The following is a 144,179-nucleotide window of genomic DNA, read 5'->3' on the forward strand; positions in this document are numbered from 1 at the left end:
CTATATATATAACCATATATATGTCATCATATAGTTTTTACAAGTTTTAACGTTCGTGAATCACCGGTCAACTTGGGTGGTCAATTGTCTATATGAAACCTATTTCAATTAATCAAGTCTTAACAAGTTTGATTGCTTAACATGTTGGAAACATTTAATCATGTAAATATCAATCTCAATTAATATATATAAACATGAAAAAGTTCGGGTCACTACAGATTGTAACACCCATTTTACATCCGTCCCACATCGGTTGGAGAGGGGAACGAAGCATGCCTTATAAGGGTGTGGAGACCTTTCCTAGCATGACGCGTTTTGGGACCACAAGCGCAGCAGATCCCATGAGAACTCAGCAGTTAAGCGTGCTCAGGCGAGAGCACTACCAGGATGGGTGACCTCCTGGGAAAGTGTTCGTCGTGTGAGGTCGCCAAGAAAAATCCGTGAGCAACCTACGGGGGAGACAAGGGTACGTCCCTATCTCTGCAAAGCGGACAATATCATGCTACGGGGAACGTTTTACCTGGGGTATCACAAATGGCGAGTTCGAAACCCTTTTGGAACCTCCAAGAATTCGGCCAACATATCAAACCCACCCAAACCCGAAAATTTTTGTACTCCTTTTCATGCATGTACTTGGAATGCAAATATAGTGGGTTTAAAGACAATATAAGAAGCATAATCCATAGACCTCGGCTCTAGATACCATTGATGGAATTTAACAATCTTATCTTGCAACATATTTATGTAGTTTACACAATCATAAAATCCATTTTAAGATAGTAAAAGCAAGCGGAAGCATTTAGAGAACAATTACATTTGTTAGGCCATTTTGTTAAATCCTATATTCATATCAAGTCATGGATTAATGCTCACATATATATATATATATATATATATATATATATATATATATATATATATATATATATATATATATATATATATATATATATATATATATATATATTAGGAAAGAAGAAAATTATACCTCCTCAAGTTAATTGAGGGTGAGTTTGAAGAACAAGAAGATGATGAAACAATGCACCAACACACTCTTGAATTGGTTAGGCCTTAGAACTTCAATGAGCTAGTAAAATAAGCTTGAAAGTCACTTATTTCCCTTGTTAAAATTTCAGCCAGCACTACCCAAAAGGATGGAGATGAATGAAGCTTCAAAACAATGAAACCTCAAGTGATTATACCCCAAACTTATAACCAACACCCTTAGTTTTGGTTGGGATTTATTTAACACTTGCAAAGAACTTCAAAATCATTCAAGAACACTCTCTTTCTCCTTCTATTAATTCGGCCAGCAGCAGCACCACTAGGAAGAGAGTGTTTTTCTTGTTAGTATGATGTTTGAATGCATGTAGTCTTGTATATTACTTGAGTCAAAGCATGGGTAGATTAAAAAACATGTGTATGTGATATTGTGTCATATTAAAAGTAGCAAAATTGAGCATGGGTGAGACCCTTGGTCCCTTCAAAAACCGTCCCCCATGGGGAATGTCTCAAAAAAATATGTAACTTGCAATTAATTATAAAACTTGTTACATATAATGTCATGCCTTTTGTTACTTACATTTTATAAATCCTTTTATAAAATGTATCACAACATAACCATTTAATCTTGCAAATAGTTAAATGCTTATCACATAAATTATCCAAATAATTTATCTCAAGTAATGATATTTTAGAAAACGGATTTTCTAAAATCCAAGTGTCGCGTATTCATTTAATGATCCATTCATTAAAATAAATATGATTAAGGTGTCGGTAAGCTTGTTATTGGGTATGACCCGACTTGGATCATAACATATTAGCCACATTAATTTAATGTCTCTCGGGCATACGAAAAACCTTCAGTAAGCAGGGTCCAAAACATTGGGAAGTTGGGGCCAAACTCGGAGGGACCTTATAAGGTCATTGGGATCAGTAACACTGGAACTTACAAACTGGCAGAGCTTAAGGGCAATCCAATCAAGCGTACCTGGCATACTACCGCGCTTAAAAAATGTTACATGTAATATAGAAATTAGGAGAATTGATCACTCACCTACTTTGTCGAGATGTACATGTAATTACTAAACTACGCGCCTTTGTAGGTCGACCGTGTACCACGTTATTGTAAAATATTCTTTTCGATTATATCAAAGAAACGAGTCATTTTCAGTCGATTATTTCTCGTACCTTTGAAAGAAGAATAGCTAGTTAACTCAAACTGCACGTGCACAGTAATATACTGGCGTGTTCCTGCCTCTTTAAGGGATGACTTTCCCTAGCTCCCGTGCGGCAGATGTCTGTTTGGCGACAGACTAGACTATTTACAGGAGAGCGACGGTCATTATTTTGACCTAGTTCCATCCGAGCAGACCTAGGGATCTGCAAGTCATGACTATAAACGAAAAAGCGTTGGTTGCGCTTGACCATAGTCCCAAACTAACATTTGGAAGACTCTTAGACGCGACTACAAGGGCGCGACCTAGGTGTGTATTGAGAGCACATCAATATACGCAATGACTCGCGACGATACGCCAAGAGTACAAATCAAAAAGGTTATCGATAACAAAAACAATAATATGAGCAATCTATATGCCAGAAATATTAAATCACAGTAGTGTATTTTTATTCCATAAAAATGTACATGTTACAAAATACTACATGGGCCATAACGCATTATGACATTACAAAGTAAACCTACAACTTAGAATCCACTAAATCTTGTGCCGTCACTCGCGAATTACGTAGTAACTCGTCAAGCCGAGGAACAAGAATATGGCGCAAGGCTTCTCTAGCATTCTCTCGTGCCTCGAGAATGAGGCAATCTAGGATGGCTTTAGGGAGAACGATGGATATCTGAATATGCTGCTTTATAATATCCCAAAAGTTAGGGCACTCAACATCCTGTATGGCCTTCAAAGCATCCTCATAGTGATCATTTACAGCTTCGCTGTTCATAGCATGGTCCACTATTCGAGGGAGACCTGCCTTTACTACCCATAACTCATGAACAGCCGACTTAGCCCGTCGCTCTGAATCGGCGCACTGATCCCTAAGCGAGCGAATAGTTTCCTCATGGTCACTATTTTGACGATTGGCGCAATCTAGTTGCGCCTGCATCTTTTTATTAGCTTGTTGTGCCCTATCAAGTTTACCGCAAAGGCTCATCACTGTGTCTCTCATTATAGACATTTCGTCGCCAGAAGACCCATTTCTTGGCCCGTGGCTCTGGGCACTCTTACCCTTAGCAGAACTCGCTGATTTAGGGCGTTGTTTTTCAATGAAGGAATCACTATCCACTTGGATGGGGGACGGACGAGATTTTTTCATGTCCCCTTTTGCATTTGACTCGTGCCCGACATCTGTTTGAAAAGAATAAGGATGAATAACGTTAACACAAGCAAAGTACGCAACAAAGGAGGAACCGAACGTACCAGTACGAGCGCATTTTGAGGAAGAGGAAGTGTTTAGTCTCTTGAGCTTCTTTTGAACAGAAATGTCACTATGTAATGGAACAAGTTTCCCATGGGGACACCGCTTTGGTAAATTGGCATATTGCGCTACAACTTTCTTTCTCTTTTTTTGTGTGTGAAGAACCAGAAGTAGATGCTGCGGTAACAAGGCGCTTAGCCAAAAAGCCTTTCCCCAAAGGAATACGTCAACCACCACAGATGCAGAAGAAGATAATTTAAGATACTCCGAGAAGGGAATTGCTGCCAAGGTAAACAAAAGTCGTTAAGAAGGAAGTAGAAGAAGAGAAAGTCAAAGTTTCTGCATACCTTCAAGATGGCGGCTAAAGTGAGGATAATAGCTGGGGTCCGGCCAATGCTTGGATATCCCCCTAGCATAAAACACATTTTTACTATACACACGTAAGGGAAGAGCGCGACCCACACACTTATTCAACATTGATTGCTCGCTTGAACTCAGAGGTGGCGCCGAATTTAAGCTCCTGTCAAAACCATACTGCCAGGAGCCCACATTTGAAATCTCTAAAGGGATGAAGGTGTTATCCACAAAGAAATAGCATCCCTTCCAATATGGTGGGCTTTCCTCCGTTGGTTCACCAGTAAAAAGAATATTGTCGCGAAAAGCGAACCAGCCCCGTATCGAGTCGCTCGAAAGAAAATATATTCTTGAACAGATTTACTGTAGGAATAAAATCATGCGCCTTACACCACATCTAGAATACAACGAGGCGACAAGCGCTATCTGGGTCCAGCTGACCCATACCTATGTTGAAATGAGAAAATATGCGCATGATGAAATTTGTGGCCGAAATGTGCAGATTCCCTGGTAAAAGAACTGACAGCTAGCAAAGAGTAACAGTACCTTGTTCCCTGGTCCCCTCTCCTGAACGTCCAGACAGTACCGACAAGAAAGCAACATGAAATGTCCCGTTCTTATTGATTAAAAACGGTCCATATTAATTGATTTCGTTGCGAGGTTTTGACCTCTATATGAGACGTTTTTCAAAGACTGCATTCATTTTTAAAACAAACCATAACCTTTATTTCATAAATAAAGGTTTAAAAAGCTTTACGTAGATTATCAAATAATGATAATCTAAAATATCCTGTTTACACACGACCATTACATAATGGTTTACAATACAAATATTTTACATCGAAATCAGTTTCTTGAATGCAGTTTTTACACAATATCATACAAACATGGACTCCAAATCTTGTCCTTATTTTAGTATGCAACAACGGAAGCTCTTAGTATTCACCTGAGAATAAACATGCTTTAAACGTCAAAAAAAATGTTGGTGAGTTATAGGTTTAACCTATATATATCAAATCGTAACAATAGACCACAAGATTTCATATTTCAATACACATCCCATACATAGAGATAAAAATCATTCATATGGCGAACACATGGTAACCGACATTAACAAGTTGCATATATAAGAATATCCCCATCATTCCGGGATACCCTTCGGATATGATATAAATTTCGAAGTACTAAAGCATCCGGTACTTTGGATGGGGTTTGTTAGGCCCAATAGATCTATCTTTAGGATTCGCGTCAATTAGGGTGTCTGTTCCCTAATTCTTAGATTACCAGACTTAATAAAAAGGGGCATATTCGATTTCGATAATTCAACCATAGAATGTAGTTTCACGTACTTATGTCTATTTTGTAAATTATTTATAAAACCTGCATGTATTCTCGTCCCAAAAATATTAGATTTTAAAAGTGGGACTATAACTCACTTTCACAGATTTTTACTTCGTCGGGAAGTAAGACTTGGCCACTGGTTGATTCACGAACCTATAACAATATATACATATAAATCAAAGTATGTTCAAAATATATTTACAACACTTTTAGTATATTTTGATGTTTTAAGTTTATTAAGTCAGCTGTCCTCGTTAGTAACCTACAACTAGTTGTCCACAGTTAGATGTACAGAAATAAATCGATAAATATTATCTTGAATCAATCCACGACCCAGTGTATACGTATCTCAGTATTGATCACAACTCAAACTATATATATTTTGGAATCAACCTCAACCCTGTATAGCTAACTCCAACATTCACATATAGAGTGTCTATGGTTGTTCCGAAATATATATAGATGTGTCGACATGATAGGTCGAAACATTGTATACGTGTCTATGGTATCTCAAGATTACATAATATACAATACAAGTTGATTAAGTTATGGTTGGAATAGATTTGTTACCAATTTTCACGTAGCTAAAATGAGAAAAATTATCCAATCTTGTTTTACCCATAACTTCTTCATTTTAAATCCGTTTTGAGTGAATCAAATTGCTATGGTTTCATATTGAACTCTATTTTATGAATCTAAACAGAAAAAGTATAGGTTTATAGTCAGAAAAATAAGTTACAAGTCGTTTTTGTAAAGGTAGTCATTTCAGTCGAAAGAACGACGTCTAGATGACGATTTTAGAAAACATACTTCCACTTTGAGTTTAACCATAATTTTTGAATATAGTTTCATGTTCATAATAAAAATAATTTTCTCAGAATAACAACTTTTAAATCAAAGTTTATCATAGTTTTTAATTAACTAACCCAAAACAGCCTGCGGTGTTACTACGACGGCGTAAATCCGGTTTTACGGTGTTTTTCGAGTTTCCAGGTTTTAAATCATTAAGTTAGAATATCATATAGATATAGAACATGTGTTTAGTTGATTTTAAAAGTAAAGTTAGAAGGATTAACTTTTATTTGCGAACAAATTTAGAATTAACTAAACTATGTTCTAGTGATTACAAGTTTAAACCTTCGAATAAGATAGCTTTATATGTATGAATCGAATGATGTTATGAACATCATTACTACCTTAAGTTCCTTGGATAAACCTACTGGAAAAGAGAAAAATGGATCTAGCTTCAACGGATCCTTGGATGGCTCGAAGTTCTTGAAGCAGAATCATGACACGAAAACAAGTTCAAGTAAGATCATCACTTGAAATAAGATTGTTATAGTTATAGAAATTGAACCAAAGTTTGAATATGATTATTACCTTGTATTAGAATGACAAACTACTGTAATAAACAAAGATTTCTTGAGGTTGGATGATCACCTTACAAGATTGGAAGTGAGCTAGCAAACTTGAAAGTATTCTTGATTTTATGTAACTAGAACTTGTAGAATTTATGAAGAACACTTAGAACTTGAAGATAGAACTTGAGAGAGATCAATTAGATGAAGAAAATTGAATAATGAAAGTGTTTGTAGGTGTTTTTGGTCGTTGGTGTATGGATTAGATATAAAGGATATGTAATTTTGTTTTCATGTAAATAAGTCATGAATGATTACTCATATTTTTGTAATTTTATGAGATATTTCATGCTAGTTGCCAAATGATGGTTCCCACATGTGTTAGGTGACTCACATGGGCTGCTAAGATCTGATCATTGGAGTGTATATACCAATAGTACATACATCTAAAAGCTGTGTATTGTACGAGTACGAATACGGGTGCATACGAGTAGAATTGTTGATGAAACTGAACGAGGATGTAATTGTAAGCATTTTTGTTAAGTAGAAGTATTTTGATAAGTGTATTGAAGTCTTTCAAAAGTGTATAAATACATATTAAAACACTACATGTATATACATTTTAACTGAGTCGTTAAGTCATCGTTAGTCGTTACATGTAAGTGTTGTTTTGAAACCTTTAGGTTAACGATCTTGTTAAATGTTGTTAACCCAATGTTTATAATATCAAATGAGATTTTAAATTATTATATTGTCATGATATTATCATGTATGAATATCTCTTAATATGATATATATACATTAAATGTCTTTACAACGATAATCGTTACATATATGTCTCGTTTAAAAATCATTAAGTTAGTAGTCTTGTTTTTACATATGTAGTTCATTGTTAATATACTTAATGATATGTTTACTTATCATAGTATCATGTTAACTATATATATATATATATATATATATATATATATATATATATATATATATATATATATATATATATATATATATATATATATATATATATATATATATATATATATATATATCCATATATATGTCATCATATAGTTTTTACAAGTTTTAACGTTCGTGAATCACCGGTCAACTTGGGTGGTCAATTGTCTATATGAAACATATTTCAATTAATCAAGTCTTAACAAGTTTGATTGCTTAACATGTTGGAAACATTTAATCATGTAAATATCAATCTCAATTAATATATATAAACATGGAAAAGTTCGGGTCACTACAGTACCTACCCGTTAAATAAATTTCGTCCCGAAATTTTAAGCTGTTGAAGGTGTTGAAGAATCTTCTGGAAATAGATGCGGGTATTTCTTCTTCATCTGATCTTCACGCTCCCAGGTGAACTCAGGTCCTCTACGAGCATTCCATCGAACCTTAACAATTGGTATCTTGTTTTGCTTAAGTCTTTTAACCTCACGATCCATTATTTCGACGGGTTCTTCGATGAATTAGAGTTTTTTGTTGATTTGGATTTCATCTAACGGAATAGTGAGATCTTATTTAGCAAAACATTTCTTCAAATTCGAGACGTGGAAAGTGTTATGTACAGCCGCGAGTTGTTGAGGTAACTCAAGTCGGTAAGCTACTGGTCTGACACGATCAATAATCTTGAATGGTCCAATATACCTTGGATTTAATTTCCCTCATTTACAAATTGAACAACGCCTTTCCAAGGTGCAACTTTAAGCATGACCATATCTCCAATTTCAAATTCTATATCTTTTCTTTTAATGTCAGCGTAGCTCTTTTGTCGACTTTGGGCGGTTTTCAACCGTTGTTGAATTTGGATGATCTTCTCGGTAGTTTCTTGTATAATCTCCGGACCCGTAATCTGTCTATCCCCCACTTCACTCCAACAAATCGGAGACCTGCACTTTCTACCATAAAGTGCTTCAAACGGTACCATCTCAATGCTTGAATGGTAGCTGTTGTTGTAGGAAAATTCTGCTAACGGTAGGTGTCGATCCCAACTGTTTCCGAAATCAATAACACATGCTCGTAGCATGTCTTCAAGCGTTTGTATCGTCCTTTCACTCTACCCATCGGTTTGTGGATGATAGGCAGTACTCATGTCTAGACGAGTTCCTAATGCTTGCTGTAATGTCTGCCAGAATCTTGAAATAAATCTGCCATCCCTATCAGAGATAATAGAGATTGGTATTCCATGTCTGGAGACGACTTCCTTCAAATACAGTCGTGCTAACTTCTCCATCTTGTCATCTTCTCTTATTGGCAGGAAGTGTGCTGATTTGGTGAGACGATCAACTATTACCCAAATAGTATCAAAACCACTTGCAGTCCATGGCAATTTAGTGATGAAATCCATGGTAATGTTTTCCCATTTCCATTCCGGGATTTCGGGTTGTTGTAGTAGACCTGATGGTTTCTGATGCTCGGCTTTGTCCTTAGAACACGTCAAATATTCTCCTACTTATTTAGCAACATCGGCTTTCATACCCGGCCACCAAAAATGTTTCTTGAGATCCTTGTACATCTTCCCCATTCCAGGATGTATTGAGTATCTGGTTTTATGAGCTTCTCTAAGTACCATTTCTCTCATATTACCAAATTTTGGTACCCAAATCCTTTCATCCCTATACCGGGTTCCGTCTTCCCGAATATTAAGATGCTTCTCCGATCCTTTGGGTATTTCATCCTTTAAATTTCCCTCTTTTAAAACTCCTTGTTGCGCCTCCTTTATTTGAGTAGTAAGGTTATTATGAATCATTATATTCATAGATTTTACTCGAATGGGTTCTCTGTCCTTCCTGCTCAAGGCATCGGCTACCACATTTGCCTTCCCCGGGTGGTAACGAATCTCAAAGTCGTAATCATTCAATAATTCAATCCACCTACGCTGCCTCATATTCAGTTGTTTCTAATTAAATAGGTGTTGAAGACTTTTGTGGTCGGTATATATAATACTTTTGACCCCATATAAGTAGTGCCTCCAAGTCTTTAATGCAAAACAACCGCGCCTAATTCCAAATCATGCGTCGTATAATTTTGTTCGTGAATCTTCAATTGTCTATACGCATAAGCAATCACTTTCGTTCGTTGCATTAATACACAACCGAGACCTTGCTTTGATGCGTCACAATAAATCACAAAATCATCATTCCCTTCAGGCAATGACAATATAGGTACCGTAGTTAGCTTTTTCTTCAATAACTGAAACGCTTTCTCTTGTTCATCATTCCATTCAAATTTCTTCCCTTTATGCGTTAATGCAGTCAAGGGTTTTGCTATTCTGGAAAAGTCTTGGATGAACCTTCTGTAGTAACCAGCTACTCATAAAAACTGGCGTATGTGTTTCGGAGTTTTCGGGGTTTCCCGCTTTTCAACAGTTTCTATCTTTGCCGGATCCACCTTAATACCTTCTTTGTTCACTATGTGACCGAGGAATTGAACTTCTTCCAACCAAAATGCACACTTTGAAAACTTAGCGTACAATTCTTCCTTCCTCAATACTTCTAACACCTTTCTCAAATGTTCACCGTGTTCTTGGTCATTCTTTGAGTAAATAAGTATGTCATCAATGAAAACAATGACAAACTTGTCAAGGTATGGTCCACACACTCGGTTCATAAGGTCCATGAACACAGCTGGTGCATTAGTTAAACCAAACGGCATGACCATAAACTCGTAATGACCATAACGTGTTCTGAAAGCAGTCTTTGGAATATCATATTCTTTCACCCGCATTTTATGATACCCGGAACTTAAGTCAATCTTTGAATAAACAGATGAGCCTTATAGTTGATCAAATAAGTCGTCGATTCTCGGTAGTGGGTAGCGGTTCTTGATGGTAAGTTTGTTCAACTCTCGGTAGTCGATACACAACCTGAATGTACCATCTTTCTTCTTGACAAACAAAACAGGAGCTCCCCACGGTGATATGCTTGGTCGAATGAAACCACGCTCTAAAATTTCTTGTAATTGGCTTTACAGTTCTTTCATCTCGCTGGGTGCGAGTCTGTAAGGAGCACGAGCTATTGGTGCAGCTCCTGGTACAAGATCTATTTGAAATTCAACGGATCGATGTGGGGGTAATCCCGGTAATTCTTTCGAAAATACATCGGAAAATTCTTTTGCAATGGGAACATCATTGATGCTCTTTTCTTCAATTTGTACTTTCTCGACGTGTGCTAGAACAGCATAGCAACCTTTTCTTATTAGTTTTTGTGCCTTCAAATTACTAATAAGATGTAGCTTCGTGTTGCCCTTTTCTCGGTATACCATTAAGGGTTTTCCTTTTTCTCGTATAATGCGAATTGCATTTTTGTAACAAACGATCTCTGCTTTCACTTCTTTCAACCAGTCCATACCGATTATCACATCAAAACTCCCTAACTCTACTGGTATCAAATCAATCTTAAATGTTTCGCTAACCAGTTTAATTTCTCGATTCCGACATATATTATCTGCTGAAATTAATTTACCATTTGCTAATTCGAGTAAAAATTTACTATCCAAAAGCGTCAATGGACAACTTAATTTAGCAAAATAATCTCTACTCATATAGCTTCTATCCGCACCCGAATCAAATAAAACGTAAGCAGATTTATTGTCAATAAGAAATATACCCGTAACAAGCTCCGGGTCTTCCTGTGCCTCTGCCGCATTAATATTGAAAACTCTTTCGCGGCCTTGTCCATTTGTGTTCTCCTGGTTCGGGCAATTTCTAATAATGTGGCCCGGTTTTCCACATTTATAATCAACTACATTGGCATAACTTGTTCCGACACTACTTGCTCCGCCATTACTCGTTCCGACACCATTTGTTCCTTTCGTTCTATTAACCCCTGGTCCGTAGACCTCACACTTTGCCGCGCAATGACCATTTCTTTTACACTTGTTGCAAAATTTGGTGCAGAACCTCGAGTGATACTTTTCACACCTTTGGCATAGCTGCTTCTGATTGTTGTTGTTGTTGTTGCGGTTATTATTGTTGTTGGGATGATTGTTGTAGTTGCTGTTGTTGTTGTTGTTGTTGTTGGGCCGTTTGTTGTAGTTGCGATTGATGTTGCGATTGTTTGGATAATTGTTGCGATTATTGTTGTAATTGTTGTTGTTGTTGTATTGGTGATTCTTATCACCGTTTTCCTCCCACTTTCTTTTGACTTGCTTCACATTGGCGTCTTCAGCAGTCTGTTCTTTAATTCTTTCTTCAATCTGGTTTACTAGTTTGTGAGCCATTCTACATGCCTGTTGTATGGAGGTGGGCTCGTGTGAACTTATATCTTCTTGGATTCTTTCCGGTAATCCTTTCACAAACGCGTCGATCTTCTCTTCCTCATCTTCGAATGCTCCCGGACACAATAGGAAAAATTCTGTGAATCGTCTTTCGTACGTGGTAATATCAAATCCTTGGGTTCGTAACCCTCTAAGTTCTGTCTTGAGCTTATTGACCTCGGTTCTGGGACGGTACTTCTCGTTCATCAAGTGCTTGAATGCTGACCACGGTAGTGCGTCCGCATCGTCTTGTCCCACTTGCTCTATATAGGTATTCCACCATGTTAACGCAGAACTTGTGAAGGTATGCGTAGCGTACTTCACTTTGTCCTCTTTAGTACACTTACTTATGGCAAACACCGATTCGACCTTCTCAGTCCACCGTTTCAATCCGATCGGTCCTTCGGTTCCATCAAATTCCAAAGGTTTGCAGGCAGTGAATTCTTTGTAGGTGCATCCTACACGATTTTCTGTACTGCTAGATCCAAGGTTATTGTTGGTATGTAGCGCAGCCTGTACTGCGGCTATGGTTGAAGCTAGAAAAGTACGGAATTCCTCTTCATTCATATTCACGGTGTGTCGAGTAGTCGGTGCCATTTCCTTCAAAATAGTCAAATGGAACAAGTTAATCATACAGAATATTAAGAGTAGTTAATAGTATTTCGTAGCATAATATGAACTCATTTATAAAAGCTTTTTCTTCATATTAGCATTTTATAAGTTTAAATTCGGGTAGTACCTACTCGTTAAGTTCATACTTAGTAGCTAATATACAATTCAACTACTACAATTCTATATGAAAAACTGATTATAATAATATTTCGCGTTCAAACTTTTACACAATATTTTACAAACTTACAATACCGCTTATTTTACATATAGCATGAAATATAGCACACAATAAATTTGATACAAGATGGTTGTGAAGATAATTCTAGCTAGTACACAAGTCGTTCAGCAAAGGCAATAAAGACACGTAATTCATACGTCCAGAAACAAGTCATGCATTCTAGTTTACTAGGATTACTTCCCATCCTTGGTCTTGTGGAACATAACCGTTATGGCCGTTGATAAGACAGCGTGTTGTAACGTCGTCAAAGGTACGAGGGTTACGTAATGTCCAACAGTCCCGTAACAATCTAAAAACCTCATTTCTTACCCCAATTACCGACTCCGTCACTTGTGGGAACGTTTTGTTTAATAGTTGTAGCCCGATGTTCTTGTTCTCACTTTGGTGAGAAGCGAACATTACTAATCCGTAAGCATAACATGCTTCTTTATGTTGCATGTTAGCCGCTTTTTCTAAATCACGAAGTTCAATATTCGGATATATTGAGTCAAAATAATTTCTTAACCCATTGCGTAAAATAGCATTTGGGTTCCCCGCAATATATGCGTCAAAGTAAACACATCGTAACTTATGGATTTCCCAATGTGATATCCCCTATCTTTCGAACGAAAGCCTTTTATAAACCAAGGCATTCTTAGAACGTTCTTCGAATGTCTTACAAACTGATCTCGCCTTAAATAGTTTTGCCGAAGAATTCTGACCGACTCTAGACAAGATTTCATCAATCATATCTCCGGGTAGGTCTCTTAAAATATTGGGTTGTCTATCCATTTTGTGTTTTTATACTGTAAAATAGACAAGAGTTAGATTCATAAAAAAAATACTTATTAATACAAGCAATTTTTACATATATCATAAAGCATAAGCACACTATATTACATATATTACACCACGCGAATACAACTATCTTATTCTGACTCGCTTGTTTCTTCTTCTTCGGTTTTGGTTCGTTTTGCCAAGTTTCTAGGGATATATGATGTTCCCCTAATACGAGCCGTCATTTTCCACATTGGTTTAGAAAAACCTGGTGGTTTAGAGGTTCCCGGGTCATTGTTACAACTTAAGGACTTCGGGGGTTGACGATACATATAAAGTTCATCGGGGTTGGAATTAGATTTCTCTATTTTTATGCCCTTTCCCATATTATTTTCTATTGCCTTTTTAAATTCAGTTGGGGTAATTTCTATAACATCATCGGAATTCTCGTCGGAATCCGATTCATCGGAGAATTGGTAATCCTCCCAATATTTTGCTTCCTTGGCGGAAACACCATTGACCATAATTAACCTTGGTCGGTTGGTTGAGGATTTTATTTTACTTAACCGTTTTATTATTTCCCCCACCGGTTCTATTTCTTCATCCGGTTCCGATTCTTCTTCCGGTTCCGATTCTTCTTCCGGTTCCGACTCTTCTTCCGATTCCTCTTCGGGAACTTGTGAATCAGTCCACGAATCATTCCAATTTACATTTGACTCTTCATTATTATTAGGTGAGTCAATGGGACTTGTTCTAGAGGTAGACATCTATCACATAATATCAAACGCGTTAAGAGATTAATATATCACATAATATTCACATGTTAAAAATATATAGTTTCCAACAAAATTTGTTAAGCAATCATTTTTCAAGTAAACACGGTCGAAGTCCAGACTCACTAATGCATCCTAACAAACTCGATAAGACACACTAATGCAAAATTCTGGTTCTCTAAGACCAACGCTCGGATACCAACTGAAATGTCCCGTTCTTATTGATTAAAAACGTTCCATATTAATTGATTTCGTTGCGGGGTTTTGACCCCTATATGAGACGTTTTTCAAAGACTGCATTCATTTTTAAAACAAACCATAACCTTTATTTCATAAATAAAGGTTTAAAAAGCTTTACGTAGATTATCAAATAATGATAATCTAAAATATCCTGTTTACACACGACCATTACATAATGGTTTACAATACAAATATTTTACATCGAAATCAGTTTCTTGAATGCAGTTTGTACACAATATCATACAAACATGGACTCCAAATCTTGTCCTTATTTTAGTATGCAACAGCGGAAGCTCTTAGTATTCACCTGAGAATAAACATGCTTTAAACGTCAACAAGAATGTTGGTGATTTATAGGTTTAACCTATATATATCAAATCGTAACAATAGACCACAAGATTTCATATTTCAATACACATCCCATACATATAGATAAAAATCATTCATATGGTGAACACTGGTAACCGACATTAACAAGATGCATATATTAGAATATCCCCATCATTCCGGGACACCCTTCGGATATGATATAAATTTCGAAGTACTAAAGCATCCGGTACTTTGGATGGGGTTTGTTAGGCCCAATAGATCTATCTTTAGGATTCGCGTCAATTAGGGTGTCTGTTCCCTAATTCTTAGATTACCAGACTTAATAAAAAGGGGCATATTCGATTTCTATAATTCAACCATAGAATGTAGTTTCACGTACTTGTGTCTATTTTGTAAATCATTTATAAAACCTGCATGTATTCTCATCCCAAAAATATTAGAATTTAAAAGTGGGACTATAACTCACTTTCACAGATTTTTACTTCGTTGGGAAGTAAGACTTGGCCACTGGTTGATTCACGAACCTATAACAATATATACATATATATCAAAGTATGTTCAAAATATATTTACAACACTTTTAGTATATTTTGATGTTTTAAGTTTATTAAGTCAGCTGTCCTCGTTAGTAACCTACAACTAGTTGTCCACAGTTAGATGTACAGAAATAAATCGATAAATATTATCTTGAATCAATCCACGACCCAGTGTATACGTATCTCAGTATTGATCACAACTCAAACTATATATATTTTGGAATCAACCTCAACCCTGTATAGCTAACTCCAACATTCACATATAGAGTGTCTATTGTTGTTTCGAAATATATATAGATGTGTCGACATGATAGGTCAAAACATTGTATACGTGTCTATGGTATCTCAAGATTACATAATATACAATACAAGTTGATTAAGTTATGGTTGGAATAGATTTGTTACCAATTTTCACGTAGCTAAAATGAGAAAAATTATCCAATCTTGTTTTACCCATAACTTCTTCATTTTAAATCCGTTTTGAGTCAATCAAATTGCTATGGTTTCATATTGAACTCTATTTTATGAATCTAAACAGAAAAAGTATAGGTTTATAGTCGAAAAAATAAGTTACGAGTCGTTTTTGTAAAGGTAGTCATTTCAGTCGAAAGAACGACGTCTAGATGACCATTTTAGAAAACAAACTTTCACTTTGAGTTTAACAATAATTTTTGGATATAGTTTCATGTTCATAATAAAAATCATTTTCTCAGAATTACAACTTTTAAATCAAAGTTTATCATAGTTTTTAATTAACTAACCCAAAACAGCCCGCGGTGTTACTACGACGGCGTAAATCCGGTTTTACGGTGTTTTTCGTGTTTCCAGGTTTTAAATCATTAAGTTAGCATATCATATAGATATAGAACATGTGTTTAGTTGATTTTAAAAGTCAAGTTAGAAGGATTAACTTTTATTTGCGAACAAGTTTAGAATTAACTAAACTATGTTCTAGTGATTACAAGTTTAAACCTTCGAATAAGATAGCTTTATATGTATGAATCGAATGATGTTATGAACATCATTACTACCTTAAGTTCCTTGGATAAACCTATTGGAAAAGAGAAAAATGGATCTAGCTTCAATGGATCCTTGGATGGCTCGAAGTTCTTGAAGCAGAATCATGACACGAAAACAAGTTCAAGTAAGATCATCACTTGAAATAAGATTGTTATAGTTATAGAAATTGAACCAAAGTTTGAATATGATTATTACCTTGTATTAGAATGATAACCTACTGTAAGAAACAAAGATTTCTTGAGGTTGGATGATCACCTTACAAGATTGGAAGTGAGCTAGCAAACTTGAAAGTATTCTTGATTTTATGTAACTAGAACTTGTAGAATTTATGAAGAACACTTAGAACTTGAAGATAGAACTTGAAAGAGATCAATTAGATGAAGAAAATTGAAGAATGAAAGTGTTTGTAGGTGTTTTTGGTCATTGGTGTATGGATTAGATATAAAGGATATGTAATTTTGTTTTCATGTAAATAAGTCATGAATGATTACTCATATTTTTGTAATTTTATCAGATATTTCATGCTAGTTGCTAAATGATGGTTCCCACATGTGTTAGCTGACTCACATGGGCTGCTAAGAGCTGATAATTGGAGTGTATATACCAATAGTACATACATCTAAAAGCTGTGTATTGTACGAGTACGAATACGGGTGCATACGAGTAGAATTGTTGATGAAACTGAACGAGGATGTAATTGTAAGCATTTTTGTTAAGTAGAAGTATTTTGATAAGTGTATTGAAGTCTTTCAAAAGTGTATAAATACATATTAAAACACTACATGTATATACATTTTAACTGAGTCGTTAAGTCATCGTTTGTCGTTACATGTAAGTGTTGTTTTGAAACCTTTAGGTTAACGATCTTGTTAAATGTTGTTAACCCAATGTTTATAATATCAAATGAGATTTTAAATTATTATATTATCATGATATTATCATGTATGAATATCTCTTAATATGATATATATACATTAAATGTCTTTACAACGATAATCGTTACATATATGTCTCGTTTAAAAATCATTAAGTTAGTAGTCTTGTTTTTACATATGTAGTTCATTGTTAATATACTTAATGATATGTTTACTTATCATAGTATCATGTTAACTATATATATATATCCATATATATGTCATCATATAGTTTTTACAAGTTTTAACGTTCGTGAATCACCGGTCAACTTGGGTGGTCAATTGTCTATATGAAACATATTTCAATTAATCAAGTCTTAACAAGTTTGATTGTTAACATGTTGGAAACATTTAATCAAGTAAATATCAATCTCAATTAATATATATAAACATGGAAAAGTTCGGGTCACTACACAACATGGAACACGTGGCTCCAATAAGCAAACGGCACTCTAGCTATAAATAACGGACTCGAATCACATGGAAGAGATCCCATTTTTTGGGAACTTACACACATACTATTTTAAGTATTCCATGCTCGATTATGTACCATGGGTACTAACTTATTCTCAACGAATTATTCCCCCACATCACCAAGGTGTCCCTTACACTACTGTAGTGAACTCAAGGAAACATGTCGTTCCAGCTGTCACCATTCTAAAAAACCCTAATGCTGGCTCTCGTATAGAGATGATTGTCACTAAAAGGGGTGCTGATCCTAAACCACCACATTCCGGAACCTTGCTGAGAAATCCAAAAAACCCTGTTTGAAGAATAATCCAATAACACGGTGGGTCTGACCACTCAGTAAGAAAAGTTCAAAACCACCCTGTACCGTCTATCCCAGGCAGGAAGGGTGGTTCAAGGAACACTTTTGTTCACAGAAACTCCAACCACTCCAACTCTATTCATAGGAATAGTGGTAGGCCATTGAAACACAACCTTAACATCATCAGAAACCCGCAAAGGGTATCAGGTTGTTTAACTAAGACTCAAAAGTGAAATTGTCGCAAACGAGCACAAAAGGCTAGACAATCATTACTTCACAACATGAATCGTTTTCAAACTGAGTCTAAATTTGGTGTTTTAAATTCCACAGGACCTAAACCAAAACAAAGCATTTTGAAAGCATGGAAACCTAAGATTGAAACAGTCCAAGCTTCGTCAATCCTTTCTTCTTAGTCAGGGTTATTAAAATGTATTAGATGTAATAGACGTCTGTATTTTGGTCACCAAAACCATGATTCGTGTGTTGTAATGAATGTTCAGACTATGTTGAATGAACCATCTGATGAACTTAATGGTTTAAACTCTCTGACTCTGATTGTAAATAAGGAACCCGAGATAACTGTGGTACCTAAAACCTGTGTTTAACTCTGTTTTGCATGTTATCCCAGCATATGTTTGATATTTGGATTCTGTTTACTCCACACACATGACTGGCGATAAGTCTATGTTGACAAACTATGTCGACAAGTTCTTAGGTACCGTTCGGTTTGGAAATGATGAAATTGCTACAATCGAAGGATATGGAGATTATGTAATGAACGGTGTAACCATCAAGCGGGTGTCGTATGTGCGAGGTATTGGATGATGTCTTTTTAGCGGCAATCAATTCTGCGACAGTGATCTCTGCGTGATATTTGAAAGATCGATGTGTTGTGTTCAAACCATGGAGGGCGATGATCTTCTTGTAGGAAATCATGCATCCACCCTTTACACTCTGGCCATGAAAAACATGTCATCAAATTCACAGCCTCTTTGTCTGGTTTTAAAAGCTTCTTCCGAAACCTCAAAGCCGTGGCATCACCGAATGTCACACCTGCATTCACAGAACCTCAACAAATTAGTTTCCAATAATCTTGTTGATGGTGTTCCACTTATCTCATTTGACACCACCCACGTCTGTCCTGCTTGTGCCATAGGAAAGATTCATAAATCCTCTCACAAATCGAAATCCGAACATAACACTGCCAGTCCTTTATAATTGCTGCATATGGAACTCTGTGGACCCATGCGTGCTCCCAATCTTGGTGGCCGAAAGTACATTCTGGTAATTTTTGATGATTACTCGTGCTACACATGGGTCAAATTCTTAAAAAGTAAATCTGAAACTCCAAAAGTAATCATTAACTTCTTGAAAAGAACCCAACTATCCACCAATAAGATTGTCCGTATTCTCAAAACTGATAACGGCACAGAATTTCAGAATTCAACGCTCAATTCGTTCCTTGATCATGCCGGTATTACCCATCAAACCTCCGTCGCTCGTATTCCACAACCAAATGGTTTTGTTGAAAGACGAAATCGTACCCTGGTTGAAGTAGCAAGGACAATGTTCGTTTACTCCAAGCTACCTCTATCCCTCTAGGCTGAAGCTGTCAACACTGCGTGCTTCACTCAAAACTACTCCATCATCATTCATCGATTTGACAAAACTCCATATGAACTTCTCTTTGACCGCTGACCCAATGTGAAGTACTTTCGCATTTTTGGATGTGTTTACTATTTTCTAAACCATGAGGAAAACCTTGGAAAATTTGATGTTCGTGGTGATGAAGCCATCTTCATTGGATATTCGCAGGATCGTGTGGCTTATCGTGTCTATAACCGTCGAACTCGCATCATTAAAGAGAGCATAAACGTTAAGTTTGACGAGATGTCGGGAATGATACTTGGACATAATGGCTCTCGACCTGGTCTCAATCCTTCTACACGTGATTCTCCCTTCCGACATGTTCCACTTGTAACCTCGGATGACCTTGATGTGTTGTTTAAACCCATCATTCCACCAATCATACAAATTTCCGCGGTAGTTCCTGAATCTGCCCCCCCCCCCTCCCGAATCAATCTCTATTGGTTCCTCTACTCCTACTGTCGTGGGAGAATTCCCATCCGATGAAAATTATTCATCTAAATTCCTTTTTCTGGATGATCTCAACACCGGAGTGTCTTCTACAAATAATGCTCCTGCTATCAACTCTCATACCCCAATAACTGAGATGTCTCCCCTTGAAACTAGTGAAGCTTCTCCCTCAAGTGAAACAAATGTTCCTGTGTTGGATTAAACTACTCCTCCTGGTCTTCCAATTCATCATAATGTTGAAGTACTCTCACCTCTGTGGGAAGAAAATGCTACCTATCCTATTGTCAATACGGAACCAACATGATCGTCATCCTCCTCATTTATTGATACATCTCTTGATAATGAGACCAGTTCTCCTCTTCCGCACACCACCAAATAGACCATCGATCACCCAATTCATCAAATCATTGGTGATCCAGCTGCTCCTGTTCGTACTCGGACCACATCTATCAATGAATGTCTCTTTTCTGCTTTTCTGAGCAAAACAAAACCCAAGTCTGCTCATGAGGCCCTTCAAGATCCTGACTGGTCAATTTCCATGCAAGAATAAATTCATTAATTTGATCGTCTTGAAGTATGGGAACTTATTCGACGTCCACCTGGAAAAACCATCATTGACACCAAGTGGATCTTCAAAAACAAGAAGGATCCTCATGACATTATCATTCGCAACAAAGCATGTATGGTCGCCAAAGGCTATATACAACAAAAAGGAATTAACTATGATGAAACTTTTGCTCCTGTAGCTCGCCTAGAAGCCATCCATCAGTTCCTGTCATATGCTGCTCACAAGTGGTTCACCTTCTATCAAATGGATGTAAATACTACTTTCCTGAATGGAGTTCTCTAAGAGGAAGTGTATGTTAGTCAATCCGAAGGTTTTGTTGATTCCAAACATCCTAATCACATATAACTCCTTTCCAAAGCCCTTTACAGACTCAAACAGGCACAAAGGGGCTTGGTATGAAACCTTAACTGCATTTCTTCTCAAAAATGGCTTCTCCCGCGGAACCATTGACACGGCCTTGTTCATCAGAAAACAAAATGAACACATTCTGTTAATTCAAGTCTATGTTTATGATATCATATTCGGTTCCACTTCCCCTGCTCTATTCTATGAATATTCTGAACTCATGAAAAATAAATTCGAAATGAGCATGCTTGAAGAACTTCATTTCTTTCTAGGTTTGGAAGTTAAACAACTCTCAACTGGGATCTTCATCAGACAATCTAAGTATATCTCTGATATGTTCAAAAAGTTCAATTTTCCCGAAATGAAAATAAGCCCTACTCCAATGTCAAACAACATCTCCTTTCATGCTGACCTAGACGGAAAACCGTTTGACCAAACACTTTACCGAAGCTTGATAGGTTCCCTGATGTATCTCACTGCGAGCAGACCCAATATCATGTTTGATGTATGCCTTTGTGCCCAATTTCAAGCTAACCTAATATATTCCCACTACAAGGCTGTTATGAGAATCTTTAGCTATCTCATGGGCACCGCTCATCTCGGACTCTGGTATCCCTTCAGAACTGGATTCAATCTCACGAAATTCACGGATGCTGATCATGGAGTTGACCAAGTTAATCAAAAAAGCATCTCCGGAGGACTTCAATTCCTAAGTTGTAAATTAGTCAGTTGGTCATCTCGCAAGCAAAACTGCATTTCACTTTCTACTGCTAAATCTAAGTACAATGCAGCCGCGAGTTGTTGCTCCCAAGTCTTGTGGATGCAAACCCAACTTCTTGACTACGGATTCAAATTCTATAAAATCCCGAACTACTGTGACTCTCAGAGTGCCATTGCTATTACCAGCAATCATGTTCACCACTCTTGAACCAAACATAATGATATTCACTACCACTTCATAAAGGATCATGTTGAGAAAGGAAATGTTGAACTATACTTTGTCCCCACTAAAAACTAACTAGCTGACTTACTTACCAAGGCCTTAGATGAACCCATGTTCAAAAATACCTGGTTGGTGAAATTGGCATGGTGGATATCTCTACCATCTAGAAATATGGAAAGTGCCTAGGGGGAGTGATGCACTTGCCTAGGGGGAGTATTGTGTTGCTCAAAATCTGATGCATCACATTTTGAAGGGGAGATAAGAAAAATGGCTCTCACATAAATTACAATGTGAGACTATAACACCCCGCCAAATTTCCATCTGACGATGTGTTAATCATAGGTCCCATAGTTAATAGTTACGCCTTCTATATGAGACCTTTCAATGCAATATCATTTAATTTTATTAAAAACGTTGACTTTCAAAACATAAGTCAATAAACCAAGATAAGTAATACTATTGTGATCGTAACCACAAGCCAACAGTATTAAACAGATGTAAATGTTTTAAATGTGAAAGTAAATAATGTCTTTATTAAAGCATGCTGACTCCACGGCTAGACCCAAGCATCAAATACACAGCGAAAGTTATACCTCTTAAGGACCTGAGAATAAAACACACAAAACAGGTCAACAATAATGTTGGTGAATCTACAGGTTTAAAAATGTAAACAGTATCTGAAAAACAATATTCAAAAAAATAGTTTAAGTTCATTTACCATGAGATTTCAATAAGTACAACCCAATGTTGCAAAATGTTACATAATCCATGAGCACCTGAATACTAGCATAAAGACCTCCTTTACCCCATAAAAATGTATACACTTGTTCGAGTGTATCTAAAGTTCAAAGTAAATCCACCACAGTTAATGTAGGGTGAGGTTCGTCTAACCTAACGGATATGTCCATCTAAATTGTGCTTACCCGAAGGTAATAAAAGTATTCAAGCTAGGGGCTTTTGTGAACCAACTCAATATGTAATAATAAGTACCCGTGTCAAACATAAAAGCATTTGTAAAAATGTATAAGTAATCAGCATGTATTCTCATCCCCGAAAGTATGTAAAAAGCGGGACTGTAGACTCACCTTTGAAAAGCTCGAACGAAAAGTACGCAAGTACTTGTACGGTTTATTGCCGAGCAATGCAACCTAAGTATACATATTTAGGTTTGTCAATATTTATGTCTTATACACTAGTGGTTTCATAGAGTAAGTTGTCTTATTGCTCGACTCGACGCGTTTCAAAGTAAAAGTCAACACATAGTCAACTAGTTCATGCAAGTCAACAAAAGTCAACAAAAGTCAAACTTGGTTAAGGTGTTCAACTAAAGTCAAGATCAGTAGGTTCATGTCAAATGTTGGTCAAAGTGTGAATACTAAGTCAACTAACACGTTTCAGTTCATAATTGGTCAAGTACGCGATCACAGTTTATCGTCTAGCATAAAGTTCATGCACAAGTTGCAAACAACGCACAATATCTCATAGCACATAAATCATGGTAATATAAAAAACTCCAGATCTAAACTATACCTATAAACATTTCCAAAAAGTATGGCCAGGGTCTTATACGATGTCTAAAACTCTGGTTTCAGAATGGGTGCAGTTATGGTTCATCAAATCAGTTTCTGACCGCGCACCAATCTCGTAATGGCTCTAACCGGAGCTAGGGACATGAAAATCAAGCTAGGTCAATGGCCATGGTTCAAGGACAGGTTAAATTACCACATATCTAAAAATGAGAAACTTTTGTTTAGCCAATTGGTACAGTTTATTCGTGCAAGTTGGACATTCTGTTTCAGCTCAATTCATCAGTTACCAAAACTATGACCTTATTGTGCACAATATATTAGGTTTCAATGTTTTCAATAAACTAGACTTTTATCATATAACATACAAAGATTCAATATCCAGAATATCAAGCTCTCAACCTGTAGTGACACGAACTTTTCCATGATTATATATTATATGAAAACTATATTTACATGATTAAATGTTTCCAACATGTTAAGTAATCAAACTTGTTAAGACTTGATTATTTGAAATAGGTTTCATGTAGACAATTGACCACCCAAGTTGACCGACGATTCATGAACGTTAAAACTTGTAAAAACGACATGATATATATATATATATATATATATATATATATATATATATATATATATATATATATATATATATATATATATATATATATATATATATATATATATATATATATTGTTAATATACTTTGTGAGATATATATATATATATATATATATATATATATATATATATATATATATATATATATATATATATTGTTAATATACTTTGTGAGATATATATATATATATATATATATATATATATATATATATATATATATATATATATATATATATATATATATATATTATGATAAGTAAATATCTCACAAAGTATATTAACAAAGAGTTATATGCATAAAATGAGACTACTAAGTTAAGAAACTCAAAACAATATATATAACGATTATCGTTATAACAACGTCTTACTAAATACATATGTATCATATTAAGATATTGTTACACAATATATTACATGATAAGATGATAATTATATATTATAACGACCCTCATTTTTCCATTCTACATTTCTCATTTTTCCATTCCATATTTTCTTTATTAAATGCCCAACTAAATAATTAAACTTAACAATTAAACTTTAATTAATGATTGTTAAGAATTATATCAATTAACTTTCGGTAATAATTAACAAGTTAATAAAAGATAAAAATAATGAGCTTATTAACTTTTGAGAATAAATAAATAACTTTAAAACTTGTGTACTTAAAATAAATAAACTTGGATAATTAATGAACCATTTAAGCTAAATTAAAGTGCAAGTTTTAAAGTGAAAAAGTTAAACCCTAACCCTAAAAATGCCCTAGCCGAATTTTAAAAAAAAAATATATGAGTTGCCTAAAATACCCCTCTAAATTTCGGCTCCCATCACCACCCTTACTTCCTCTCCAAGTCCAACTTGTTCCCTAAGTAATTCCTAATTAAACCCTAATTCTAGAATTTTACTAACACTCCTATAAATAGAGGCCTAACCTAAACAATTTCATTGTACCAAATCACAATAACAATTCTCTCCTAAAAATCTCTCTACCTCCCTCTTGTTTTCGGCCAAAACCGAAACCATCATCATCATCACCATCGAAAATCATCAACAATATTCAAGGGTTTTGCAAGTGTTCTTCAAGCGTTCTTCGTGTTCTTCAAGAATCTTCAAGGTGTTCTTCAAGTTTTTAAAGGCTTTGATCTTCAATCTTCATCGTGTTCATCTTTTCTTTGTTAGTCATCTTCGAATCTTCAAAGGAATAAACATAAACCCTAAACTATCTACATAATCTTTGATTTTGTTTAATTCATGTTCATGATTATAACTCATTCATACATAAACACACCTAGATCTATATATACATGAAAAAAAATATATATGTATGTATGTATGTGTGACCAAAAAGAGAAAAAAAAGGGAAAAAGAAAGTTTAATCTTTAAAACCAAGATTAGATAAAGATTTGTTTGTGTTTAATTAAAATAACTACATATATATACATATACATATCGACATATATATATATATATATATATATATATATATATATATATATATATATATATATATATATATATATATATATACGAGTTATACATACATATACATATTAAAACCCTAAACCCTAATTACACCTTAACTATATTACTTTAATTAAAACCCTAACAATACTTTTTAACCCTAATCATTACTACATTAATTAAAACCCTAAACCTAACCCTAATTATTAAAATCCTAATTTATTAAACCCTAATTTACTAAACCCTAAGACATTAATTAAACCCTAGCCATTTATTACAAACCCTAATCATTAAAATACTACTTTAATTAACTAACCCTAATTAATGAAACCCTAATACTACTTATACTATTCATTAACATGTATACACTATTACTGTTACTAACACCTACAACCTACTATTTATATTATAACACATAAGAACATTTTTGGATATGTATTAGAGATGTATAGATCTTCGAACTTTCTTGACGAATGGTTTCTACGAAACTCTAGGCGGAAGGGTTTGGATTTTCCCATTTAAAGGATCCTATAGCTCAAGCCCCTAGGCGGAAGGGTTTGGATTTTTCCCATTTAAAGGATCCTATAGCTCAAGCCCCTAGATCTGAAATGGCCATTCGAAGGGAAAGGGGTGATTGGAACCTTATCTAATATGGCAAGTATCCTAAAATGGAAAACACTCTTAAAAGTAGAAACTTTCTAATTATAGAAACTTACTAAAATAAGAACCCTACTAAAAGTGGAAACTTTCTAAAAATGGAAATTTACTAGGGAAGAAAACTTAGTAAAATGAACTATACTTAAAACACTATCATACCTAAACACTTACTTAAACATGAGCAAAAACACTTACTACTCTTAAACCTCAATAGGTTGACTTTCTGCTCGTTCATCCAACTTTCTATTTTCGAGGAATAACCACATCTCTCTACTTACTAAGGTGAACTCATAGCCCCTCTCTTTATTGATAGCAAACTTACTTACTAACTTGGGGTGAGACACATGATGTTTTTACATTTTACAATTTAGACACAAGTACCAAACTGTTAAACTATTCTATACCTGGCTATGTCTGACTAAGTCCCTACAGTGATATTTTTAATTGCTCGTTGAATGCATGCTTAATTATTGGGGGTAGGCCTATCGGGAGTAGCGTCCACGATACATTTGACTAAGTCTTTGTATTACTTAATAATGAAATTAAACCGACAAGTATATACTACAACTTGTCTTTGGGGAAAACTTGATCGTTTATTCAAAGTATCACGAACTGGCATAACTTTTTGATCTGCGAGATCAACTTTACAAACTAAATCTTGTGGTCTAAAACAACGGTCAAACTTATTTGTTAAACCTATGATTTCACTCAACCTTTTTGGTTGACACTTTAGCATGTTTTGTCTCAGGTACTGTTTGATTCAAGCTTTCTTTCTTACTGCTTATGTGATGCTACTTGGACATAGGATCAAGAGATATCGCATTATTTACTTTTGCATTTCAACATTTACATTATTGTTATTTTTGACATTGTAACGACATTTCATTTTCCGCTGCGTACTCTCAATAAAGTTTGATTTTATCATGTAGTATTGTTCTCGTATATTATAACATGTTGGTTAGTTTGATATTAAGTCACATTTTGCCCAGGCCCTAACAAGGGGTGTGATAGATTGGTATCAGAGCAAAACAGGCTGTTATAGAGAACCAGAATTGCATCTTTATGTGTGCCTTACTTTCTAGCTAGGGTGCCTTAGCAATCTAGGAAACTATAACTTTTCCTGCCTTAGACTTTAAAGCAATTAGGATTGCCCTATAATCTTAACACTTATTCTTTACTACACTTGACTTAAAGATTCTACTCAAAGTCTCTTTCCTAATGTTAGGATGTCAAGCTCAAGCGTTAACAACCCTAACAAAGCAACTCAAAACCCTACCACCGAAGTAGGTGTTGGACACTCTGCAACTTCGAGACCTGTTCGAAGTCCTTCCTACAGTCCTGCCTCACCATCACCAAACTATAGCCCAAATACTAATCGAGATTCACAAAGGTCCCCTCAATACTACCCAACTCTGAGAATCAAAGATAAGGGAAAATGTCATGAAGAAGCCGGTCCATCAAGGAAGAGAGACCGAACTCCTTCTTATGATGATGTCGCTAAGTATGAGATCATGAGCCTACGAAAGGATACCGAGAGAAACTTGGAGGGTTTGCTTCGCCACGTTGCGAGAGTGGAGGTCCGTATGGATGAGAAAGATCGCGAAATTAAGAAGTTGGTGGAGGAAAATGTTGAACTAAGAAAAGAATTGAGGCTGCTAAAGTATGAGGAAGAACGTGATACCCGTTAGGAGAAGCAATCTCTTGCTTGTCTCAAGGAGGAAGTTGACTTCTAAATGAGAATGGAGAAAAGTCGAGTCGATAAACAGCTTGCTTTAAGAGAATATGACACCAATACTGTCAACAGTCATGTTACCAACCTGTACTACAATCTCGAGTACCTCTACGAACAGCAAAAAGAAAAGAACGAGCGATATGAGAAGTTTATGAAAGAATCCCTCGACTCTCAGACCGAAAGGCTAGAGAAACTTGTGAAGGATAACATGGAAAAAGTGATGAAGCAGTTTAAGGACGAGAAGAAGAAATATGAAGACTACTTCAACCTTAATATTTCTTAGTTATTTTTCCATTTTTCATCAATGTAAAGGCTAGGCCTTAAACTATCTTCTATTTCCGAATCGTGTATTAAAAGTCTTATTTAACACCTTGTTCTTTAATAATATAAAGTGTTTTATTTATATCATGTGATATCAATACTTGTAATTGCTCAAACCTATAATTTGTTAACTTATCCGGCTTATGTCAACTTCTATGTAGCAACATCATGGTTCGTCCAGCTGCACCTACTGTTAACAATATCGTATTGACTACCGAGCAATTCCAACAGTTACTCACTGCCGCACAAGGAAACGCTCAAGCTAATAATGTTAATCCTCAACCGAAACCTTGTTCATACAAGGACTTTACAAACTGTCATCCTCCCGCATTCAAGGGAAATGAAGAAGCTGACGAACTAGTTCGTTGGTTCGAGAAGATGGAATCCATTTTCCATATTTGCAACTGTGGTGATACCGATCGAGTAAAGTATTCCACTAGCTCATTGGGTGGCAATGGTTTAACTTGGTGGTCTGCTCATGCCAAGTCCGTGTGAATTGACAATTCTAATGCAATTCCGTGGGACGAACTCAAAAGCATGATGGTCAATAAATTCTGTCCAAGGAGTCAAGTTTAGAAACTTGAAGCTGAGTTCTGTGAACTCAAGGTGAAGGGTACTGATATTGAGAACTACACCAACCGATTTCTTGAACTCTCTACTCTGGGTCCTGAGATGTTTCCTACTGAAGCAAGGACGATCGAACGTTATATTGAAGGTCTCCCCGAAGATGTTCAGGGGAATGTTATTGCTGTCGAGAAGGTTACTCTGGATGCTGTGATTCTCATGGCACATAATCTAATGTTGGCCAAGAGAAGAAGAGTGTCGGCCATTAAGCCTGTTGACACTAAGGGTAATGAAGGAAAAAGGAAGTTTGAGCTGTCTCAAGGTTCAACTCAGAGTGACAGTAAGAAGCTTGCAGATAGTACGAGGACGAATTATAAGGGTACCTATCCTTTTTGTATTTATTGTGAAAGGCATCACCCGGGGCGATGCACTGCTACTTGTTCGTTATGTAAGAAAGCGGGACACATTGCTAAGACGTGTAAGACTCCTCCAAAGGATAAGGCTATTGTTCCAGCCAAAGCTCCTCCTACATGTTATACTTGCGGAGAAAAGGGACACATTAGTCCAAATTGCCCTAAGAAGAAGGATAATCCCGCTCCTGGAACTAATACTATTGTTGCAAAGGGTCGTGCGTTTATTATCACTGCTGCTGAAGCTCGAGATGAGGATGAGGTCATCACGGGTACGTATCTTGTCAATAATTGTTATGCCACTATTTTATTCGATACTGGAGCCGACAGAAGTTACGTGTCAAGTTATTTTTGTACCCTGTTTACTGAAAAGCCTCAACCCTTAGAAACTAAACGATTAGTAGAAGTAGCTAATGGAAAGATCATGCAAGTCGATAAAATCTATAAAAACTGCAACCTAATCTTAGCCAATAAAGAATTTAAGATAGACCTTTTGTCGGTCGAGCTCGGAAGTTTTGACATCTTAGTTGGAATGGATTGGTTATGTCCATTACATGCTGCTATCATGTGTTACGATAAAACTGTTCATGTTCCGTTGGGAAATGGAGAGACTCTCATCATCCAAGGTGAAAAGAGTGGTTCCAATCTCAATATTATCTCATGTATCAAAACCCGCAAATACCTTATGAAAGGTTATCCAGCTATTCTAGCCCACGTTAAGATGATTGAATCGAAAGAGAAGAGTACTGAAGATGTACCAGTGGTTTAAGACTTTCCCGATGTATTTCCCAAAGATCTTCTTGGTCTTCCACCTCTTCGACAAGTTGAATTTCAAATTGATTTAACTCCCGATGCAGCACCTATTGCTAAAGCTCCATACCGATTAGCACCCTCTGAGATGAAGGAATTATCTAACCAACTCTAAGAACTATTGGATAAAGGTTTAATTCATCCAAGCTCGTCCCCATGGGGAGCTCCTATTCTGTTTGTTAAAAAGAAAGATGGTACGTTAAGGATGTGCATTGATTATCGCGAACTTAACAAGCTTACTATCAAGAACCGTTATCCGTTGCCGCGTATTGATGATCTAATAGACCAACTCCAAGGGTCAAGTGTTTATTCAAAGATTGATTTGAGATCCGGTTATCACCAACTCAAAGTCAAGGAATCTGATAGTCCTAAGACTGCTTTTCGTACACGTTATGGGCACCATGAATTTTATGTCATGCCTTTTGGTTTGACCAACGCTCCTGCTGTGTTCATGGATCTTATGAACCGTGTTTGCAAACCTTATCTCGATAAATTCGTCCAAGAGTGAGAAAGAACATTAGCAACATTTGCGCATGATTCTTGAACTCTTACGAAAGGAACAACTCTATGCCAAATTTTCAAAGTGCGAGTTTTGGCTCAAAACCGTACAATTCCTTGGACATGTTGTTGATAGTAACAGCATACATGTCGATCCAGCTAAGATTACCGCTATTCAGAACTAGGAGATACCAAAGACTGCGAAGCATATTCGTCAATTTTTGGGACTTGCCAATTATTATAGAAGATTCATCAAAGATTTTCTCTTCTTGCTAAACCCTTTACGAAGTTAACTCAAAACGGGAAGAAGTTTGAGTGGTCCGAAGAACAGGAATCTGCTTTCAAGATTCTGAAGGAGAAATTGACCACAGCCCCGATTCTATCCTTACCTGAAGGTACTGACGACTTTGTTGTTTACTATGATGCTTCGAAGCAAGGCTTTGGTTGTGTTTTAATGCAACATGAAAAGGTTATTGCCTACGCATCTCGACAGTTGAAGAAAAATGAAGAGAACTATACCACACATGACCTTGAGTTAGGTGCCGTGGTATTTGCATTAAAGATATGGAGAGATTATCTTATGGTACCCATTTTACGGTATACACTGACCATAAAAGTCTTCGACACATCTTTGATCAAAAACAGCTGAACATGAGGCAAAGCCGATGGCTCGAGTTATTGAACGATTATCACTGTGAGCTGAAATATCATCCTGGCAAGGCGAATGTAGTTGGCAATGCCCTTAGTCGGAAAGATGATGTTAAACGTGTATGTGCTTTAAACCTAAAATTCAAATCAAATATTATCTCACGAATCTGTGAAGATCAATCGGAAGCTATTAAACCGACACTTATCGAAGGTAAAGGACCTATCGGTTTTGAGAACCAACTTTAAGTGAAAGCTAATGGTACACGGTACTTTGGCAATAGAATTTGGGTTCCTTGCTTCGGTAATCTCCGTGAATTAGTCTTGGATGAAGCTCATAAGCCTATGTATTATATTCATCCCGGTTCCAGTAAGATGTATCACGATGTGAAGGAATTCTACTGGTGGCCTAACATGAAAGTCGACATCGCTACTTATGTTAGCAAATGTCTCACTTGTTTGAAAGTCAAGGCCAAACATCAAAAGCCTTCTGGTCTGTTGACACAACCTGATATTCTGCAGTGGAAGTGGGAATGTATCACTATGGACTTCATTACTAAGTTGCCTAAGACTTCAAACGGTAACGATACTATTTGGGTCGTAGTTGATCGTCTTACTAAATCTGCGCATTTCATACCGATCAAGGAAACTGACAAGATGGTGCGATTATCACAGCTTTATATTAAAGAAATTGTATCACGTCATGGTGTTCCTATCTCGATTATTTCTGATCGCGACAGTCGATTCATTTCTAGATTCTGGAAAACTTTACAATCTGCTCTTGGAACTCAACTTGACATGAGTACAGCCAATCATCCGCAAACTGATGGTCAAAGTGAACGAACTATTTAAATCTTGGAGGATATGCTACGTGCTTGTGAAATCAATTTCGGCAAAGGTTGGGATAGACACCTACCTTTAGTTGAATTTTCTTACAACAACAGTTATCACTCCAGCATTAAAGCTACAACTTTTGAAGCTTTGTATGGCCGGAAGTGTAGATCTCCTTTGTGTTGGGATGAACTCAAGGACAGACATTTAACTGGTCCCGAAATCATTCACGAAACTACCAAAAAGATCGCTTAGATTAAGCAACGATTAGAAACTGCCCATAGCTGACAAAAGAGCTATGCCGATAAGAAAAGAAAGGATATAGAATTCCAAGTTGGAGATAAAGTCATGTTGAAAGTATCCCCTTGGAAAGGTGTTGTCCGCTTCGGTAAATGAAGTAAACTCAGTCCACGATATGTTGGACCTTTCATGATCACTCAAAGAGTCGGTCTCGTGGCATACCGATTAGAACTACCAACCGAACTCAGTTAAGTACATGATGTGTTTCATGTCTCAAATCTTAAACGATGTCTTGCTGATGACACACTGGTTATTCCTTTGGATGATGTCCGCATTGATGAGCAAATGCACTTCGTTGAAGAACCTATAGAAATTATGGAAGGAGAGGTCAAATAAACACATAAAAGCAACATACCTATCGTTAAAGTCTGTTAGAATTCGCGTAGAGGCCCCGAATATACCTGGGAATGCAAAGACCACATGAAATGGAAATATCCCCATCTCTTCTCAACTGCTGATGCAAACGAGGAATCTACCTAAAAAGTTCGGGACGAAGTTTTCAATAACGGGGAGGTACTATAACGACCCTCATTTTTCCATTCTACATTTCTCATTTTTCCATTCCATATTTTCCTTATTAAATGCCCAACTAAATAATTAAACTTAACAATTAAACTTTAAGTAATGATTGTTAAGAATTATATCAATTAACTTTAGGTAATAATTAACAAGTTAATAAAAGATAAAAATAATGAGCTTATTAACTTTTGAGAATAAATAAATAACTTTAAAACTTGTGTACTTAAAATAAATAAACTTGAATAATTAATGAACCATTTAAGCTAAATTAAAGTGCAAGGTTTAAAGTGAAAAAGTTAAACCCTAACCCTAAAAATGCCCTAGCCGAATTTTTAAAAAAAAAATATATGAGTTGCCTAAAATACCCCTCTAAATTTCATCTCCTATCACCACCCTTACTTCCTCTCCAAGTCCAACTTGTTCCCTAAGTAATTCCTAATTAAACCCTAATTCTAGAATTTTCCTAACACTCCTATAAATAGAGGCCTAACCTAAACCGTTTCATTGTACCAAATCACAACAACAATTCTCTCCCAAAAATCTCTCTCCCTCCCTCTTGTTTTCGGCCAAAACCGAAACCATCATCATCATCACCATCGAAAATCATCAACAATCTTCAAGGGTTTTACAAGTGATCTTCAAGCATTCTTCGTGTTCTTCAAGAATCTTCAAGGTGTTCTTCAAGTTTTTCAAGGCTTTGATCTTCAATCTTCATCTTGTTCATCTTTTCTTTGTTAGTCATCTTCGAATCTTCAAAGGTATAAACATAAACCCTAAACTATCTACATAATCTTTGATTTTGTTTAATTCATATTCATGATTATAACTCATTCATACATAAACACACCTAGATCTATATACACATGAATATATATATATATATATATATATATATATATATATATATATATATATATATATATATATATATATATATATATATATATATATATATATATATATATATATATATATATCTATGTATGTATGTATGTATGTATGTATGTATGTATGTATGTGTCGACCAAAAAGAAAAAAAAAGGGAAAAAGAAAGTTTGATCTTTAAAACCTAGAAGATTAGATAAATATTTGTTTGTGTTTAAAACCTTAAACCTAACCCTAATTATTAAAACCCTAATTTATTAAACCCTAATTTACTAAACCCTAAGACATTAATTAAACCCTAGTCATTTATTACAAACCCTAATCATTAAAATACTACTTTAATTAATTAACCCTAATTAATGAAACCCTAATACTACTTATACTATTCATTAACATGTATACACTATTACTGTTACTAACACCTACAACCTACTATTTATATTATAACACATAAGAACATTTTTGGATATGTATTAGAGATGTATAGATCTTTGAACTTTCTTGAAGAATGGTTTCTATGAAACTCTAGGCGGAAGGGTTTAGATTTTACGATCTAAAGGATCCTATAGCTCAAGCGCCTAGATCTGAAATGGCCATTCGAAGGGAAAGGGGTGATTGGAAGCTTATCTAATACGGCAAGTATCCAAAAATAGAAAACACTCTTAAAAGTAGAAACTTTCTAATTATAGAAACTTACTAAAATAAGAACCCTACTAAAAGTGGAAAATTTCTAAATATGGAAATTTACTAGGGAAGAAAACTTAGTAAAACAAATTATACTTAAAACACTATCATACCTAAACACTTACTTAAACATGGGCAAAAACACTTACTACTCTTAAATGTCAATAGGTTGACTTTCTGCTCGTTCATCTAACTTTCTATTTTCGAGGAATAACCACATCTCTCTACTTACTAAGGTGAACTCATAGCCCCTCTCTTTATTGCTAGCAAACTTACTTACTTACTTGGGGTGAGACACATGCTGTTTTTACATTTTACAATTTAGACACAAGTACCAAATTGTTAAACTATGCTATACCCGGCTATGTCCGACTAAGTCCCTACAGTGATATTTTTAATTGCTCGTTGAATGCATGCTTAATTATTGGGGGTAGGACTATCGGGAGTAAAGTCCCCGATACATTTGACTAAGTCTTTGTATTACTTAATAATGAAATTAAACCGACAAGTATATACTACAACTTGTCTTTGGGGCAAACTTGATCGTTTAGTCAAAGTATCACGAACTGGCATAACTTTTTGATCTGCGAGATGAACTTTACAAACTAAATCTTGTGTTCTAAAACAACAGTCAAACTTATTTGTTAAACCTATGATTTCACTCAACCTTTTTAGTTGATACTTTAGCATGTTTTGTCTCAAGTGCTGTTGGATTCAAGCTTTCTTTCTTACTGCTTATGTGATGCTACTTGGACATAGGATCAAGAGATATCGCATTATTTACTTTTGCATTTCAACATTTACATTATTGTTATTTCCGACATTGTAACGACATTTCATTTTCCGCTGCATACTCTCAATAAAGTTTGATTTTATCATGTAGTATTGTTCTCATATATTATAATATGTTGGTTAGTTTGATATTAAGTCACATTTTGCCCATGCCCTAACTGGGGGTGTGATATATATCATTAAGTATGTTAACAATGAACTACATATGTAAAACAAGACTACTAACTTAAGAATTGCGAAACAAGACATATATGTAACGATTATCGTTGTAACGACATTTTAATGTATATATATCATATTAAGAAATATTCATACATCATAATATCATTATAATGTAATAACTTAACATCTCATTAGATATAATAAACAATGGGTTAACAACATTAAATGAGATCGTTAACTTAAAGGTTTCAAAACAACACTTACATGTAATGACTAACGATGACTTAACGACTCAGTTAAAATATATAAACATGTAGTATATTAAGATGTATTACTACACTTTTGAAAGACTTCAAGACACATATCAAAGTACTTCTACCTAACAAAAATGCTTACAATTGCATTCTCATTCATTTTCATCAACAATTCTACTCGTAAGCACCCGTATTCGTACTCGTACAATACACAGCTCCTAGATATATTTACTATTAGTATATACACTCCAATGATCAGCTCTTAGCAGCCCTTATGAGTCACCAAGACATGTGGGAACCATCATTTGGTAACTAGCATGAATGATTACACTAAAAATCAAACTAATGGAGCCTATATCACACATGCATATTCACGTCCATATTCACCTACCACAAACACATTTTCATTCCAACTTCTATGCATCAAACTCATCTCTCTCAAGTTCTCTCTTGGTTTTCTAAGTGTTCTTCATCATCTTCATCAAAATCTAGCTCAATCTAGGTCATAAATCCTAACCTAGATCAACATACAAAACAACTACTCAAGAAAACTTCAAGAACACTTTCAAGTTTACAAGTCTACTTCTAAGCTTTCTAATCCATTCTAAGTAATCATCTAAGATCAAAAAATCTTTATTATTTACAGTAGGTTATCTTTCTTATTCAAGGTAATATTCATATTCAAACTTAGATTCGATTTCTATAACTATAAACTATCTTAATTCGAGTGATAATCTTACTTGAACTTATTTTCGTGTCATGATTCTACTTCATGAACTTTCAAGCCATCCAAGATCCTTTGAAGCTAGATCATTTCTTATCACTTCCAGTAGGTTTACCTACTAAACTTGAGGTAGTAATGATGTTCATAACGTCATTCGATTCATATATATATATATATATAACTATCCTATTCGGAGATTTAAACTTGTAATCACTAGAACATAGTTTAGTTAATTCTAAACTTGTTCGCAAACAAAGTTAATCCTTCTAAATTAACTTTTAAAATCAACTAAACACATGTTCTATATCTATATGATATGCTAACTTAATGATTTAAAACCTGGAAACACGAAGAACACTGTAAAATCGGACATACGCCATCGTAGTAAAACCACAGGCTGTTTTTGGTTAGATAATTAAAAATTATGATAAACTTTGATTTAAAAGTTTTTCTTCTGGGAAAATGATTTTTCTTATGAACATGAAACTATATCACAAATTCATGGTTAAACTCAAATTCGAAGTATGTTTTTCAAAATGGTCATCAAGACGTCGTTCTTTCGACTGAAATGACTACCTCTTACAAAAATGACTTGTAACTTATATTTATAACTATAAACTTATACTTTTTCTGTTTAGATTCACAAATTTCAGTTCAATATGAAGCCATAGCAATTTGATTCACTCAAAACGGATTTAAAACGAAGAAATGATGGGTAAAACAAAATTGGTTAAAAATGGTTAATTTGACTACGGGATGAATTTACAAAAACCTATACTAATCATAACTTAACTAACTTATATTATATTATACATGTAGTCTAAAATATATTATGTAACCTTGATAGACCATAGACACGTATACAATGTTTTGACATATCATATCGACGTCATCTATATATATTATTTGGAACAACCATAGACACTCTATATGCGGTAATGTTCGAGTTAGCTATACAGGGTTGAGGTTGATTCCAAAATAATATATATACTTTGAGTTGTGATCGAGTTTGAGACTTGTATGCACTGGGTCGTGGATTGATTCGAGATAATATATATTGATTTATTTCTGTACTACTAACTGTGAACAACTAATTGTGGACTACTAACGTGGACTGTTAACTTAACAAACTTAAATCATTAAAACATAATAAAATATGTTGTGAATATATTTCGATCATACTTTGATATATGTGTATATATTGTTATAGGTTCGTGAATCGACCCGTGGCCAAGTCTTATTTTCCGACGAAGTGAAAATATGTGAAAGTGAGTTATAGTCCCACTTTTAAAATCTAATATTTTTGGGATGAGAATACATGCAGTTTTTAATTGTTTTACAAAATAGAAATAAGTACGTGAAACTACATTCTATGGTTGAATTATTAAACCGAATATGCCCCTTTTAGTCTGGTAATCTAAGAATTTGGGAACAGACGCCCTAATTGACGTGAATCCTAAAGATAGATCTATTGGGCTCAACAAACCCCATCCATGTTGTAGATGCTTTAGTACTTCGAATTTATCATGTCCGATGGATGTCCCAGAATGATGGGGATATTCTATATGCATCTTGTTAATGTCGGTTACCAGGTGTTCACCATATGAATGATTTTTATCTCTATGCAGTTTGCGAAATGCCTGATATGAGATGTGTATTTATGAGAAATGAAAAGGAAATCTTGTGGTCTATTATTACGATTGATAAATATATAGGTTAAACCTATAACTCACCAACATTTTTTGTTGACACTTTAAGCATGTTTATTTTCAGGTAATTGTTAGGAGCTTTGTTGTATACTAAATTAAGGTCAAGATTTAGAGTCCATGTTTGTTTAATATTGTTTAAAACCTGCATTTCTAAGTTTACTTTGTTGTAACATATTAATTATTGTAAACCATTGTGTAATGGTCGTGTGTAAGCGTGATATTTTAGATTATCATTACTTGATAATCTACGTTATAATTATTAAACCTTTATCGATAGAATAAAGGTTATGGTTTGTTTTAAAAACGAATGCAGTCTTTGAAAAACGTCTCATATAGAGGTCAAAACCTCGCAACGAAACCAATAAATATGAAGCGTTTATAATCGATATGAACGGGACATTTCAGTTGGTATCCGAGCATTGGTCTTAGAGAACCAAAAAATTGCATTAGTGTGCCTTATCCAGTTTGTTAGGATGCATTAGTGAGTCTGGACTTCGACCGTGTTTTCTTTAAAAATGATTGCTTAACATTTTTGTTGGAAACTATATATTGTTAACATGTAAATATTATGTGATATATTAATCTCTTAACGTGTTTGATATTGTGTGATAGATGTCTACCTCTAGTACAAATTGTAGTGACCCGAACTTTTCTGAACCTTTTTATGATTATATGTTTAGTGAAAACTATATTTACATGATTAAATGTTTCCAACATGTTAAGCAATCAAACTTGTTAAGACTTGGTTAATTGAAACGGAAATTTTGTAAACGTCTGTTTACCCAGTTTGACCAATGATTCACGAACGCTATAAGTTGTATATGACATGATGATACATAAATGAATAAATATATATGTTTAACATGATATAATGATCATCAAGTATCTCATTAAAAATAGTAACAATAAGTTATATACTTAAAAAGGAGACTATTGACGTATGAAACTCGAAACGATACATATAACGATTATCGTTATAACCACGTCTTACTAAATATATATGAAGCATATTAATACATTGTTATATTATATATAACATGATAATATGATAATTAAATATATCATTAAGTGTATTAACAATGAACTACATAAGTAAAAACAAGACTACTAACTTAAGGATTTCGAAACGAGACATATATGTAACGATTATCGTTGTAACGATATTTAAATGTATATATCATATTAAGATATATTAATATATCATAATATCATGATAATATAATAATTTAAAATCTCATTTGATATTATAAACTTTGGGTTAACAACACTTAACAAGATCGTTAACCTAAAGGTTTCAAAACAACACTTACATGTAACGACTAACGATGACTTAACGACTCAGTTAAAATGTATATACATGTAGTGTTTTAATATGTATTCATACACTTTTGAAAGACTTTAAGACACTTATCAAAATACTTCTACTTACCAAAAATGCTTACAATTACAGCCTCGTTCAGTTTCATCAACAATTCTACTCGTATGCACCCGTATTCGTACTCGTACAATACACAGCTTTTAGATGTATGTACTATTGGTATATACACTCTAATGATCAGCTCTTAGCAGCCCATGTGAGTCACCTAACACATGTGGGAACCATCATTTGGCAACTAGCATGAAATATCTCATAAAATTACAAAAATATGAGTAATCATTCATGACTTATTTACATGAAAACAAAATTACATATCCTTTATATCTAATCCATACACCAACGACCAAAAACACCTACAAACACTTTAATTCTTCAATTTTCTTCATCTAATTGATCTCTCTCAAGTTCTATCTTCAAGTTCTAAGTGTTCTTCATAAATTCCAAAAGTTCTAGTTTCATAAAATCAAAAATACTTCCAAGATTGCAAGTTTACTTCCAAGTTTTCTAAATCCATTCCAAGTAATCATCCAAGATCAAGAAACCTTTGTTACTTACAGTAGGTTATCTTTCTAATACAAGGTAATAATCATATTCAAACTTTAATTCAATTTCTATAACTATAACAATCTTATTTCGAGTGGAAATCTTACTTGAAATTATTTTCGTGTCATGATTCTGCTTCAAGAACTTTCAAGCTATCCAAGGATCCTTTGAAGCTAGATCCATTTTTCTCATTTCCAGTAGGTTTATCCAAGAAACTTGAGATAGTAATGATGTTCATAACATCATTCGATTCATACATAAAAAGCTGTCTTATTCAACGTTATAAACTTGTAATCAATAGAACATAGTTTAGTTAATTCTAAACTTGTTCGCAAATAAAGTTAATCCTTCTAACTACACTTTTAAAATCAACTATACACATGATCTATATTTATATGATATGCTAACTTAATGATTTAAAACCCAAAAACACGATAAACACCATAAAACCGGATTTACGCTGTCGTAGTTACAACCGGGGGCTGTTTTGGTTTGGATAATTAAAAACTATGAAAAACTTTGATTTAAAAGCTATACTTCTGGGAAAATGATTTTTCTTATGAACATGAAACCATATCCAAAAATCATGGTTAAACTCAAAGTGAAAGTATGTTTTTCAAAACAGTTATCAAGATGTCGTTCTTTCGATGGAAATGACTACTTCTTTCAAAAATGACTTGTAACTTGTATTTCCGACTATAAACCTATACCTTTTCTGTTTAGTTTCATAAATTCAAGTTCAATACGAAACCGTGGCCGCTTAAATCACTCAAAACGGATTAGAAACGAAGAAATGGCGAGCAAAACAAAATTGGTAAAAACTACTCATTTTAGCTACGTGAAAATTGGTAACAAATCTATTCCAACCATAACTTAATCAACTTGTATTGTATATTATGTAATCTTGAGATACCATAGACACGTATACAATGTTTCGACCTATCATTTCGACACATCTATATATATTTCGGAACAACCATAGACACTCTATATGTGAATGTTGGAGTTAGCTATACAGGGTTGAGGTTGATTCCAAAATATATATAGTTTTAGTTGTGATCAATACTGAGATATATATACACTGGGTCGTGGATTGATTCAAGATAAAATATATCGATTTATTTCTGTACATCTAACTGTAGACAACTAGTTGTAGGTTACTAACGAGGACAGCTGACTTAATAAACTTAAAACGTCAAAATGTATTAAAAGTGTTGTAAATATATTTTGAACATACTTTGATATATATGTACATATTTTTTATAGGTTCGTGAATCGACTAGTGGCCAAGTCTTACTTCCCGACGAATTAAAAAATCTGTAAAAGTGAGTTATAGTCCCACTTTTAAAATCTAATATTTTTGGGATGAGAATACATGCAGGTTTTATAAATGATTTACAAAATAGACACAAGTACGTGAAACTACATTCTATGATTGAATTATCGAAATCGAATATGCCCCTTTTTATTAAGTCTGGTAATCTAAGAATTAGGGAACAGACACCCTAATTGACGCGAATCCTAAAGATAGATCTATTGGGCCTAACAAACCCCATCCAAAGTACCAGATGCTTTTGTACTTCAAAATTTATATCATATCCGAAGGGTGTCCCGGAATGATGGGGATATTCTTATATATGCATCTTGTTAATGTCGGTTACCAGGTGTTCACCATATGAATGATTTTTTATCTCTATGTATGGGATGTGTATTGAAATATGAAATCTTGTGGTCTATTATTATGATTTGATAATATATAGGTTAAACCTATAACTCACCAACATTTTTGTTGACGTTTTAAGCATGTTTATTCTCAGGTGATTATTAAGAGCTTCCGCTGTCGCATACTTAAATAAGGACGAGATTTGGAGTCCATGCTTGTATGATATTGTGTAAAAACTGCATTCAAGAAACTTATTTCGTTGTAACATATTTGTATTGTAAACCATTATGTAATGGTCGCGTGTAAATAGGATATTTTAGATTATCATTATTTGATAATCTACGTAAAGCTTTTTAAACCTTTATTGATGAAATAAAGGTTATGGTTTGTTTTAAAATGAATGTAGTCTTTGAAAAACGTCTCATATAGAGGTCAAAACCTCGCAACGAAATCAATTAATATGGAACGTTTTTAATCAATAAGAATGGGACATTTCACAAATCCCATCGACTCACCTAATAATAATGAAGAGTCAAATATATATTGGGAAGATTCACAAATTCCCGAAGAGGAACCGGAAGAAAAGGAACCGGAAGAAGAGGAACCGGAAGAAGAAGAGGTTCTGGAGGAGGAAATATTAGGAACCACATAAAATCAGATAAATAAAAGAAAATCCTCAACCAATGGACCAAAGTTAAAAATTGTCAATGGTGTTTCCGCCGAGGAAGCAAAATATTGAGAAAATTACCAATTTTCTGATGAATCGGATCCCGATGAGGATTCCGATGATGTTATAGAAATTACCCCGACCCAATTTGAAAAAGCAAAAGAAAACAATAAGGGAAAGGCATCAAAATAGAGAAACCTAATTCCAACCCCGATGAACTTTATGTTAACATGAAATATCCCAATGGTAAATACCGTCAACACCCGTATTTCTTAAGTTTTAACTATAACCCGAGGACATCTAAGCCATCAGGTTTTTTAAACCATTTGTGAAAACAACAGTTCATATTAGGGGAGCACCATATATCCCTAGGAAATTAGCTAAACGAACCAAGTCTGAAGAGGAAGAAACAAGTGAGTCGGAATGAAGAGTAGTAACCATGATGTGTAATATATAATTGAAGTGTGCTTGTACTTTTATGTTATGTGTAAAAATTGATTGTATTGTTTATTAATTATATTTTACAAATCTAATCCTCTTCTATTTTACAGTATAAAAACACACAATGGACGTTAAGGATAGACAACCGAATATTTTAGAAGACTTACTCGGGGACATGAATTCATCGGCACAATTATTTATGGTGAAATTAGTTTATCAAACATTTGAAAGATGTTCCAGACATGCCTTAGTTTATAAAAGGCTTTCCTTTGAGAGATGGGGTATATCACATTGGGGAGACTTTAAGTTACGCCGTGTTTACTTTAAAGCATTAAATGTGGGGAACCCAAATGCAATTTTACGCTACGGTTTGAGAGCCTATTTTGACTCCACATATCCCAACATAGGACTTCATTCTTTAGAAAGAGCTTCCGACATGCAACTGAGAGAAGCATGTTATGTTTACGGGTTAGTGATGTTCGCTTCTCACCAAATTGAGAAAAAGAACATCGGATTACAACTGCTAAATAAAATGTTCCCACAAGTGACGGATTCGGTAGTTGGGGTGAGAAACAAGGTTTTTAGATTGTTACGGGGCTGTTGGGCATTACTTAACCCTCATCCTTTTGACAACGTTACAACATGCTGCCTAGCCAATGGTCACAATGGTTATTTTCCACAAGAACAAGGATGGGAAATAATACTATTAAAACCCAAATGCATGACTTGTTTCTGGACTTATGAATTACGTGTCTTTATTTCCTTTGCTGAACGACTTGCGTATTAACTAGAATTGTCTTCGCAACAGCCTTGTATCAAAGTTATTGTGTGCTATACTTCATGCTATATGTAAAATAGCGGTATTGTAAATTTGTAAAAATTGTATAAAAGTTTGAACGCGAAATATTATTGTATTTAGTTTTTCATATAGAATCATAGTAGTTGAATTGTATAGTAGCTACTAAGTATGAACTTAACGGGTAGGTACTACCCGAATTAAAACTATAAAATGCTAATATGAAGAAAAAGCTTTTATAAATAAGTTCATATTATGCTATGAAATACTATTGACTACTCTTAAATTCTATATGATTAACTCAATTCTTTTGGCTATTTTTGAAGGAAATGGCACCGACAACTCGTCATAATTTGAACATGAGTGAGAAAGACTTCCGCGTTTTCCTTGCTGCGAACATAGCCGTAGTGTAGGCCGCAATGTAAAATAATAACAATAACTCTGGTTCTAGTAGTGGAACTAATTCCACAAGAAATCGTGTAGGATGCTCCTACAAAGAATTCAATGCCTGTAAACCTTTAGAATTCAATGAAACTGAGGGTCCAATCGGATTAAAACAGTGAACCGAAAAGGTTGAATCAGTGTTTGCCATAAAAAAATGTACTGAAGAAGACAAAGTAAAGTACGCTATGCATACCTTCAAAGGTACTGCGTTAACATGGTGGAACACCTATCTCGAGCAGGTGGGACAAGATACTGCTTACTCACTACCGTGGTCAGCATTCAAGCACTTGATGAACGAGCAGTATCGTCCCAGAAACGAGGTCAATAAGCTCAAGGTAGAGCTTAGAGAATTACGAACGCAAGGTTTCGATATCACCACGTATGAACAACGATTCACAGAGTTGTGCCTATTGTGTCCAAGAGCGTTCGAAGATGAAGAAGAGAAGATCCACACATTTGTAAAAGTTCTACCAGAAAGGATTCAATAAGATGTGAGTTCACACGAACCCGCCTCCATACAAAAGGCAAGTCGAATGGCTCACGAACACATAAATCAGATTGAGGGAAGGATTAAGGAACAGGCGGCCGAAGAGGCCAACACAAAACAAGTAAAGAGAAAGTGGGATGGAACCAATGACAAGGGTCAAAATTTCAACAATCAGCACAACAATCACAACTACAATCGCACCAATTTTTGCAACAATAGACACCCTTAGCCCGTACGTCCTGACACAAGGTTAGAATTCTAGCTCTTCCAGAGTGGTATTTCACTGATGGCTCGGACCCCCCGGAAGGAGGTCTTCTTCGCCTTCCACCTAAGCTGCGCAGGAAAGGCCCAAAGCCAATCCCAGGGAACAGTAAAGCTTCATAGGGTCTTTCTGTCCAGGTGCAGGTAGTCCAACCATCCCAACAACAATAACCACTACAACCACCATCCCAGCAATAATAATAATCGCAACAACAACCATTTCAATAACAACAAACAGCAAAGATAGCCATGTATAAGGTGTGAAGAGTACCATCCAAATGTATTCTACACATCATTTTGCACCAAGTGTAATAGAAAAGGTCATGGTGCGGTGAAGTGTGATGTCTACGGACTGACGAATGACAGAATTAAAAGAACAAATAAAGTGGGAACAAATAATGCTGCCGTAGTTTGTTTTGCATGTGGAAAACTGGGCCACATTAATAGAAATTGCCCGAATCAGGGGAATACTAAAGGGCAGGGCCGTGGAAGAGTTTTCAATATTAATACGGCAGAAGCGCAGGAAGACCCGGAGCTTGTTACCGGTACGTTTCTTATTGACAATAAATCTGCTTATGTTTTATTTGATTCGGGTACGGATAGAAGCTATATGAGTAGAGAGTTTTGTGCTTAATTAAGTTGTCCATTGACTCCTTTGGATAATAAATTTTTACTCGAATTAGCCAACGGTAAATTAATTACAGCAGATAATATATGTCTAAATCGAGAAATTAAACTGGTTAGCGAAACGTATAAGATTGATTTGATACCAGTAGAGTTAGGGAGTTTTGATGTGATAATTGGCATGGACTGGTTGAAAGAGATGAAAGCAGAAATCATTTGTTATAAAAATGCGATTCGCATTATGGGCGAAAAGAGAAAACCTTTAACGGTGTACGGAGAAAAGAGCAACGCAAAGTTAAATCTTATTAGTAACCTGAAGGCGCAAAAGCTAATAAGAAAAGGTTGCTATGCCGTTCTAGCACACGTCGAGAAAGTCAATTCCGAAGAAAAGAACATCAATGATGTTCCTGTCGCAAAGAATTTCCCGATGTATTTCCGAAAGAATTACCGGGACTACCTCCACACCGATCTATTGAATTTCAAATAGATCTTGTACCAGGAGCTGCACCAATAGCTCGTGCTCCATACAAACTTGCACCCAGCGAAATGAAGGAACTCCAAAGCCAATTACAAGAAATTTTAGAGCGTGATTTCATACGACCAAGTACATCACCGTGGGGAGCTCCTGTTTTGTTTGTCAAAAATAAGAATGGTACATTCACGTTGTGTATCGACTACCGAGAGTTGAACAAACTTACCATCAAGAACCGTTACCCACTACCGAGAATTAACGACTTATTTGATCAACTACAAGGCTCGTCAGTTTATTCGAAGATTGATTTATGTTCTGGGTATCATCAAATGCGGGTGAATGAGGATGATATTCCGAAGACTTCTTTCAGAACGCGTTACTGTCATTATGAGTTTATGGTTATGCCATTTGGATTAACTAACGCACCAGCTGTGTTCATGGATCTCATGAAGTGAGTGTGTGGGTCATATCTTGACAAGTTTGTCATTGTTTTCATCGATGACATACTTATTTACTCAAAGAATGAACAAGAGCACGGAGAACATTTGAGAAAAGTGCTCGAATTGTTGAGGAAAGAAAAATTGTACGCTAAGTTTTCAAAGTGTGCATTTTGGTTGAAAGAAGTTCAATTCCTCGGTCACGTAGTAAACAAGGAAGGTATTCAGGTGGATCCGACAAAGATTGAAACCGTTGAAAAATGGGAAACCCCGAAAACTCTGAAGCATAAACGCCAATTTTTAGGACTGGTTGGTTATTATAGAAGGTTCATCCAAGATTTTTCCAAAATAGCAAAACCCTTGACTGCATTAAATCATAAAGGGAAGAAATTTGAATGGAAGGATGAGCAAGAGAAAGCGTTTCAATTGTTGAAGAAAAAGTTAACTACGGCACCTATATTGTCATTGCCTGAAGGGAATGATGATTTTGTGATATATTGTGACGCCTCAAAGCAAGGCCTCGGTTGTGTATTAATGCAACGAACGATGGTAATTGCCTATGCGTCCAGATAATTGAAGATTCACCAGCAAAATTATAGACTCACGATTTGGAATTGGGCGCTGTTGTTTTTGCATTAAAAACTTGGAGGCACTACTTATATGGGGTCAAAGTATCATATATAACGACCACAAAAGTCTTCAACATATATTTGATCAGAAACAACTGAACATGAGGCAGCGTAGGTGGATTGAATTGTTAAATGATTACGATTTTGAGATTCGTTACCACTCAGGAAAGGCGAATGTGGTATCCGATGCTTTGAGTAGAAAGGACAGAGAACCTATGCGGGTAAAAGCTATAAATATAATTATTCGTACTAACCTTACTACTCAAATAAAGGAGGCGCAACAGAGAGTTTTTGAAGAAGGAAATACCCAAAGGATCGGAGAAACATCTTAATATTCGGGAAGACGGAACTCGATATAGGGCTGAAAGAATTTGGGTACCAAAGTTTGGAGATGTGAGAGAAATGGTACTTAAGGAAGCACATAAAACCAGATACTTAATACATCCCGGAGCGGGAAAGATGTACAAAGATCTCAAGAAACACTTTTGGTGGTTGGGTATGAAAGCCGATATCGCTAAATACGTAGGAGAATGTTTGACGTGTTCTAAGGTAAAAGCTGAACATCAGAAACCATCGGTTCTACTTCAACAACCTGAAATTCTAGAATAGAAATGGGAAAACATTACCATGGATTTCATTACTAAATTGCCAAGGACTGCAAGTTGTTATGATACTATATGGGTAATAACGATCGTCTTACCAAGTCAGCTGTGACGACCCGAAAATTTTCGATCAAATTTAAACTTAATCTTATAATGATTCCGACACGATAAACAAAGTCTATTATGTTGAGTCTCAAAAACTTTGGAACTACGTTTATATATTCAACTACCAATCGACTACTCCCGACGATTCAATATATATATATATATATATATATATATATATATATATATATATATATATATATATATATATATATATATATATATATATATATATATATATATATATATAATGAAAGTGTATATAATACTTAGAAATTATAAAATATAAACAATAGAAATAAATATGTAAAACAAGATACAAAATAATTAAGTGTAATTTAAAATGAATCTACATAACTAAATATGATTCTATGTATACGTAGTATTATATTGTAGTATATATATATATATATATATATATATATATATATATATATATATATATATATATATATAGTGTGTAAATATTCAAATATATATATTTATAATTAGGTAACATTACATATGTAATAAATTGTAGAATTTATATTCTAAATATAATTTCAAGTTTAATTATAGTTGGTATATTATTATTACAGTCATTATTATTACTAGTATTAATAATATCTGTACTATTAATATTATTAATGAGATCTGATACATTTGATTTGAAATATTATAATTATTATTATTATTATTATTATTATTATTATTATTATTATTATTATTATTATTATTATTATTATTATTATTATTATTATTATTAGTATAATTAGTATTATTGTTAATAACAATATTATTGCTATACATTTATGGTAATTGTTATCATTATCATTAGTAATATTATTATTACTATTATATCATTATAAATTTGTAGTATTATTATGAGTACTATTATTATAGTTATATTTATATTTATTAATAATATTAATTATAATCTATAAAAAATAAATATATAAATATAATAAATAAACATATATAGAGATAGATATATACAGATATACATAATACGCAGTTATATATACAGATATATAGGAAATCAGTATTAATTCTATTTAGATTATTAATATAATTATAATTATTAATTAATATTATTATTTATATAAAATCACACAAATTAGAGTAAATTATGTTTCACTTATCCATTCTACTTTAACCTATTTTTTTTGTCCCTAAACCTGATATACAAACGAATCTGAGTACATATAATCCAAATTCTGTTAGAGGTTATTATCAACTTTTTATTTAATTATTATTTTTTTTTTACTCCTGTCCTTGATTTAGACTGTGAAAAATCGAATTTGCTATAACTTCCAATCAATACCAGTTGTAGTTGGAACCATTCGACCTTATATCATCAACTATCATTTACAATCATCAATAACAGCTTTTAGTTTGATTGAATTTAGGAGAAAAATAAAGAAACAAAGTCGACGGCTCTGTTCTTCACTTTTTTTTTAAAAAACCTTGAATTCGAATTTCATTTGAAAATCTAAACATGCAGTTACATTTGGAATCCTTTATTGAACGTTTCTGCAAAGTCTCATCCCTCAATTCCTAATATCGAGTTCGAATTTACGAGTCAACCCTTAATTTCAAAAAAATCAAATATCTTGTTCTTCGTGAAATTCAAGCTCGTTCTTAAATTTCTGTTTCAATTGAGGATTGAGAAAGTTTCAAGTAGGGAATTAGAACCTCTTTCATGTAGAAACTTCGGTCTAAAACACTTTTAATTTCAAAATCAATATATGAGTTTATATGGATGTTTCATCGTATCTGTTACAGCTTCCTTTTTATATTTCTGTTAAGAAATCAAATTCAATCAAATTATTGTTGTTGTTGTTGTTTCATATAAAGTCCTAAAAACTAGATAATAAATTCGTTAGTACGTATTTTTGATCTCTGGCCAATTAAAGTGTAGAAGATGAAGGAAAAAGGGAAACTGGTAACACGAGTTAAATAAAAATGAGTCGTGGTTTTAATCAGAAAAACATAGCTGGTTCGATGGTCTGAAGGGTTTCGGGTTAGCGAGTGGACCGGGGTGCCAACCTGGGCACAGAAACTTATTTTTTTGTGTGCTTATCTTGAGGTAGTTTTTTGTAGTGACCTGAAATTTTCCATGTTTAAATATATTAATTGATATTGATATTTACATGACTAAATGTTTCCAATGTGTTAAGCAATCAAACTTGTTAAGACTTGATTAATTGAAATAGGTTTCATATAGACAATTGACCACCCAAGTTGACCGGTGATTCATTAACGTTAAAACTTGTAAAAACTATACGATGACATATATATGCTTATATATATAGTTAACATGATTTTATTATAAGTAAGTATCTCATTAGGTATTTTAACAATGAGTTATATACATAAAAATGAGTCTATTAAATTAAGAAACTCGAAAACGATATATATAACGATTATCGTTATAACAACGTCTTACTAGGTACATATGAATCATATTAATATATTGATACAGTTGGTTAATTATGCTAAATGATAAGTAAATATATCATTAAGTGTATTAACAATGAACTACATATGTAAAAATAAGACTACTAACTTAATGATTTCGAAACGAGTCATATATGTAACGATTATCATTGTAACGACATTTAACTGTATATATATCATACTAAGATATATTATATATCATAATATCATGATAATGTAACAATTTAACATCTCATTTGATATAATAAACAATGGATTAACAACATTTAACAAGATCGTTAACCTAAAGGTTTCAAAACAACATTTACATGTAACGACTAACGATGACTTAACGACTCAGTTAAAATGTATATACATGTAGTGTTTTAATATGTATTCATACACTTTTGAAAGACTTCAAGACACTTATCAAAATACTTCTACTTAACAAAAATGCTTACAATTACATCCTCGTTCAGTTTCATCAACAATTCTACTCGTATGCACCCGTATTCGTACTCGTACAATACACAGCTTTTAGATGTATGTACTATTGGTATATACACTACAATGATCAGCTCTTAGCAGCCCATGTGATTCACCTAACACATGTGGGAACCATCATTTGGCAACTAGCATGAAATATCTCATAAAATTACAAAAATATGAGTAATCATTCATGACTTATTTACATGAAAACAAAATTACATATCCTTTATATCTAATCCATATACCAACGACCAAAAACACCTACAAACACTTTCATTCTTCAATTTTCTTCATCTAATTAATCTCTCTCAAGTTCCATCTTCAAGTTCTAAGTGTTCTTCATAAATTCCATAAGTATAGTTTCATAAAAATCAAGAATACTTCCAAGTTTGCAAGTCTACTTCCAAGTTTTCTAATCCATTCCAAGTAATCATCTAAGATGAAGGAACCTTTGTTATTTATAGTAGGTTATATTTCTAATTCAAGGTAATATTCATATTCAAACTTTGATTCAATTTCTACAACTATAACAATCTTATTTCGAGTGAAAATCTTACTTGAACTGTTTTCGTTTCATGATTCTGTTTCAAGAACTTTCAAGCCATCCAAGGATCCTTTGAAGCTAGATCCATATTTCTCATTTCCAGTAGTTTTATCCAGAAAACTTGAGGTAGTAATGATGTTCATAACATCATTCGATTCATACATATAAAGCTATCTTATTCGAAGGTTTAAACTTGTAATCACTAGAACATAGTTTAGTTAATTCTAAACTTGTTCGCAAACAAAAGTTAATACTTCTAACTTGACTTTTAAAATCAACTAAACACATGTTCTATATCTATATGATATGCTAACTTAATGATTTAAAACCTGGAAACACGATGAACACCATAAAATCGGATATACGCCGTCATAGTGAAACCGGGGGCTGTTTTGGTTTGGATAATTAAAATCTATGATAAACTTTGATTTAAAAGTTGTTCTTCTGGGAAAATGATTTTTCATATGAACCTGAAACTATATCCAAAAATCAAGGTTAAACTCAAAGTGGAAGTATGTTTTCTAAAATGGTCATCTAGACGTCGTTCTTTCGACTGAAATGACTACCTTTACAAAAATGACTTGTAACTCATATTTCCGACTATAAACCTATACTTTTTCTGTTTGGATTCATAAAATAGAGTTCAATATGAAACCATAGCAATTTGATTCACTCAAAACGGATTTAAAATGAAGAAGTTATGGATAAAACAAGATTGGATATTTTTGATCATTTTAGCTACGGGAAATGTTTAACAAATCTATACAAATCATATCCTAGCTAACTTATATTGTATTATACATGTATTCTAATATATTATGTAATCTTGGGATACCATAGACACGTATGCAAATGTTTTGACATATCTTATCGACCCATGTATATATATTATTTGGAACAACCATAGACACTCTATATGCAGTAATGTTGGAGTTAGCTATACAGGGTTGAGGTTAATTCCAAAAATATATATACTTTGAGTTGTGATCTAGCCTGAGACGTGTATACACTGGGTCGTGGATTGATTCAAGATAATATATATCGATTTATTTCTGTACATCTAACTGTGGACAACTAGTTGTAGGTTACTAACGAGGACAGCTGACTTAATACACTCAAATCTTTAAAACATAATAAAAATGGTTGTAATTATATTTTGATCATACTTTGATATATATGTACATATTTGTATAGGTTCGTGAATCGATCCTTGGCCAAGTCTTATTTCCAAGGAAGGAAATATCTGTGAAAGTGAGTTATAGTCCCACTTTTAAAATCTAATATTTTTGGGATGAGAATACATGCAGGTTTTATAAATGATTTACAAAATAGACACAAGTACATGAAACTACATTCTATGATTGAATTATCGAAATCGAATATGCCCCTTTTATAAAGTCTGGTAATATAAGAATTAGGGAACAGACACCCTAATTGACGCGAATCCTAAAGATAGATCTATTGGGCCTAACAAACCCCATCCAAAGTACCGGATGCTTTAGTACTTCGAAATTTATATCATATCCGAAGGGTGTCCCGGAATGATGGGAATATTCTTATATATGCATCTTGTTAATGTCGGTTACCAGGTGTTCACCATATGAATGATTTTTATCTCTATGTATGGGATGTGTATTGAAATATGAAATCTTGTGGTCTATTGTTACGATTTGATATATATAGGTTAAACCTATAACTCACCAACATTTTTGTTGACGTTTAAAGCATGTTTATTCTCAGGTGAATACTAAGAGCTTCCGCTGTTGCATACTAAAATAAGGAAAAGATTTGGAGTCCATGTTCGTATGATATTGTGTAAAAACTGCATTCAAGAAACATATGTCGATGTAATATATTTCTATTGTAAACCATTATGTAATGGTCGTGTGTAAACAGGATATTTTAGATTATCATTATTTGATAATCTACGTAATGTTTTTAAAACCTTTATTGATAAAATAAAGGTTATGGTTGTTTTAAAAATGAATGCAGTCTTTGAAAAATGTCTCATATAGAGGTCAAAATCTCGCAACGAAATCAATTAATATGGAACGTTTATAATCAATATGAACGGGACATTTCATTTTTATATATTTATTTTTATTATTATTACTTATTAATATTAATTATTATTATTATTATTATTATTATTATTAATAATATGATTATTATTGATATGATTATTATTGTTATTGTTATTAATATTAGTAATATAATTTTTATTATTGTTATTATTATTAATTAGTATTATCATTCAAAATAATTATTATCATTAACTTAGTTATTATTAATAGAATAGGTATTATTATTATTATTATTATTATTATTATTATTATTATTATTATTATTATTATTATTATTATTATTATTATTATGATTCTAAGGAGATTAAGCATAATTAACAAAGAAAATGTATAATAAAAGATGATATGTTTAAGATTATGAAATTGGATATAATTATATGAATACATGTAAAATTTATGATTATGACTACAAACTAATATTATAATAAAACTATAATCATAATTTATAAATTAAACACGAAAATTATGATTATTATGACAAAGAATATAAAGATTTAATAATACAGTTAAGATATCAAATATAGAAATTTTAGATATAAATATTATTATGAAAATGATTAAAAGGAATTATTTAAAACTATTACAATTATTGTTATCATAGTTATTATAATACGACTCATTATCATTATTATTATTAATATCATTAATTTTATTAATATCATTATCATCACTTTTATCATTATTATTACCAATATTAGTATTATCATAATTATTAATTTCACCAACAAATGATTTTCATATAAAAATATATTTAAAATATATAACTTATCTATATTTATATTTTTATATATAAAATGGATTTATTTAATTAAATAATAAAATATATAAGTTATTAATATAAAAACCATATCAATACTATTAATATGTATATTCGTTCGATTACGAGTATATGTTTTAATATATATACGAATGTTATAGGTTCAGGAATCCGAGGCCAACCCTACACTTGTTCGATGTCGTCATATGTATTTTTACTACAAAATACAGTATTGTGAGTTTCATTTGCTCCCTTTTAAATGCTTTTGCAATATATATTTTTGGGACTGAGAATACATGCGCTGCTTTTATAAATGTTTGACAAAATAGACAGAAGTACTTAAAACTACATTCTATGGCTGGATTATTAAACCGAATATGCCCCTTTTTAGTCTGATAATCTAAGAATTAGGGAACAGACACCCTAATTAACGCGAATCCTAAAGATATATCTATCGGGTCCAACAAGCCCCATCCAAAGTACCGGATGCTTTAGTACTTCGAATTTATCATGTCCGAAGGGATTTCCGGAATGATGGGGATATTCTATATGCATCTTGTTAAGTTCGGTTACCAGGTGTTCAATCCATATGAATGATTTTTATCTCTATGCAGTTTGCGAAATGCCTGATATGAGAATGATGTTTATGAAAAATGAAATCTTGTGGTCTATTAAAATTATGAAAATAATTTGATTGCGATAAACTAATGAACTTACCAACCTTTTAGTTGACACTTGAAAGCATGTTTATTCTCAGGTATGAAAGAAATCTTCTGCTGTGCATTTGCTCATTTTAGAGATATTACTTGGAGTCATTCATGACATATTTCAAAAGACATTGCATTCGAGTCATTGAGTTCATCAAGAATATTATTAAGTCATTTAAAGTTGGATATATTATGAAAGGGTATGTATACCGTCAACTTTCGATGTAAAGAAAGTTTGTCTTTTAAAAACGAATGCAATGTTTGTAAAATGTATCATATAGAGGTCAAGTACCTCACGATGTAACCAAATGTAATGTATTCGTCCAGATGGATTAGGACGGGTCATGAAATTTGTTATCAGAGGGGTGGTCTTAGCGAACTAGGTCTTGCATTAGTGTGTCTAATTGATAGAGGTTTAGATGCATTAGTGAGTCTGGACTTCGACCGTGTCTGCATGTCAAAAGTTTTGCTTATTATTTTGTGTCGAAAATTATCTGCTTATCATACTTAGTCTAGACGTTTTACTGCATTGACTGCATGAATAGTGTATAGACAAAATTCATATCTTAGCGTATCTGTTACTTTAGACTTTGCCTGACAGCTTCCGTAGATTCCTCCGTAACTTATTGGATTTTAGTATTATATATGCATATGTAAATTATGTATTGCAGGCTACTAATCTACATCCTTTAATCTAATTCATAATGAAAATCCTCTAACTGATCGTACGAGATGGATCCCTCAACCAGTTCGAATTCCTCAGATTCCGATATCTATTCCGATAGTTATTCCGACAGCTATTCCGATATGGATTTTCACTCGAGCTCCGAAAACAGTGTAACCGGAATGGATCAACCGATCAGTCATCATCAATTTTGAATGAATTGGGGATAGATTCGTAGTCGACTTAATTAATGGAAATTCGAAGAAGGCAATCCTTTCCACCAACCAACTTCACCTCTTGGCGATGAACCTGAAGCATTTATCGGCGAACCTGTTCGTAATACCATTTTCTCTCTCATTTCCAGAGTATCCCTTCATGATTATATACTATCTCAGATTCTAGATCTTATTCATCCACTCATCCGAATCGACAATCATCCCGGTGTAATAGAAGAAGTCAACGAGCTTCGCGCTCGGGTAGTGACTTTGGAGAATATGGTGCATAGATTACAAGCATCAGCGGCACACCGGCAGCAACAGTACCACCATCAACAGCACCAGAAGCATAACCAGTACCACCATCCACAACATCCACATCCCATGATTCAACATCGCAATCTATACCTCGAGCATAAACTTCGTTCTACATCTTGTTCTACATCGGTTATCTTCGTTCTTCATGATGATTATGTAATCTCTAATGTTTTAGAGATTATGTATTCTAGATCTAACGGTAAATCATATGAGTTTATTAGTATATTTACTCATTAAATCCATGATTACATCTGAAGAAAATATATATGTATATATGTTTTCATAAAGATTGTAATTTAAAAATTCTTTTGTGCAAACTGTTAATGGTGAAAATATTTTAACGGGTAGGTAATACCCGAGGAATATTTAGATTTCATATTAATAAGTTATACTGTACATTCTTCCAATCTGATTCGACAGTCATTTACTATCCTACTTACATCCACAGATATACGTATTCGTTCACCGCAGAATAATCATTTTCATTCAATTTCATAATTGGATTTTGACCTATTAGAATCCAACAAGTGGCATAATAAAGAAAACATTGGACAAAATAGAATTTGTTAGAAACAAACAAATTAACTATGAGAAAAACTTTGTTAAGAATCCACGCTAACAAAATCCTAGCTAACTGTTCCTATCTAACTGTTAATTCCTTATTACATTTTAATTATCGCAATTTATTTTATCGCAATTTTAATTCTCGCAATTTTATTTATCGTCATTTAATTTCTGTTATTTATTTTACGCACTTTATTTATCGTCATTTAAATACTGTTATTTATGTATTTAAATATCAGGACACGTATACAAGGTTTTGACATATCATATCTCTAACGACCCGTCCTAATCCATCTGGACGAATACATTACATTTGATTACATCGCGAGGTACTTGACCTCTATATGATACATTTTACAAACATTGCATCCGTTTTTAAAAAGACAAAATTTCATTACATCGAAAGTTGACGGCATGCATACCATTTCATAATATATCAAACTCTAATTGACTAAATAATAATCTTGATGAACTCAATGACTCGAATGCAACGTCTTTTGAAATATATCATGAATGACTCCAAGTAATATCTCTAGAATGAGCAAATGCACAGCGGAAGATTTCTTTCATACCTGAGAATAAACATGCTTTCAAGTGTCAACCAAAAGGTTGGTGAGTTCATTAGTTTAACATAAATAATCATTTTCATTATTTTAATAGACCACAAGAATTTCATTTCCAGTTCTTATAAATATACGTCCCATGCATAGAGACAAAAATCATTCATATGGTGAACACCTGGTAACCGACATTAACAAGATGCATATAAGAATATCCCATATCATTTCGGGAAATCCTTCGAACATGATAAAAACAACATCGAAGTACTAAAGCATCCGGTACTTTGGATGGGGTTCGTTAGGCCTAATAGATCTATCTTTAGGATTCGCGTCAATTAGTAGATCGGTTTACTAATTCTTAGGTTACCAAGAAAAAATGGGCATATTCGGCTTCGATCATTCACCTATATAATGTAGTTTCAATTACTTGTGTCTATTTCGTAAAACATTTATAAAAATTGCGCATGTATTCTCAGCCCAAAAATATAAAGGGTAAAAAGGCAAATGAAACTCACCTAATGTATTTTGTAGTAAAAATACATATGACGATATTGAACAAGTGTAGGGTTGGCCTCGGATTCACGAACCTATATTAAGTATATATATTAATATACGTAGTTGTAATCGAACAAAAATATATATATATAAATTTATTAGTTATATTTATTTTTATATTAAATATATATATATATTTCTTATATTCATTTTGTTATATAAAAATATTAATCTTAATGATAATAATAATGTTAATAATAATATTAGTCAAAATAATATTAATAGTGGTAAAAATGATAATAATTATAATACTTACTATTACTAATAAGATAATAATGTTAATAATTCACTTAATGATAATAATAATTTTATAAATAATTATAATTGTAAAAATATTACTTTTTCTGTTATTGATAGTTATGACACTTATATTTATGATAATAATAATAAATTCAATTATGATACTTATAATAATAAATATAATATTATAATAATAATAACATTAATAATCACAATAATAACAATAATAAACATAATAATAACTAATAATAATGATAGAAATAAAATAAAAGTTTATACCCTCTCCAAGCTTTTTTCTAAAAAGAAAAGTCCCAGACAAGACTCGAACCCACAACCTCTCGAAACCCCAACAACCCTCTCAACCATTCCACCATTTTTATTTTTCCTTAATCATACCCACATTAAAATTTCTACCCCGTATCTCTATAACTCGGCCCAGTTAATTTCGGCCCAATATTTCATCCAGCATACGACTCAAAGGCAGCCCAACAAAAGCCCAATCGATCAAGAAACCCATTCTAAATAATGGCCTAGTCCAAGTCATTAATAAGCCCAACAGGCCCAACAAGCTTAAGACAGCTTCTATTGTTTGAAAAAGAAATATATATATATATATATATATATATATATATATATATATATATATATATATGCAGTCGCCTAAATTCGAACTCAGGACCTCCTGTCTAACAAGCACATACCTAAACCATTGAACTACACAATTGTTTCTTGCTATAACTTGCGCCTATAATTGTTTTAGGCAGTCACAGGCTGTTCTTCTTGACAAAACCAAAATCCCATCGATTATCAACATCATCAATCATCAAATTTATATCATCACCTTTATACATTATCCATCTCATCATCATTATATATTATCATTATCAACATCAACGTTTATATCATAATCAAATCATCTTTTACTAATCACCTTATAATCGTGACATTATACCTCATCAATAATATAATGAGCCCCATCCTATATAAAAAAAATAACAAAGCATCACTCATTAAAAATCTAAATAATTGAGTGATTGGATCCACTAGTCCACTACAAGGAAACTTTCGGTACCTTTACTCTCTTTTTTTTTTAAACCGAATAAAAAAAATAAAGTAGACAACATCATCATTCAGTTTACTTTATCTCATTCCTTCATGTTTCTTTTACGGTGAACTAAAGAAAAAATATAGAGTTAGCAAAGAACTGCAGAAAGAAGGAGAATTTAAATGGTTCAATCATTTGGTTAAGGAATAGAAAAATATGACGCAGGTGGTTGGTGATATGGTTCGAAAACTGAAACAGATAGCAGGTGGATGGTGTTTCTTTTCGGTGGTTTGAGGCTGGAAACAACATAAAATAAGGGTGGTGTTCGTTGTGTCGAAACAGAATTAGATACAGGAGGTATACGCATCTTACATATATAATAAATGTTTTGTTTTAAACCGCTGTAAAATGGGCGAAGAGAAATAGGGAAAAACAGAAGAGATATAGATGTAGAAAGAGAGAGAGGGAAAGAGATGAAGGTTTGTTGTTCACGTTAAACAGAAGTTAGGAAGCAAGCATTTTTCAGTAGGTCGTGTGATGATTTGGGTTGTTCATAGTGGAAATCATGTATCAAGTATATGCGTAATTTATTTCTAGCTATATGACTATATATAGAGGATAGGTGATCGTTTATGTACGATGTTATAAGATGGAACTTGATGGAGAGTGAAGATGGTAGAAGAATGGTGGTAGTCGTAGGTTGATGGGTGATAGAAGATGGAATTGTGTTGGGTTAGTTCACAGATTAAGAAAGAAGGAAGAATGAAGGATGAGTTGGTGTTCTTTTTAGTGAGTCTGCTTATGTGTATATGTATATGCAATACATTATCTCAATATATTATTTGATGACATGAACCAAAACAGTAAACTCCAATACATGTTGAATTGTGTAGGGATGGCAGTTTGAGAAAAAGAGAAAACAGAATCTTTAATACGCAATAACAACAAGAAAATAACAAAAATACATCCCGTCACTTTTGACATTTCAATACGCACGTAAATGATATTTGTTTATTTCTTACCAACAGTTTTCACGGACTACTAAATCGTACTCCGTTGTTAAATCAGTGACGGATAAAAAGGTCTCAGAAAAATCCAAACTATTAAATTAAATGTCTTTATTTATTTAGGTCATTATGGTATAAAATTTAGTCATTAATTTAATAAATAAAAAGTACATCAACTTTACCTCTCATTTATGAGTAAAATATAAAAAGTGTTAAAATTAAATAATTAGATCCTAAATATACTTTTAATAAGACTATAACTTATATAACTCATTTTTGGATCACCGTTTATTTTAAAATCATATAAGTTTGAATTAAACTTGCTTAATATCAATCGGGACATCAAACGAGTATTACAATCATTAAATATTTATTTTCAACATACTTTATTTATATATATAGATATATTTTAAATAATAATTATTATAATACCCTATTTTTATTTTATTAATTTTTAAAAACAACAACATATAATACTTCAAATTATATTTCGAATTATTATTTATATATACATACACACATATCTATTTACAATTAATTGTTCGTGAATCGTCGAGAGCAGTCGAAGGTCAATTAAATATATGAACATCGTTCCAATGTTTTCTAGACTCAACATTACATACTTTGCTTATCGTATCGAAATCATATAAAGATTAAGTGTAAATTTGGTCGGAAATTTCTGGGTCGTCACAGTACCTACCCGTTAAAGAAATTTTGTCCCGAAATTTGAGTGAGGTGGTCATGGCTTACCATAAAAATGTTTCCATGACAAATATGAGTTGATAAATGGTGTTTTATCCTTATTGACTAATATAGATAAAACAATTCGATTAGGTGAAGCGTACGAATGAAGCTGTCACAACAGATTGAGATAGAGATTTAACTTTTGACGTAGTCATGGTGGAAATTAGAAAATAAGGTGCGTCTTAGCTTTTGACGTTGTCTTGGTTGAATTCTGGAATTCAAGGGATTTAAAGAAAATCTTCGAAATCTAAAGATTTGATTCTTCGGTGAGTATGGAAATTAAGATCTCTTTAATTAAATGGGGTTATTTACCTAGATTACTTTGTCTGATAATTCCATTATAAATTAGACTCTTCCGTTCCATTATTCTCACCATTCCTATACTTTCCTTCTTAGTTCATACATCCAAAAGATTGTGAAAATGCTTAATCCGGTTCTAATCCTTGATATTTTCCTAATTATCATTTCTGTCATCCTTCTTTTCAATCTTCCACTAGAAGAATCTGCTTACTTTTACTATTACCTTAGGGTGATACTATTCTTAATTCTACCGTGTCTTTATATTGCTATTCGTATTAATATCCACAGTTTGTAACCTCCGTGTTGTTATTGGGCTTTATATTTTCTCTTATATTCTTGAGCTCTTTGCCTTTTTATTCTCTTCTCGACCTCTAGTAAAGCGAGTAATGGTCTAGAATTCGTAGGTATGGAGTTTCGAATGAATATGACTAATGTTCTAATAGAGTGATTATAATATCACGATCTTGATTGGTTAGATTATCAGAATTCCAGAGAAAATATAGAACTATCAAGAAATTATGTTCTTGATATGTTTATATATAAGGTGGAATGTAAGAGTCGTGTAACATGGCACCTGATGACGTTATAATCTGTGAATCATCCTATTTCATTAGAAACTCAGCATGACTTACTGTAATATAATCACGTTAATCAAGTGTCATTATATTATACTAACTCATGCTTAAGTTTCCAACATTACTTCAAAAACATTCATATTTTAAATTCGAATCTTTCAGAGTTTAGAAACTAAAACAGTTTCCTTTCTGATGTAATACAGATAGCACAAAGCGATAAATGATTTCGGACGAGAATATTTATGAAAATATCTTCAGAAATATCGAAGATATTTATAATGATATTTTGGAATTTCTAAGTTCGATGATTGATAAAGAAAGATTTTCCGTAACATTTTAACATGAGTACGGAGCTAGATATTCGTTGAAGGTTTCATCGAATCCAAAATTACCTGGATTCTTTGAATACAGGGTTTGGTCCTTGTATTTGTCCTTGGTTTCCTTCGTGGTTAGCTAAATCCGTTTTCCAGTTCCAACTTTTCCGAGCTTTTCCAACATACTATTCTTTACCATCAAACTTCTGATGTTTAAGGTCGTTTACGGTTGTCAACGATTTCGGCTGCTTCATTCAGCTTTTTCAACATTCAGAGTATTGAATTGCAGACTGGGTGCTTTTCAAAATTTCAGAATGAAAGATCATATATCTAAGAGATAAATGTTATACATATAACTGTTGATGTAGATATGCGGTGAGTTTTCAAAGTACTGATTGCTGATTCCCGTAATTGGTATGTCAGTTCTCGTTACAAGATGCGGATGAGTATATGCTAGAGTTTTAATGAACAATTATAATGATTCTTCGGAGAGACTTAAGTCAATGAGTAATGAAGTTGCTGGTAAGTTTACTGCTAATGTAGTGGAATATAAACGGTTCCCCGGTAACAATGGCGAAAAGACAACGTATATATCATAGTTATAATAAGGTTATTTCGAACGAAAGTCGAAGTTAACTTGCTGAAGCTGTGACAAAATTGGCTACTTTAGGAAGGGATTGCAAAGTTATTTTCGGTAATAACAACGCTAAAGGAGATAGCACAGATACGTGTTAAACGTTTACTTAGGTTCCGAGAGTTTTTCAGGTGCATATCTATTTGCATAAATCTTTCCTTCCGTGGATGAAGTGCGGTGGGTTCATCCTCTCGATTGAGATGTTTTCAAGAATCATGAAAGGTTTGAACGCAGATTGTAATCGCCGAGACACAAATGAGGTTTAAGATGAGATCAAGTGGCAAACTTGAAGAAATGTTTAGTTTCATATGTTATAATCAATATTTTAATTCATTTTAATTGTCCAATGTTATTAGTCCACAGTCGATAGTCCACGTAACAGTCCAATAATTCATATATAGTTTAATATATAATATTCGAATTAATTAATACGTATCGTGACCCGTGTACTTGTCTCAGACTCGATCACAACTCAAACTTTATATATTATTATAGAATTAACCTCAACCCTGTATAGCTAACTCCAGTATTACTACATATAGAGTGTCTATGGTTATTCAAAATAATATATATAGATGCGTCGATATGATATGTCAAAACTTTGTATACGTGTCCCGATATTTAAAGTGCGTAAAATAAATAACAGAAATTAAATGACGATAAATAAAATTGCGAGAATTAAAATTGCGACAAATAAAATACGATAAATAAATTGCGATAAACAAAATATAATCAGTTAGCTAGGAACAGTTAGCTAGGATATTTGTTAGCGTGGATTCTTAATAGAATTTCTCATAGTTAATTTGTTTGTTTCTAACAAATTTTATTTTGTCCAATGTTTTCTTCATTATGCCACTTGTTGGATTCTGATAGATAAAAATCCAAATATGAAATTGAATGAAAAGGGTTATTCTGCGGTGAACGGATACGTATATCGGTGATTGTAAATAGGATAGTGAATGACTATTGAATCAGATTCGAAGAATGTATAGTGTAACTTATTAATGTGAAATCTAAATATTTCTAGGGTATTACCTACCCGTTAAAATATTTTCACCATTAACAGTCTACACAAAAGAATTTTTAATTACAATCTTTATGAAAACATATATACATATATATTTTCGTCAGATGTAACCATGGATTTAATGAGTCAATATGATATTAAACTCATTTGATTTACCGTTAGAACAGAATATATAATCTCTAAAACATTAGAGATTACATAATCGCCATGTCGAACGAAGATAAATAATGTAGAATGATTCGTAGAATGATGATTATACACGAGGTACAGAATGGGATGGTGAGGCGTGTGTTGTTGATGGTACGGGTGCTATTGCTGGTGGTTTTGTTGATGTGGTTGATGTTGCTGAGGCTGGTAGGTTTTGCACCACGTTTTTTTTTCCAAATTGATTACTCGAGTGTGACGACCCGGAAATTTTCGACCAAATTTAAACCAAACCTTTATATGTTTCTGACACGATAAGCAGAATTTGTAATGTTGAATCTCAAAAAGTTTGGAACTACATTCATGTAATCAATTACCCTTTGACCGTGTTCGACGATTCACGAACAATTATGTGTATATAGATATATATATATAATATATAATATTAACTGAAAACATTAACAAAGTATTAGATATATGATACTTTACATGAACGTATTTGTTTCGATATATTTATCGACAGAATTAAGAGATAATATCAAATGATTGAATTATCAGATACATTATGATATGATTACGGGCCGATGTTACGAGGTCCACTGTGATTTAAGAAATCTGTTCTTTTTGACAATATTCGGAAAATGGTAAAGTAAGTAAGAATGTGGAGTGTAAATAACTTAGATGTTGGATATCGACAAGTTAAGTAACTCAACATTTTTCATTAAGATGATTTCATACGTTTATTAAACCTTTGGACTTTATCTCATGCTTCACCAACAGACTGTAATTTAAAAACTTGAAACCTATTATGAATATATATAATTCTACTTTTCTAAAATATTTTATGATATAACGATTTAAATTAATATTAAATATATTTATACGCGTATTATACGTACATAGTTTTATACTTTTACTATACTTTAACTTTACCCTTACTTTACTTTTACTTTACTTTAAATTTAATAATTCACTTTAATAATTCATACTTTAATAATTCACTTTAATAATTCATACTTTAATAATTCACTTTAATAATTCATACTTTAATAATTCACTTTAATAATTCATACTTTAATAATTCACTTTAATAATTCATACTTTAATAATTCACTTTAATAATTCAAAAATCTATTATAAATAGAATTCAATAGGTTTCATTATTTCATAGAAACTTGAAAATATATTTCTCTAAACTCTCTCAATCGAATTACATATATATATTTACTTCATATTATTTCAAGATATTATTAGTATACATAAAATACTACGACGGAGTTATATTCAGACGATTTCAAAATAAGTTTTCAAACGGGATAGAGCTAAGGAAATTATGTGTTATAGCTATGGAGGTTATGGGTATTGTTCGAGGGTATTGCTCGTGAGGTCAACCTAACGTTTATCATTTTCTTTGCGTCTACGTACTTTCCTGCAATATTGAATCACAATATTGATACGTGAACATTCATATCTTATCTTTTATATATTAATAGTGTATCCCTGACTAGTGCTCGAGTATATATGATCATGCATGTTTGTATGCTTAGTTTCGTCGTTAAATAGTTTATGATAAATCACGAATTTGATACATATGCTACTGAGATAAGGTATATGATATGCATGTCGTTGAAAATCTAAAGAAAAATTAATAACTTTTCATTTAGAAATCGTGTGGGTTCGATGACCGGATTAAAAGATATGGTCAACTGAATTATTATTAATTTTAATATTATTATTAAAACGATTATTATAATTGTTATCAGTTGATGTTATTACTAAAATTATCTTTATTACAAAAAATTAATATTTTTATTGAAACTATCATTTTATTATTTTTATCATTATTATTATTATCAATATTATTTTATCAAATAAATATGTGTACAAATATATTTTTACCACACGTAATATAATTACATTAATAATACATACCACTATATTTTTATGATATTGAGTGAATTTTATAAATTTTATTACTTGAGATATATAAAAGTATATTTTTTTATCATATATGAATTTAAATATAAATTTTTATTTATTAATAAACGACTTGTATTATTTAGTATAATAAGATCTGATAAATATATTTAAATATATAAAACGACTATATATAAGTTATATAATAAACATGTATAGATTTTGGAAGCCATTTTGGGTCAAGTTGACTTTTGTTGACTTTTGCATGTCGGTCTCGAGCATTATGATTGTGATACACTACGACTTGACCTAAATTGTTGGACAGATATTGACCAACATATAAATTTATATACTTAATATAGGTTCGTGAATCCGAGACAAACCCTGCACTTGTTCAGTGCCGTCATATACATAATTGCTACGAAATACAGTATTGTGAGTTTCATTACTCCCTTTTTATATATATTTTTGGGCTGAGAATACATGCACTGTTTTATAACTGTTTTACGAAATGGACACAAGTACTAAAAACATATTCTACGTTGAGTTGTACCACTTTGCATATTTTTCCCTAATAGCTTGGTAACTACCATTTACATGCGGTATTGTAAACGCGAATCCTGTTGATAGATCTATCGGGCCTGACAACCCCAACCGGACTGGACGACCAGTATTCAACGGTTGCACAGTACTTCGTTTCAGTGACTACACTAGGTACAGTGTAGTGAGATTTCATAATAAAGGGAATATGCAACGTTGATTAAATGTTAAGTATGGTTACCAAGTGCTCAACCACCTAGAATATTTTTATTAAAATGTTTATGTATATGAAATCTTGTGGTCTATTACTATTACGAAAATGGTTGATTATGAAAAACTAATGAACTCACCAACCTTTTGGTTGACACTTTAAAGCATGTTTATTCTCAGGTATTAAAGAAATCTTCCGCTGTGCATTAGCTCATTTTAAGGATATTACTTGGAGTCATTCATGACATACTTTGAAAGACGTTGCATTCGAGTCGTTGAGTTCATCAAGATTAATATTAAGTCAATTATAGTTGGATGTAATATGAAATAGTATGCATGCCGTCAATTTTAGATGTAAAGAAAGTTTGTCTTTTAAAAACAAATGCAATGTTTGCAAAACGTATCACATAGAGGTCAATTACCTCGCGATGTAATCAACTATTGTGAATCGTTTATAATGTATATGAACGGGTCCTTTCATCGAGCGCGAAGTTCGTTGACTTCTTCCATTATTCCGTGATGGTTGTCGTTCAAAACGAGTGGATGAATAAGATCTAGAATTGTTGATAGAATATATAATCGTGACGAGCTACCCTAGAAATGAGGCTGAAAATGGTGTTTCGGATAGATTCGCCGGTAAGTGCTTCAGGTTCTTCGCCAAGAGGGCAATTTGGTTGGTGGAAAGGATCGCCGTCTTCGCGTCTCCATTGATTAAGTCGACTACGAACCCATCAGATGAATTAAGGATGGCTGATTGATTCATTCATTCTGGTGACACTGCTTTCGGAGCATAGGTGAATATCCATGTCGGAATAGTTTTCGGAATAACTATCGAAATCGCTATCGAAATCTGAGGGACTCGAACTAGTTGAGAGATTCATCTCGTATGATTAGATGAAGTATTTTCGATAAGAAATAGATTATAGGATGTAGATTAGTACCCTGCAATACATAATTTACATATGCATATATAATACTAAAATCCCATAAGTTACGGAGGAATCTACGGAAGCTGTCAGGCAAAGGTAATAATAGCAGATACACTAAGATATGAATTTATCTATACACTGTATTTGCAATAGAGGCAGTAAGACGTGTCTAGACTTTAAGGATGATAAGCAAATAATTTTTTGACACTAAATGATAAACAAAACTTTTGACATGCAGACACGGTCGAAGTCCAGACTCACTAATGTATCTAAACAACTATCAGTTAGACATACTAATGCAAGACCTGGTTCGCTAAGACCACCACTCTGATACCAACTCTAACGACCCATCTTAATCCATCTGGACGAATACATTACATTTGGTTACATCGCTAGGTACTTGACCTCTATATGATACATTTTACAAACATTGCATTCGTTTTTAAAAAGACAAACTTTCATTACATCGAAAGTTGATGGCATGCATACCATTTCATAATATATCCAACTCTAATTGACTTAATAATAATCTTGATGAACTCAACGACTCGAATGCAACGTCTTTTGAAATATATCATGAATGACTCCAAGTAATATCTCTAGAATGAGCAAATGCACAGCAGAAGATTTCTTCGTACATGAGAATAAACATGCTTTCAAGTGTCAACCAAAAGGTTGGTGAGTTCATTAGTTTAACATAAATAATCATTTTCATTATTTTAATAGACCACAAGAATTTCATTTCCAGTTCTCATAAATATACGTCCCATGCATAGAGACAAAAATCATTCATATGGTGAACACCTGGTAACCGACATTAACAAGATGCATATAAGAATATCCCCTATCATTCCGGGAAATTCTTCGGACATGATGAAAACAACATCGAAGTACTAAAGCATCCAGTACTTTGGATGGGGTTTGTTAGGCCCAATAGATCTATCTTTAGGATTCGCGTCAATTTGTAGATCGGTTAACTGATTCTTAGGTTACCAAGCAAAAAGGGGCATATTCGGCTTCGATCATTCACCCATATAATGTAGTTTCAATTACTTGTGTCTATTTCGTAAAACATTTATAAAAATTGCGCATGTATTCTCAGCCTAAAAATATAAAGGGTAAAAAGGCAAATGAAACTCACCTAATATATTTTGTAGTAAAAACACATATGACGATATTGAACAAGTGTAGAGTTGGCCTCAGATTCACGAACCTATATTAAGTATATATATTAATATACGTAGTTGTAATCGAACAAAAATATATATATAAATTTATTAGTTATATTTCTTTTTATATTAAAAATATATATATATTTCTTATATTCATTTTGTTATATAAAAATATTAATCTTGTTATGTTATGTATTAAATAAACTGTTAATATATATATATATATATATATATATATATATATATATATATATATATATATATATATATATATATATATATATATATCAGTTGTATATTAATAATAATAGTAGTCAAAATAATATTAATAGTGGTAAAAATGATAATAATTATAATACTTACTATTACTAATAAGATAATAATGTTAATAATTCACTTAATGATAATAATAATGTTATAAATAATTATAATTGTAAAAATATTACTTTTTCTGTTATTGATAGTTATGATACTTATATTTATGATAATAATAATAAATTCAATTATGATACTTGTAATAATAAATATAATATTATAATAATAATAACATTAATAATCACAATAAACATAATAATAAACATAATAATAACTAATAATAATAATGATAGAAATAAAATAAAAGTTTATACCCTCTCCAAGCTTTTTTCTAAAAAGAAAAGTCCCAGACAAGACTCGAACCCGCAACCTCTAGAAACCCCAACAACCCTCTCAACCATTCCACCATTTTTATTTTTCCTTAATCATACCCACATTAAAATTTATACCCCGTATCTCTATAACTCGGCCCAATTAATTTCGGCCCAATATTTCATCCAGCATATGACTCAAAGGCAGCCCAACAAAAGCCCACTCGATCAATAAACCCATTCTAAATAATGGCCTAGTCCAAGTCATTAATAAGCCCAACAGGCCCAACAGGCTTAAGACAACTTCTATTGTTTGAAAAAGAAATATATATATATATATATATATATATATATATATATATATATATATATATATATATATATATATATATATATATATATATATATATATATATATATATATATATATATATATATATGCAGTCGCCTAAATTCTAACTCAGGACCTCCTGTCTAACAAGAACATACCAAAACCGTTGAACTACACAATTATTTCTTGCTATAACCTGCGCCAATAATTGTTTTAGGCAGTCACAGGCTGTTCTTCTTGACAAAACCAAAAACCCATCGATTATCAACATCATCAATCATCAAATTTATATCATCACCTTTATACGTTATCCATCTCATCATCATTATATATTATCATTATCAACATCAACGTTTATATCATAATCAAATCATCTTTTACTAATCACCTTATAATCGTGACATTATACCTCATCAATAATATAATGAGCCACATCCTATATAAAAAAATAACAAAGCATCACCCATTAAAAATCTAAATAATTGAGTGATTGGATCCACTAGTCCACTACAAGGAAATTTCGGTACCTTTACTCTTTTTTTTTAAACCGAATAAAAAAATAAAGTAGACAACATCATCATTCAGTTTACTTTATCTCATTCATTCATGTTTCTTTTACGGTGAACTAAAGAAAAAATATAGAGTTAGCAAAGACCTGTAGAAAGAAGGAGATTTTAAATGGTTCAATCATTTGGTTAAGGAATAGAAAAATATGACGCTGGTGGTTGGTGATATGGTTTGAAAACTGAAACAGATAGCAGGTGGATGGTGTTTCTTTTCGGTAGTTTGAGGCTGGAAACAACATAGAATAAGGGTGGTGTTCGTTGTGTCGAAACAAAATTAGATACAGGAGGTATACGCATCTTGCATATATAATAAATGTTTTGTTTTAAACCGCTGTAAAATGGGCGAAGAGAAATAGGAAAAACAGAAGAGATATAGATGTAGAGAGAGAGGGAAAGAGATGAAGGTTTGTTGTTCACGTTAAACAGAAGTCGGGAAACAAGCATTTTCAGTAGGTCATGTGATGATTTGGATTGTTCATAGTGGAAATCATGTATCAAGAATGTGCGTAATTTATTTCTAGTTATATGACTATATATAGAGGATAGGTGATCGTTTACGTACGGTGTTATGAGATGGAACTTGATGGAGGGTGAAGGTGGTAGAAGAATGGTGGTTGTCGTAGGTTGATGGGTGATAAAGATGGAATTGTGTTGGGTTAGTTCACAGATTAAGAAAGAAGGAAGAATGAAGGATGAGTTGGTGTTCGTTTTAGTGAGTCTGCTTATGTGTATATGTATATGCAATACATTATCTCAAGATATTATTTGATGACATGAACCAAAACAGTAAACTCCGATACACGTTGAATTGTATAGGGATGGCAGTTTGACAAAAAAGAGAAAACAAAATCTCTAATACGCAATAACAACAAGAAAATAACAAAAATACATCCTGTCACTTTTGACATTTCAATACGCACGTAAATGATATTTGTTTATTTCTTACCGAAGTTCTCACGGACTGCTAAATCGTACTCCGTTATTAAATCAGTGGCGGATAAAAAGGTCTCAGAAAAATCCCAAACTTTTAAATTAAATGTCTTTATTTATTTAGGTCATTATGGTATAAAATTTAGTCATTAATTTAATAAATAAAAAGTACATCAACTGTCCCTCTCATTTATGAGTAAAATATAAAAAGTGTTAAAATTAAATAATTAGATCCTAAATATACTTTTAATAAGACTATAACTTATATAACTCATTTTCGGATCACCGTTTATTTTAAAATTATATAAGTTTGAATTAAACTTGCTTAATATCAATCGGGACATCAAACGAGTATTACAATCATTAAATATTTATTTTCAACATACTTTATTTATATATATATAGATATATTTTACATAATAATTATTATAATACCCTATTTTTATTTTATTAATTTTTAATAACAACAACATATAATGCCTCAAATTATATTTTGAATTATTATTTATATATACATACACACATATCTATTTACAATTAATTATTCGTGAATCGTCGAGAGCAGTCGAAGGTCAATTGAATATATGAACATCATTCCAATGTTTTCTAGACTCAACATTACATACTTTGCTTATCGTATCGAAATCATATAAAGATTAAGTTTAAATTTGGTCGGAAATTTCCGGGTCGTCACAATATCGACGCATCTATATATATTATTTGGAATAACCATAGACACTCTATATGCAGTAATGCTGGAGTTAGCTATATATGGTTGAGGTTGATTCTACAATAATATATATACTTTGAGTTGTGATCAAGTCTGAGACATGTATACAATGGGTCACGAATACGTATTAATTAATTCGAATATTATATATATTAAACTATATATGAATTATTGGATTACTAATTGTGGACTGCTAACTGTGGACTGCCAACATTGGACAATTAAAAATGAATTAAAATATTGATTATAACATATGAAACTAAACAATTCTTCAAGTTTTCCACTTAATTTCATCTTAAACCTCATTTGTATCTTGACGATTACAATCTGCGATTCAAACCTTTCATAATTCTTGAAAACACTTCAATCGATTGGATGAACCAACCGCACTTCATCTACGAAAGAAGAGATTGATGCATATAGTTATGCACCTGAAAACACTCGGAACCTGAGTAAACATTTAACACGTGTCTGTGCTAGCTCCTTTGGCATTGTTATTATCGAAAACAACATTGCAACTCTTTTTCAAATTATCCAATTTTGTCACAGCTTCAGCAAATCAACTTCAACTTCCATTCGAATTAGCCTTATTATAACCTCGATATATAAATTTTCCTGTCGTCATCGTTACTGGGGAACCGTTTATATTCCACCACATTAGCAGTAAACTTACCAGCAACTTCAATGAATTTGGACTTTCCAAAAAATCATTATATTCATTGAAACCCCATCGTGTATTTGAAATGTCCCATTCATATTGATTATAAACGTTCCATATTAATTGATTTCGTTGCGAGGTTTTGAGCTCTATATGAGATGTTTTTCAAAGACTGCATTCATTTTTAAAACAAACCATAACCTTTATTTTATCGACAAGGTTAAAAGGACATCACCTAGATTATCCAGAAATGATAATCTGAAAAATATCACACTTACACACTACCAATACATATTGGTTTACAATACTAATATGTTACAACAAAGTAAATCTCGAATGCAGTTTTAAACAATATTATACAAGCATGCTGACACCAAATCTTGTCCTTATTTTAGCATGCAATAGCGGAAGCTCTTAATAATCAACTGAGAATAAACATGCTTTAAACGTCAACAAAAAAATGTTGGTGAGTTACAGGTTTAACCTATATATTTATCAAATCGTAATAATAGACCAGAAGATTTCATATTTCAATAAACATCCCATATATAGAGATAAAAATCATTCATATGGTGAACACCTGGTAACCGACATTAACAAGATGCATATAAGAATATCCCCATCATTCCTGGACATCCATCGAACATGATATAAAAACTCGAAGTACTAAAGCATCCGCTACAACGGATGGGGTTTGTTGGGCCCAATAGATCTATCTTTAGGATTCGCGTCAATTAGTAGACTGGTTTACTAATTCTTAGGTTACCAAGTAAAAAGGGGCATATTCGGCTTCGATCATTCAACCATAGAAAGTAGTTTCATGTACTTGTGTCTATTTTGTAAAACATTTATAAAGCTGCATGTATTCTCATCCTAAAAATATTAGATTTTAAAAGTGGGACTATAACTCACTTTCACAAATTTTTACTTCGTCAGGAAGTAAGACTTGGCTACTGGTCGATTCATGATCCTATAACAAATATGTACATATATATCAAAGTATGTTCAAAATATAATTACAACATTTTTAATACGTTTAAATGTTTTAAGTTTATTAAGTCTATTAAGTCAGCTGTCCTCGTTAGTAACCTACAACTAGTTGTCCACAGTTAGATGTACAGAAATAAATTGATATATATTATCTTGAATCAATCCATGACCCAGTGTATACACGTCTCAGGCTAGATCACAACTCAAAGTATATATATTTTTGGAATCAACCTCAACTCTGTATAGCTAACTCCAACATTACTGCATATAGAGTGTCTATGGTTGTTCCAAATAATATATATACATGGGTCGATATGATATGTCAAAACATTTGCATACGTGTCTATGGTATCACAAGATTACATAATATATTAGAATACATGTATAATACAATATGAGTTAGCTGAGATATGATTAATATAGATTTGTTACCAATTTTCACGTAGCTAAAACAAGAAAAATTATCCAATCTTGTTTTACCCATAACTTCTTCGTTTCAAATCCGTTTTGAGTGATTCAAGTTGCTATGGTTTCACCAACAAAGCATTGCTTCAATGGTACCGCGGTTACACTTGTGTACTCGCAGGGCTAGAGGTCTCGGGTTTGAACCTCGTCACCCGCTCTAGGAATTGAAACATTATTCCTTGAAGGTGGCCCAAAGGGAAGGTTTTACCGACCCTCTCAGGGACTAAGATCCGGCCCACCTGCCCCTCGGGATGGTTTAAGGGTCGGATCCTCAGAGTGTGGTTCGGGTTTCCTGCCCGAAAGCGCGCGTGTGTGTGCAAATGATGACTAGGCTTCGGTCCGGACTGACGCAAGCTTGCCTTTAAAAAAAAAAAAAAGTTGCTATGGTTTCATATTGAACTTAAGTTTATGAATCTAAACAGAAAAAGTATAAGTCTATAGTCGAAAATACAGGTTACAAGTCGTTTTTGTAAAGGTAGTCATTTCAGTCGAAAGAACGACGTCTAGATGACCATTTTGGAAAACATACTTTCACTTTGAGTTTAACCATGATTTTTGGATATAGTTTCATGTTCATAAGAAAAATCATTTTCCTAGAAGAACAACTTTTAAATCAAAGTTTATTATAGTTTTTAATTAACTAACCCAAAACAGCCCGCGGTGTTAAAACGACGGCGTATATCCGGTTTTACGGTGTTTTTCGTGTTTTCGGGTTTTAAATCATTAAGTTAGCATATCATATAGATATAGAACATGTGTTTAGTTGATTTTAAAAGTCAAGTTAGAAGGATTAACTTTTGTTTGCGAACAAGTTTAAAATTAACTAAACTATGTTCTAGTGATTACATGTTCAAATCTTCGAATAAGATAGTTATACATATATGAATCGAATGATGTTATGAACATCATTGCTACCTTAATTTTAGTAGGTAAATCTACTGGAAATGATGAAAAAATAACTTGAGCTTCAAAGGATCTTTGATGGCTTGGAAGTTCTTGAAATAGAATCATGACACAAAAACAAGTTCAAGTATGATTATTACTCGAATTAAGATAGTTATAGTTATAGAAATTGAATCAAAGCTTGAATATGAATATTACCTTGATTTAGAAATATAACCTACTATAAATAACAAAGGTTTCTTGATCTTAGATGATTGCTTGTAATGGATTAGGAAACTTGGAAGTAAACTTGTAAACTTGGAAGTGTTCTTGATGTGTTCTTGAGTAATTATTTTTATGATGATTATAGGTAATAACCAAAGCTTGTATTTGATATTTTTGCTGGAAAAATAGTAACTTAGACGTTCATGGAAGAGTGTGTGTGTTTTGAGAAAGAATTGGGAAGAAAATTGGAAGTGAAATGGAGTAGGTGGTGAGTGGTGAAGGTGAGTGGGGTTAAAAGGAGTTCTTGTTTTTGTTTCCTTGCTCATAAGTCATGCTAGTTGTCTAATTGTTGGTTCCACGTGTTTGTTGACTATCTAGGACTGCTAAGAGCTGAATTATTATGTGTATATACCAATAGTATATACGTCTAGAAGTTGTGTATTGTACAAATACAAATACGAGTGCATACGAGTAGAATTATTGATGAAAATGAATGAGGATGTAATCGTAAGCATTTTTGTTAAGTAGAAGTACTTTGATAAGTGTCTTTAAGTCTTTCAAAAGTGTATGAATACATATTAAAACACTACATGTATATACATTTTAACTGAGTCGTTAAGTCATCATTAGTCGTTACATGTAAATGTTGTTTTAAAACCTTTAAGTTAACGATCTTGTTAAATGCTGTTAACCCATTGTTTATTATATCTAATGAGATATTAAATTATTACATTATCATGATATTATGATGTATTAATATATCTTAATATGATATATATACATTTAAATGTTGTTACAACGATAATCGTTACATGTATGTCTCGTTTCGAAATCCTTAAGTTAGTAGTCTTGTTTTTACATATGTAGTTCATTGTTAATATACTTAATGAGATACATACTTATTATAATATCATGTTAACTATATATATATCCATATATATGTCATCATATAGTTTTTACAAGTTTTAACGTTCGTGAATCGCGGGCAACTTGGGTGGTCAATTGACTATATGAAACCTATTTCAATTAATCAAGTCTTAACAAGTTTGATTGCTTAACATGTTGGAAACACTTAATCATGTAAATATCAATTTCATTTAATATAAATAAACTTGGAAAAGTTCGGGTCACTACAGTACCTACCCGTTAAATAAATTTCGTCCAGAAATTTTAAGCAGTAGGAGGTGTTGACGTATCTTCTGGAAATAAGTGCGGGTATTTCTTCTTTATCTGATCTTCTCGTTCCTAGGTGAAATTGGGTCCTCTACGAGCATTCCATCAAACCTTAACAATTGGTATCTTGTTTTGCTTAAGTCTTTTAACCTCACGATCCATTATTTCGACGGGTTCTTCGATGAATTGAAGTTTTTCGTTGATTTGGATTTCGTCCAATGGAATAGTGAGATCTTCTTTAGCAAAACATTTCTTCAAATTTGAGACGTGGAAAGTGTTATGTACACCCGCGAGTTGTTGAGGTAACTCAAGTCGATAAGCTACTGGTCCGACACGATCAATAATCTTGAATGGTCCAATATACCTTGGATTTAATTTCCCTCGTTTATCAAATCGAACCACACCTTTCCAAGTAGCAACTTTAAGCATGACCATCTCTCCAATTTCAAATTCTATATCTTTTCTTTTAATGTCAGCGTAGCTCTTTTGTCGACTTTGGGAGGTTTTTAACCGTTGTTGAATTTGGATGATCTTCTCGGTAGTTTCTTGTATTATCTCCGGACCCGTAATCTGTCTATCTCCCACTTCACTCCAACAAATCGGAGACCTGCACTTTCTACCATAAAGTGCTTCAAACGGCGCCATCTCAATGCTTGAATGGTAACTGTTGTTGTAGGAAAATTCTGCTAACGGAAGGTGTCGATCCCAACTGTTTCCGAAATCAATAACACATGCTCGTAGCATGTCTTCAAGCGTTTGTATCATCTTTTCACTTTGCCCATCAGTTTGTGGATGATAGGCAGTACTCATATCTAGACGAGTTCCTAATGCTTGCTGTAATGTCTGCCAGAATCTTGAAACAAATCTGCCATCCCTATCTGAGATAATAGAGACTAGTATTCCATGTCTGGAGACAACTTCCTTCAAGTACAATCACGCCAACTTCTCCATTTTATCATCTTCTCTTATTGGCAGAAAGTGTGCTGACTTGGTAAGACGATCGACTATTACCCAAATTGTATCATAACCACTTGCAGTCCTTGGCAATTTAGTAATGAAATCCATGGTAATGTTTTCCCATTTCCATTCCGGGATTTCAGGTTGTTGAAGTAGAAGTGATGGTTTCTGATGTTCAGCTTTGACCCTAGAACACGTCAAACATTCTCCTACGTATTTAGCAATATCAGCTTTCATACCTGGCCACTAAAAGTGTTTCTTGAGATCTTTGTACATCTTCCCCACTCCGGGATGTATTGAATATTTGGTTTTATGTGCTTCCTTAAGTACCTTTTCTCTCACATCTCCAAACTTTGGTACCCAAATTCTTTCATCCCTATACCGAGTTCCGTCTTCCCAAATATTAATATGTTTCTCCGATCCTTTGGGTATTTCATTCTTCAACTTTCCTTCTTTTACAACTCCCTGCTGCGCCTCCTTTATTTGAGTAGTAAGGTTAGTACGAATAATTATATTCATAGCTTTTACCCGTATAGGTTCTCTGTCCTTTCTACTCAAAGCGTCGGCTACCACATTTGAGTTCCCCAGGTGGTAACGAATCTCAAAGTCGTAATCATTCAACAATTCAATCCACCTGCGCAGCCTCATGTTCAGTTGTTTCTGATTAAATATGTGTTGAAGACTTTTGTGGTCGGTATATATAATACTTTTGACCCCATATAAGTAGTGCCTCCAAGTCTTTAATGCAAAAACAACCGCGCCTAATTCCAAATCATGTGTCGTATAATTCTGCTCGTGAATCTTCAATTGTCTAGACGCATAAGTAATTACCTTCGTTCGTTGCATTAATACATAACCGAGACCTTGCTTTGAGGTGTCACAATATATTACAAAATCATCATTCCCTTCAGGTAATGACAATATAGGTGCCGTAGTTAACTTTTTTTTTTTAACAATTGAAACGCTCTCTCTTGTTCATCCTTCCATTCAAATTTCCTCCCTTTATGCGTTAATGCAGTCAAGGGTTTTGCTATTCTGGAAAAACCTTGGATGAACCTTCTGTAGTAACCAGCTAGTCCTAAAAATTGGCGTATATGCTTCGGAGTTTTCGGGGTTTCCCACTTTTCAACGGTTTCAATCTTTGCTGGATCCACCTGAATACCTTCTTTGTTCACTATGTGTCCGAGGAATTGAACTTCTTCCAACCAAAAATGCACACTTTGAAAACTTAGCGTATAGTTTTTCTTTCCTTAACAACTCTAGCACTTTTCTCAAATGTTCTTCGTGCTCTTGGTCATTTTTTGAGTAAATAAGTATGTCATCGATGAAAACAATGATAAACTTGTCAAGGTATGGTCCACACACTCGGTTCATGAGGTCCATGAACACAGCTGGTGTGTTAGTCAACCCAAATGGCATAACCATAAACTTGTAATGACCGTAACGCGTCCTGAAAGCAATCTTCGGAATATCATCCTCCTTCACCCGCATTTGATGATACCTGGAACGTAAATCGATCTTCGAATAAAATGACGAGCCTTGTAGTTGATCAAATAAGTCATCAATTCTCGGTAGTGGGTAACGGTTCTTGATGGTAAGTTTGTTCAACTCTCGGTAATCGATACACAACCTGAATGTACCATCCTTCTTCTTAACAAACAAAACAGGAGCTCCCCACGGTGATGTGCTTGGTCGAATGAAACCACACTCTAAAAGTTCTTGTAATTGGTTCTGAAGTTCTTTCATTTCGCTGGGTGCGAGTCTGTATGGGGCATGAGCTATTGGTGCAGCTCCCTGTACAAGGACTATTTGAAATTCAACAGATCGGTGTGGAGGTAGTCCCGGTAATTCTTTCGGAAATACATCGGGAAATTCTTTTACGACGGGAACATTATTGATGTTCTTTTCTTCGGAATTGACTTTTTCGACGTGTGCTAGCCCAGCATTGCAACCTCTTCTTATTAGTTTTTGTGCCTTCAGGTTACTAATAAGATTTAACTTCGCGTTGCTCTTTTCTCCGTACAACATTAAGGGTTTTCCTTTTTCTCGTATAATGCGAATTGCATTTTTGTAACAAACGATCTCTGCTTTCACTTCTTTCAACCAGTCCTTACCGATTATCACATCAAAACTCCCTAACTCTACTGGTATCAAGTCAATCTTAAATGTTTCGCTAACCAGTTTAATTTCTCGATTCCGACATATATTATCTGCTGTAATTAATTTACCATTTTCTAATTCGAGTAAAAATTTATTATCCAAGGGTGTGGGTGAGCAACTTAGTTTAGCACAAAAATCTCTACTCATATAGCTTCTATCTGCACCCGAATCAAATAAAACATAAGCAGATTTATTGTCAATGAGAAACGTACCCGTAACAAGCTCCGGGTCTTCCTGCGCTTCTGCCGTATTAATATTGAAAACTTTTCCATGGCCCTGCCCATTAGTATTCCCCCGATTCGGGCAATTTCTACTAAAGTGGCCCGGTTTTCCACATCCAAAATAAACTATGGCGGTGTTATTTGTTCCGACATTATTTGTTCTTTTAGTTCTGTTATGCATTGGTCCGTAGATTTTGCACTTTCTCGCGCTATGACCATTTCTTTTACACTTGTTGTAAAATGTCCTGCAGATGCCCGGGTGATGCTCTTCACATCTTTGGCATGACTGTTTTTGGTTTTTGTTACCATTGTTGTTATTGAGATTGTTGTTGGAATTGTTATTGTTGTTGTTGTTGTTGTTATTTTTGTTGGGACGGTTATTGTAGTTGTTGTTGGGACGTTTGTTGAAGTTGTTGTTGCGATTGATGTTGCGGTTATTGGGATAGTTATTGCGATTGTGGTTGTGATTGTTGTTGTTGTATTGGTGACTCTTGTCATTAGTTTCTTCCCACTTTCTCTTGACTTGTTTCATGTTAGCCTCTTTAGTCGTCTGCTCTTTAATCCTTCCTTCGATCTGGTTCACTAATTTGTGGGCCATTCGACTTGCCTTTTGTATGGAGGCGGGCTCGTGTGAACTCACATCTTCTAGAATCCTTTCCTATAACCCTTTTACAAATGTTTCGATCTTCTCTTCTTCGTCTTCGAACGTTCTGGGACACAATAGGCACAATTCCGTGAATCGTCGTTCGTACGTGGTGATATTGAAACCTTGCTTTCGTAATCCTCTAAGCTCTACCTTAAGCTTATTGACCTCGTTTCTGGGATGATACTGCTCGTTCATCAATTGCTTGAATGTTGACCACGGTAGTGCGTAAGCAGCATCTTGTCCTACCTGCTCGAGATAGGTATTCCACCATGTTAGCGCCGTACCTTTGAAGGTATGCGTAGCGTACTTTACTTTGTCTTCTTCAGTACATTTACTTATGGCAAACACCGATTCCGGTCCACCGTTTCAATCCAATTAGACCCTAGGTTCCATCAATTTCTAAAGGTTTGCAGACAGTGAATTCTTTGTAGGAACATCCTACACGATTTCTTGTGGAATTTGTTCTGTGACGACCCGAGAATTTCCGTCTAAATTTAAACTTAATCTTTATATGATTTCGATACGATAAGCAAAGTCTGTAATGTCAAGTCTCGAAAACTTTGGAACAGTTTACATGAATACAATTGCCCTTTTGACTATTTCCGATGATTCACGAACAATAGTGTAAACTTAATCTTTATATATAAATGAAAGTATGTATAATAATTAAAAATTAAAAATATAATGTAAACATTAGAAATAAGTATGATACAAAATAAATAAGTATAATTTAAAATGAATTTGTATATATATGATTGCTATTAATAATTATTATATTAAAATACACATAAAATATATATAAATGATATATATATTCAAATATGTTATTATATAAAATAAGTATTACATAATTAATAATATGTAATGTTAATATATTAAATATAATACAAGTTATAATATAATAATTATATTAATGAAAATTACTTTCATTATTAATATTGATACCAGTATTATAAACATTATTTATTTAATACATAATAGATAAATATGAGATTTTATAAGCATAATTTGTTATATCCATATTATTAATATTATTCTCATTATTAGTATTAATATTAATATCAGTACTAGTATTTGTATTATCAATATTATATAATAGAATAGATATTTAATATAAATATCAGTGTTATTATTATTAAGTAAAATACATAAATATGAAAATTTATACAATGGAATTATTATAGTGTTATTATTATTACTAAAATTATTGTTATCATTACTTATACCATAAATAGTATTAATATTAAATTTTTTAATTATTATTAATGATTATTTATTATTATTATCTTTATCAATATTAGTATTATTATATTATTATAGTTATTATTATCAAAAATTAATACAATATATTATTATCAGTAATAATAAAAATTATTATAATTTTAATGATTACTGTACCATTATTCTTTATTATTATTAATATAATTATTATTATTATTAATAGATTTATTATTATTTGTATTATTTTTATAAACTATAAAAATCACACATCTTGTACGAATCAGTTTTGGGTCTCGATCAAATTATTTGGAATTTTGTTTCTTGTATGAATTATTCTATAATCAATCACAGTTAAATGTACGAATCAATTAAAAGTCCATATCTGCTTTTAAATTATTTTTTTGTTTCTTCCTTTTGTCTGAGTATATTTCTGTCGACACAATGGCTATGAAACAATCGATCCTCATTAAAATTGAATAAGTCCTTCATTTTCTCCATTCTCAGTATCACTTACAATCTTCTTTAAATAGAATCAAAGTACTAATTTAATCAAATTTATTTATTTTTCTATCGATGACCTCTGTTCTTATTCTTTTAATCCAAATCTTGAATTCGTATTTAATTTCAAAATCCATTAATGAGGTATTGTTAGGAGTCTTTCATTTAATCTAACTGCAAAATTTCAAGATCCAATTCTATCTATCAAGCTCGAATTTTTGAAGTCAAAGATTTATTTTAAAAAGTCAAACGGGTTGATTATTGAGAAATTCGAACTCAATTCGATGTTTCAAGTCCAATTGATGTTTGAGAAAGTTTTTAGGGATGATTTAGCATCTCTTTCGTGTTGTAACTTTTGTCTAAAAACACCTAAAAATTAAAATCAAATATCATGTTCATCGCTATATTTTACGAGCACAGATACATATTTTTTTTTTGTTTTATTTTTTTTTTGTTTGAAAAATTAATATGACAAGTATAAGCGATTTTTGTTTCACGTCTGATGTTAAATCAAGTTTTTGCTTTGATTAGTCGATTGTTGGGTCGATTGACATACGAAGAAGAAGAACATACTCATAAAATATTACGGATTATAAAGATTGTTGAGGTTTATAAAACAGAAAATGAGCGATAGCTCAATGGTTTGAAGGGGTGTCGGGTTTGCGAGAGGTCTTGAGTTCGAACATAAGCGGTGGCTTAATTTTTTTTTAAAAGGCTGTTTAGAGGTAGCATCTATTCTTTTTATTATTATTATTATTATTATTATTATTATTATTATTATTATTATTATTATTATTATTATTATTATTATTATTATTATTATTATTATTATTATTATTATTATTATTATTATTATTATTATTATTATTATTATTATTATTGTTATTATTGTTATTGTTATTATTATGTTAATAATGGTTATCACTAATATTAATATCATAAATGTTGTTATCATTAATCTAGTTTATATCATTATCATTAGTAACATTATTAGTATTAACATTATTATTATTATTAGTACTATTATTATTATTGTATTATTATTGTTATTAATTGTTATGATTAAGTTTATGGACATGTTAATTACTGTTACTACTAACATTAAACTTAGGAATATTATTATCATTAATACAAATAATATTATTATTATCATTATTATAGGGACTAGTATTTGCATTATTTGTGTTATCGTTATTTTGTAAAGATTAATATGAAGATATTAGATTAATAGGAAAAATGTTATGAAATAAAATTATTATAATTAAGTATAATATAATTAAAATCATGATTAAAAAGCGTTGTTATAAATGTTAAATCAAAACTTCGTTTATGAAAATAATATGTTGCTATAAATAATATTAGGTAATATGTATAATTTATGGGTTTAAAAGCTATAGATAAAATTATGATTTATGTAAATTAATAATTATTATTAGCATTATCATCAATATTATTACTAACACTACCGTTAATAATATTTAATATTATCATTCTTATTTTTATTTTTATCATTAGTATTATTAACATAACTATTAAATATGTAAAACCATATCTGATATATATAACATAACACTATTATTATATATAAAATAAATATTTTAAGTTATTAATAGAACACATAATTTATTAAAAATAACAGTTAAATTACTAATAATAATATATATATTTGCTTAACTACAAATACGTGTATTAATATATGCACAAATGATATAGGTTCGTGAATCCGAGGCCAACCCTGCATTGTTCAATGTCGTCATATGTAATTTTACTACAAAATACAGTATAGTGAGTTTCATTTGCTCCCTTTTTAAATGCTTTTGCAATATATATTTTTGGGACTGAGAATACATGCGCTGCTTTTATAAATGTTTTACGAAATAGACACAAGTAATCGAAACTACATTCTATGGTTGGATTATCGAATCGAATATGCTCCTTTTTAGCTTGGTAGCCTAAGAATTAGAGAAATAGCCCCTAATTGACGCGAATTCTAAAGATAGATCTATGGACCTTGACACGTTCCATTCGGGTTACGAATGCTTTAGTACTTCGATTATCATGTCCGATGAGAGTCCCGGAGTGATAGGGATATTCTATATGCATCCTGTTAGTTCAGTTATCAAGCGTTCACCATATGAATGATTTTTATCTCTATGCAGTTTGCGAAATGCCTGATATGAGATGATGTTTATGAAAAATGAAATGAAAATCTTGTGGTCTATTAAAATTATGAAATGATTATTTATAATAAACTAATGAACTCACCAACCTTTTGGTTGACACTTGAAAGCATGTTTATTCTCAGGTACGAAAGAAATCTTTCGCTGTGCATTTGCTCATTTTAGAGATTTTACTTGGAGTCATTCATGACATATTTCAAAAGACGTTGCATTTAAGTCATTGAGTTCATCAAGATTATTACTAAGTTAATTATAGTTGGATATATTATGAAATGGTATGCATGCCTTCAACTGTCAATGAAATGAAAGTTTGTCTTTTAAAAATGAATGCATTGTTTGTAAAATGTATCATATAGAGGTCAAGTACCTCGCGATGTAACCAAATGTAATGTATTTGTCCAGATGGATTAGGACAGGTTGTTATATGTGGTATCAGAGCGGTGGTCTTAGCGAACCAGGTCTTGCATTAGTGTGTCAAACTGATAGTTGTTTAGATGCATTAGTGGGTCTGGACTTCGACCGTGTCTGCATGTCAAAAGTTTTGCTTATCATTTCGTGTCGAAAATTACCTGCTTATCATCCTTAAAGTCTAGACACATCTTACTACATTGATTGCATGAATAGTGTATAGACAAAATTCGTATCTTAATGTATCTGTTGCTGTAAACTTTGCCTGACATATTTCGTAAATCCCTCCGTAATCTACGAAATCTTTTGCTCTATATATATATAGATATTCTATGTAATTAGAATACCATACGATAGCCGAAAAAGCATTTCATATCCAAAATCCTTTATTCAATCGTACGAAATGGAATTCGTCATTAGTTCAAGTCACTCGAATTTCGAAATGGAATCCCACTCAAGCTCTGAAAGCAGTGTGACTGGAATGGATCAACCAATCAGCCATCATCTATTCTGGATGAATTGGGGATGGGTTCGTAGTCTACATAATCATTGGAGACAAGAAGAAGGCGATCCTTTCCATCCACCACATTGCCCTCTTGGCAAAGAACCTGAAGCACTTACCGGCGAACCTGTCCGAAACACCATTTTCTCTCTCATTTCCAGAGTATCTCGTCACGATTATAAACTATACCAAACTCTAGATCATATTTATCCGCTCGTCCAAACCGACAATCACGCCGGTGTAATAGAAGAAGTCAACGAGCTTCGTGCTTAGGTAGTGGCTTTGGAGAATATGGTGCAAAGGTTACAAACACCAGCAGCACCATCAGCAGCATAACTAGTACCACCATCATCAACGCCAACAGTTCCATTACCACCACCAACAATAACCGCATCGCAAACCTCAACTTCACAATCTGTCACACGAACATCAACGTCATACGCACCATAGATACCAAGGAGTACCAACAACAATGAACGATGAAGTATTAATTCATAACTTCATTGAAGAAATATTCTGCGAAAAATATGTGGTTTCTAAAAGTTTTAGAGATTATTTATCCTAGCTCAAACCAAAAATCAAATGAGTTTAATATTATATTGACTTATTAAATGTATAATTACCTCTAAAGAAAATATATATGTATATATATTTTCATAAAGATTGTAATTTAAAATTCTTTCGTACAAACTGTTAATGGTGAACATATTTTAACTGGTAGGTAATACCTGAGGAATATTTAGATTTCACATTAATAAGTTACACACTGTACATTCTTCGAATCTGATTCAACAGTAATTTACTATCCTACTTACAACCACAGAAGTACGAATCCATTCATCACAACTATTTTCATTCAATTTCATATTTGAATTTTGATATATCAGAATACAACAAGTGGCATAATGAAGAAAAGATTGGACAAAATAAAAATTTATTAGAAACAAACAATTTAACTATGAGAAATTTTGTTAAGAATCCATGCTAACTATTCCTAGCTAACTGTTAATTCCGTATTACCTTTTATTTATCGCAATTTATTTATCGCATTTTATTTATCGCAATTTTAATTCTCGCACTTTTATTTATCATCATTTAATTTCTGTTATTTATTTTACGCACTTTAAATATCGGGACACGTATACAAGGTTTTGACATATCATATCGACGCATCTATATTTATTATTTGGAATAACCATAGACACTCTATATGCAGTAATGCTGGAGTTAGCTATACAGGGTTGAGGTTGATTCTACAATAATATATATAGTTTGAATTGTGATCGAGTCTGAGACATGTACACGGGTCATGATACATATTAATTAATTCGAATGTTATATATTAAACTATATATGAATGATTGGACTGTTAACTGTGGACTATCGACTGTGGACTAATAACATTGGACAATTAAAATGAATTAAAATATTGATTATAATATATGAAACTAAACAATTCTTCAAGTTTGCCACTTGATTTCATCTTAAACCTCATTGGTATTTTGACGGTTACAATCTGCGTTCAACCCTTTCATAATTCTTGAAAACACCTCAATCGAGAGGATGAATCAACCGCACTTCATCTATGGAAGAAAAGATTGATGCATATAGTTATGCACCTAAAAACACTCGGAACTTGAAAAAACATTTAATACGTAGCTGTGCTAATTCATTTAGCGTTGTTATTACCCAAAATAACTTGGTGATTCCTTTCAAAGTAGCAAATTTTGTCACAGCTCCAGCAAGTCAACTTCGACTTTTCATTCAAACCAACCTTATTATAACCTTGATATATACTTGTGCTATTTTATTATTACCGGGGAACCTTTTATATTCTACCATATTACCATCAGCGTTTAATCATCTAAAAACACAATTCTCTTGAAACCACCTCGGATTGATAACCGGTGATTCAGATAGCATTAAATGCAGAGGAAACAGCAAAACTGTAGATGGTCTAAACGGCCAAAAGTTTGATAATAAAGAATGGAAGGTTGGGAACGCTCGATAGAAAATTGGTCAGTCGTGTTGGGTCTGCCGCTTAGTTGAACTGAAAAAACAGATCGAGCTAACCATGAAGGAGACAAAGAGCAAATACAAGGACCAAACCCTATATTCAAAGAATCCAGGTAATTCTGGATCCAATGAAACCTTCAACGAATATCCTGCTCCGTACTCGTGTTAAAATATTGCGGAAAATATTTCTCCATCCACCATCGAACTTAGAAATTCTAAAATATCATCATAAATATCTTCGATATTTCAGAAGATATTTTCATAAATATTCTCGTCCGGAATTATTTATCTCTTCGTGCTATCTATATTACATCATAAAGGAAATTACTTTAGTTTCTAAATTTTCTTTAAAATTCAAGTTTAAATTATGAATGATTTTGAAGTAGTGTTGGAAATTGATGCATGAGTTAGTATAATATAATGACACTTGATCAACGTGATTATATTACAGTAAGTCATGCTGAGTTTCTAATGGAACGTGATGATTCACAGATCATAACGTCATCATGTGCCATGTTATATAACTCTTTCATTCTACTTAACTCCTGAACAAATCAAGAAAATGTATTCTTGATGGTTCTATCTTCCGTGATGTTGATAAATTTGAAAACCAAATCGTGCTATCACGTTCCTTCCTGCTTAGAACATTATAATCATTTGAAACTCTATATCTACAAATTCTGGACCATTATTCGCTTGACTTGAAGTCGGGAAGAGAAAACAAAAGCATAGAGCTTCGAAATATAAGGGAGAATATAAATCCCGATAACAACACATAAATTACAAACCGTGTATATCAATGTTTATCGCAACATAAAGACACGAGAGAATTAAAAACATTATAACCCCAAGGGCGAAGTAGAAGAAAGCAGGTTCCTCTGGTGGAAGTTGGAAAAGGAGAATGATTGTTGCGATAGTAAGGATGAGGACAAGGATCAGAACTGGATTAAGCATTTTTTTACAATCGTTTGGATGTATGAACTAAGAAAGAAAGTATAAGAATGATGAGAATAATTGAACAGAAGAATTTAATTTATAAAAGTATAAGAATGATGAGAATAATTGAACAGAAGAATTTAATTTATAATGGAAATAATAGACAGAGTAATTGATGTTATGCGAGGTGTATATAAAATAGCTTATATTTTACAAGGAAATACTATTAAATATGATACAATTTTACACAAGATATTTATTTATTTATAGAATGGATATACTTAAACCTTGCTACAACACTTATAGGCAGTGTACCTAATCGTACAGTAGTGTAGTTTTTAGTAAGTCCGGTTCGTTCCACAGGGAATCTTTTTCACAAAGGTTAACGCTATATTAGTTTAAATTTATAAAAATACAAATATATATATAAGTAATATTATTATTATAAAGGGGGGTTTTTACCATTTAATGACCGGTTTGTCGATTTTAAAAACTTTAGTCGCAGTTAAAACCAAATGTAAAATATTAAAAATAAATAAAAGACTTAATTTAAAGCGTAAAGTAAATAACGATAATGAAATTGCGATAAATAAAAGTGTGATAAAATAAACTTGCGATAATTAAAAAGTACGATAATTAAAAGTGCAATTAAATACAATAACAATAAATAAAAATGCGATAATTAGAAGTGCAATTAAATATAAAATAAAGGAAATTAAATATGAAATAAAAGAATTATGCTTATTTAAACTTCCGTAATCATGATGTTTGACGTGTTGATTTTAGTTTTATGCCCATGGATTAATTGTCCTTTGTCCTGGATTATTTAATATGTCCGTCTGGTTTTTGTCCATAACAGTCCATCAGTCATAAATATAAAGTGCGAGTGTCCTCGTCAAATTATCCTTATACCCGAAGTCAAATATTCCAACTAATTGGGGACTTAAACTGTAACAAGATTTTAATACTTTGTTTAATAATTACACCAGGATGTCGACTGAGTGTAACCCAAGGTTTTAATACTCTGTTATCAATTATGCCAAGTGTCCTTGTACATAATTTTATCCCTGTTTTAATAATTCTAGTGGCTATTAATCCATTCCCGCGTCCGGTTAAATGAACGATTATTCGAACACATAAATATCCCGCCCATCGTGTTCGATTGAGTGTATATGGTTATTTATAGGGACGTCCAATTGTAAATCTTTATATTAAAATTAACAAACTATCATTTAGTTAAACAAATATAAAGCCCATTAATAGCCCATAGTCTAATTTCCACAAGTGTCGTTCTTTTGTCCAAACCCCAATTATGGTACAAAGCCCAATTACCCAATTTTAGTAATTAGCCCAACATCATGATTACTTCATTTTAAATAAGCATAATAATAACTTAGCTACGAGACATTAAATTAAAAAGGTTGAACATAACTTACAATGATTAAAAATAGCGTAGCGTTACACGGACAGAATTTCGACTTACACCCTTACAACATTCGCTAACATACCCTTATTATTAGAATTAAAATTAAAATTAAAATATATATATATATATATATATATATATATATATATATATATATATATATATATATATATATATATATATATATATATATATATATTACGTATATATTGAGAGAGAGAGAGATTATATGATATTTTTGCGATCAAACTGCATTTGCTTTTATAGGGATTTGAGTCCAGGTGAGCTCCGTGACTCGCGCCCTTTTTGCTCTACAGCTCACCCAGCTTTGGCTCTTTGTTTAATATATATATAATTTATATAATTAATTATATATTATATTATATTTATATACATAGTTAACTTGTAATTTTTAGTCCGTTGCGTCGAGCGTTGAGAGTTGACTCTGGTCCCGGTTCTGGATTTTCGAACGTCCTTGCGTACAATTTAATATCTTGTACTTTGCGTTTTGAATCTTGTACTCTTGCAATTTTGAGACGTTTCTTATCAATAATTGGAACCTCTTTGATTGTATTTTGTACTTCTGAGCTTTTTGGTCGTTTGCGTCTTCAATTCGTCGAATCTGTCTTTTGTCTTCACCTTTTATTATTTAAACGAATATTACTTGTAAATAGAACAATTGCAACTAAAAGCTTTTGTTTCTTGAGGAATAATGCTATGAAATATATGTTCGTTTTTAGCATTATCAAATATTCCCACACTTGAGCGTTGCTTGTCCTCAAGCAATATAGTCTTGATATACTAGAATCACTTCTTTATTCTTCACACTTTGTACATCAGTGATTTCTATACGGCGGTATAAACAATGGTAGTAACGATATGGTTTACAGTCCCACATGACTATAAAAATTTAGATCCATTAAGGAAATTGGATCTTTATGAAAACATTTGATCTTTTGAAAATTTTAATCTAGCTTTTACCCTAGATAAGTTTTTCGAAATAACCCTTCACCGGTGTTTGCAAATTCTTTTTGTGGGTTTGGTGGGTTTCAGATTTGAAAATTTTAGCTCAAAACTTGCGGTTTTGTGTCACCCATTTGCTAACCTTGTATTAGGAAAGCAACACGTCCAGTATACTTGCTCCGTATATTACCTTTCGATAAACTACCGTCCGGTTGTAAAGGAAAGCGTTGAACAAGCAACTGTTAAGGCAATGTCTCTTGACATGCTTTTAATTATGGTCTATAACGTGTCGGACGTAATTACTATCCTTTGTAGGAGCAATAGTAAAGCTCACCCTTATAATTTTTCGGTCTAGCACAAGGTCATGTCTTTGACCATGCTATACAACCACCGTTCTTACGGTTGACACCCGATTTGGTTCAGGTGACCTAATGAATTCCAGGTAAATTCCTTGGATTTTACGTTCAAAGGTAATGAACGCATTGAAAATGGGTTTTCAGAAAACAAATCGGTTTATAATTTGATCAAAATATTTTCTCGTTCAAGCTCGAGTTTAGATATCATTGAATTCCATGAGTTTGAATTCTCAATCTTTAAGGTCAATCTCAAGGATTGAGTAATATCAGTCTTAAAAGCTTATTTTTGATCTTTAAGGAGATTATCTTTTCTGGAGATCTGATTCATTAGTCTTATCCAGCTAATTTGCACGGTGCCCCCCCATTTTACGAGATAAATCCTTCTCATGGCTAGGATAAATCTGACTACTTGGCGACCCTGTTTTATGCTGAGGTCCGTGGATTTCCTGCTGATTTTAGAGATGACTTTTCTAGATTTTTCGTCAACCTACAGCTGGTCTGGACGACAACTTCCTGACCTAAATCAAGAAGCACGTTTCTTTTTCGGAAGACTTTACTTACTTTTAATGATGGAATTGATTCATCGTGTAGATCCATCTCTTCTTTTCTTTCATCGGGTAAAACAGTTTAGTTTAGTCCAAAGCAAAAGTATTTTCAGTTATTTGTTACAGAAATATGTGACATATGTTTAAGATAACTTGGTAATTTTTCCCACACTTGGCTTTTATTTTCCTTTTTATTGTCCTCTATTCCATTTTAAATGAATTCTAACATTTTGGTATGTTTCTCAATTTATGTCCTTTCCAAGGTAACAATAATTTCGGTGTTAACACCTAGTTTTATCGTTCATAAATATGTATAAACATGATTTTGAGTTCATTTAATTGAAAATTTTGAAAATTTTTACTAGAATTGGGTAGTCAGTATATAAGACTAGGGCTGTTCTTTATTATCAGAGAGCACTAGATTCTAATACAACTACTGCTTTACTAGTATTTTTAATGGTAACCAAGTGTTTAAGATAAAAATTTTAAAAATCCGAAAGAATTTAACCCCTTCCCACACTTAAGATCTTGCAATGCCCTCATTTGCAAGAAATCAGTAACAATTTAAATTATTGAGGGTGATTGAAATGTCCCGTTCTTATTGATTAAAAACGTTCCATATTAATTGATTTCGTTGCGAGGTTTTGACCTCTATATGAGACGTTTTTCAAAGACTGCATTCATTTTTAAAACAAACCATAACCTTTATTTCATAAATAAAGGTTTAAAAAGCTTTACGTAGATTATCAAATAATGATAATCTAAAATATCCTGTTTACACACGACCATTACATAATGGTTTACAATACAAATATGTTACATCGAAATCAGTTTCTTGAATGCAGTTTTTACACAATATCATACAAACGTGAACTCCAAATCTTGTCCTTATTTTAGTATGCAACAGCGGAAGCTCTTAATATTCACCTGAGAATAAACATGCTTTAAACGTCAACAAAAATGTTGGTGAGTTATAGGTTTAACCTATATATATCAAATCGTAACAATAGACCACAAGATTTCATATTTCAATACACATCCCATACATAGAGATAAAAATCATTCATATGGTGAACACCTGGTAACCGACAATAACAAGATGCATATATAAGAATATCCCCATCATTCCGGGACACCCTTCGGATATGATATAAATTTCGAAGTACTAAAGAATCCGGTACTTTGGATGGGGTTTGTTAGGCCCAATAGATCTATCTTTAGGATTCGCGTCAATTAGGGTGTCTGTTCCCTAATTCTTAGATTACCAGACTTAATAAAAAGGGGCATATTCGATTTCGATAATTCAACCATAGAATGTAGTTTCACGTACTTGTGTCTATTTTGTAAATCATTTATAAAACCTGCATGTATTCTCATCCCAAAAATATTAGATTTTAAAAGTGGGACTATAACTCACTTTCACAGATTTTTACTTCGTCGGGAAGTAAGACTTGGCCACTGTTGATTCACGAACCTATAACAATATATACATATATATTAAAGTATGTTCAAAATATATTTACAACACTTTTAATATATTTTGATGTTTTAAGTTTATTAAGTCAGCTGTCCTCGTTAGTAACCTATAACTAGTTGTCCACAGTTAGATGTACAGAAATAAATCGATAAATATTATCTTGAATCAATCCACGACCCAGTGTATACGTATCTCAGTATTGATCACAACTCAAACTATATATATTTTGGAATCAACCTCAACCCTGTATAGCTAACTCCAACATTCACATATAGAGTGTCTATGGTTGTTCCGAAATATATATAGATGTGTCGACATGATAGGTCGAAACATTGTATACGTGTCTATGGTATCTCAAGATTACATAATATACAATACAAGTTGATTAAGTTATGGTTGGAATAGATTTGTTACCAATTTTCACGTAGCTAAAATGAGAAAAATTATCCAATCTTGTTTTACCCATAACTTCTTCATTTTAAATCCGTTTTGAGTGAATCAAATTGCTATGATTTCATATTGAACTCTATTTTATGAATCTAAACAGAAAAGGTATAGGTTTATAGTCGGAAAAATAAGTTACAAGTCGTTTTTGTAAAGGTAGTCATTTCAGTCGAAAGAACGACGTCTAGATGACCATTTTAGAAAACATACTTCCACTTTGAGTTTAACCATAATTTTTGGATATAGTTTCATGTTCATAATAAAAATCATTTTCTCAGAATAACAACTTTTAAATCAAAGTTTATCATAGTTTTTAATTAACTAACCCAAAACAGCCCGCGGTGTTACTACGACGGCGTAAATCCGGTTTTACGGTGTTTTTCGTGTTTCCAGGTTTTAAATCATTAAGTTAGCATATCATATAGATATAGAACATGTGTTTAGTTGATTTTAAAAGTCAAGTTAGAAGGATTAACTTTTGTTTGCGAACAAGTTTAGAATTAACTAAACTATGTTCTAGTGATTACAAGTTTAAACCTTCGAATAAGATAGCTTTATATGTATGAATCGAATGATGTTATGAACATCATTACTACCTTAATTTCCTTGGATAAACCTACTGGAAAAGAGAAAAATGGATCTAGCTTCAATGGATCCTTGGATGGCTCGAAGTTCTTGAAGCAGAATCATGACACGAAAACAAGTTCAAGTAAGATCATCACTTGAAATAAGATTGTTATAGTTATAGAAATTGAACCAAAGTTTGAATATGATTATTACCTTGTATTAGAATGATAACCTACTGTAAGAAACAAAGATTTCTTGAGGTTGGATGATCACCTTACAAGATTGGAAGTGAGCTAGCAAACTTGAAAGTATTCTTGATTTTATGAAACTAGAACTTTTGGAATTTATGAAGAACACTTAGAACTTGAAGATAGAACTTGAGAGAGATCAATTAGATGAAGAAAATTGAAGAATGAAAGTGTTTGTAAGTGTTTTTGGTCGTTGGTGTATGGATTAGATATAAAGGATATGTAATTTTGTTTTCATGTAAATAAGTCATGAATGATTACTCATATTTTTGTAATTTTATGAGATATTTCATGCTAGTTGCCAAATGATGGTTCCCACATGTGTTAGGTGACTCACATGGGCTGCTAAGAGCTGATCATTGGAGTGTATATACCAATAGTACATACATCTAAAAGCTGTGTATTGTACGAGTACGAATACGGGTGCATACGAGTAGAATTGTTGATGAAACTGAACGAGGATGTAATTGTAAGCATTTTTGTTAAGTAGAAGTATTTTGATAAGTGTATTGAAGTCTTTCAAAAGTGTATAAATACATATTAAAACACTACATGTATATACATTTTAACTGAGTCGTTAAGTCATCGTTAGTCGTTACATGTAAGTGTTGTTTTGAAACCTTTAGGTTAACGATCTTGTTAAATGTTGTTAACCCAATGTTTATAATATCAAATGAGATTTTAAATTATTATATTATCATGATATTATCATGTATGAATATCTCTTAATATGATATATATACATTAAATGTCTTTACAACGATAATCGTTACATATATGTCTCGTTTAAAAATCATTAAGTTAGTAGTCTTGTTTTTACAGATGTAGTTCATTGTTAATATACTTAATGATATGTTTACTTATCATAGTATCATGTTAACTATATATATATATATATATATATCCATATATATGTCATCATATAGTTTTTACAAGTTTTAACGTTCGTGAATCACCGATGAACTTGGGTGGTCAATTGTCTATATGAAACATATTTCAATTAATCAAGTCTTAACAAGTTTGATTGCTTAACATGTTGGAAACATTTAATCATGTAAATATCAATCTCAATTAATATATATAAACATGGAAAAGTTCGGGTCACTACAGTACCTACCCGTTAAATAAATTTCGTCCCGAAATTTTAAGCTGTTGAAGGTGTTGACGAATCTTCTGGAAATAGATGCGGGTATTTCTTCTTCATCTGATCTTCACGCTCCCAGGTGAACTCGGGTCCTCTACGAGCATTCCATTGAAACCTTAACAATTGGTATCTTATTTTGCTTAAGTCTTTTAACCTCACGATCCATTATTTCGACGGGTTCTTCGATGAATTGAAGTTTTTCGTTGATTTGGATTTCATCTAACGGAATAGTGAGATCTTCTTTAGCAAAACATTTCTTTAAATTCGAGACGTGGAAAGTGTTATGTACAGCCGCGAGTTGTTGAGGTAACTCTAGTCGGTAAGCTACTGGTCCGACACGATCAATAATCTTGAATGGTCCAATATACCTTGGATTTAATTTCCCTCGTTTACCAAATCGAACAACGCCTTTCCAAGGTGCAACTTTAAGCATGACCATCTCTCCAATTTCAAATTCTATATCTTTTCTTTTAATGTCAGTGTAGCTCTTTTGTCGACTTTGGGCGGTTTTCAACCGTTGTTGAATTTGGATGATCTTCTCGGTAGTTTCTTGTATAATCTCCGGACCCGTAATCTGTCTATCCCCCACTTCACTCCAAAAAATTGGAGACCTGCACTTTCTACCATAAAGTGCTTCAAACGGCGCCATCTCAATGCTTGAATGGTAGCTGTTGTTGTAGGAAAATTCTGCTAACGGTAGATGTCGATCCCAACTGTTTCCGAAATCAATAACACATGCTCGTAGCATGTCTTCAAGCGTTTGTATCGTCCTTTCGCTCTGCCCATCAGTTTGTGGATGATAGGCAGTACTCATGTCTAGACGAGTTCCTAGTGCTTGCTGTAATGTCTGCCAGAATCTTGAAATAAATCTGCCATCCCTATCAGAGATAATAGAGATTGGTATTCCATGTCTGGAGACGACTTCCTTCAAATACAGTCGTGCTAACTTCTCCATCTTGTCATCTTCTCTTATTGGTAGGAAGTGTGCTGATTTGGTGAGACGATCAACTATTACCCAAATAGTATCAAAACCACTTGCAGTCCTTGGCAATTTAGTGATGAAATCCATGGTAATGTTTTCCCATTTCCATTCCGGGATTTCGGGTTGTTGAAGTAGACCTGATGGTTTCTGATGCTCAGCTTTGACCTTAGAACACGTCAAACATTCTCCTACGTATTTAGCAACATCGGCTTTCATACCCGGCCACCAAAAATGTTTCTTGAGATCCTTGTACATCTTCCCCGTTCCAGGATGTATTGAGTATCTGGTTTTATGAGCTTCTCTAAGTACCATTTCTCTCATATCTCCAAATTTTGGTACCCAAATCCTTTCAGCCCTATACCGGGTTCCGTCTTCCCGAATATTAAGATGCTTCTCCGATCCTTTTGGTATTTCATCCTTTAAATTTCCCTCTTTTAAAACTCCTTGTTGCGCCTCCTTTATTTGAGTAGTAATGTTATTATAAATCATTATATTCATAGATTTTACTCGAATGGGTTCTCTGTCCTTCCTGCTCAAGGCATCGGCTACCACATTTGCCTTCCCCGGGTGGTAACGAATCTCAAAGTCGTAATCATTCAATAATTCAATCCACCTACGCTGCCTCATATTCAGTTGTTTCTGATTAAATATGTGTTGAAGACTTTTGTGGTCGGTATATATAATACTTTTGACCCCATATAAGTAGTGCCTCCAAGTCTTTAATGCAAAAACAACCGCGCCTAATTCCAAATCATGCGTCGTATAATTTTGTTCGTGAATCTTCAATTGTCTAGACGCATAAGCAATCACCTTCGTTCGTTGCATTAATACACAACCGAGACCTTGCTTTGATGCATCACAATAAATCACAAAATCATCATTCCCTTCAGGCAATGACAATATAGGTGCCGTAGTTAGCTTTTTCTTCAATAACTGAAACGCTTTCTCTTGTTCATCATTCCATTCAAATTTCTTCCCTTTATGCGTTAATGCAGTCAAGGGTTTTGCTATTCTGGAAAAGTCTTGGATGAACCTTCTGTAGTAACCAGCTAGTCCTAAAAACTGGCGTATGTGTTTCGGAGTTTTCGGGGTTCCACTTTTCAACAGTTTCTATCTTTGCCGGATCCACCTTAATACCTTCTTTGTTCACTATGTGACCGAGGAATTGAACTTCTTCCAACCAAAATGCACACTTTGAAAACTTAGCGTACAATTCTTCCTTTCTCAATACTTCTAACACCTTTCTTAAATGTTCACCGTGTTCTTGGTCATTCTTTGAGTAAATAAGTATGTCATCAATGAAAACAATGACAAACTTGTCAAGGTATGGTCCACACACTCGGTTCATAAGGTCCATGAACACAGCTGGTGCATTAGTTAAACCAAACGGCATGACCATAAACTCGTAATGACCGTAACGTGTTCTGAAAGCAGTCTTTGGAATATCATCTTCTTTCACCCGCATTTGATGATACCCGGAACGTAAGTCAATCTTTGAATAAACAGACGAGCCTTGTAGTTGATCAAATAAGTCGTCGATTCTCGGTAGTGGGTAGCGGTTCTTGATGGTAAGTTTGTTCAACTCTCGGTAGTCGATACACAACCTGAATGTACCATCTTTCTTCTTGACAAACAAAATAGGAGCTCCCCACGGTGATGTGCTTGGTCGAATGAAACCACGCTCTAAAAGTTCTTGTAATTGGCTTTGCAGTTCTTTCATCTCGCTGGGTGCGAGTCTGTAAGGAGCACGAGCTATTGGTGCAGCTCCTGGTACAAGATCTATTTGAAATTCAACGGATCGATGTGGGGGTAATCCCGGTAATTCTTTCGGAAATACATCGGGAAATTCTTTTGCAATGGGAACATCATTGATGCTCTTTTCTTCAGTTTGTACTTTCTCGACGTGTGCTAGAATAGCATAGCAACCTTTTCTTATTAGTTTTTGTGCCTTCAAATTACTAATAAGATGTAGCTTCGTGTTGCCCTTTTCTCCGTACACCATTAAGGGTTTTCCTTTTTCTCGTATAATGCGAATTGCATTTTTGTAACAAACGATCTCCGCTTTCACTTCTTTCAACCAGTCCATACCGATTATCACATCAAAACTCCCTAACTCTACTGGTATCAAATCAATCTTAAATGTTTCGCTAACCAGTTTAATTTCTCGATTCCGACATATATTATCTGCTGAAATTAATTTACCATTTGCTAATTCGAGTAAAAATTTACTATCCAAAGGCGTCAATGGACAACTTAATTTAGCACAAAAATCTCTACTCATATAGCTTCTATCCGCACCCGAATCAAATAAAACGTAAGCAGATTTATTGTCAATAAGAAACGTACCCGTAACAAGCTCCGGGTCATCCTGTACCTCTACCGCATTAATATTGAAAACTCTTCCACGGCCTTGTCCATTCGTGTTCTCCTGGTTCGGGCAATTTCTAATAATGTGGCCTGGTTTTCCACATTTATAACAAACTACATTGGCATAACTTGCTCCGACACTACTTGCTCCGCCATTACTCGTTCCGACACCATTTGTTCCTTTCGTTCTATTAACCCCTGGTCCGTAGACCTCACACTTCACCGCGCTATGACCATTTCTTTTACACTTGTTGCAAAATTTGGTGCAGAACCCCGAGTGATTCTTTTCACACCTTTGGCATAGCTGCTTCTGATTGTTGTTGTTGTTGCGGTTATTATTGTTGTTGGGATGATTGTTGTAGTTGCTGTTGTTGTTGTTGTTGTTGGGCCGTTTGTTGTAGTTGCGATTGATGTTGCGATTGTTGGGATAATTGTTGCGATTATTGTTGTAATTGCTGTTGTTGTTGTATTGGTGATTCTTATCACCGTTTTCCTCCCACTTTCTTTTGACTTGCTTCACATTGGCCTCTTCAGCAGTCTGTTCTTTAATTCTTTCTTCAATCTGGTTCACTAGTTTGTGAGCCATTCTACATGCCTGTTGTATGGAGGCGGGCTCGTGTGAACTTATATCTTCTTGGATTCTTTCCGGTAATCCTTTCACAAACGCGTCGATCTTCTCTTCCTCATCTTCGAATGCTCCCGGACACAATAGGCACAATTCTGTGAATCGTCTTTCGTACGTGGTAATATCAAATCCTTGGGTTCGTAACCCTCTAAGTTCTGTCTTGAGCTTATTGACCTCGGTTCTGGGACGGTACTTCTCGTTCATCAAGTGCTTGAATGCTGACCACGGTAGTGCGTACGCATCATCTTGTCCCACTTGCTCTAGATAGGTATTCCACCATGTTAACGCAGAACCTGTGAAGGTATGCGTAGCGTACTTCACTTTGTCCTCTTCAGTACACTTACTTATGGCAAACACCGATTCAACCTTCTCGGTCCACCGTTTCAATCCGATCGGTCCTTCAGTTCCATCAAATTCCAAAGGTTTGCAGGCAGTGAATTCTTTGTAGGTGCATCCTACACGATTTCCTGTACTGCTAGATCCAAGGTTATTGTTGGTATGTAGCGCAGCCTGTACTGCGGCTATGTTTGAAGCTAGAAAAGTACGGAATTCCTCTTCATTCATATTCACGGTGTGTCGAGTAGTCGGTGCCATTTCCTTCAAAATAGTTAAATGGAACAAGTTAATCATACAGAATATTAAGAGTAGTTAATAGTATTTCGTAGCATAATATGAACTCATTTATAAAAGCTTTTTCTTCATATTAGCGTTTTATAAGTTTAAATTCGGGTAGTACCTACCCGTTAAGTTCATACTTAGTAGCTAATATACAATTCAACTACTACAATTCTATATGAAAAACTGATTGTAATAATATTTCGCGTTCAAACTTTTATACAATATTTTACAAACTTACAATACCGCTTATTTTACATAAAGCATGAAATATAGCACACAATAACTTTGATACAAGATAGTTGTGAAGACAATTCTAGCTAGTACACAAGTCGTTCGGCAAAGGCAATAAAGACACGTAATTCATACGTCCAGAAACAAGTCATGCATTCTGGTTTTACTAGGACTACTTCCCATCCTTGGTCTTGTGCAACTTAACCGTTATGGCCGTTGATAAGACAGCGTGTTGTAACGTCATCAAAGGGACGAGGGTTACGTAATGTCCAACAGTCCCGTAATAATCTAAAAACCTCATTTCTTACCCCAATTACCGACTCCGTCACTTGTGGAAACGTTTTGTTTAATAGTTGTAGCCCGATGTTCTTGTTCTCACTTTGGTGAGAAGCGAACATTACTAATCCGTAAGCATAACATGCTTCTTTATGTTGCATGTTAGCCGCTTTTTCTAAATCACGAAGTCCAATATTCGGATATATTGAGTCAAAATAATTTCTTAACCCGTTGCGTAAAATAGCATTTGGGTTCCCCGCAATATATGCGTCAAAGTAAACACATCGTAACTTATGGGTTTCCCAATGTGATATCCCCCATCTTTCAAACGAAAGTCTCTTATAAACCAAGACATTCTTGGAACGTTCTTCGAATGTCTTACAAACTGATCTCGCCTTAAATAGTTGTGCCGAAGAATTCTGGCCGACTCTAGACAAGATTTCATCAATCATGTCTCCGGGTAGGTCTCTTAAAATATTGGGTTGTCTATCCATTTTGTGTTTTTAAACTGTAAAATAGACAAGAGTTGGTTTCATAAAAAAAATACTTATTAATACAAGCAATTTTTACATATATCATAAAGCATAAGAACACTATATTACATATATTACACCACACGAATACAACTATCTTATTCCGACTCGCTCGTTTCTTCTTCTTCGGTTTTGTTTCGTTTTGCCAAGTTTTTAGGGATATATGATGTTCCCCTAATACGAGCCGTCGTTGTCCACATTGGTTTAGAAAAACCTGGTGGTTTAGAGGTTCCCGGGTCATTGTTACAACTTAAGGACTTCGGGGGTTGACGATACATATAAAGTTCATCGGGGTTGGAATTAGATTTCTCTATTTTTATGCCCTTTCCCTTATTATTTTCTTTTGCCTTTTTAAATTCAGTTGGGGTAATTTCTATAACATCATCGGAATTCTCGTCAGAATCCGATTCATCGGAGAATTGGTAATCCTCCCAATATTTTGCTTCCTTGGCGGAAACACCATTGACCATAATTAACTTGGGTCGGTTGGTTGAGGATTTTCTTTTACTTAACCGTTTTATTATTTCCCCCACCGGTTCTATTTCTTCATCCGGTTCCGATTCTTCTTCCGGTTCCGATTCTTCTTCCGGTTCCGACTCTTCTTCTGGTTCCTCTTCGAGAACTTGTGAATCAGTCCACAAATCATTCCAATTTACATTTGACTCTTCATTATTATTAGGTGAGTCAATGGGACTTGTTCTAGAGGTAGACATCTATCACATAATATCAAACACGTTAAGAGATTAATATATCACATAATATTCCTATATTAAAAATATATAGTTTCCAACAAAAATGTTAAGCAATCATTTTTAAAGAAAACACGGTCGAAGTCCAGACTCACTAATGCATCCTAACAAACTCGATAAGACACACTAATGCAATTTTTCTGGTTCTCTAAGACCAACGCTCGGATACCAACTGAAATGTCCCGTTCTTATTGATTAAAAACGTTCCATATTAATTGATTTCGTTGCGAGGTTTTGACCTCTATATGAGACGTTTTTCAAAGACTGCATTCATTTTTAAAACAAACCATAACCTTTATTTCATAAATAAAGGTTTAAAAAGCTTTACGTAGATTATCAAATAATGATAATCTAAAATATCCTGTTTACACACGACCATTACATAATGGTTTACAATACAAATATGTTACATCGAAATCAGTTTCTTGAATGCAGTTTTTACACAATATCATACAAACATGGACTCCAAATCTTGTCCTTATTTTAGTATGCAACAGCGGAAGCTCTTAATATTCACCTGAGAATAAACATGCTTTAAACGTCAACAAAAATGTTGGTGAGTTATAGGTTTAACCTATATATATCAAATCGTAATAATAGACCACAAGATTTCATATTTCAATACACATCCCATACATAGAGATAAAAATCATTCATATGGTGAACACCTGGTAACCGACAATAACAAGATGCATATATAAGAATATCCCCATCATTCCGGGACACCCTTCGGATATGATATAAATTTCGAAGTACTAAAGCATCCGGTACTTTGGATGGGGTTTGTTAGGCCCAATAGATCTATCTTTAGGATTCGCGTCAATTAGGGTGTCTGTTCCCTAATTCTTAGATTACCAGACTTAATAAAAAGGGGCATATTCGATTTCGATAATTCAACCATAGAATGTAGTTTCACGTACTTGTGTCTATTTTGTAAATCATTTATAAAACCTGCATGTATTCTCATCCCAAAAATATTAGATTTTAAAAGTGGGACTATAACTCACTTTCACAGATTTTTACTTCGTCGGGAAGTAAGACTTGGCCACTGTTGATTCACGAACCTATAACAATATATACATATATATTAAAGTATGTTCAAAATATATTTACAACACTTTTAATATATTTTGATGTTTTAAGTTTATTAAGTCAGCTGTCCTCGTTAGTAACCTATAACTAGTTGTCCACAGTTAGATGTACAGAAATAAATCGATAAATATTATCTTGAATCAATCCACGACCCAGTGTATACGTATCTCAGTATTGATCACAACTCAAACTATATATATTTTGGAATCAACCTCAACCCTGTATAGCTAACTCCAACATTCACATATAGAGTGTCTATGGTTGTTCCGAAATATATATAGATGTGTCGAAATGATAGGTCGAAACATTGTATACGTGTCTATGGTATCTCAAGATTACATAATATACAATAAAAGTTGATTAAGTTATGGTTGGAATAGATTTGTTACCAATTTTCACGTAGCTAAAATGAGAAAAATTATCCAATCTTGTTTTACCCATAACTTCTTCATTTTAAATCCGTTTTGAGTGAATCAAATTGCTATGATTTCATATTGAACTCTATTTTATGAATCTAAACAGAAAAAGTATAGGTTTATAGACGGAAAAATAAGTTACAAGTCATTTTTGTAAAGGTAGTCATTTCAGTCGAAAGAACGACGTCTAGATGACCATTTTAGAAAACATACTTCCACTTTGAGTTTAACCATAATTTTTGGATATAGTTTCATGTTAATAATAAAAATCATTTTCTCAGAATAACAACTTTTAAATCAAAGTTTATCATAGTGTTACTACGACGGCGTAAATCCGGTTTTACGGTGTTTTTCGTGTTTCCAGGTTTTAAATCATTAAGTTAGCATATCATATAGATATATAACATGTGTTTAGTTGATTTTAAAAGTCAAGTTAGAAGGATTAACTTTTGTTTGCGAACAAGTTTAGAATTAACTAAACTATGTTCTAGTGATTACAAGTTTAAACCTTCGAATAAGATAGCTTTATATGTATGAATCGAATGATGTTATGAACATCATTACTACCTTAATTTCCTTAGATAAACCTACTGGAAAAGAGAAAAATGGATCTAGCTTCAATGGATCCTTGGATGGCTCGAAGTTCTTGAAGCAGAATCATGACACGAAAACAAGTTCAAGTAAGATCATCACTTGAAATAAGATTGTTATAGTTATAGAAATTGAACCAAAGTTTGAATATGATTATTACCTTGTATTAGAATGATAACCTACTGTAAGAAACAAAGATTTCTTGAGGTTGGATGATCACCTTACAAGATTAGAAGTGAGCTAGCAAACTTGAAAGTATTCTTGATTTTATGAAACTAGAACTTTTGGAATTTATGAAGAACACTTAGAACTTGAAGATAGAACTTGAGAGAGATCAATTAGATGAATAAAATTGAAGAATGAAAGTGTTTGTAAGTGTTTTTGGTCGTTGGTGTATGGATTAGATATAAAGGATATGTAATTTTGTTTTCATGTAAATAAGTCATGAATGATTACTCATATTTTTGTAATTTTATGAGATATTTCATGCTAGTTGCCAAATGATGGTTCCCACATGTGTTAGGTGACTCACATGGGCTGCTAAGAGCTGATCATTGGAGTGTATATACCAATAGTACATACATCTAAAAGCTGTGTATTGTACGAGTACGAATACGGGTGCATACGAGTAGAATTGTTGATGAAACTGAACGAAGATGTAATTGTAAGCATTTTTGTTAAGTAGAAGTATTTTGATAAGTGTATTGAAGTCTTTCAAAAGTGTATAAATACATATTAAAACACTACATGTATATACATTTTAACTGAGTCGTTAAGTCATCGTTAGTCGTTACATGTAAGTGTTGTTTTGAAACCTTTAGGTTAACGATCTTGTTAAATGTTGTTAACCCAATGTTTATAATATCAAATGAGATTTTAAATTAATATATTATCATGATATTATCATGTATGAATATCTCTTAATATGATATATATACATTAAATGTCTTTAGAACGATAATCGTTACATATATGTCTCGTTTAAAAATCATTAAGTTAGTAGTCTTGTTTTTACATATGTAGTTCATTGTTAATATACTTAATGATATGTTTACTTATCATAGTATCATGTTAACTATATATATATATATATATATCCATATATATGTCATCATATAGTTTTTACAAGTTTTAACGTTCGTGAATCACCGATCAACTTGGGTGGTCAATTGTCTATATGAAACATATTTCAATTAATCAAGTCTTAACAAGTTTGATTGCTTAACATGTTAGAAACATTTAATCATGTAAATATCAATCTCAATTAATATATATAAACATGGAAAAGTTCGGGTCAATACAGTGATTAGCGTAGAAATGATTAAATTTTACCAAATTTTCCAAACATATTGTTGTTTGTGTTGAATGATAAATGATGCACATAATTTGTTCATTCCTTCTCGTTGTTATTTCACATATATTTTGCATCTTGTCGTCAAAATTAGTTGCTTTTGCTGAACTTAATGTCAGTCTTTGAAAATGCGTTGTTTTACCCTGTTGTATACATAAGATAAACTGCAAACATATATACATATTTTTGAAGTTTGGTATATTACCCCACATTCAAAAATTATTAAAATCTAATAATAAAAGTTAAAAAAATTATAAAAACTATTACAATATTAACATAAGTATTAAATGTATTAACATTACAAATAATAAAATAAATAAAACTAAGTATACTAGAGATGATACTGATACCAGTAGGGGTTCCATGCATAACCGTATGTGTTATAGAATGCTTCGGCTGGGTTATACTTAGGATACGGTGGTTGGATCTCTATAGACCAGGGAGGAAATACGGGCGATTGAGTAGGAATATAGTTTCTACCTACATGTTGGCAATGAGCTATGATTTGGTTTTGATGAACTTTCCAATCTTCAAATGCTCGATGTCTAGCATTTTCATACTCTTGCGAAGCTATAAACCTTTGCATTTCTGTCATTTCATTTCCCCCTCCCACATTACCTGGCTGTTGGTTTCTCTCAACCTGTGGATGTCTACCATGGTATTGTACTGCGGCGTTATTTAGCCTCTTCAAAACCTTCGCACCATGGTATACATTTAAACCTATTGTATCGCGGGGTTCTGGTTCTTCGACTAATAATCCCCCCCGACTTATATCCACACCGAGATATTCAGCAATCAAAGTAATAAATATACCACCTCCTATTATGTTATGCGGTCTCATCTCCCTAACCATAGCTGATAAATAAAAACCCACACAATAAGGTATACTTACAGCGCTTTGTGGGTCTCGAATACACATATGGTAAAACAAATCCTGTTCATTTACCTTTTCCTTATTCTTACCTCTTTGTGTAATCGAATTAGCTAAAAACCTATGAATTACTCTTAACTCTACTCTATCTATATCCAAATAAGAGTAATTTCCCCCTATAAATCGGTGATGGCTAGTCATTTGACTCCATACACCATGTGTATCAAAATTTTCATCAATCTTTCTACCATTTAATATCAACCCTCTACAATCGGCAGATGCTAACTCCTCAGGCGTATATATACGTAAGGCCTGAGCCATGTCTAGTAAAGACATGTGGTGCATCGAACCTCCTAACAAAAATCTAATAAAAGATCGATCGGTTAAACTAACTACCCGATCATTTATTTCTATACTACACAATAATTCTTCACACCATACTTTATATACAGGTCTACGTATGCTGAATAATCGTACCCAATCGTTAAAAGTAGAATTACCATACCTCTGTGTAAGTAATTCTCTAATTGGCCCGGCTAATTCTACAGCTTCTAACGGTGCCCATTCTATTACCCTAGGTACTTCAACAACTTTAGAATGAAGAGTATGCAAGCCTCTTTGGTATTTTGGATAATCTATCCAACGTCTGTCAAATCTCAAGTTCGGGTGCAACTCTTCCAAGTGCATATCTGAAAATGTCATAACTGGATGAGGTATATCTTGTTTATAATAGCTATCAACATCCTGTTGTTCCGCATTCTCAGGAGGAGCATTGCGAGCTTGGGATGAAGATTCACCCCTTTCAGTCTGCAAAACACATCAAACACAATTTTTGTGCATCCAAATATGCATTAGTGTCAGCAAAATCATCAATCAAAATAATTACAATGACATGTTCAATTTATATCAAACTTAAGCTCATTTTTATATTTTTATCAAATCTACACTTTTTCAAATAAGCATATACGAAAATGTTCGCCAAGTTCATAAGCATTCAACTCAAATAACATGTCAAAATAATCATTACTAGCAATTAAACAAGTTTCAAATGGCATTATCTCTTAAAAATCAAGTTCATGAATTTTAGACTTGAAAAAGTCCACTTTAATTCTCAAAATCATGTTTAGGCTCAAAGTTTGGATCATTTAACTACCTAAATATATATTACAATACTTAATTTAGCAACAATTCATGGCAAAAATCGGCCATAACCTGTTTATATCAAAAAGCCCCAAATTGCTCAAGAACACAAACCCTAGATTACTCAAAATTTGAAGTTTAAGGCTTCTAATCATGTTAAATAGCATCAATCTAGGTTATACAAGCATAATACACAAGCAATTTAAGCATAATTATACTAAAAAGCATCAAGATCGAATTGGGTATAAAATTGCTCAAGAACACTAATTTTCGGATTAAATGGTGTTTAGGTGTAGAAATTTACCGTTTTTCTTGAGTAATTCCTTGATAGAATCCTTCTCAACATGATTTTAGTAAAAAATGTGATGATTTTCGGTGAAAAAATTCGATTTTGTGATGTGTTTGTGTATGTTTTTCGCAGTATTTTTGAGTTGGGTTTTGTGGACTGATCTGTTCGTTCAGCTTTTTATTTTTTCTGGATTTTGCAAGTTCCGCGACTTGCGGTGTTTGTGTTCTTCAAACTCCGCGAGTCGCGACCACATTTTTTTTTAATAAGCCTTAACTTATAAAACAAATATAAATTAAATTTAAAATTTTGTTTTCCTTTGTTTTAGGACGAGATCGTTTCGGATCGATGTCCTAGTCCGTCCCTCGACAAAATTTTAAAATTTGTCTTTTTATAGCGATTGTTTTAAAAGCTAAGATTTTTGGGTTTTTTAAATGTTTTTGGCATACTTTAAGTCAATAAGATTAAAAATAATGATAATAAAAGTTCTCGTCCCTCCCTCGAGTAAAGCAATTTTGGTTCAAAGACCTAGTCTTCAACTTACGACGAATTTTAAAAATCATATTTTTAACTTAGCGAAATAAAGTAAATTTTTGTTTTTAAATTCACACCACTTAAAATTAAAATGCATAAAATTAAAAATTCATATTTTAAAAATTAAAAATTCACACCAAACTTAATTTAAAAATTAATATTATAAATTCACACCAAACTTAAATTAAACATATTGAAAATTTTCAAATATTGACAAACTTAAACATATTGATCTTACAAAGTTCACAATATTAATTTAAGATTTATATATTAATTTTAAAAACATGGTAAAAATAAAATTAAAAATCTTTTTGGCTTTTATCCCACTTTAATCAATCAAATATTATCAAAAATATGCGCCCCTCTTTTCGGTAAAGTAATTTCGGTTCCATGACCTAATTTAACTCATGACGAATTTTTGAAATATTTTGTGTTGATTGATTAAAGATATTTATACCTTAAGAATAAACGTTAAATTTCGCAGTGATGTAATAAATTTTTGTATGATATCAATAATTTCGGTCGCCAAACCTAATTTTATCGAATACCAATTTAATACTTTATAGCGAACAAATTAGCGTTTATTATCAAAAGGTTAAAAATGAAAAAAAAATTAAAAACTGTACAGACTTACCTGTGAGATAGTATTCTTAGTGATATGATCTATCCCACTCATAAGATAGTCGGTTTAATTGGTTTTCCATAGCTACAAAGGCGTAACCTCGAGCATTCAGTGTTTTTTCTTCTAAACATATGAACGGTCCGTCTCTGCATAAAGTAACAAATTCGGTGTTTGAATAGGTTTGATTATTTGAACATTTACCTCCATGTGACCATTTTCCGCATTTGTGACATCTTTCTAGGTGTCGTGCTCTTCTTTTCGCTGCGGATTTTGATTTTCCTTTACCAAATTGTAACTTATTATCTTCACGTCTGGATTCTTTTCTTACTCCATCCAATCTTTATCTGATTACTGATACTATTTCACTCGGAAGTGTGTCATTATTACGTTTAGTGATCAAAGTGTGTAGCATTAGACCATGGTTTAGTTCACAGGAAGTCTTCATTTTGTAAAAACCTAAAAAAAATAAAAATTCAGAATGGGGGGAGAAGACTAGTTCTTTAGGGTCTGCTAGGGAAAGACCATTCGGGTTCCATTTTCGAGAACTACACGAAAACAGAAATTCTAACTCTAACAGAAATACATATTATCCTTTAAAGACTTGATTCTCCCCACACTTAGTTAGCTGTGGTATCGAAATTGTGATTAACTTCGTTGTCAACTTCCATCGGACTATCTATGTAATGTTTAACTCTGTGACCATTAACTTTAAATTCAATCCGATTTGAATTTATTAACTCTACTGTTCCATATGGGAAAACTCTTTTGACTATGAATGGTCCAGACCATCTTGATTTCAATTTTCCAGGAAATAGCTTGAATCGTGAATTGAAAAGAAGAACTCTGTCTCCTTCTTTAAATTCTTTTGAACTTCTGATTCTTTTATCATGCCATTTCTTCGTTCTTTCCTTATAGATTAACGAATTTTCGTATTCTTCATGTCTTAATTCTTCTAATTCGTTTAGTTGACTTAACCGTAGATGTCCAGCTTCATGTAAATCAAGATTACATGTCTTCAAAGCCCAAAATGCCTTGTGTTCAATTTCTACTGGAAGATGACATGCTTTTCCATAAATGAGTCTAAAAGGTGTGGTTCCAATTGGAGTTTTGTAGGCTGTTCTAAAAGCCCAGAGTGCATCCTCCAATTTAATGGACCATTCCTTCGGATTTGATCCTACGGTTTTTTCTAGAATACGTTTTAAAGCTCGGTTGGTATTTTCAACTTGTCCACTTGTTTGTGGATGATATGCGGTGTAGATTTTATGAGTTACTCCATATCTTTTGAGAACTTTCTCAAGTTGATTATTACAGAAATGAGTACCCCGATCACTTATTAAAGCTTTCGGTGTTCCAAACCTTGCAAAAAGACGTTTTAAAAAGTTGACTACAACTCGTGCATCGTTAGTTGGGAGAGCTTGTGCTTCCGCCCATTTAGATACATAATCAATGGCTACGAGAATATATAGATTATTATGAGATTTTGGAAATGGACCCATAAAGTCAATACCCCAAATGTCAAATACTTCACATACTTGAATGACATTTTGTGGCATTTCATCACGTTGACTTATTTTTCCGGCTCTTTGACATGCATCATAGGATTTGCAAAGAAGGTGTGCGTCTTTGTAAATTGTAGGCCAATAGAATCCAGCATCATAAACTTTTCTTGCTGTTAGTTGAGGCCTATAGTGCCCTCCTGTTGGTCCTGTGTGACAATGGTTTAAAATTTTTCTAGCTTCATCTCCGAATACACATCGGCGTATTATTCCATCTGGACAACTTTTAAATAGATGTGGATCTTCCCAGAAATAGTGTTTTATATCACTGAAGAATTTCTTTCGTTTTTGGTACGACAATCCTTTTTCAAGGAATCCACATACTAAATAGTTTGCATAGTCTGCAAACCATGGAATTTCATTATATTCTATCTTCAATAGATATTCATCAGGAAAGTTGTCTTGTATGGCCGATTCATTTAGAACTTCTAATTCGGGATTTTCAAGACGAGAAAGATGATCAGCGGCGAGATTTTCTGCTCCTTTTTTATCTCGGATTTCAATATCAAACTCTTGTAAGAGTAAGATCCAACGGATTAATCTTGGTTTGGCATCTTGTTTCGAAAATAGGTATCTAAGAGCAGAATGGTCGGTATAGACCACCGTTTTTGCTAGAACGAGATATGAACGAAATTTGTCAAAAGCAAAGACAATAGCAAGGAGTTCTTTTTCAGTAGTTGTGTAATTCGTTTGTGCTCCTTGTAACGTCTTACTAGCATAATATATAGGTTGAAATCGTTTTTCAATCCTTTGTCCTAAAACGGCTCCCATTGCAAAATCACTTGCATCGCACATTAGTTCAAACAGTAGATTCCAATTTGGTGTTATCATGATCGGCGCATTAGTAAGTTTCTCTTTAAAAAGATTTGATACATTCATCTGAAAAGATGAATGGAGCATCCTTTTCTAGGAGTTTATTCTTGGGAGTGGCAATTTTAGAAAAATCTTTTATGAAACGTCGGTAAAAACCGGCATGCCCTAGAAAACTCCTAACTCCTCTAACATTGGTGGGATGTGGAAGTTTAGCAATTACATCTACTTTAGCTCTATCCACTTCAATTCCTTCTTTTGAAATTTTATGTCCAAGAACGATGCCTTCTTTAACCATGAAATGGCATTTCTCCCAATTAAGTACTAGATTTGATTGTTCGCATCTAATCAGCATTCGTTCAAGATTAGCTAAACATGATTCAAATGTATCACCGAAGACTGAAAAGTCATCCATGAAAACTTCCATGCATTCTTCTATCATGTCGTGAAAAATTGCCATCATACACCTTTGAAAGGTTGCAGGGGCGTTGCAAAGTCCAAATGGCATGCGTTTGTAAGCAAAAGTACCATAAGGGCACGTGAACGTGGTTTTCTCTTGATCTTCGGGTGCTATTGGAATTTGAAAATATCTGAAAAATCCATCAAGAAAACAATAATAACTATTTCCAGCTAATCTTTCCAACATTTGATCAATGAAAGGTAAGGGAAAGTGATCTTTTCTGGTGGCGTCATTTAATTTTCTATAATCAATACACACACTCCATCCTGTTATAGTCCTAGTAGGAATAAGCTCATTTTTTTCATTTGTAATGACAGTCATGCCACCCTTCTTAGGCACGCATTGAACTGGGCTTACCCATGGACTATCAGAAATTGGATAAATTAAACCTGCATCTAGCAGTTTAATTATTTATTTTTTAACAACATCTTGCATATTCGGATTTAGTCTTCGTTGGCGTTGCACATACGTTTTATGAACTTCTTTCATAAGGATTTTATGTGTGCAATACGAAGGACTTATTCCTTTAATATCATGAATCTTCCATGCAATGGCTGGTTTATGAGCTTTCAACACATAAATGAGTTGTGATTTCTCATTTTCAGTAAGAGAAAACGATATTATTACAGGTAATTCAGATTCACCATGTAAATAAGCGTATTCCAAATGGTTTGGAAGTGGCTTTAACTCTAGTGTCGGTGGTTCTTCTATCGATGATTTATATCGATATCTGTCTTCTTCTTTTAGCATTTGAATTTCTTCTGTTGTTGGTTCATATCCATTAGCTATTAGTGTAGCTAACATTTCAGCTTCATCAATTGGTTCAGTTCCTTCTCCTAAAGAACATTCTCCTGTTCCTTGTAATTCTGGAAATTCTTCTAACAATTCTGCATGTGAATCTATAGTTTGAATATAATAACACGTATCATCTGCAGATTGCGGTTGTTGCATTGCTCTATCAACTGAAAAGGTAACACTCTCGTCCTCTATACTTAGGGTCAGTTTCTTACCAAACACGTCTATCATTGCTTTAGCCGTGTTTAAGAATGGTCTTCCTAATATGAGAGGAACTTGAGAATCTTCTTCCATGTCCAGAACAACAAAATCTACTGGAAATACTAAAGTACCAACTTTAACTAGCATGTTCTCCATTATCCCTCTAGGATATTTTATTGATCGATCGGCTAGTTGTATGCTTATTCTTGTTGGTTTCAATTCTCCAAGGTCTAGTTTAGCGTATAGTGAATACGGCATTAAATTTATACTAGCACCTAAGTCTGCCAATGCTTCTATTGAACTAAGACTACCCAGAAAACATGGAATTGTGAAACTTCCTGGATCAGATAATTTTTCTGGTATCTTATTCAACAGCACTGCTGAACAATTAGCATTCATAGTAACGGCCGAGAGTTCTTCCATTTTCTTTCTATTTGAGATTAGATCTTTCAGAAATTTAGCATATCTAGGCATTCCTGAAATCACATCAATGAAAGGAAGATTTACATTTATCTGTTTAAACATATCCAAGAATTTGGATTGCTCGGCTTCAAGTTTCTCTTTCTTCATTTTACTCGGGTAAGGAAGTGGTGGTTGGTATGGTTTAACATAAGGTTTATCCTTAGCTGTGTTATCTTCATTAACCTTTTCAACTACCGGTTCTTTTTCCTTATCTTGATCAGGTTGTGGTTCTTGTGGAGTAGGAATAGCTTCATCAGAAGTTACAGGTATTTCAGGTGGTTTAAGTGTTGTACCAATTCTTGTGGTAATGGCTTTAGCTGTTTCATTCCGGGGGTTTGCATTTGTATCACTAGGTAAACTTCCCGGTTTTCTTTCACCTATTAACCTTGCTAGGTTACTTACTTCTTGTTCCAAGTTTTGAATAGAAGCTTGTTGATTTCTAAATGCTTGACCATTTTGTTCATTAGTTTGTTTTTGAGATGTGAAAAACTGCGTTTGAGTTTCAACTAGCTTCGTCATCATATCTTCTAAATTCGGCTTTTTATCATCGGTTTGTGGTGGTTTGTTTTGAAAATTAGGTCTTTGCTGATTGTAAGTATTATTAGATACTTGTTGATTGCTAGGACCTTGTTGGTTGTTGTATGGAATATTTCGGTTATAGTTCTAGTTTTGATTATAAATCGGTCTTGGCGGTTGATAATTATTCTGATAATTATTTCCAGGCCTTTGGTTTATGTATGAAATATTCTCTCTTTGTTCCATTGTTAATTCAATACTGAGACAATCTTTTGTCAAATGTGGTCCTCCACACTGCTCACAACTAATTCGTATTGAGTGAATATCCTTAGTCATCTTTTCCATTCGTCTCTCGACATCATCTATCTTTGTGGAAATGGAATCTAAGTCATGGCTAGAATCGGCTCTAGCTGCTTTAGATGATCTAACGATATCTTTTTCTTGGTGCCATTCATGTGAGTGGGAAGTAGTGTTATCAATAATTTTATAAGCATCAGTTTCGGTTTTCTTCATAATAGAACCACCAGCTGCAATATGTATGTCTTTCCTTGTAGTGATGTCGCATCCTTGGTAGAATATTTGTACTATTTGACAGGTATCTAAACCATGTTGCGGACATCCTCTTAATAACTTTCCAAATCTTGTCCACGCCTCATATAGAGTTTCATTCGGTTTCTGTGTGAACGTAACAATTTCTCCTTGAAGTCTTACGGCTTTAGATGCTGGAAAGAATTGTTTAAGAAATTTTTCAACTAAAACGTCCCATGTATCAATCGCCCCTTCAGGTAACGATTCCAACCAATCTTTGGCTTCTCCCTTTAAAGTCCAGGGAAATAACATGAGATATTTCTGTTCATCCTCCACTTCTCGGATTTTAAATAGAGTGCAGATCCTATTAAAGGTACGAAGATGTTCATTTGGATCTTCCTTCGGCGCACCACTAAATTGGCATTGATTAGTCACCATGTGTAGAATTTGTCCTTTGATTTCATAATCTGGCGCATTAATGTCTGGATGAGTAATTGCGTGACCTTGGCCAGTGCGTTTGGATCTCATTCGGTCTTCCATACTTAAAGGTTCCAGATTCTCTATAATTGAATTTGTTGAATCGGAATCACTAGAGGATTCTGATTTAATGGTTCGTTCCTCAACAATCTCTGTTTGAATGATTGGTGGTTCCGGAGGAAAAATTAATGGTTCAGGATCTACGAATTGTCCTTGAATATTATCCGGATTCTCAATTGTGAGGTCGGGTTCAAAAAATGGATTATCGGAAATTTGAATTGGAGTACTTGGTCGACTGGATGACAATTCTAAAGGAAAATCAACGGCGGTAATATTTGCTAGATGTCTTGATCTAGTTACAGGTGGTGAACGTACAAAAGGTGGTGAACGTCTTGCTCGGTGCATTCACTGAATATCCTATTAGTTTTTAAAAGGGAAAGAAAAATTATATAAGTTATCCAATTAATAGACTTTTCTGATTTTGCCCACGTTTCGAATAGCCAAAAGATGCAGCAGAGGGGCAGGATTCGTTTGGTCTCAATATAATTGAGGACTGTTTGGCTCCAATAACCCGGTCCACGTACAAATCCAACTATTACTACGAACCAGAAAATTTTGATGTCTATCAATTTAACCACTTAAAATAAATTTTCGTAATTTTAAGAAATTTAGATAAGAAGTAGAATAAAAATCTATGTCCTAAAAACTAGAATAGCGAGAAATAAGAAAGAAAAAGAGTGCGTCGAAAAAGGTCGAAAAAGAAAAGATCGAAAAAATAAAAGGCGTCGAAAAATAAGAAATAAAAAAAAGTGACTTATAAAACTTTAAAACACTCGCCTAACCCAACCTTATTACTACCACTAACTTAAAATTATAATCGCAAATTGAGATTACTAATTGGATTGATAATTGATACATAGGTAAAAGGTGTCTAAAAATATTAAAGCTTACAAGTAAAACTATATCCCAAATGGAAATAACTTAAAAAGGTACTAAAACTTAAAAAGACGTCGCAAAATTCTAAAGCACCTAAATCTTAGTCTAAAGAAAAAGCACTTAAGGGATTTTACGACAAAGCCTAAAAATCTAGAAATAAAAATAACTATGGCAAAAACTAAGTTTTAAAACTAAAAACTAGTGAAAAACACAAATATTACGCTAAAACAATTAAAAAGGGATAAAATATAAAAATATACTAAAAGTTGTAAAAAGTACAATTTTTATAAAAATATTATTTTTATATTATTTATTTTATAGAATTATTAATTTTATAATTTAATTAAACTAAATAAAATTAAATAAAACAAAATAAACTAATTAAAACTAAATATTATAATAAAAATACCCTAATTAGGGTTTAGAATTAATAATAATAACAATTATCCCGTAATTAATGCTGTTAGGGTTCCTGTGTACCCGTGTCAGGGCTGCTTCGCGACTTGCGGTGCCCGAGGCTGGAAAACTCCGCGAGTCGCGGGGTTTCAAATTTCAGATCAGGTTGCTTCGTTTGACAGGTTTCGGTTTTTTTATTTATTTATATATATATTTTTTATTTTTTTGTTTTTAATTTAATTAAAATATTTATATAATTTAAATAAAACTTATATTTTAAAAACTAGAATAGAAATAAAAATATGTTACAATTTTATAAATAAAAATCTTAAAACTAGATTTATATATAAATTTTTTTTTAGGTTTTTGATTTTATGTTTTAAATAAAAGCAAAATATATAAATAAAACTTATATTTTTATAAAATAAAAATAATGAAACTTTATAAAACTTAAATATTTAACAAACTCTTAAAAATATTATATTTTTGTTTTTCTTTTTATGTTTTCGAATATTTAAAACGTATTTTTACAAAAGCGTCTTTTTATAAAAGTAAACTAAAAATAAATTTTTTTTAATATATTTATTAGCGTTGCGCTTCCGGCTTTTAAGCTAGATTGTCCCCGGCAGCAGCGCCAAAAATACTTGATGTTATGCGAGGTGTATATAAAATATCTTATATTTTACAAGGAAATACTATTAAATATGATACAATTTTACACAAGATATTTATTTATTTATAGAATGGATATACTTAAACCTTCCTACAACACTTATAGGCAGTGTACCTAATCGTACCGTAGTGTAGTTTTTAGTAAGTCCGGTACGTTCCACAGGGAATCTTTTTCACAAAGCTTAACGCTATATTAGTTTAAATTTATAAAAATACAAATATATATATATATATATAAGTAATATTATTATTATAAAGGGGGGTCTTTACCGTTTAATGACCGGTTTGTCGATTTTAAAAACTTTAGTCGCAGTTAAAACCAAATGTAAAATATTAAAAATAAATAAAAGACTTAATTTAAAGCGTAAAGTAAATAACGATAATGAAATTGCGATAAATAAAAGTGCGATAAAATAAACTTGCGATAATTAAAAAGTACGATAATTAAAAGTGCAATTAAATACAATAACAATAAATAAAAATGCGATAATTAGAAGTGCAATTAAATATAAAATAAAGGAAATTAAATATGAAATAAAAGAATTATACTTATTTAAACTTCCGTAATCATGATGTTTGACGTGTTGATTTTAGTTTTATGCCCATGGGTTAATTGTCCTTTGTCCTGGATTATTTAATATGTCCGTCTGGTTTTTGTCTATAACAGTCCATCAGTCATAAATATAAAGTGCGAGTGTCCTCGTCAAATTATCCTTATACCCGAAGTCAAATATTCCAACTAATTGGGGACTTAAACTGTAACAAGATTTTAATACTTTGTTTAATAATTACACCAGGATGTCGACTGAGTGTAACCCAAGGTTTTAATACTCTGTTATCAATTATGCCAAGTGTCCTTGTACATAATTTCACCCCTGTTTTAATAATTCTAGTGGATATTAATCCATTCCCGTGTCCGGTTAAATGAACGATTATTCGTACATATAAATATCCCGCCCATCGTGTTCGATTGAGTGTATATGGTTATTTATAGGGACGTCCAATTGTAAATCTTTATATTAAAATTAACAAACTATCATTTAGTTAAACAAATATAAAGACCATTAATAGCCCATAGTCTAATTTCCACAAGTGTCGTTCTTTTGTCCAAACCTCAATTATGGTACAAAGTCCAATTACCCAATTTTAGTAATTAGCCCAACATCATGATTACTTCGTTTTAAATAAGCATAATAATAACTTAGCTACGAGACATTAAATTAAAAAGGTTGAACATAACTTACAATGATTAAAAATAGCGTAGCGTTACACGGACAGAATTTCGACTTACACCCTTACAACATTCGCTAACATACCCTTATTATTAGAATTAAAATTAAAATTAAAATATATATATATATATATATATATATATATATATATATATATATATATATATATATATATATATATATATATATATTACGAATATATTGAGAGAGAGATAGATTATATGATATTTTTGCGATCAAACTGCGTTTGCTTTTATAGGGATTTGAGTCCAGGTGAGCTCCGCGACTCGCGCCCTTTTTGCTCTACAGCTCACCCAGCTTTGGCTCTTTGTTTACCGACGGTTTATTATATAAATATAATATATATATATATATATATATATATATATATATATATATATATATATATATATATATAATTTATATAATTAATTATATATTATATTATATTTATATACATAGTTAACTTGTAATTTTTAGTCCGTTGCGTCGAGCGTTGAGAGTTGACTCTGGTCCCGGTTCCGAATTTTCGAACGTCCTTGCGTACAATTTAATATCTTGTACTTTGCGTTTTGAATCTTGTACTCTTGCAATTTTGAGACGTTTCTTATCAATAATTGGAACCTCTTTGATTGTATTTTGTACTTTTGAGTTTTTTGGTCGTTTGCGTCTTCAATTCATCGAATCTGTCTTTTATCTTCACCTTTTATTATTTAAACGAATATTACTTGTAAATAGAACAATTGCAACTAAAAGCTTGTCTTTCTTAAGGAATAATGCTATGAAATATTTGTTCGTTTTTAGCATTATCAGTAATCGAGGCAGATCACCGTATTTAATTATAGAGATCTTAATTTCCTTACTCGCCGAAGAATTAAATCTTTTAGATTTCAAAGATTCTCTTTAAATCCCTTGAATTCTGGAATTCAACCAGGACTACGTCACCGATTAATTCAAATCTGCATTTACTCATTTTCATTTGTTTGTAATAGCTTCATTCTTACGTTTCGAAGAATTGAATTATTTATCCTTATTACGCTATAGTGATAAAACTCTATTTACCAAATCATATTCGTCATGAAAACATTTCTATTGTTAGCCATGACCACCTCACTCAAATTTCGGGACAAAATTTCTTTAACGGGTAGGTACCGTGACGACCCCGAAATTTCCGACTAAATTTAAACTTAATCTTTATATGATTTCGATACGATAAGCAAAGTCTGTAATGTCAAGTCTCGAAAATTTTGGAACAGTTTACATGAATGCATTTGCCCTTTTGACTATTTTCGACGATTCACGAACAATAGTTGTTATATATATATATATATATATATATATATATATATATATATATATATATATATATATATATATATATATATATATATATATATATATATATATATATATATATATATATATATATATATATATATATATATATATATGAAAGTATGTATAATAATTAAAAATTATAAAATATAATGTAAACATTAGAAATAAGTATGATACAAAATAAATAAGTATAATTTAAAATGAATTTGTATATATATGATTGCTATTAATAATTATTATATTAAAATATACATAAAATATATATAAATGATATATATATTCAAATATGTTATTATATAAAATAAGTATTACATAATTAATAATATGTAATGTTAATATATTAAATATAAGTACAAGTTATAATATAATTATTATATTAATGAAAATTACTTTCATTATTAATATTGATACCAGTATTATAAACATTATTAAGATAATACATAATAGATAAATATGAGATTTTATAAGCATAATTTGTTATATCCATATTATTAATATTACTCTCATTATTAGTATTAATATTAATATCAGTACTAGTATTTGTATTATCAATATTATATAATAGAATATATATTTAATATAAATATCAGTGTTATTATTATTAAGTAAAATACATAAATATGAAAATTTATACAATGGAATTGTTATAGTGTTATTATTATTACTAAAATTATTGTTATCATTACTTATACCATAAATAGTATTAAGATTAAAATTTTTAATTATTATTAATGATTATTTATTATTATTATCTTTATCAATATTAGTATTATTATAGTTATTATTATCAAAAATTAATACAATCTACTGTTATCAGTAATAATAAAAGTTATTATAATTTTAATGATTATTGTACCATTATTCTTTATTATTATTAATATAATTATAATTATTATTATTATTAATAGATTTATTATTATTTGTATTATTTTTATAAACTATAAAAATCACACATCTTGTACGAATCAGTTTTGGGTCTCGATCAAATTGTTTGGAATTTTGTTTCTTGTATGAATTATTCTATAATCAATCACAGTTAAATGTATGAATCAATTAAAAGTCCATATCTGCTTTTAAATTATTATTTTTTTGTTTCTTCCTTTTGTCTGAGTATATTTCTGTCGACACAATGGCTATGAAACAATCGATCCTCATTAAAATTGAATAAGTCCTTCGTTTTCTCCATTCTCAGTATCACTTACAATCTTCTTTAAACAGAATCAAAGTACTAATTTAATCAAATTTATTTATTTTTCTATCGATGACCTCTATTCTTATTCTTTTAATCCAAATCTTGAATTCTTATTTAATTTCAAAATCCATTAATGAGGTCTTGTTAGGAGTCTTTCATTTAATCTAACTGCAAAATTTCAAGATCCAATTCTGAAAGGACCCGTCCTAATCCATCCGGACGAAGTCCATATCGATTATAAACGATTCCCAACAGTTAATTATATCGCAAGGTACTTGACCTCTATATAATACATTTTATAAACATTGCATTCGTTTTGAAAAGACAATCTTTCATTACATCTGAAGTTGACAGACATGCATACCATTTCATAATATATCCAACTATAATTGACTTAATAATGATCTTGATAAACTCAACGACTCGAATGCAACGTCTTTTGAAATATGTCATGAATGACTCCAAGTAATATCTTTAAAATGATCAAATGCACAACGGAAGATTTCTTTCGTACCTGAGAATAAACATGCTTTCAAGTGTCAACCAAAAGGTTGGTGGGTTCATTAGTTTAACATAAATAATCATTTCCATTATTTTAATAGACCACAAGATTTTCATTTCACATAAACATACGCCCATACATAGAGACAAAAATATCATTCATATGGACTGAACACCTGGTAACCGACATTCACAATATGCATATAAGAATATCCCCATCATTTCGGGATCCTCCTTCGGACATGATATAAATTTCGAAGTACTAAAGCATCCGGTACTTTGGATGGGGCTTGTTGGGCCCGATAGATCTATCTTTAGAGTTCGCGTCAATTAGGGTGTCTGTTCCCTAATTCTTAGATTACCAGACTTAATAAAAAAGGGCATATTCGATTAGATAATCCAACCATAGAATGTAGTTTCAATTACTTGTGTCTATTTCGTAAAACATTTATAAAAGCAGCGCATGTATTCTCAGTCCCAAAAATATATATTGCAAAAGCATTTAAAAAGGGATTAATGAAACTCACGCATACAAATATTGTAAAACAGTTAATAAAGCATTTGCATGTATTCTCAGCCCAAAATGTATATAAAAAGGGAATAATGAAACTCACGCATATAAATATTGTAAAACAGTTAATAAAGCATTTGCATGTATTCTCAGCCCAAAATGTATATAAAAAGGGAATAATGAAACTCACGCATATAAATATTGTAAAACAGTTAATAAAGTATTTGCATGTATTCTCAGCCCAAAATGTATATAAAAAGGGAATAATGAAACTCACAATATTGTATTCTGTAGTAAAAATACATATGACGACATTGAACAATGCAGGGTTGGCCTCGGATTCACGAACCTATAACATTTGTATATTTATTAATATTCATATTTGTAATTGTACACACACACATACACACACACACACACACATATATATATATATATATATATATATATATATATATATATATATATATATATATATATATATATATATATATATATATATATATATATATATATATATATATATATATGTATGTATTAGTTATATCATTTTTGTGTTATTACTATATATGTTTTATATGTTTATTTTGTATATAAAAACATTAAATTTTGTTATGTTATATGTGGTAAATATATATATTTATTGTATGTATTTCATTTGTTCATCAAAACAGTAGTTCTAATTTTACTAAGTTAATATTAGTAAAAATAATGATAATAACATTAATAATATACTTATGTTAACAATAATTCCAATATTGATAAAAACAATAATACTTGTAAAAACATTAACTTTACTGTTAATGGTGGTTATGATAATAATTTTAGTAACTACATGATAACATTGTTAACAATAAAAATAATAGTTTTAGTGATATAAAAATAATAATTTTTGTAAAAATGATAGTGATGATAGTAGTATTTTTTTTTTTATAATAACAATACTAATAATTTTGATTATATTAACAATATTGATAATATTTATAATTTTACATATGTTAATAATAATGATAATAATAATCCTACAATGATACTAATAATTATAAAGATGATACTAGTACTAATATTAAAGAAAGTATTAATAATTTTTATTATTTTCATATTAATGGTAATGATAATAATAATCCTAATCATGTTAATATTAATAATATTTATACTAGTAATAATCATAATAATAATTCTTTTTAATTATTATACTAAACATATTATTAATGTTAGTAATAACAACAATTAACAATAACAATAATTACTAGTAATAATAATAATAACTAGAAATAATAATAATAAGGAAAAAAAAAATGGTGACTACCTCACTAATAAGCTCCAAAATAAAATGCCCTTCCATGGGCTCGAACCCATGACCTTTGGTTACCCCAACACGCACACAACCATCCGAGCTAGCCCATTTCTCTGATTACACCCTCAACTAAATATACTTAAATCTGTTTTTCTGTTTCACTTCACCTTCTTCCTAGTTTCACTCGATTGATCATTTATCAATCATCATCACAGCTAAAACTAATTTAAACTTAAGATGAAATATCAAAATATAAACGGCTGATCGTGTGCCTTTAATTGACAGACACTGAATTAAAAATAAAGCAATTTAAAACGGCTGCAAAAAAAATATATATGTATATAAACCGCTATGAACTCAAACCTTGTTTATGAATTTTAAATCATTTTAGACTTCGACTTCAACATGAAATAGGTCCCAAATCTATCCTAGAAACTATCTGCATTATCAATTTAACTTAAAACCTCCAAACGATTACAAATTTTTATGATGAACACAAGTTTGACTTTTTGAAAAAATAACATTGACTCAAAAATTAACACTCAATTTAAGGAATTAAAACCTGAGTTTTTGCAGAAAGTTAAAGTAATATATTCCTAACAAAACCTCATTTACACTTTTTAAAATTGGTTGAGAAAAATCGATGTTTGAAAATAAACCCAATAACAGAGTAGTCGTGCAGATATATAGAAATAAAATTGATTTTTGCTGTTTTAAATCGAGATGCACTCACAGAGTGTTAATTAGAAGCTAGTAGTCAATATTCCAGCTTATGTGATTCAATTACTCTTTGTTTTGTAGCTGAATTACATCGACACAAAATATTCGATGGTACAGATTTAATAATAAAAAAAATAAAAAGTGACAACGAATTGTACTAAGGATTAAGATGGTTAACAAGTTGAGATTCAAAGAAAAATAATGTACAGTTAGTTGATTTAGATGGGAAATTGAATTTTGGATCTTATACTTTTAATTACATAATTAGTTATTTATTCTTATTCTTAATTTAAACTAATTATTAATAATTGTACTAATAATAATAATATTGATATTTATATATAATACTAATACTGAAATATTCTAAATAATAATAAGATAATAATAATGCATTTAATATTATAAATAATAATGATAATATAATAGTAATAATAATAATAATATTATTATTAATAATGATAACTATAAAATTTATAATAATAAAATTATTAATAATAATGTTATTAGTTATAATAATACTAATAATACTTATATAAATAAGACTCATATTTCTGTTCTAATAGTAATTATAATAATAATAATAATAATAATAATAATAATAATAATAATAATAATAATAATAATAATAATAATAATAATAATAATAATAATAATAATAATAGTTACATTCGTAGTAGTAAATAATAATGATACTAAAGAATGAAAATTATAATAATAATATTATTATTGATAATAATAATAATACATTGTATTATTTACTAATAATAATAATAACATTAACATACCAATTTACATGTATTTTACTTTCATATATATAATCTTCTTAATAGATATTTATATTACTATATATTATGATGAAAGTAATAATACATTATTAATATAATATTTATGTTCTTATCTTGTAATTACCTTTAATATTGCAATTTATTAGTTATGTAATATTTAATAGTTATATTTATAATAACATATATTTAATATTTAATATCTATCCTTACAATATATATAATATTACCTATGTGTAGTATTCATTTATATTTACATATTTATTTACACATAATTATTCGTGAATCGTCGGGGATAGTCAAAAGGTAATTGAATATATAAACACAGTTCAATATTGTTAAGACTTCAACGTAACAGACTTTGCTTACCGTGTTGAATACATATAAAGATTAAAGTTTAAATTTAGTCGGAAATTTCCGGGTCACTACAGTACCTACCCGTTAAAGAAATTCCGTCCCGAAATTTGAGTGAAGTCATCATGGCTAACAATAAGAATGTTTTCATGACGAATATGAGTTGATTCATAGGGTTTTATCATCATTGAGTAATATGGATAAAACCATTTGATTTTGTGAAGAGTACGAGTGAAGCTATTACCAAAGAGTGAAATGAGTAAGTATAGATTCATCATATCTTTTGACGTAGATAGGGTTGATTTTCGGGGTTCAAGAGATTTGGAGAAAATCTTCGTAATAAGATTTGATTCTTCGGTAATCAAGGGAATTATGATTCGCTTTAAATGCGATAATTTGTTTCGATTGCTCTTTTGGATATTTCACTATAAATCCACCCTCTTCGTTTCTTTATTTTCCACAACTCACACCTTTATTCTTTCTCCTCAACTCATACTTTAAAACATCCGTTAATATGCTCCATCCCATTTTGATCCTTAATATCCTCTTAACCTTCATATCTGTCATTCTTCTCTTTCATCTACCACCGGAGGATTTTATTTACTTCTACTATTATCTTGGGGTTATAGTGTTGTTAATTTTCCCGTGCCTTTACGTGGCAATACATATTGATATGCACGATTTGTAATTTATGTGTTGTTGTCGAACTTTTTATTTTCTTTTATATTCAAGGGTTCCATACATTTGTCTCCTCTTCCCGACTTCATGTCAAGCGAGTAATGGTCCAGAATTTGTAGATATAGATTTTGAAATGAACATAGTTAATATTCTAAGAAGGGAATCGTAATGGCACAATCTTGATTTGTCAAATTACCAGAATATCCCGGAAAGATAGAACTATCAAGAAGATATGTTCTTAATATGTTTGGAGATTGAGTAGAATGTAAGAGTCGTGTAAATGGCACATGGTGATGGTACTGTGAATCATCACATTCCATTAGAAACTCAGCATGAATTACTGTAATATAATCACGTTGATCAAGTGTCATTATATTATACTAACTCATGCATCAGTTCCCAACATTACTTCAATAACATTCATATTTTAAACTTGAAAGTTTACAGAATATAGAAACTAACAGTTTCTATATGATGTAACACTGATAGTACGAATAGATTAATGATTTCAGATAAGAATACTTATGAAAATATCTTCAGAAATATGGAGGATATTTATAATGAAAGATACGATGATATCTTGGATTTTCTAATATCGAAGGATGATGAAGAAAATTTGTCCGCGCGAGTTTGGAGTCAAAAGCAAGGTATTCGTTAATGACTTCAGCAGGTACTGAATCATTTAGATTCTTTGAAGTCAAACTTATTCTTTGTGATTTGTCCACGGCTTCCTTCATAGTTTGCTCAATCAGTTTTTCAGTTTCAAACTTTTTCTGAGCTTTGCCAACCTACAATTCTTTATCATCAACTTCCGACGATTAAGGTCTTTTACGGTTGTCTACGGTTTTTGCTGCTTCATTCAGCTTTTTCAACATTCAGAGTATTTGATTTGTAGACTGAGTGTTTTTCAGGATTTCAGATGAAAGATCATAATTCTAAGAGATAAATGTTATATGTTTACATATAACTGTTGATGTGGAAACGTTGCGAGGCTCACAATACAGATTTGCTGATTCCCGGTAATTGGTATGGCAATTCTCATTACCAGATGCGGATGAGAATATGATGAGACTTCAATAGATAAAAGTAGTGATTTTTCGGAGGGATTTAAACCAAGGAGCGACGAGGTTGCTAGTACATCTGCTGGTAATATAGTGGAATTTAATAAAAAAATTCCCCGGTAACAATAAAAGAGCACCTATATAAATCAAGGTTATAATAAGGTTGTTTCGAACGAAAAGTCAAAGTTGACTTGTTGGAGCTGTGACAAAATTTGCTAATTTGGAAAGGGATTGCAAAGTTATTTTGGGTAATAATAACACTAAGAAATTAGCATAGCTACATTTTAAACGTTTACTCAGTTGCCGAGTGTTTCTCAGGTGAATAGCTATATGCATCAGTCTTTTCTTTCGTAGATGACGTGCGGTTGGTTCATTCTCCCGATTAAGGTGTTTTCAAGAATTATGAAAGGTTTGAACGCAGATTGTAATCGTCAAGATACAAATGGGGTTTAAGATGAAATCAAGTGGCAAACTTGAAGAAATGTTTAGTTTTATATGTTTTAATCAATATTTTAATTCATTTTGATTGTCCAATTTTATTTGTCCACAATCGATAGTCCATAATTTAATAGTCCAATAATTCATATATAGATTAATATATAATATTCTAATTAATTAATACGTATCGTAACCCGTATACGTCTCAGACTCGATCACAACTCAAACTATATATATTATTGTAGAATCAACCTCAACCCTGTATAGCTAACTCCCGCATTACTACATATAGAGTGTCTATGGTTATTCCAAATAATATATATAGATGGGTCGATATGATATGTCAAAACCTTGTATACGTGTCCCGATATTTAAAGTGCGTAAAATAAATAACAGAAATTAAATGACGATAAATAAAATTGCGAGAATATAAATTGCGATAAATAAACTGCGATAAATAAATTGCGATAATTAAATTGAGATAAATAAGTTGCGATAAAATAAAATGTAATACGGAATTAACAGTTAGCTAGGAACAGTTAGCTAGGATCTTGTTAGCGTAGTTTCTTAACAAAATTTCATATTGTTAATTAGTCTGTTTCTAATTAATTTTTATTGTGTCCATTATTTTTTCATTATGCCACTTGTTGGATTCTGATAGGTCAAAATCCAAATATGAAATTGAATTTGAATGAAAATAGTTATTCTTTGGTGAACGGATACGTATATCGGTGGTTGTAAATAGGATAGTAAATGATCGTTGAATCAAATTCGAGGAATGTACAGTGTAACTGATTAATGTGAAATCTAAATATTCCTCGAGTATTACCTACCCGTTAAAATATTTTCATCATTAACAGTTTGTACGAAAGAATTTTTAATTACAATTTTTATGAAAATATATATACATATATATTTTCTTCAGATGTAATCATAGATTTAATGAGTCAATATGATATTAAACTCATTTGATTTATCGTTAGAACAAGAATATATAATCTCTAAAACATTAGAGAATACATAATCGCCATGTCGAACGAAGATAAATGATGTAAAACGATTCGTAGAACGATGATTATACTCGAGGTACAGAATGAGATGTTGAGGCGTGTGTTGTTGTGGTTTGTGTTGTTGCTGGTGGTACAGTTGCTGCCGGTGCTACAATTGTTGTTGGTGCTGAGGTTGATGATGATATTGGTGATACTGTTGGTGCCGGTGATGTTGTTGAAGCTGGTACATTTTGCACCATGTTTTCCAAATTGATTGCTCGAGTGCGAAGTTCGTTGACTTCTTCTATTATTCCAGGATGATTGTCGGTCGGAACGAGTGAATGAATAAGATTTAGAATTTTGGATATCATATAGTCGTTGCGTGGTATCCAGGAAATGAGAGTGAAGATAATGTTTCGAATGGGTTCGCCGGTGAGTGTTTCAGGTTCACCGCCAAGAGGTAAATTCGGTTGGAGGAAGGGATCGCCTTTTTCGCGTCTCCATTGATTAAGTTGACCACGAACCCATCAAATGAATTGGGGATGACTGATTGGTTGATTCATTCTGTTGACGCTGATAGGTGAAACTCCATATCGGAATAGCTGTCGGAATCCGAGGAATTCGAACTGGTTGAGGGATTCATCTCGTATGATCAGATGAAGGACTTTCGATAAGAATTAAATTATAGGATGTAGATTAGTACCCTGTAATACATAATTTTCATATGCATATATATAATACTAAAATCCCATAAGTTACGGAGGAATCTACGGAAGTTGTCAGGCAAAGTCTACAGTAACAGATATGCTAAGATATGAATTAGCAGATACGCTAAGATACGAATTTTGTCTATACACTATTCATGCAATCTTTACAGTAAGATGTGTCTAGACTAAGAATGATAAGCAGGTAATTTCCTAAGGATGATAAACAGAGGATTTCCGACAAAAATGATAAGCAAAACTTTTGACATGCAGACACGGTCAAAGTCCAGACTCACTAATGCATCCTAACGACTTATCAGTTAGACACACTAATGCAGACCCGGTTCACTAAGACCACCGCTCTGATACCAACTGAAAGGACCCGTCCTAATCCATCCGGACGAAGTCCATATCGATTATAAACGATTCCCAACATTTAATTACATCGCGAAGTACTTGACCTCTATATAATACATTTTATAAACATTGCATTCGTTTTAAAAGACAATCTTTCATTACATCTGAAGTTGACAGACATGCATACCATTTCATAATATATCCAACTATAATTGACTTAATAATGATCTTGATAAACTCAACGACTCGAATGCAACGTCTTTTGAAATATGTCATGAATGACTCCAAGTAATATCTTTAAAATGATCAAATGCACAGCGGAAGATTTCTTTCGTACCTGAGAATAAACATGCTTTCAAGTGTCAACCAAAAGGTTGGTGAGTTCATTAGTTTAACATAAATAATCATTTCCATCATTTTAATAGACCACAAGATTTTCATTTCACATAAACATACGTCCCATACATAGAGACAAAAATATCATTCATATGGACTGAACACCTGGTAACCGACATTCACAATATGCATATAAGAATATCCCCATCATTCCGGGATCCTCCTTCGGACATGATATAAATTTCGAAGTACTAAAGCATCCGGTACTTTGGATGGGGCTTGTTGGGCCCGATAGATCTATCTTTAGAGTTCGCGTCAATTAGGGTGTCTGTTCCCTAATTCTTAGATTACCAGACTTAATAAAAAAGGGCATATTCGATTAGATAATCCAACCATAGAATGTAGTTTCAATTACTTGTGTCTATTTCGTAAAACATTTATAAAAGCAGCGCATGTATTCTCAGTCCCAAAAATATATATTGCAAAAGCATTTAAAAAGGGATTAATGAAACTCACGCATATAAATATTGTAAAATAATTAATAAAGCATTTACATGTATTCTCAGCCAAAAATGTATATAAAAAGGGAATAATGAAACTCACGCATATAAATATTGTAAAACAGTTAATAAAGCATTTGCATGTATTCTCAGCCCAAAATGTATATAAAAAGGGAATAATGAAACTCACGCATATAAATATTGTAAAACAGTTAATAAAGCATTTGCATGTATTCTCAGCCCAAAATGTATATAAAAAGGGAATAATGAAACTCACAATACTGTATTCTGTAGTAAAAATACATATGACGACATTGAACAATGCATGGTTGGCCTCGGATTCACGAACCTATAACATTTGTATATTTATTAATATTCATATTTGTAATTGTACACACACACACACACACACACACACACACACACACACATATATATATATATATATATATATATATATATATATATATATATATATATATATATATATCATTTTTGTGTTATTACTATATATGTTTTATATGTTTATTTTGTATATAAAAACATTAAATTTTGTTATGTTATATGTGGTAAATATATATATTTATTGTATGTATTTCATTTGTTCATCAAAACAGTAGTTCTAATTTTACTAAGTTAATATTAGTAAAATTAATGATAATAACATTAATAATATACTTATGTTAACAATAATTCCAATATTGATAAAAACAATAATACTTGTAAAAACATTAACTTTACTGTTAATGGTGGTTATGATAATAATTTTAGTAACTACATGATAACATTGTTAACAATAAAAATAATAGTTTTAGTGATATAAAAATAATAATTTTTGTAAAAATGATAGTGATGATAGTAGTATTTTTTTTTTTATAATAACAATACTAATAATTTTGATTATATTAACAATATTGATAATATTTATAATTTTACATATGTTAATAATAATGATAATAATAATCCTACAATGATACTAATAATTATAAAGATGATACTAGTACTAATATTAAAGAAAGTATTAATAATTTTTATTATTTTCATATTAATGGTAATGATAATAATAATCCTAATCATGTTAATATTAATAATATTTATACTAGTAATAATCATAATAATAATTCTTTTTAATTATTATACTAAACATATTATTAATGTTAGTAATAACAACAATTAACAATAACAATAATTACTAGTAATAATAATAATAACTAGAAATAATAATAATAAGGAAAAAAAAATGGTGACTACCTCACTAATAAGCTCCAAAATAAAATGCCCTTCCATGGGCTCGAACCCATGACCTTTGGTTACCCCAACACGCACACAACCATCCGAGCTAGCCCGTTTCTCTGATTACACCCTTAACTAAATATACTTAAATCTGTTTTTCTGTTTCACTTCACCTTCTTCCTAGTTTCACTCGATTGATCATTTATCAATCATCATCACAGCTAAAACTAATTTAAACTTAAGATGAAATATCAAAATATAAACGGCTGATCGTGTGCCTTTAATTGACAGACACTGAATTAAAAATAAAGCAATTTAAAACGGCTGCAGAAAAAATATATATGTATATAAACCGCTATGAACTCAAACCTTGTTTATGAATTTTAAATCATTTTAGACTTCGACTTCAACATGAAATAGGTCCCAAATCTATCCTAGAAACTATCTGCATTATCAATTTAACTTAAAACCTCCAAACGATTACAAATTTTTATGATGAACACAAGTTTGACTTTTTGAAAAAATAACATTGACTCAAAAATTAACACTCAATTTAAGGAATTAAAACCTGAGTTTTTGCAGAAAGTTAAAGTAATATATTCCTAACAAAACCTCATTTACACTTTTTAAAATTAGTTGAGAAAAATCGATGTTTGAAAATAAACCCAATAACAGAGTAGTCGTGCAGATATATAGAAATAAAATTGATTTTTGCTGTTTTAAATCGAGATGCACTCACAGAGTGTTAATTAGAAGCTAGTAGTCAATATTCCAGCTTATGTGATTCAATTACTCTTTGTTTTGTAGCTGAATTACATCGACACAAAATATTTGATGGTACAGATTTAATAATAAAAAAAATAAAAAGTGACAACGAATTGTACTAAGGATTAAGATGGTTAACAAGTTGAGATTCAAAGAAAAATAATGTACAGTTAGTTGATTTAGATGGGAAACTGAATTTTGGATCTTATACTTTTAATTACATAATTAGTTATTTATTCTTATTCTTAATTTAAACTAATTATTAATAATTGTACTAATAATAATAATATTGATATTTATATATAATACTAATACTAAAAATATTCTAAATAATAATAAGATAATAATAATGCATTTAATATTATAAATAATAATGATAATATAATAGTAATAATAATAATAATATTATTATTAATAATGATAACTATAAAATTTATAATAATAAAATTATTAATAATAATGTTATTAGTTATAATAATACTAATAATACTTATATAAATAAGACTCATATTTCTGTTCTAATAGTAATTATAATAATAATAATAATAATAATAATAATAATAATAATAATAATAATAATAATAATAATAATAATAATAATAGTTACATTCGTAGTAGTAAATAATAATGATACTAAAGAATGAAAATTATAATAATAATATTATTATTGATAATAATAATAATACATTGTATTATTTACTAATAATAATAATAACATTAACATACCAATTTACATGTATTTTACTTTCATATATATAATCTTCTTAATAGATATTTATATTACTATATATTATGATGAAAGTAATAATACATTATTAATATAATATTTATGTTCTTATCTTGTAATTACCTTTAATATTGCAATTTATTAGTTATGTAATATTTAATAGTTATATTTATAATAACATATATTTAATATTTAATATCTATCCTTACAATATATATAATATTACCTATGTGTAGTATTCATTTATATTTACATATTTATTTACACATAATTATTCGTGAATCGTCGGGGATAGTCAAAAGGTAATTGAATATATAAACACAGTTCAATATTGTTAAGACTTCAACGTAACAGACTTTGCTTACCGTGTTGAATACATATAAAGATTAAAGTTTAAATTTAGTCGGAAATTTCCGGGTCACTACAAATTCTATCTATCAAGCTCGAATTTTTGAAGTCCAAGATTTATTTTAAAAAGTCAAACGGGTTGATTATTGAGAAATTCGAACTCAATTCGATGTTTCAAGTCCAATTGATGTTTGAAAAAGTTTTTAGGGATGATTTAGCATCTCTTTCATGTTGCAACTTTTGTCTAAAAACACCTAAAAATCAAAATCAAATATCATGTTCATCGCTATATTTTACGAGCACAGATACATTTTTTTTTGTTTGAAAAATTAATATGACAAGTATAAGCGATTTCTGTTTCACGTCTGATGTTAAATCAAGTTTTTGCTTTGATTAGTCGATTGTTGGTTCGATTGACATACGAAGAAGAAGAACATACTCATAAAATATTACGGATTATAAAGATTGTTGAGGTTTATAAAACAAAAAAAAAATGAGCGATAGCTCAATGGTTTGAAGGGGTGTCGGGTTTGCTAGAGGTCTTGAGTTCGAACATAGGCGGTGGCATAATTTTTTTTAAAAGGCTGTTTAGAGGTAGCATCTATTCTTCTTTTTATTATTATTATTATTATTATTATTATTATTATTATTATTATTATTATTATTATTATTATTATTATTATAATTTTTATTATTATGTTAATAATGGTTATCACTTATATTAATATCATAAATGTTGTTATCATTAATCTAGTTTATATCATTATCATTGGTAACATTATTAGTATTAACATTATTATTATTATTAGTACTATTATTATTATTGTATTATTATTGTTATTAATTATTATGATTAAGTTTATGGACATGTTAATTATTGTTACTACTAACATTAAACTTATGAATATTATTATTATCATTAATACAAATAATATTATTATTATCATTATTATAGGGACTAGTATTTGCATTATTTGTGGTATCATTATTTTGTAAAGATTAATATGAAGATATTAGATTAATAGGAAAAATGTTATGAAATAAAATTATTATAATTAAGTATAATATAATTAAAATCATGATTAAAAAGCATTGTTATAAACGTTTAATCAAAACTTCGTTTATGAAAATAATATGTTGCTATAAATAATATTAGGTAATATGTATAATTTATGGGTTTAAAAGCTATAGATAAAATTATGATTTATGTAAATTAATAATTATTATTATCATTATCATCAATATTATTACTAACACTACCGTTAATAATATTTAATATTATCATTCTTCTTTTTATTTTTATCATTAGTATTATTAACATAACTATTAAATATGTAAAACCATACCTGATATATATAACATAACACTATTATTATATATAAAATAAATATTTTAAGTTATTAATAGAACATATAATTTATTAAAAATAACAGTTAAATCACTAATAATAATATATATATTTGCTTAATTACAAATACGTGTATTACTATATGCACAAATGATATAGGTTCGTGAATCCGAGGCCAACCCTGCATTGTTCAATGTCGTCATATGTATTTTTACTACAAAATACAGTATAGTGAGTTTCATTTCCTCCCTTTTTAAATGCTTTTGCAATATATATTTTTGGGACTGAGAATACATGCGCTGCTTTTATAAATGTTTTATGAAATAGACACAAGTAATCGAAACTACATTCTATGGTTGGATTATCGAATCGAATATGCCCCTTTTTAGCTTGGTAGCCTAAGAATTAGGGAAATGGCCCCTAATTGACGCGAATCCTAAAGATAGATCTATGGACCTTGACACGTCTCATTTGGGTTACGAATGCTTTAGTACTTCGATTATCATGTCCGATGAGAGTCCCGGAGTGATGGGGATATTCTATTTGCATCCTGTTAGTTCGGTTATCAAGCGTTCACCATATGAATGATTTTTATCTCTATGCAGTTTGCGAAATGCCTGATATGAGATGATGTTTATGAAAAATGAAATGAAAATCTTGTGGTCTATTAAAATTATGAAATGATTATTTATGATAAACTAATGAACTCACCAACCTTTTGGTTGACACTTGAAAGCATGTTTATTCTCAGGTACGAAAGAAATCTTCCACTGTGCATTTGCTCATTTTAGAGATTTTACTTGGAGTCATTCATGACATATTTCAAAAGACGTTGCATTCGAGTCATTGAGTTCATCAAGATTATTACTAAGTCAATTATAGTTGGATATATTATGAAATGGTATGCATGCCGTCAACTATCAATGAAATGAAAGTTTGTCTTTTAAAAACGAATGCAATATTTGTAAAATGTATCATATAGAGGTCAAGTATCTCGCGATGTAACCAAATGTAATGTATTCGTCCAGATGGATTAGGACGGGTTGTTATATGTTCCACTGCTAGAACCGGAGTTATTGTTGTTATTTTGCATTGCGGCCTGCACTGTGGCTATGTTCGCAGCAAGGAAAACACGGAAGTCTTCCTCACTCATGTTCAAGTTCTGACGAGTTGTCGGTGCCATTTCCTTAAAAAATAGCCAAAAGAATTGAGTTAATCATATAGAATTTAAGAGTAGTCAATAGTATTTCGTAGCATAATATGAACTTTATAAAAGCTTTTCCTTGATATTTGCATTTTATAGTTTTAATTCGGGTAGTACCTACCCGTTAAGTTCATACTTAGTAGCTATTATACAATTCAACTACTACGATTCTATATGAAAAACTTATTACAATAATATTTCGCGTTCAAACTTTTATACAATATTTTACAAACATACAATACCACTATTATACATATAGGATGAAATATAGCAAATAATATCTTTGCTACTCGGCAGCTATAAAGGCAATTCTAGTTAATACGCAAGTTGTTCAACAAAAAAAATAAAGACACGTAATTCATAAGTCCAGAAACAAGTCATGCATTCTGGTTTTACTAAGACGACTTCCCATCCTTGGTCTTGTGGAAAGTAACCGTTATGACTATTGGCTAGGCAGCATGTTGTAATTTCGTCAAAAGGACGAGGGTTTCGTAATGTCCAACAGCCTCGTAATAATCTAAAAACCTTGTTTCTCACTGCAACTACTGAATCCGTCACTTGTGGGAATGTTTCATTTAATAGTTGTAATTCGATGTTATTTTTCTCATTTTGGTGAGAAGCGAACATCACTAACCCGTAAGTATAACATGCTTCTTTATGTTGCATGTTAGAAGCTCTTTCTAACTCACGAAATCCTATGTTCGGATATGTTGAGTCAAAATAGGTTCTTAACCCGTAGCGTAAAATTTCATTTGGGTTCCCCGCATTTAACGCTTTAAAGAAAACACGGCGTAACTTACGATCTCCCTAATGCGATATACCCCACCTATCAAAGGAAAGCCTTTTGTAAACTAAGGCATTTCTGGAAAGTCTTTCAAATGTTTGACAAGTTAATTTCACCATAACTAAATGTGCTGATGAATTCTGACTGACTCTAGACAAGATTTCCTCAATCATATCCTCTGGTAGGTCTTCTAACATATTCGGTTGTCTACCCTTAACGTCCATTTTGTTTTTATACTGTAAAATAGACAAGGATTAGATTCATAAAAGATAATTAACATACAATACAATCAATTTTTACATAGAACATAAAAGTACAAGCACACTACAATACATATAATACACAACATGATTACAACTCCCTAATCTGAATCACTGGTTTCTTCTTCTTCGGACTTGGTTCGTTTTCCTAATTTTCTAGGGATATATGGTGTTCCTCTAATACGAGCCGTCGTTTTCCACAATGGTTTAGAAAAACCTGGTGGTTTAGAGGTTCCTGGGTTATTGTTACAATTTAGGAAATACAGATGTTACCGATACATATAAAGTTCATCGGGGTTGGAATCAGGTTTCTCTATTTTTATACCTTTTCCCTTATTATTTTCTTTTGCTTTATTAATTTGGGTCGAGGTAATTTCTATAACATCATCAGAATCCTCATCGGGATCCAATTCATCGGAAAATTGGTAATCTTCCCAATATTTTGCTTCCTCGGCGGAAACACCATTGACCATTTTTAACTTTGGTCCGTTGGTTGAGGATTTTCTTTTATTTAATCGATTTACTATAGGTATCAATATTTCTTCTTCCGGAACCTCTTCTTCTTCCGGTTCCTCTTCTTCCGGTTCCTCTTCTTCAGGTTCCTCTTCTTCTGGTTCCTCCTCTTCCGGTTCCTCTTCGGGAATTTGTGAATCTTCCCAAAATATATTCGACTCTTCATTATTATTAGGTGAGTCGATGGGATTTGTACTAGTGGTAGACATCTATCACACAATATCAAATACATTAAGAGGTTAATATATCACATAATATTTACATGTTAATAATATGTAGTTTCCAACAAAAATGTTAAGCAGTTGTTTTTAAAGAAAACATGGTCGAAGTCCAGAGTCACTAATGTATCCTAACAAACTCGATAAGACACACTAATGCAAATTTCTGGTTCTCTAAAACCAACGCTCAGATACCAACTGAAATGTCCCGTTCATATTGATTATAAACGTTCCATATTAATTGATTTCGTTGCGAGGTTTTGACCTGTATATGAGACGTTTTTCAAAGACTGCATTCGTTTTTAAAACAAACCATAACCTTTATTTTATCGACAAGGTTAAAAGGACATCACCTAGATTATCCAGAAATGATAATCTAAAAAATATCACACTTACACACTACCAATACATATTGGTTTACAATATTAATATGTTACAACAAAGTAAATCTCGAATGCAGTTTTAAACAATATTATACAAGCATGCTGACACCAAATCTTGTCCTTATTTTAGCATGCAACAGTGGAAGCTCTTAATAATCACCTGAGAATAAACATGCTTTAAAAGTCAACAAAAAAATGTTGGTGAGTTATACGTTTAACCTATATATTTATCAAATCGTAATAATAGACCACAAGATTTCATATTTCAATAAACATCCCATACATAGAGATAAAAATCATTAATATGGTGAACACCTGGTAATCGACATTAACAAGTTGCATATAAGAATATCCCCATCATTCCGGGAAATCCATCGGACATGATATAAAAACTCGAAGTACTAAAGCATCCGCTACAACGAATGGAGTTTGTTGGGCCCAATAGATCTATCTTTAGGATTCGCGTCAATAGTAGACTGGTTTACTAATTCTTAGGTTACCAAGTAAAAAGGGGCATATTCGGCTTCGATCATTCAACCATAGAAAGTAGTTTCATGTACTTGTGTCTATTTTGTAAAACATTTATAAAGCTGCATGTATTCTCATCCCAAAAATAGTAGATTTTAAAAGTGGGACTATAACTCACTTTCACAGATTTTTTACTTCGTCGGGATGTAAGACTTGGCCACTGGTCGATTCACGAACCTATAACAAATATGTACATATATATCAAAGTATGTTCAAAATATAATTACAACATTTTTAATACGTTTAAATGTTTTAAGTTTATTAAGTCTATTAAGTCAGCTGTCCTCGTTAGTAACCTACAACTAGTTGTCCACAGTTAGATGTACAGAAATAAATTGATATATATTATCTTGAATTAATCCACGACCCAGTGTATACACGTCTCAGGCTAGATCACAACTCAAAGTATATATATTTTTGGAATCAACCTCAACCCTGTATAGCTAACTCCAACATTACTGCATATAGAGTGTCTATGGTTGTTCCAAATAATATATATACATGGGTCGATATGATATGTCAAAACATTTGCATACGTGTCTATGGTATCCTAAGATTACATAATATATTAGAATACATGCAAAATACAATATGAGTTAGCTAGGATATGATTAATATAGATTTGTTACCAATTTTCACGTAGCTACAACAAGAAAAATTATCCAATCTTGTTTTACCCATAACTTCTTCGTTTCAAATCCGTTTTGAGTGATTCAAGTTGCTATGGTTTCATATTGAACTTAAGTTTATGAATCTAAACAGAAAAAGTATAAGTTTATAGTCGGAAATACAGGTTACAAGTCATTTTTGTAAAGGTAGTCATTTCAGTCGAAAGAACGGCGTCTAGATGACCATTTTAGAAAACATACTTCCACTTTGAGTTTAACCATATTTTTTGGATATAGTTTCATGTTAATAAGAAAAATAATTTTCCCATAAGAACAACTATTAAATCAAAGTTTATCATATTTTTTAATTAACTAACCCAAAACAGCCCGCGGTGTTACTACGACGGCGTATATCCGGTTTTACGGTGTTTTTCGTGTTTTCAGGTTTTAAATTATTAAGTTAGCATATCATATAGATATAGAATATGTATTTAGTTGATTTTAAAAGTCAAGTTATAAGGATTAACTTTTGTTTGCGAACAAGTTTAGAATTAAATAAACTATGTTCTAGTGATTACATGTTCAAATCTTCGAATAAGATAGTTATACATATATGAATCGAATGATGTTATGAACATCATTGATACCTCAATTTTAGTTGGTAAACCTACTGGAAATGATGAAAAAATAACTTGAGATTCAAAGGATCTTTGATGGCTTGGAAGTTCTTGAAATAGAATCATGACACAAAAACAAGTTCAAGTAAGATTATTACTCGAATTAAGATAGTTATAGTTATAGAAATTGAATCAAAGCTTGAATATGAATATTACCTTGATTTATAAAGATAACCTACTATAAATAACAAAGGTTTCTTGATCTTAGATGATTGCTTGGAATGGATTAGGAAACTTGGAAGTAAACTTGTAAACTTGGAAGTATTTTTGATGTGTTCTTGAGTAATTGTTTTTATGATGATTATAGGTAATAACCAAAGCTTGTATTTGATGATTTTTACTGGAAAAATAGTAACTTAGACATTTATGGAAGAGTGTGTGTGTTTTGAGAGAGAATTGAGAAGAAAATTGGAAGTGAAATGGAGTAGGTGGTGAGTGGTGAAGGTGAGTGGGGTTAAAAGGAGTTCTTGTTTTTGTTTCCTTGCTCATAAGTCATGCTAGTTGTCTAATTGTTAGTTCCACGTGTTTGTTGATTATCTAGGGCTGCTAAGAGCTGAATTATTATGTGTATATACCAATAGTATATACGTCTAGAAGTTATGTATTGTACAAGTACAAATACGAGTGCATACGAGTAGAATTGTTGATGAAAATGAATGAGGATGTAATCGTAAGCATTTTTGTTAAGTAGAAGTACTTTGATAAGTGTCTTGAAGTCTTTCAAAATTGTATGAATACATATTAAAACACTACATGTATATACATTTTAACTGAGTCGTACATCATCATTAGTCGTTACATGTAAATGTTGTTTTGAAACCTTTAAGTTAACGATCTTGTTAAATGTTGTTAACCCATTGTTTATTATATCTAATGAGATATTAAATTATTACATTATCATGATATTATGATGTATTATTATATCTTAATATGATATATATTTACATTTAAATGGTGTAACAACGATAATCGTAACATGTATGTCTCGTTTCGAAATCCTTAAGTTAGTAGTCTTGTTTTTACATATGTAGTTCATTGTTAATATAATTAATGAGATACATACTTATCATAATATCATGTTAACTATATATATATCCATATAGATATGTCATCATATAGTTTTTACAAGTTTTAACGTTCGTGAATCGCCGGTCAACTTGGGTGGTCAATTGTCTATATGAAACGTATTTCAATTAATCAAGTCTTAACAAGTTTGATTGCTTAACATGTTGGAAACACTTAATCATATAAATATAAATTTCATTTAATATAAATAAACATGGAAAAGTTCGGGTCACTACAGTATTCATCTATACCCTGTAACAATAATTGTCATACCAATTACCGAAAATCATCAATCAGTATTTCGAATCTCGTAGCATTTCTACATCAATAGTTATATGTATACATATAACAATTATCTCCTAGAATTACGATCTTCAATTTCTGAAATTTTGAAAATCACCCAGCCTACGAATCAATACATTGAACTTTGAAAAATCTGAATGAAGCAGTAGAAACTGTAGGCAACCGTAAACGACCTTAATCGTCGGAAGTTTGATGATAAAGAATAGTATGTTGGAAAAGCTCAGAAAAATTGGAACTGGAAAACGGATTGAGCTAACCATGAAGGAGACCAAGGACAAATACAAGGACCATACCTTATATTCAAAGAATCCAGGTAATTATGGATCTGTTGAAATCTTTAGAGAATATCTTGCTCCGAAGTCATGTTAAAATCTTGCGAAAAATTTTTCTTCATCAACCTTCGAACTTGGAAATTCTAAAATATCATCATAAATATCTTCGATATTTCTGAGTATATTTTCATAAATATTCTCGTCCGAAATTATATTCCTCTTCGTGCTTCCTGTATTTCATTATATTGGAAACTTCTGTAAAATTTAAGTTTAATTTATGAATGAATTCTGGAGAAATGAAAAGAAATTGATGCATGAATTAGTATAATATAATGACACTTGATCAACGTGATTATATTACAGAAAGTCATGCTGAGTTTCTAAATGGAACGTGATGATTCACAGACCATAACGTCATCATGTGCCATGTTACATAACTCTTTCATTCTGCTTAACTTCTGAACATATCAAGAAAATATATTCTTGATAGTTCTGTTCTCAGTGATTCAGGTAATTTGACAAATCAAATCGTGCGATTACGTTCTTTCTTATTTAGAACATTAGTCATGTTCATTCGAAACTCCCTATTTATGAATTTTGGACCATTACTCGCTTTACTAAAGGTCGAGAAGAGAATAAAAAGGCAAAGAGCTCCAAAATATAAGTGAAAATATAAAGCCCAATAACAACACGGAGCTCACAAACCGTAGATATTAATACGAATAGCAATATAAAGACACGGTAGAATTAAGAATAATATCACCCCAAGGTAATAGTAGAAGAAAATAGATTTTTCTGGTGGAAGATTGAAAAGAAGGATGACAGAAATGATAATTAGGAAAAATATCAAGGATTAGAACGGGATTAAGCATTTTCAAAATCTTTTGGATGTAGGAACTAAGAAAGAAAGTATAAGAATGGTGAGAATAATGGAACAAAAGAGCTTAATTTATAATGGAAATATCAAATAGAGTAATCGAGGCAGATCACCGTATTTAATTATAGAGATCTTAATTCCCCTATTCACCGAAGAATCAGATCTTATAGATTCCAAAGATTTTCTCTAAATTCCTTGATTTTCGGAAATCAACCGTGACTACGTCACCAGACAAGACGAATCTACATTTTCTCATTTCACTCTTTTGAGATAGCTTCACTCGTACTCTTTGAGTAATCGAATTATCTTATCCATATTATCCAACAGTGATAAAACTATATTTATCAACTCATATTCGTCATGAAAACATTTTTATGGTTAGCCATGGCAACCTCGATCAAATTTCAGGACGAAATTTCTTTAACGGGTAGGTACTGTGACGAAACGAAAATTTTCGATCAAATTTAAACTTAATCTTATAATGATTCCGACACGATAAGCAAAGTCTATTATGTGGAGTCTCAAAAACTTTGGAACTACGTTTATATATTCAACTACCAATCGACTACTCCCGACGATTTATGAACAATTACTGTAAATAAATATGTATATGTATATATATATATATATATATATATATATATATATATATATATATATATATATATATATATATATATATATAAATGAAAGTGTATATAATAATTATAAATTATAAAATATAAACAATAGAAATAAATATGTAAAACAAGATACAAAATAATTAAGTGTAATTTAAAATGAATCTACATAACTAAATATGATTCTATGTATAAGTAGTATTATATTATAATAGATATATATATATATATATATATATATATATATATATATATATATATATATATATATATAGTGTGTAAATATTCAAATATATATATTTATAATTAGTAAACATTACATATGTAATAAATTGTAGAATTTATATACTAAATATAATTACAAGTTTAATTATAGTTGTTATATTATTGTTACAATCATTATTATTACTAGTATTAATAATATCTGTACTATTAATATTATTAATGAGATCTGATACATTTGATTTGAAATATTATTATTATTATTATTATTATTATTATTATTATTATTATTATTATTATTATTATTATTATTATTATTATTATGATTATTGTTATTATTAATAATATTAGTATAATTTGTATTATTGTTAATAACAATATTATTGCTATACATTTATGGTAATTGTTATCATTATCATTAGTAATATTATTATTACTATTATATCATTATAAATTTGTATTATTATTATGAGTACTATTATTATCATTAAATTTATATTTATTAATAATATTAATTATAATCTATAAAAAATAAATATATAAATATAATAGATAAACATATATAGAGATAGATATATACAGATATACATAATACGCAGTTATATATACAGATATATAGGAAATCAGTATTAATTCTATTTAGATTATTAATATAATTATAGTTATTAATTTATATTATTATTTATATAAAATCACACAAATTAGAGTAAATTATGTTTCACTTATCCATTCTACTTTAACCCGTTTTGTTTTTGTCCCTAAATCTGATATACAAACGAATCTGAGTACATATATAATCCAAATTCTGTTAGAGGTTATTATCAACTTTTTTTTTAATTATTATTATTTTTTTTACTCCTGTCCTTGATTTAGACCGTGAAAAATCAAATTTTCTATAACATCCAATCAATACCAGTTGTAGTTGGAACCATTCGACCTTATATCATCAACTATCATTTACAATCATCAATAACAGCTTTTAATTTGATTGAATTTAGGAGAAAAATGAAGAAACAAAGTCGACGGCTCTGTTCTTCACTTTTTTTTTTTAAAAACCTTGAATTTGAATTTCATTTGAAAATCTAAAAATGCAGTTACATTGGGAATCCTTTATTGAACATTTCTGCAAAGTCTCATCCCTCAATTCCTAATATCGAGTTCGAATTTACGAGTCAAACCTTAATTTCAAAAAAATCAAATATCTTGTTCTTCGTGAAATTCAAGCTCGTTCTTAAATTTCTGTTTCAATTGAGGATTGAGAAAGTTTCAAGTAAGGAATTAGAACCTCTTTCATGTAGAAACTTTGGTCTAAAACACTTTTAATTTCAAAATCAAGATATGAGTTCATATTGGTGTTTCATTGTATCTGTTACAGCTTCCTTTTTATATTTCTATTAAGAAATCAAATTCAATCAAATTATTGTTGTTGCTGTTTCATATAAAGTCCTAAAAACTAGATAATAAATTCGTTAGTATGTATTTTTTATCTCTGGCTAATTAAAGTGAAGAAGATGAAGGAAAAAGCGAAACTGGTAACACGGGTTAAATAAAAATGAGTTTAATCAGAAAAACATAGCTGGTTCGATGGTCTGAAGTGTTTCGGGTTAGCGAGTGGACCGGGGTTCGAACCTGGGCACAGAAACTAATTTTTTTTGTGTGGAGCTTATCTTGAGGTAGTTTTTATATAATTTTTATTATTATTATTACTTATTAATTTTAATTATTATTATTATTATTATTATTATTATTATTATTATTATTATTATTATTATTATTATTATTATTATTATTATTATTATTATTATTATTATGATTATTATTGATATGATTATTATTGTTATTGTTATTAATATTAGTAATATAATAATTATTGTTATTATTATAATTAATTAGTATTATCATTCAAAATAATTATTATCATTAACTTAGTTATTATTAATAGAATAAATATTATTATTATTAATATTATTATTATTATTATTAATATTATTAATATTATTATTATTATTATTATTATTATTATTATTATTATTATTATTATTATTATTATTATTATTATTATTATTATTATTATTATTATTATGATTCTAAGGAGATTAAGCATAATTAACAAAGAAAATGTATAATAAAAGATGATATGTTTAAGATTATGAAATTGGATATAATTATATGAATACATGTAAAAATTATGATTATGACTACAAACTAATATTATAATAAAACTATAATTATAAGTTTATAAATTAAACACGAAAATTATGATTATTATGACAAAGAATATAAAGGTTTTAATAATACATTTAAGATATCAAATATAGAAATTTTAGATATAAATATTATTATGAAAATGATTAAAAGGAATTATTTAAAACTATTACAATAATTGTTATCATAGTTATTATAATACGACTCAGTATCATTATTATTATTA

General features: G+C 31.8%; 1 protein-coding gene across 1 annotated transcript; it reads left to right on the forward strand.

Moving 5' to 3' along the window:
* Positions 1–21,186: 21,186 nt before the first annotated feature.
* LOC139899060 (secreted RxLR effector protein 161-like) lies at positions 21,187–21,876 on the forward strand. The gene has a single exon (XM_071881878.1). It carries the CDS (start codon positions 21,187–21,189, stop codon positions 21,874–21,876), a length of 690 nt encoding a protein of 229 aa, XP_071737979.1.
* The last annotated feature ends 122,303 nt before the right edge of the window (positions 21,877–144,179 follow it).

Source organism: Rutidosis leptorrhynchoides, chromosome 1, assembly GCF_046630445.1.
Source record: "Rutidosis leptorrhynchoides isolate AG116_Rl617_1_P2 chromosome 1, CSIRO_AGI_Rlap_v1, whole genome shotgun sequence".
In the NCBI taxonomy this organism is placed as follows: domain Eukaryota; kingdom Viridiplantae; phylum Streptophyta; class Magnoliopsida; order Asterales; family Asteraceae; genus Rutidosis; species Rutidosis leptorrhynchoides.

What these genes read in the sequence shown, in the direction of transcription:
- LOC139899060 (XM_071881878.1), top strand. Translation starts at nt 21,187, where the DNA reads ATGAGCATGCTTGAAGAACTTCATTTCTTTCTAGGTTTGGAAGTTAAA.